Genomic DNA, 136,799 nt, shown 5'->3' with positions numbered 1-136,799 from the left:
ACTTTACGTTCTTATTCATGGCATACAGAACCTTACGCATCCCTGCCTGAAAAAATGGAACATTCCACAATTTATTCCAGGGAAAGACTGACAGTTTTTTGGGTCATGAAGCAGCTGTTCAAGTCAGCGTCTCACCCTCCCTCCGCGGGAATAAGAAATTAGTACATTTGAAATTAGATAACCAAGATTTAAACTTGCGGAGCGCAAGCAAATACAAATTTCGGAATGCAACATACGGATAATAATAGTAATAATAATAATAATAATAATAATAAGGGTGATTTTGCATATGTAAAACAATGTTTATTTATATTTTGTACATTGTCAGTATTTAAAATATATATATTTTTAAACTATTATTAACCTAAATTCACTGTTTGGTCAATATTTGTAAGTTTTAATTAATCCTAAAATATTTTATAAAACCATAATTTGTATTTTCTTTGGAAAAGATAAGTGTTGTTTACATTGCATGGCCAGTTGTTTTGTCATTTATGATACATTGACCATTGCTGAAAGTCTCAACTGAAACGACTATGGGCACATGCCACCTCTTATGCCAATCATTTCTCATCAATTATTCAGATGGGAATGACTTCTGCTTGCAAGATTACAGTTCTTTTGCCTCTGGGACTTGCAGTGAGTACCAGCCACAAGATATGCATATTTCACTCAAGATGATGGCACAATTTTATGCATATTAGCGTATCTGTACAGTTAGTACTTGGCGGTGAGAATTGTAAGGCACTGTTGCATGCTGATACTGTAGAGTTTGGCATGAGAATGAATGAATAGTGCATGAGAACCGAAAAGGATGAGGGATAAAGATGTGAATTAATGTGAGAAGAACTTTATGTATTAATATGAAAATTCAAGGCATTTATTTAATATTAATACAGCGAATATTATGAGTCACAGTGAAACAAATGCTAAATAAATTAGGATTCCTGCCTAATTCTCTCTCTCTCTCTCTCTCTCTCTCTCTTGCTCTCAGTCCCTGCCACTGTCTCTGCATGAGAACAGCTGCAGATGCCCACTCTGCGTAAGTGGATAAAAACTATAATGCAATCCCTAGAGACATGAGGACATTGGTCAATTGGAGTTAGTTTAGATAAAGATTTAACCTGGATAATCGCTGCTGCTGTCACTGTTGACGTCTTCTCTCCTGCACACTTTCTCTTTGCTGTTTACTTGTAATCAAATGAGTTATATCAGAAGAGAGAAAACAGATGTTGTTTTTAAACCAGGTTGTGGTGTGATATCATCTAACATATATGACATGTTTCCAACAAGTAGAAAAACCGCTGAAGATAAAATGTCCTTTTAAAGATCTTTTATTTTATCCTCATCTCCTTTAATCTTTCATTCTTTAAAATTTAAAAGTATAGCAGAGTCCACAACTCAACTATAACAATAATGACACAGAGCAATGTTATTGTTTCCAAAATGATTTTTTTTTTAGCTGATGAAAGATGAAAACAATGACAGCCAATCAGGGTCCAATTAGTGCGCTTATAATAAACATAACGTTATCATGCATTGATGTAGGCCCTAATATATTTATTGTTCAGTTATTGTTCTTGGTGCAAATGGACCTTAATGTTGGGTTCCACTTAACATACTTTGGAAATCGGATGTCGGAGCTGACGTTGAACCCGTGTTGACCATGTTCCAGTGCACAAGTCAGAAAACCAAGATGGACGCATCCGTTGTTAGCAATATCAGTCGATAAAAACACATAAAATACTGCCAAAATAATAATGCTGAAGTATCATCTTCACAGATAGAGGTTGGATACTGTATGCACTGCAGAGTTTATGCTAATAAACAATATATTACTACTTTTTCACTATTATTGATGCACTGAGCTGCCATTTTGGATTCTGAAGTCGGGGTTGTTGTGGGTTTGACTTGAGGTGGCGTTCCAGTTAAAAGCTCCTACTGGGAACTCGGAATACGAATTGAATGCATATGGAACGCTCCACAGAACCCTCTGTAAAACACACTTAATTCTGCAGACGCTGGTCATCAACAATACTGATTGAATTTGACATATAAATCAAAGCACATAAGAAATGACCTTGACTAATTTATACCTACCTTGGTCATTTCCAAGATAGATATGTGTGCGTCTAAACACTGCCACCAAAACGGTACCTGTTAACACTTACATTGCCCTCAGTCTGTGAAAACCTCCTCTGTTAGACAGTGAGGGGCGCGGGGTCCCGCAAGGCCCTAATAGGGATCATATGTGGAGTCAGCATGTAGACAGAATCCAAGACCTCTGGCCGTGCAGAAAAACCCTGTCAGCAGCGGATCCTGGCCAGCTGAACGGCTAAAAGGCTGAGATTTGATTTGATGACTTTGCACCTCTACCTCCTCTTTGCACTTAATCTTTTTTTCTTCTCTGTTGTCTAACCTGTGGTGCCGAGGTGGTCGAAGATGAGCTGTCTGCTGCAGGGTCCTAATCTAATATAATTATGGCTTCTCACCAAATCTTCCCAGTGGAATCATCTGCAGTCTTTGGTTTCTCTTTGTAACGGCCAGTGAGATACAGTAATGGTGAGTGCTCGGACGAGGAGGCTACTAAGAAGAGACAGAATTGGTTTTGAATGTCCACATTAAGTGTCCAAGCTCTTTCCAGTAGAGACAACACACTCAAGGTGCGTGCGACACAAAGTCCAGCCTCAGATATTGTTTTAAACCTGCTTTACTAATTTGATACCTTTCTTGCTTTTCATTGGCTGCTCTTTCTAAAGCATCGTGACAGTATTATGTGATACCTAACAGACATTTTAAAGGCTATTGATGAGATTCATAATACATAAATCAATACATTCAGACATGCTGTGTTCACCAGCAGCTTTGTTGTTGTGTTTTGCTCTGCAAAGCCTGTTTCTCACATATATGCTAAGGGTCTGCTTTGTCTGTGTGGTATAACACTATGAAACATTACGGACTATTAAAAAGTTTTGTATAAAGAAATTTTGATGAAACATTTAAAAATATGCACACTTATCACATGTGATAAACACTAGCCTAAGTAAACACTTAAAAAAAATATTCCATGCTGCAAACTCCTCGCTTTTTTGAGAAACTCGCCGTTTGAATCCAAAATGTCGTTTACGTGATTCAATGAGGCATGGCTGTCCCTCCAAAATATTAAATATTTAGAAAACCTCAGTTGTAAACAGAAGTAGAGTTTAAGTATTTATTGTAAATGTAAGAACTAACATAACGAAAAAACGAAAACTTCCGAACACAGAGGTCAGTGTACCTTGCTGATGTTTTAATACAGCCGTCACTGTATCCACCTTATTTTTCCTGTAAGGGCGTGCTCGGCTATTTGTACATTTTATGTGTCAGGCTTCCGGTGTCGTCCACTTCCAGCTATTTTTAGCTGTACAAAACAGCTCGTTTTGCTGCTTGATATTGCAAACTGGTGTATCTTACCATATTATTTTAATGTATTATCTTAATTATGAACACAGCGGTTTGTAGTGCAAACAGTTTTACCGTTTACTGCACTTTGTTATTCTTCTCGCTATTTCCCTACAGTGGCTAATGAACCGGAAGTCTTGCACATTCACAGAAAAAAGCTTACTTCCACGCTGAAAAATAAGGTGGATATGAACTACAGAACACTCTGAACACAGAACCTGTGCAGGAATTTTAAATGTTGGGAAAATAGTGTTTTAGTCAGTGAATGAAAAACGTATGATCTTGCTTGTTTTCATCATTAAAAAATGTATAACTGAGCTTGTAACGCAATGCAGTATACATACATGCATATATATGTGTGTGTGTGTGTGTGTTTGTTTGCGTGTTTGTGTTTGTGTGTGTGTGTGTGTGTGTGTGTGTGTGTGTGTGTGTGTGTGTGCGCGCGCACATGACACCTCTGACTGAGTACACCTTTAATAAGATCTGTTGTTCATCAAATCTTCTCAAACGGATGCCATTGAGATGATGGGTGTCTCTACCAGGGTAGAACGTTTACAGAAAGGATAAACAGTGGCTGAGGCTATAATCTAGTGTCGAAAGAGTAGGACATGTGTGGATTACTGTCTCTCTATCCCTCTCTGTATCTCTCCGCTGCTCTCTCGGCACCTCATGACATTTCTAATTGAGTTAAATCTCATTATTCACGGCAGGCTTTGGGTCTCACACCACATGCATCCGTATGTCTCAAAACAGATCACCCTTACTTGCCACTGTGGTTAACGCTCTGCCTGTCGGTTGAAAGAAGAGAGGGATTGGTTACTCCGCTGAGAGTGCTTCCTTTACTTTTCCCAGACTTCTCTCCCCTCAGCATTCCATTGAGAATATGTCCTCAAGTGAGTTTTAACCCACACTAGAAACACTCTGAATATGTGAATGTTTTCCAGAGAAATCTGTGAATGAAATGTACCCCAAACACACACAGTGTAAAACGAGAGCCTTTGGGATGCACACATGTTGAATTTGTTTGCATAGTTCTGTGTTAAGTTTTGGCGCTCTGCTAGAGTGGACAAGATCCACAGCTGCAGCACAAAAGAAGTCTCTACAATTACTGCTGTAGTACAGCAGAGGTGCAGAGAGCTTGCAGTCAGCAAGTTGTAAATTCTGCTTGAGAGTTTATGATGATTTTGTTGACCATAATGAAAAAAACAACAAAAAACATTTGCATATTGTTTGGGACTTTTACTACAGAGGCTGCTCTGTAATAGTTCTCTTTTAAATATAATTTTAATGAACCCTTAGAAGAAAAAAAAGACGAGAATGACATTTGGTACAAATATAAATCTATAAAATTATAGTGGATGTTGAACAAATAAATTGAGAGAATCATATTTAAAGAAGTTCATATTTAAATCTGGTACTTTTTGAGTCTTGAATTTACGTCTTGTAATTTTCACGTTTGTGACTTTACGCTCACAATTGCAGATTTATTCCTCATAATTGTAAGCTTATTTTTTTGTAATTCCGACTTTATATCAAATGAACTACTTTTTATCTTACAATTCTGAGAAAAAATGTAAAATGGCGAGATATAAATGCAGACTTTTTTTCTCTGTATTCCGAGTTTACATCTTCTTCTTTTCTTTTTTTGTTTAGAATAAAATTTAAAAAAGGGCAATATTCCAAGTTTACATCTTTTTTTTTTTGTTTAGAATAAAATTTAAAAAAAGGGCAATTGCGATGAAAAAAGACAGAATTGTGAGAAAAAAAGTCAGAATTGTGAGATAAATAAGTGCAATTACATTTTTTATTATAATTTTTTTTAATCCTGTGCTGGAAATGGGCTTCCATAATATCTTGCATTTGCATCTTAAAATCACACAAGTGCAACTTTCTTTTTCGTAATTGCACTCTCACAATGTAACTTCCTCCCAACTGCAACTTCATTTCTCATAACTCCGACTTTGACTTTTTTTCTAATTTAATGTTCATACAAATACTTGCTTTATTATTTACTCTGAGGCTGAAACAGGCTTCCGTAGAGATTTGTTATGCTGAGATATGAGAAGGGAGAGATTTATGCAGTCGTCTCCTTTTAATCTCATTGCTATTTTAGGGAAGCAATTGAGAAATCAAAGAGATCTCATTTGTATTTTTCATTCCTATGAGATTCTTGTCCGTTTAAAAAAAGTCCAGAGTGTTTGTGAGTTTAAACCACTCAGGCAAACAGACACGATTTCTCTCATTAGGGTTACACCGCTGTTTGTTTTAAAATACAGCTTTATGTGTGAACGATGAAGATTCCTGTTTGTGAGGAAAGAGCGTATTGTAGGGTTTTGGTGAAGTGCTGTCAGGAGTACTCCAGTGTTAACGGCTGAAGAGACGAGACCTGGCCCTTTGTACCTCTCACTGTCTGTAGTTTGTACACATGCTGTGTGTGTAAGGGAATGGGGGCGGGGGGACCACGGAGGCCCTGAAAAGGGTGGATAAGAAACTCTACAGCACTGGCTCAGGGCAAGACTGTCAACAATGTGTATTTCACCCCATTGAGACAAAACACACAGGCCTACAGCAGGGAACTTCATTCAAATCACTTCAGAGACATCTGCTTGTAATGTTTGTCAGTGTGTGAACATGTCACACCAAGGACTGGTGGAAAATAGTCTAATGATTCCTTAAGATAGCAGAAAGTTCGTTTGAATGTATTACAATATTTGATGGTAATGTAAAAAGTATTCATAAGTATTTGCTTTGAAATGTAAGTCATCACAATTTCATGCAGGAAAAAAAATAATAATATCACAATATTGTACAGTAAAATATCTTGATTTATTCAACCCAGGGTTGTTATTGTTAACTAAAACTAAAACCATAAAAACTATTTTTATATAATAAACTGTAAAAGCCAAGACAACATTACTCATTATCATTTAGTTTAAGCTAATGTACGAAAATATCTAAAACTGAAATAAAATGAATAAAATCTACATAGACACATAAAAAATAATAGTAATAAAAATGGCAAAAACACACAAAAAATTTAACTACGATTAAAATAAAAAAAATAAAAATAAAACAGAATTGAAAAAATATCTAAATGATACTAAAATAACACTGATCCAACCAAATTAAATAATTAAATGAACAGCTAATCAAATGATATTTGTGCATTTTGCAGAGCTGAAATGTAGGTAAATAAAATGACTATACTGTCATCTCCTTTGAAAAGCAGTGACTCTCTTAAATCTGTCATTTCTAGGTCTGTGTGAGAGAAGGCTGTAGTCAGAAATAGGCCAGGTTAGGTCGGGCTTTGTTTTATAATCTCACACTGACCTCTTTACTCGGTACTCTCTCTCTCTCTCTCTCTCTCAATCTTTCCTTCCAACCCCCAACTCTCTCTTTCCCTCTAATTCTCTTTTTCTCTTCCATCATCTCCCCCTCTCTGTTAACTCCACCGCTTCTAAAGGCTGTTTATTTCAATCATAGTTGAGTTTTTGTGCAAAGATAGTATTTTTTCATACTAAATTCACAAAACCAGGCCTGTTTTTATCTCAGCTGCCCCAAGTCCCTCCACCGACGACTCCTGGTACTGATAACTAAAGATGCAAGGCATTTTCTGGCCAGCTAGTCGCCATACAAATTCACTGATCTCACACAGAGTTGGTATAGTAGATGCATGAAATTGTGAGTTGGATTGTCCATTGATACACAGCCCGTAACCTCTGGAAAAAAAAGAAAAAAAAAAAATTATATTTGCTTTTTTATAGGTCTAGTCCGACAAGAGCCATTTTATTGATGTCAGCATCCAAATTCTGTCTGTTGCAGGCCTACAATTTTTATGAGGTCCTCGGAATTGGCAAGCGTGGAAGTCAAGACGAGCCAACAGGAAAGACCGGCAGTGCAAACATGTTCATGTGGTGTAGAGGAAAGGAGAAAAATATCTGTAAACATGCATACAACACAAGTTTGTTTTTGTATTTTTGTAGGGACTTTCCATTGACTGTTTTATTCTGTTCTTTTTACTCTAGCCAATTACTTTCAGGGTTTTTAAAAAAAAAAAACTTATTTGTAGTACTGTTGTTTTGTTTATATAATTTATATAAATGCAATTTTTTAAAAATATCTATATTATTATATTTAAAGTCATTTTCTTGACTACAAAAAAGATACAATTCATTATGTAAATTCATTATGTAATTTGTGACAGTATGCCAGCTGTGTGCAGATTGTCGTATTATATATATGGGGTGAGCTGAAAGCCATTGAAGCAATGGAAGCCATGATAATTAAATAGCCCTTTTAGTTATTTTAGCTAAGTTTGAGCAGTGAAAATTTTTTTTTTTTTTTTTTTTTTTTAATAAAACTTTGTTTTGAGCAACAAAACTAATTATTAAAGTGTACAAAAAAATACTAAATACATGTTTATGTTAAAAAAATGAAATTTTAGTTTAGAAGGACAGAATTTACAAATACTCTTTCTTTAAAAAAAAAAAAAAATTAGCTGTTTGAAATCAACTACTAGAGGATCAACACATTTAACTGGACTTTTGACTCAAAACTTAAAGACCTTGTGACAATTTCCCCACATGACAACTCCCTAATTTATATTATTTTATCTTTTAAGTAGCTATAATCATAGGAGTGTGATTTATTTTCTTTTTAATATATTTCTTTTATTATAAAGGATTTTGTAAATTCTTTCACTTCCCCTAGAGACAGCCCTGTTCTTCAAACTGCTCTGAAGGTCAGCAGCGATGCTCTGATTCTCTGTGTGACTGTGATTGCATCCTCTGGAAATTCATTAATGCAAATACACAGAACTCACAAATAAGCTGATTGACATGCAAACAAGTCTATTCAATTAGCATGAAATCTGAATAAAAGCACTTTGAAAGTGCAATATTGGGGCTGATGAGAGATGCAGGTCTGTAATTGAGCATGACCTACGAGGAAGTGCTGAAGAGGGTCTTGCCCTAATGCTGCTGGAGGGCTTTTGTTTTAGTTTTTTTCTGCCATCTGGGCAGGAGCAATTACAGCTTTGCCTTTTAAATAAATCAATCTAAAGAGAGCAACAGATCAACCTCCGTTTAATGCCTAATTACTTGGGCCTGTATTCTGGGGGAGGAGCCTCAGTTAACTATGCAAATGAACCGGCTCCTAATGATACTCCCACCTAACACTGAAAAATCTCCACACTGGACAAAAATGGCAACCTAATAATGTTAATATCTAAATTAACTGGTTTTATCCAAGTCAAAAATATAATTTTATAATATATTATTATAAAATATATTATTATATTGTTTAATATATATATATATATATATATATATATATATATATATATATATATATATTATTTTTATTTTTATTTTTTAATATATTTACATCACTGAACTAACTGCATTTAATTATATTAACAAAACAAACTTTTATGAGTTAAATCTGGTAGAAATCGAAATCATTCGGAATTACACAGACCATGCAATTTATTTATTTATTGTTATATTTTTGGAACTCTTGTCTTTTGTTAACACTAGATTCAATGTGTATACTATATTTTGGGGGATTTTTTATATATGTATATTCAGTGTGTATTTTTAGAAATTTGAAAAATGACAATTAAAAATCATATACAATTTAAAAATAATTTTATATAATAGTTTATTTTTTAATTAATTAAAAAGATCTTCTTTTTATACATAAAAATATAATATGTGTTATATATAAAATATATAGCTACATACAAAAACTACATTACAATTATATTTAAATGATATTTTTTCATTATAGTTTCCATTTCTTTACAATGATCATCTGTATTGTATATTCTGATAAAAAGATGACTAACTCAGTCCATCCTCATTACTGTCGCATCTCCTGTCACTTAAGCATTAAAATGTTGCTTTCCTCTTGCTTTTCCTTTTTTCCCCCCATTTTTGAGCATTGATTTCAATATTTCCATGGCTAATGATACATGTCCAATATGATTGTCTGTTTATCTCACAGGCCATACATAGAAACTGCTGGATGTGTAAGGGTCATAAACTCTCCCTGATCTCTGTCATTGCTGCTGTTACACCCAGCCTCTACCAGCCCCCTGCCCCCACCAGTAATTGGATGCAACAGTGCTTTCGCTCGGAAAGGCTGTCATTATTCTATAGGTGCCGGGGACCACATTCAATTAAAATGAACTCGGAGATGGGGGTGATTGTTCAGCCTATAACAGAAGTTTCAGAGTGTTAGTGCACTGGTGATACTGCGTGTGTGTGTGTGTGTGTGTGTGTGTGTGGGGCGTGAGGGTCTGAATATCTGAAGTTAAAAGTTATAGACTCCTTGATGAACAGATGCATCCTTTGAAATGAAAAAAAAAAAAAAATCAAACATAGCTGATTGTGTGTAGCAATCGATTCCATCTAGTTACACATCCTCATAAAGCATCAGCGCGTGTTCGCATGCAATCATGATTGGATGACGTTCTGATTACAGAGCTCTGAATTTCACACATTTTTAGGAATATACTACTGATTTTCAATGGCAATTCACTAGTTGTTTTGTTTGGTGAAAACTGTGGTAAAGTACATAACTTTACCTATAGTTTCTGAGTATACAGCACATTTTGGTCTCATAAAATCCATTAGAATTGGTTTATTGTTTGTTTTACCTTTTTTATTTTCATATTATTTGTTATTCCATTTATTGATTTTTTTCAGTGTTTTTCAGAGTTAATGGATACACAACTTGATCAGTTCTCATATATACAGTTATGCGGATAAATCTACATGAATTTGCAGAATGATTCACTTATAATTTATTTAATGTATGTAAATATGTCAAATTGCTGCATCAGGGCAGTTAAAAATAATAATAATAAATAAAAAAATGCCTTTTTAAAATTAAGCACTGCACTGATGCAGCTATTTGACATATTTACATACATTTTAAACAAATGATTTGTCAATTAATCATTCTTTTCAGTGAACCGGTTGATCAGTTCACAAAACTGGTTTTAATGATTCATTCACAAAATGAACCAATCAATTTCTCAAACTCACTGAGTCAGTGATTCACCCCCCATATTATTTTGTATTGTGGAATATATTTAAATATCTGTTTTGCCAGGGCAGTGCTTTAAAAGACAGACAAACGCGCAATTTTATCTTTTTTTCTTTCTTTTTTTTTCTGGAAGAAAGCTAAATACACTCCGCAAAGGATGGGTTATGAGAATGTGTTGGTTGTTTGTGTGCTTTAGATGTTTTGTGCAAAACAGTGTATTATTGTAGTGTGTATGTGTGTGCACAGAAAAAGCTGGAGAGAGATAAAATGTTTGTGTGTCCTCCTTGAGCCAGCACAGCAGGTTATTTCTGCATGCACGGTGCATCCACTTATTCTATGAAGAACATCTATCATTTTATCCTGTGATTAATGGCTGTCCTGAGCCCGGCTGCTACTAACGCAAATGCACTGAGAGGGAAATGACGGAGAGAAATACCACCAGCTGCATAACACACACACATTCACTCACACCGTTCTCTTTGAAACCACATTCTGGGAACTCACTTTTCTGTAGACTTCGGAACAGTAATAATTCATCCGAACCATGAAATTCTGCATATTTTAATCAGGTTTTCCAGACATCGAAAACTCTGTCATGGAATAAAAAGCAGAGCGATGTAGTTTAGGCATCGTTATATATCCTTAGAGATCCTTAACAATTGGCTTCCGTCACGTTAAGCTAGTTTCTCAGGTTCTGTTACCTGCTCATAGCACCATCAGTTAGAAAAACCACACGAGCGGCCCCGTTGCTCTTGGCCCCTGAGAGCGGCACAAGAGGCCCACCCATCTCAGTTTAATTAAATATTTCCCTCCTGAGTCGGCGAGGTGATGCCGTGAGCATTATAAATCAAGAAAAGGGCATCTGCTGATAGGCAAATGAAAACAGACTCGCTGAATAGGCAGCATGGGATGAGCGCAGCAGATTAAAATAAACAAAGAGGGTGACGTAAATAGCTTTCCATCCTCTCCCCGTCTCAAGTCACTGCCTCTTATTTGTCGTATACACATATGTGAGTTATGTTAATGAGATACTGGGAGTGTGTGTCTGTGTGTTTGCGTAAGGGGTATGTAGGTCACGTTTTCCTGTTATACCCCCCACCTCTCCTCAACCTCAGCTGGGGTTGTTGTGATCTGGATTGCCCTCACCAGACATACACGAACGATACTTATTGAACCGCTAGCACACTCTTTAGAATGCAGAAGTACGTACACATGCAAATAAGCACACATTTGCATGCATACATGCACACACGTAAACTATCTCTGGTGTCATTTATCAAAATCTTTATATAGCACATATATACACACATGCTGCAATATGGTACTCCCAGTTCACAATATGCTAGCGGTCTTGTGTAGCTCACTTCAGGGTTATTATAGTTAAAAAAAAAAAAAAAAATTTATTAAATATATTTATAAAAAATTCAGCTAGCTGCCAAGGCAACATTTCTCTCTTTTTAATGCTGAAAACTAATAAAAACTATATAGGCATATTTAAAAAAAACAAAAAAAACATAAATAAATAAATAAAATGAATAAACGTTTGACTAAAATGAAAATAGAAAATCTAAAAATAATAATTAAAATCTAAAAAATAATAAAATCGCAAGGATATTAAAATATCACTGGCTCACTTAAACTCCTTAAAAGTCATCTTACTGAGGCAGCATTTTAAAGGGATTGTTCAGATAAAAAAAAAAAAAAAAGAGAGAAATTTTGTGATCATTTACCCTCATGTTAGTCTGACTGTCGTTCTTTTGTGAATCACAATAGAGGATATTTTGAAGGGTGTTTGTACAATTTTTGTTCATATAGTGAAAGTCAATGGGCTCCAAAACAACAGTAATATCAGCAAAACTTAGAATCCTAAAAATATTGTTAGTGATCCATAAAATAAATAAATTCATATCTGTTTGGAATGGATTGAACGTGAGTAACTGATACTCAGAGTTTTATTTTTAGTTAAGCAGTGTATTTAATTGTGCTGCTGCCTACCATGATATCTTATTTTGGCCACATGGCATATATCCACATTATGAATTTAGTCCCATAATGCATTGCAATGAGCTTAGTGAAAAAATAAATATAAGATAGTAGATGTCGTGAAATGGATTTTGCAATGCATATGATATACACGTGTTTGGCATGCATATAATATGCCATTTGAGTATCGCGTGCATATGATACTCAATGTGTTGGCGTGCGTTTGATACATAGTTTTGGCGTACATATAATACGCACCTACCCCACACCCCTAATTCATTGCATATCATATGCACGCCAAAGTCAAGTTCTGCATATAAATAGTATGCCAAATAGAAACAGAAACTCGTGGTATACACACTTTCATGATATCAGGTTGGAAATTTTGGCTAAAATCAGAATAACGTAGCCTACTAGCATACTACTCCTTTTAATGTCTTTTTAAAGTTTAAATAGTTCACCCTAAAATGAAAATTCTGTCATTAATTACTCACCCTCATGGCATTCCAAACCCGTAAGACATTCGTTCATCTTCGGAACACAAATTAAGATATTTTTGATAAAATCCAAGGGCTTTCTGACCCTGCATAGAAAGGTAGTAAGGACATCGTTAAAATAGTCCATGTGACATCAGTGGTTCAACTGTAATTTTATGAAGCTACAAGAATATTTTTGTGCGCAAAGAAAACAAAAATAACGACTTTATTCAACAATTTCTTCTCTTCCATGTCAGTCTTCAACGCAAACTATTGACAATGTCCTTACCATTATGGGCCTTGAACGTTGTAGTTGTGTTGCTGTCTATGGAGGGTCATCAAAATATCTTAATTTGTGTTCCAAAGATGAACGTAGGTCTTACTGGTTTGGAACGACATGAAGGTGAGTAATTAATGACAGAATTTGTATGTCAGAAATAGTAAGAGTAATATGCTATTTTAAATTCAGTTCTTGCTTATAAATGTACTTCACTCAGTATTGCAATGTAGTGTTTCAAATACTCTAACAAACAATGGATTACTTATGCTTACTAGTGTATTGCATTGATAATTTGGACTCTACTGTTGTCATCTGAGTCTGGTCTCCCATGTGTTGTTTTGAATTGCATTTTATGTGTAGTGCTCCAAATAATTCACTTATGAGCAGTGTTGGGGAAAGTTACTTTTAAAAGTAATGCATTACAATATTGCGTTGCTCCCTAAGAAACTAACTAATTACGTTACTTGGTTACTTTTTATGGAAAGTAATGCGTTGCGTTTATTGCATTACTTTTTAAATCTGGGAAGGGCTTTGTTGTTTGTTTTGAATATAAAAAACGTAATTTTTAGTAAACATAAGAGCACTTTCACACCAAAAGTTAAATGAATAAGCCTCAGGCTGAAGGGAAAGTAATTTCCCGTCTGTACAGTAGAACGCAAAAGATGAAAGTTCAACACACTTCAGCAATAAAAAAAGAAACAGATGTTTATCTACAATAATTTTTGCTTATTAGTATGGTTGAATTGGATCATCGAAGATCAGCAGCAAAGACATTGATTAATAAAATGAAATTAAATACATAAGGGATATTTGTGTTATTTAACATTTAATTATTGCAAGTTTACGTCATATTCTGAGTTGTATTTCACTGTTTTTTGCGAGTGAGATGAAGTAATGCATGTTCATATTTATTCTAGAACTACAGTAACATCTTACATGGGATTTCTCTCAACACGGGAACAGGAGAGCTGTCAATCAATAAATGGGAAAAAAAAGTAACTGATGTTTACAAAAAAAAGGAACTGACGTTACTTTTTTGAAAAAGTAACTCAGATATTTTCTTGTAAATTAAATAGTAATGCGTTACTTTACTAGTTACTTGAAAAAAGTAATCTGATTACCTAACTCATGTTACTTGTAATGCGTTACCCCCAACACTGCTTATGAGGCTCTAAGATGGTTAGTATGCTGCATTAGAAGCCACCTAGGCAGACGCAGTGAGGCAGCTCAATAGGTTTTGAATCTGATCTACTGTATCATCTATCACAATATGTATACTGTATGCTACAGTACTGCATTCTTGGTTCACAATGTGTTAGCTTTCTTGTCTAGCTCACTTAAACTCTCTTTCTCCCCTTTTCTTTCTCAAGCACACACACACACACACTCACACGCAAACATTCCCCCCTCCCTCCTACTCCTCCAAACACCCACAACACGCAACTGAGAGCAAGGAAGATTTCTCTCTGGCACTAATAATGAGATCCTTTTCTCGAAGGCTACCCCTACCAATCCAATTCAATATGGAAACCACAAACACATTATGCACAACTGTCGTGACGAGAATCTGGCTACAGTGCCCACACTGCGGATGTCAAAAATGAGGCACATTTCACAGAGCACTGAAACCACTTTGTGCAGCTTAGCATTATATCTTCAGGGTACATTTAGTTTGAATTCTTAATTTTCTTCATTACAGTGCTTCCAAGGCAGTGTATTGATAATTCTCAAACTTTCTGGTCGGGGGTTATTCTAAGTCTTTAACCTTAAGTGAACTTACAAGAATACCTCTTTCTGAACTGTGTTAACATTACACACTCATAATTTCAGTGTTAAAGGGATAGTTCATATTCTTTTATGTTCCATAGAAGAAAGAAAGTAATGAAGGTTTGGAAGGTGAGTAAATGATGACAGGATTTTCATTTTTGGGTGAGCTGTCTCTTTAAGTGTATTGTGTACTAAAGTTTGGGGTTTTGGAAACTTTATAATTTTTAAGAAATGTAAAAATTTCTTAAATTACATATTAAAAATTTAATTAACTTAAACTGATAGCATTCTGCGTCAATGATGTCATTGTAATATTTGCACAATTCATCGTGATTTGTCTTCTTTTATTTGTACAGCTTTTTTACAATACACATTTTTTTCAGAACAGCTTTACAAAAAGCATGATGTTAATGTTTATAATATCCTAATAACTTTATGCCTTACACTCTAAAAAAATGATGTTGTAAATAAATCAAATTTTTATGTTTATTTTACACTTTGTAATTGCATGTGAAATTTACTAGCAATTTCAGAGAGAATTTGTTTTTCAGTGTGCACATTTTGCAGATTAGAGCGGCATACTTGTATTTGCTAAAAATAGGGAAAAGAAATACTATGGAAGTCAATGGTGCCCCAGAACTGCTCTGTTTCCCACATTCTTCAGAATAGAACAAAGACATTCATACAGGTTTGGAACTACTTGAGGGTGAGTAAATGATGACACAATTTTCATTTTTGGGTGAACTATCCCTTTAAGTTCCATTCACACCGCCAGTTAGGCTTAGGGATATTATTAATTGTCATACATGCAATTCATTATCTCAGATCATTTTCCACACATATCATTGTCTCTGTACATAGTTTGACATGCTATATCCTTCAAGCCATACCATTCTAGTTTAATCGTTATCATACGTTGTGAATATTTAGGAAGGAATGTTCATAATGATAATTGGAATGGAAACTGTAGCATTTATGTAAGAGTCATCACTTATTTTACACATCAGGAAGACAGTTAGACTGACCAAAATAATATTTACATAAACCACTCTGAGCTCATCCGCATCTCTGGAGTTGTAGCATTTAGCTCAGTGAACACTTCCAGGATTCAGTTGCTGATTACATTGTGAAGTATGTGGCCTGCCCACCTCACTTCCATGTATCTCGTGGCAGGGTTGTTTACATGGGAATGGAAATCATGTTCCTGTTTATTGACTGCAACAGTGCATTACAGCAGACTCATAAGCAAATGACGTATTCCCAAAAATGGTGTTAACATTGATCATTAGATTCCTATTGAGTCATTTTTCACTTTAATGGAGAGACAATATGTCTGTGCTGGAGGGAGAATTGTGTGGCTTGGGTGATGAAACAGAAATCAGGTCTGCGTGTTTGTGTGGTATAATCTTCTTTACTTATGAGTATGAACAAATCCCTATGAAGGCTTATAATAACACCTGTATAAAGCTATCCATTAGCATTCCTATTAATTTCAATGCCAGTTGCTCACTGGTGCATCACAATCTTTGCTGGACATTTAGTTCTGGACTCATTACTAAGCCAGTCATCTGAACCATAAATGCCACGTGACTAATTACTCTGGAGCGTTTGATTGGCGGAAGGTGCCATAAGAATGCACAGTCCCAAGCCTTTCATTTGTAACTATCATGACCTGTGATGACTTGTACAGTATCTTTCAAAAGTGTGGGGTCATTATTTTTTAAATATTTTTTAAGAATTAATACTTTTATACAGCACATAGGCATTAAATTGGTCAAAAGTGACATTCACAATGTTACAAAGATTTCAGTCAAATAAATGCTGTTAAATTAACTTTCTGTTCATTAAAGAACCATGCACCTTTTAAAAATTAATCCACACAACTGTTTTCGACACTGATAATAACTGAAGTTGTTACATGAGCAGCAAATCAGCATATTAGACTGATTTCTGAAGGATCATGTGACACTGAAGACTGGAGTAATGATGCTGAAAATTCAGCTTTGCCATCACAGGAATACAATATATTAAACTAAAACATGGTTATTTTCCATTGTAATAATGTTTCACAATATTCCTGTATGTACTGTGATTTTAATCAAATAAATGCAGCCTTGGTGAGCATATGTGACTTCTTTCAAAAACGTTTTTAGTGTGCTAGTGTGTTCCTTAAATAACATACAAATACATGTATTTGTGATAAACAAAACATTTAGTCAGAACAGGCTTCACGGCTTCTTCTGAAAGGCCATCAATGGATAAAGACACATTTTCCCAATAGAATGGTGTAGTTCCAGCATCTACCAGCAGGGGCTTACCTGCCCAGTGCCCATGCTAACCAGCCAAACACAAACCCCTTGGTACATACATACAAGGAATGCTAGAGAATAAGATAGACTGAGCAACATACTATCAGGCATTTTTAACTCTCATTCCCAATGACTTTGCCACGGTTTAACATACTGAAATACTGAGCTTCTGAGGTTTGGAGTATTGCCATGCAATGATGCCATTCACCACACTTGTTCACAGCGCAGCGTTTTTCCACAGACACTTCTGCACAATCTGCCTTTACTTCCCAGGCAATTCATAAGCAGAGGCACTTTCTCAGTGGTCAACAGTGAATGTTGCGTCAAAAATGCAATTGCACCCCTGATTGCCGTTTAACTGGGTGTGTCTGTTTATACTTCTCATACATTGCATGATACGGAACAGAACTCCTTTTTACATGCTATTTCAGGCTGAAAAACTCATCCTCATCCTCAGATAGCATTTTGCTTGAATTTGGAAATGTTGGATGTTTTGGGGCTGGTTGTTGTGGCAGTGCTGCAGAGGTGGAGAACGCAGGTATTTGCTATTCTCCGAGTGTCTCACCAAGTCGCTCTCTCCATCTTTTACGTTCTCTCTATCTTCACCTTACCCTCCATCTCTCTCTCTTTATATCTTTTCCTTTCTCTTGCTTTCACCCGCCATCTCTCTCCCTTACCCTCTTTCTCTCTCTCGCTCTCTCTCTCTCATCGGGAGACGCCTGTGGAATATAGTCATCAACATGAATTTTTTTTCCGCTCTTTGGAAGAGGCAAACCCTAACAAACATGTAGTCAGCTGTGCAGTGGCTCTGCCTTTCCCACAATAAAAAACAGCATGAAAACATCACCTCGGCTTCGGCATCCCGCTCTTAACTCTTAAAGAGACACTTAACAATCAGTCGCGACTCTACTTATATTCAGTTGAAGCGAGTGACTCATTTGTAACAGGTAAGGTGTACATTATCCAACATGTTGCCTGGCTTGTATTGGTATTTACAAGATGTTGCCGGAGCTATTGCCATAAACATGACTCAGCCATGCCTCATGAACCACAGGAGGAGGCCGGAGAGTGTGGAGGAACATTCTGGGTAAACACCACTTGTGTAATGGAGACGATGTGGTTAGCTGTCCTACACAGGCCTCCACTGGTGTCCTTGTTGACCTAGTATCATAACGCGCCTTATACATCCTGTAAATCAATGCATTTCAAAACAAACATCACTTTTTCAAGACTTCTCTGCTCTGAATAAATGTATAGCACTTGGAATAAATCTATAAATAAAAATAAATGTGTGTGGAGGAGAAAATGGTTGATGTAAATTCATAAAATTTTGCCAGGAAAATAATATGAATATGAAGCCTATGCTTCATTAATTTAAGTAATTGGTTCATAAATTTTTATCCTGACATTGAATCAGCATAATATTTTGACTCATTCTTAAATGGGTAAAATTAGAAAAGGAAAATTGATTACAATTTTAATGAATCAAATGGTGGTGTAAAGCCTGGGAATGAGCTCTGTGTAGTAATGTTTAACAATCTAAACAAAAGTGACCTGTTATTATTACCTGAGTGTTTAAATATCTAGTGCATTTGCTTGACGAGCACATTTTTCTTCCTGTGTTAATGCATTTCCTATTGAAACAGGAAGTTTGGGTGGGACGTATTAAAGTTGCAATGAAACAGAAGTAGCGACAGATCTCTTCTTCCATATTGTGTGACATACATCTGAGTGTAACTGTAGGCTGGGGACTTCAATCCATTGATTGTTGATTGGATTTTGAAATGTAGGCACTGTACTCAAAAATTAATGTGAGATTAGCTGTGTCTCCTTTCAAAAGCTGCACCATCTGAAGGTCACAAGGATTATAAACTATTGTAACGATTACAGAAACACTTTCAAGAAATGATGCAGCCTCAATGACACATGCGGCCGACAAATGTGACCTCCGGAGGGCGCAGCCTTTGAAATGAGACACAGCAGTCGATTGTGAATGTGGGATTCAAGCTAAATGATTGGAGAAGTCTGGCATATGTCACCAGAGAGAAGTGTCGTTTTTAGCAGAAGATCAAGTTATAACATTTTGACAACATGAGGTTAAAAAAACACAGTAAGACCTATAAAATGCATTTACAAACTAGATATTTATTTTATGCAGACTTTAAAGGGCTTGTGTTCCCCTTTTATTTAAAGAGCTGATAGGCTTTAGCTATATGACAGCCAAGAACTATGATTTGCTACTTCAAGACAGCTGCAGAGAGTTTTGGGGTGCTGGAAATTGTAAATTTTAGAAATCATTTGATTAGACATAAATCAGTAGTACAAGAATTAAAAATAAAACTTTAAATGTGTATTTTTGTTTAAAAAATTAAGCTAACAGACAGACTAAAAACTGATATTTTTTGGTCTTTAAAATTGACTTTCAGAGAAACAACAAAAAAGATAAATAAATTTAAAAAAAAATAAAGGAAAAAAATGGTCATAACCTTGCTTCTTCAAACATTACAAATAAATATAATTGAAAAACAAGTCATATGCACATTAGTTTCAAGCCAAGCATGAAGGTACTCTGTAGCCTTGGTCTGACCTCTTCTTTTGATAAACAAATATATTTATTGCTGAAACATTTTTTTGCATTCTACTGAGAATCTAAATATTAATATTCAGTAACAGTAATTTTCAGTTACGTTTGTTACTTGATTTACACAGGTCTAGACAGTACAACAATCCAACGATTAGAGCGTGCCTTCCCCTTTAAGGAGCCCCCCCTTTTCTCCACAGCAGGGGGAGGCTGAACATAATCCTGGAACAGCAATTGAAAAAAAAAAAAAAAAAATCCACCAGTAGACTGTTTCAAGTTCCCCCAACAGAAACTGTGCCTGATTTGTGGCCAATGCTGGAGATGTACGAAAAGGGAGGAAAACACTAAGCGGGTAGCTATGGAGATAGACCGTTTTCCTGGCCGCTTCCTTTGACAGGTGTTGAGTAGGTTAAAAGTCTTCAAACAGAGTCCACCATGTACGCCAAAGGGAAAGGAGCTGTCGTTCCATCCGATAGTCAAGCCAGAGAGAAGTAAGTGAATTTGTGCATTGTCACATATAGAGCAAAAATCTGCACGTTCTCTGATGCCTGCGCTGCATTGCACGAGACGGCTATCGGCGACCCTAACACTTTACTAAGTAGTTTCTTTGCAGATTCTGTGCGGTGTGATTGTGCAGTGTTCATCTAGCTGTGTTGCACAGCTGTTTTGATGTGTTTTTCCTTATGCATACTACTTGTGCTTGCTTTGGAGTAACTTTATCGTGCATTCGTGTAGTAGATGTTACATGAAGGATTGTACCGTGCAGATGCAGATGGAGAGTTTGTGGCAGGCTTGGATCAGTGCATCATGTAGATGCTCAGATGCTTCTTGTGCATGAGACATACAGGAGTCCCGAGATCTCCTCTTTGAATCATGTTAGAGTAGCTGTACAAACTAATATAATGAAATAGTTTGATTTGATGAGTGAGTTTGTGACAGTAGAATATTATACTTGGTTGAAACCCCCAGACTTGCTCATTACTGTTGTTATAAATTCTTACCTTTTGTGTTTGTGATGTTTTAGGTTTGTTGATATGAATACATAATTTTATATTTTGTGCAAAAACAGGAGGAGTTGCAAGACATGCAAGTTATGATATAGTATGTAGGCAGTGTAGTTTAAACAAGCTTCCCATAAGCGCTGAAAACCTGGAAATATCAGGTTTAAAAGTATGATTTCCACACGAAGCCATAGAGTTTTCAATAGGAATGTTTAAGCTCTGCCATGTTTAAGCAACCAGATATTGGTCTTTGAGGAGTAAAAAAAAGTTTAATATGTTTAATTGTTTACATTAGTCATTCTAAAGCTTATTACCTGTAAATGGAATTTTATTACTGAAATATCTATGATATATATTTTTTTAAAAGCCTTATGTGGTGATTATGAATAACTGGAAAGGTCATGGAAAAGTCATGAGTCAAAAAATTTAATAAAAAAAATGCAGAAACCCTTTAAATGAAATGTATATCTATTCCCAAATTACAGCATATCCTCGTGACAGTAAAACTTTTAGTGGTTTGTAAGGTTGTCTAAAATTTTCTTATTCAGTAATGGCTGATAAGTGTCCATACGGCTAGTTTAAGGCAGTTGTTCTCATAATCTGTATACTTTTTTTAATAGTTGCTTGGGTTTGATAGACTGCACTGCACCTGTGATCAGCTTCAGTCGTTCTGCTGAAACATCTGAATTCAGGTTGTGCTGATAGTGACCACTCAAAATGATGAGGATCAGAGTTAGACGACACATTTTAAGGAGCTTAAATGGACAGTACGAGATGCTTAGTTTAACATAATGAACTGAAATCTCATCCACAGTTTTATACTGGTCATTCATATTTGTATTAAACTGAATGTTCAAGGCCTTTTGCATGTCCAGAAATGGCTTGAATGAATGATGCACCTTCGCAAACGTAATTCTAGCTGAGCTCACATTTATGTTCAGTTTGTATTCTCAGTAGTGAGGAGTTTCTACACCTGGTATAAACTTTAAATTACAACTTGTGGCAGAGCATTAAAGCACTTTAAAATCCAATTTATGAAAAACGGATCCATTGGAAGCACACCGTCTCTAGCCAAAGGAGCAGATGGATTCTCAGTTTGGCAGCGTTGATGCGAGGATGCGGCGCTTTGGTTTTTGTCAGAGAACTTTTTAGGAACTTGTCATTTTCACCCTTTTCCCTTGTCTCGTGCGTCTGTGCTGAGTGAATAATTGATAGGAGAGTTGAAAACATGATTTCCTAACGGTGCCTTTGTAGGATGGGTATGTGTGATTCATTCATGTTTAAAGATGGTTTTATCAGAGAGCCTCGGGCGAGATGTCAGGTGTGCTCAAGGCATACATTTGGCAGATTTCTTTGATGTGAGGACTCCGTGTGGGCTCTGTTGTGATGAGAGCGGAACAGGGGGACCCGTTTATCTTTGGTGATACATTTTAGAGATTTTCCTTTGGAGCTGTCATACACTGTCATCTGATTTGTCCTCACCTTGGTTCATGTGTAATGAAAAATGTCACATCCCTGAGTGAACTCTTCTAAAGGGAGGATTCATCCAAAGCGTACTTATTTACCCTCATGTCATTTTAAACCGTTATGCTGTTAATATTTACGTGGAACACACAGTGGGACATTTGGAATAATTTCCAATTCCTGTTTTCCATATAGTCAGCTGCATAGTGACTAGTCTGTCAAGCTTAATAAAGGTTGTAAATGCACCATAAAATTAGTTCATATGTCTAGTCCAGGATTATTATAATTTTTTTTTTATACTAAATTTTTTCTTTTTTTTTTTCAAAACATGTAAAAGTTTGTGGTTGGTAAGATTGTTTTAATGTTTTTGAAAAAAGTCTTCAAGATCAACATATGGTTGATCAGTAAAAATAGTAATATTGTGAAATGTTATTGCAATTTATAATAACTTTACTATTTTAACATATTTTAAAATGTAATTTATCTTTCCGATAGATTATTATCAATGTTATCAAGTTGTGCTACTTAATATTTTTGTGGAAACCATGATACTTTTTTTTTGGAAAAAGAATGTTTTTTTTGTAATAGAAATCTTTTACATCTTTTATTTAACATTTATAAAAGTCTTTACTGTCACTGATTGATATTTGATCAATTTAATGTGTCTTTGGACTCCTTGCTGAATAAAAAAAATCATCTCAGTAAGATTTATGTTTGAAAGCTAATAAACAATTTATCAAAAACTAAAAAATTCTTTTATTTTTATTTTTAGTTAATGGAAAAGTTTTCATTTAGTTCACTTAGTTTCATTTAGTTTAATCCTTTTATAGGAAAGATTATTGAAAAGGTAGTTTTTAATCAGCTGAACAACTACTTAAACTCAAATGGATACCTGGACAATTTTCATTCTGGTTTCCGACCACATCATAGCACAGAGACAGCGCTCTTAAAGATAATAAATGATATTCGTTTTAATTCTGATTCAGGCAAAATATCAGTGCTGGTACTACTAGATCTCAGTGCTGCGTTTGACACTGTCGATCATAACATACTTCTAGAGAGACTGGAAAACTGGGTTGGGCTTTCTGGGATGGTACTCAAATGGTTCAGGTCATACTTAGAAGGGAGATGTTATTATGTGAGTATAGGAGAGCATAAGTCTAAGTGGAAGTCTAAGTCATGCGGAGTCCCATGTCAATTATTGCACCGCTCTTGTTTAGACTGTATATGCTCCCACTTATGGCTCGTTTCCACTGAGCGGTACGGTTCGGTACAGTACGGTACGGTATGCAATTATTTCCATTTCCACTGTCAGAAGTTGGGAATGGTACCAAAATAGCGAACCGTACCATACCACTTTTTTGGTACCCTTCCGTTGGGGTACCTAGCACAGCAAAGGGTACCAAAAGGGTGGAGCTAAACTCACTGCAGAACGTTGATTGGTTGACTAGAATCGTCACTTGTGCGGATAAAGCTTCTCCTTCACTCGTTCCGCTCTGCTGTCCGTGAGTGTTGGGCTTATTTACATCAGAGTGCGCAAACACAAAAAAATCTAACAGTGTATTTTATAATTTTATATTTTCACACGGACAATAGCCGTTTGTCAATAATACGTTATTGCTCAAAAACCCGCGTATTTTTTCTAAATATACTGTTATTATGTCATGAAATGTAGTTGTAGGAGTTTTTCAGGCGAGAATGTAATTGTTTAAAACTCAGATCTGCAGTTTATTTATAAAGATAGTGCCTATTTGAAAATTTGCTATGCCGATTTCGGAGCTCCATGCAATCACCGGGCGCTCAGTGCTTATGTATCCGCATAGAGCAGCCTTAGCTCGGCTAGTCCTTCCGACATATCATCGATACAGCAACGCGATGACGTATTTACTAGGGATGCGCCGATTGTTCGGCAGCTGAAATTATTTGGCCGAAAATAAACAAAAAGACCTAATAAATTGTACCGAACAATGACGTGACACGATCAAATAGAGGCGCACACTAATGCAGAAAACATGACGGCAGTGTCGAAGCATTTAGAACTGTCCGAGAAAGATGCAAAAATCATTACAAGCACCGACAGCGAGAGACTGTTTAGTAGCTACTGCATCGCATGTCCTCCGATGTTCCCTGGTAATTGGTTACTTTTATTATGATGTAACTCCGTTACTAACTCAGTTACTACTTGTGAGAAGTAACTAGTAACTATAACTAATTACTTTTTTTAAAGTAACTTGCCCAACACTGGTCACTACTATTGCACTATAATGCTGCTTCTGCCACCTTATGACAATAAATTTACACTTCGAATTAGGTAGTCTGTCATCAATGACAGTAGCTCATTGGAAAAGGATGGAAATGCCCTTCATTGTGTTTGCAGTAATAAATGCTGCTGCCTGCCAGCTGCAATCACCAATAAAACGTTGTTCCATATTTTTTTGTATATCGTCATAAATATTGTTATCGCAAATATTCTAGAAATATCATGATATAATTTTGAGGCTATATCGCCCACCCCTACCGCTCAGTGGAAACGAGCCATTAGTCAAATAATGAGAGAGAACCAAATTGCCTATCACAGCTATGCAGGTGACACCCAGATTTACCAAGCCTTATCTCCAAATGACTACAGCCCCATTGACTCCCTCTGCCAATGCATTGATGAATTTAACCGTTGGATGTGTCAGAACTTTCTTCAGTTAAACAAGGAGAAAACTGAAGTCATTGCATTTGGAAACAGAGATGAAGTTCTCAAGGTGAATGCATACCTTGACTCTAGGGGTCAAACAACTAAAAATCAAGTCAAGAATCTTGGTGTGATTCTGGAGACAGACCTTAGTTCCAGTAGTCATGTCAAAGCAGTAACTAAATCAGCATACTATCATCTCAAAAACATTGCAAGAATTAGGTGTTTTGTTACTTGGAGAAACTTGTTCATGCCTTTATCAAAAGCAGGGTGGACTATTGTAATGGTCTCCTCACCAGCCTTCCCAAGAAGACCATTAGACAGCTGCAGCTCATCCAGAACGCTGCTGCCAGGATTCTGACTAGAACCAGAAAATCTGAGCATATCACACCAGTTATATTTAGGACTGATCTTAAAGTACTTTTACTCGTTTATAAATCTCTCAATGGCCTAGGACCTAAATACATTGCAGATATGCTCACTGAATATAAACCTAACAGACCACTCGGATCATTAGGTTCGAGTCGGTTAGAAATACCAAAGGTTCACACAAAACAAGGAGAGTCCGCTTTTAGCTATTATGCCGCCCGCAGTTGGAATCAGCTTCCAGAAGAGATCAGATGTGTTAAAACATTAGCCACATTTAAATCCAGACTCAAAACTGATCTGTTTAGCTGTGCATTTATTGAATGAGCACTGTGCTACGTCCGAACTGATTGCAGTGCATTTTATGTATAATCATTTTCTATTTTTAACTGTTTTAAATTCATTTTAAATCAATTTTAAATCATTTTAAAAGTAAACAACTTTTCCTTAACAATTCCTTGTTTTATTGTCGTGATTATTTTTTATGATTATTTTACTTCCTTTTATGTAAAGCACTTTGAATTACCATTGTGTGTGAAATGTGCTATATAAATAAACTTGCCTTGCCTTGCCTAGTTTTTATTTGCAATTGTAACGGAGTGTTTCTGAAGCCATATGATAACGTTTTGTGAGTAATTTTTCAATTCAAATAATTCATGAAATTATGCATCTCATATATGCCACAGTTCTCACATCATGATGTCAGATGACAAGACATGAAACCACTGCCACTTGTTGTTTTTGACATCCAGCCTGTGGCGTATTTTATTTGAGATAAACTTTACATTTTTGTGTGAACTATTCTTTTAATGGCCCTTTTCCTTCTCTGAGAGCAAGGGGAAAAATAGCTATGACAGTAGTGTTTCGCACCTGGCATTATATTGTAGGCCAAGCAATCTGACCTGTGTTTAATGTTCCCTGTGCGCATGAGACTCCCCACAGTGCTACAAGGAGTCATGGTGAGGCTATTTTGCAGTAAGACCTTCCAGCAGTACCGTAACATCAGCTCTTTTTACCTCACTCACCTCAAAACAAACCACTATGCTGAACTACTCCAACATCACTGGACTTAACTCTTATGAATGCCTCCGATTGGCAGGGCTTTCTCCCACAGGGACACTGTAGATCTGGAAAAAACTGAGGGGGAAGGGGCTGAGAGACTTGTGGGTCGTCCCCCTGGGCATTCCCTCCAGCAGACCTCTTTTCGGGGCTTTTGAACAGGGAGGCTGAGCTTTAAGACGGCATGCCGCAGGCTCCTGAGGCCCCAGCCAGTGACACAGTCTCCACCATCCCCTCCCCGTCTCCATAATATGGCTCTTTATATGTCCTGTTCTCCTCTGGAGAGAGAGCACACCATTTAGATTTTGCTGATCAGGTTTGTATACATTAACACCTGCTCTCAGTCATTTGAATATGAGAGAGCCTGGCATATAAAGACAGATGGATTTGAATGGTGTGTTTAAAAATAAATCAGAATGTAGCCTATAGCTTTTCTTAGCAGTACCTGATAGGGCAAGTATTACTATTACTATTACTTGTACGTTTTCCATTTAGCATGTAGCCTAATTTCACACACTGTTTAATGTTTATAATTAATATTTTCACCTGGTTGATCATGTGACGTAACGGCAACAGTGAAACTTCTGTCATCATTTATTCATGCCTAAACCAAGATATTCTTCCCTGGAACCAAAAGAAGATATTTAAAAAGTTTTTTTTTTAGGGTCTATTAAAGGGATAGTTCAACTAAAAATGAAAATTCTATCTTTAATTACTCACCCTCGAGTCGTTCCAAACCCGTAAGATCTTTGTTTATTTTCGGAACACAAATTAAGATATTTTTGATGAAATCCAGGAGCTTTCAGACCCTGCACAGAAAGCAACGCAACTACCACGTGCAAGGCCCTGAAAGGTAAGGACATCTTTAAAATAGTCAATGTGACATTAGCAGTTCAACCTTAATTTTATAAAACTATGAGAATATATTTTGTGCAAAGAAAACAAAAATAACGACTTTATTCAACAATTTTTTTCTCTTCCGTGTCAGTGTTCAGTGCGTGTTCTAAAGAGTACTACGCTTTTCTTCTGTCTGCTTTCTTGCACTTTAACATGGTAGTTGCATTGCAGTCTATGCAGGGCCAGAGGGCTTTTGGATTTCTTCAAAAATATCTCAATTTGTGTTCTGAAGACAAACAAAGGTGAGGTGAGAGGGTGAGTAATTAACGACAGAATTTTCTTTTTTAGGTGAATTATCCCTTTAAGGGTCTATTAAAATTCTATTATAATGTTCAAATATTACTTTGGTCTCAGTTATTCCAATATTTACATGCTTATGTGTTGAGGTTGTTGTTAGTTCTGTACTTGTTGTTATCCAGCTGAAATTGCTGTGATTAACTTGTCTAATGAACTTGATCTAATTTATTTTGGCCATATCCCAGCATTGCTTGTAGTGTCTGCTCTAGCAGCCAGGCCAGACGCTTCTTCTTGCCCGCACCTCAGGGTCTCGTCCCATCGGCTGTAGTTCCCTGTTCCCATCCCTCTGTGATGTCTTTAAGTGTTTGGGCTTCCAAACGGGACCTTCAGAATCCAGAGGTGCTGTTCTTGGCTCTTGCACTCAATGTTCCTGACAACTCTACACAAGGTGCTCCTTGAAGGCGCAATTGAATGAACAGTGTTCAATAATGCATCAGGGCCAGGTGCTGGTACCCTGTACCAAAGCGCACAGTACCCCCCTCCACCCAGATCACATGGGCCTCCCTGCCATGAAATTTTTATCAGCCCACTCCTGGGAATCCACAGTTTGAACCAGATCGTCTCGCGCTTCCCTCATATTTAAGCAGATGGCAGCTGCTAGATGTTTTCTTCAAGCCCAGAGGTCAAACTCCATTGGCGTTCCTAAACCCTTGTTTATGGTGAGACAGGTAGTGACTAGCAAGTGACTAGCAAAAAGTGGAACAGTTGTCTTGACTAAATTGGTCATGAGTAAGTCAGTCAGAGACATGAAACTGTGGTATTTACTTCTTTGGAACACAAAATAATTTCAGTGTTTTGCCCCAAATGACAAGTCTCTTGCAGTTTATTATGTGCGCTTCTACAGACAAAATGCCATGGTAGAATGTATGCGAGATGTTTTTGTTTATTGTTACAGAGGGTATAGGAGCTATGAACTTTAGAGTTTGTTAATATGAATTAATGTGTTGATATAAAAATGGCTGTGAGGGACAGATGTACCGTATGTTCAATTACTCATGCTGTTGTGTACTTTGTTTATATTGCAAATACCTTTTTCAGAAAATTTCTAGGGGAAAAAAGATGTGACTATTGAACATTGTACATCTGAATGGACTATGTCCTAACAGCCTCGTTTTCATTCATGTAAAATTAAATATGGCATTTTTCCTGACTAAGCTCTTTAACAGAGTTTGAATGAGTGTCATGGGTGCTGTTCAAACGCAAGGCTTTGAAATGTATAGTTATATTCACTGAAATGGCTTTTGCTAAATAAATAATTATGCCACAATTCCGAAAACTAACAAATTAGGGCCAGTTTCTTCTTTGAAGCAGTTTAATACTTTCTTCCTCTAGTTTCTGTTGCAAAACCTAGACTTTCTGACCTGTTATTCTGTATTTACATGTTCTGTCATTCTTTTGTTACTTTGTAGGGCTATATATTTTTTAAGGGAATTTAGTTCGACTCGGTCTTAAAGGGATAGTTCACCCAAAAATGAAAATTCTGTCATTGTTTACTCACGATCATGTCGTTGCAAAACCATTAATCCTCAAGACACAAATTGAGATCGTTTTAATGAAACCTGCAAGGTTTCTGGCCCTCCATTGAAAGTTCAGGTAACCAAAACATGGCGGAGCCAAAAAGGTTATAAAGGTGTCATAAAGTGAATCCATATGAATCGATCAGTTTAATGTAAGTCTGGTGAAGAGATGTGGTAGCTTGATGGTTATTTACATCTAAACATTGAAAGGTTGACAGGAGGGTGAGTAAACAATGAGAGAATTTTCATTTTTGGGTGAACTATCCCTTTAAAAACCAGAATAAAAAAAGAATTGTGATAAGATCACGATTCTGCCTTTTTTGCCATATCACCCAGTTCTGCTTCTGTTTGTCATGGCTAACAGGTAAACCTAAATGCAGCTTAAGTTTAAAACCTTACAAGTAGCTACAGTGGGGGAAAAAAATTATTTGATGCCCTGCTGATTTTGTATGTTTGCCCACTGACAAAGAAATTATCAGTCTATAATTTTAATGCTAGGTTTATTTGAACAGTGAGAGACATAATAACAATAAAAAAATCCAGAAAAATTCAAAAAAGTTATAAATTGATTCGCATTTTAATGAGGTATTTGATCCCCTATCAATCAGCAAGATTTCTGGCTCGCAAGCAATCAATCAATCAGGTTCCAAACTCTCCACCATGGCCAAGACCAAATTGCTGTCCAAGGATGTCAGGGACAAGATTGTAGACCTACACAAGGCTGGAATGGGCTACAAGACCATCGCCAAGCAGCTTGGTTAGAAGGTGACAACAATTGGTGTGATTATTCGCAAATGGAAGAAACACAAAATAACTGTCAGTCTCCCTCGGTCTGGGGCTCCATGCAAGATCTCAGAAACGGTGAGGAATCATCCCAGAACTACACGGGAGGATCTTGTCAATGATCTCAAGGCAGATGGTACCATAGTCACCAAGAAAACAATTGGTAACACACTACGCCGTGAAGGACTGAAATCCTGCAGCGCCCGCATGGTCCCCCTGCTCAAGAAAGCACATGTACAGCCCGTCTGAAGTTTGCCAATGATTCAGAGAAGAACTGGGTGAAAGTGTTGTGGTCAGATGAGACCAAAATCAAGCTCTTTGCCATCAACTCAACTCGCCTTGTTTGGAGGAGGAGGAATGCTTCCTATGACCTCAAGAACACCATCCCCACCGTCAAACATGGAGGTGGAAACATTATGCTTTGGGGGTGTTTTTCTGCTAAGGGGACAGGACAACTGCACCGCATCAAAGGGACGATGGACGGGGCCATGTACCGTCAGGGCCAGGGCATTGAAAATGGGTCGTGGATGGGTATTCCAGCACGACAATGACCTAAAACACACGGCCAAGGCAACAAAGGAGTGGCTCAAGAAGAAGCACATTAAGGTCCTGGAGTGGCCTAGCCAGTCTCCAGACCTTAATCCCATAGAAAATCTGTGGAGGGAGCTGAAGGTTTGAGTTGCCAAACATTAGCCTCGAAACCTTAATGACTTGGAGAGGATCTGCAAAGAGGAGTGGGACAAAATCCCTCCTGAGATGTGTGCAAACCTGGTGGCCAACTACAAGAATCGTCTGACCTCTGTGATTGCCAACAAGGGTTTTGCCACCAAGTACTAAGTCATGTTTTGCGAAGGGGTCAAATACTTATTTCTCTCATTAAAATGCAAATCAATTTATAACTTTTTTTAAATGTTTTTTCTGGATTTTTTTGTTGTTATTCTGTCTCTTACTGTCCAAATAAACATACCATTAAAATAATAGACTGATCATTTCTTTGTCAGTGGGCAAACGTACAAAATCAGCAGGGGATAAAATAAATTTTTTCCCCACTGATATTGCTGACTTACTTATTCCGTAGGTCCTTTGTGGTAATACTACCTTTAGATGGACTTTGTTTGAACCTCTCATCCACAGTTTTATGGTCGTCGTTGACTCCCCCTCCACCACTGTCTCTCGGTGGGAGGCATTGTCATTCTGGTCACTCTCCCGCGCCAGCGCGTCAGTGTTTGTGCAGTGATGGAGCACTGGATCTCCTCCCTGTCTTTCATATCCAACTTTATCACAGTCATTGACTGGCTGATCAGAGGGAGCTCTCCTCTGCTATTTATGAGCCTGCCACCCTGGGCGCCTCCTTCCACTGACTCATTCACCTCCTCGCTGATGCCTGGGAAAGCTTCCTGCTCCCACACAAATACACGCTTCTGCCCACTGTATGTGCGTTGGAGAGAAGGTTCCATCAGAACAGTGTTATCTTAGTTTTATTTATATACTGTTATAGTTTAGTTTTTATTAATATTTAGAATTTGCTTTTTTTTTTTTTTGTACTTTTTCAGTTTTCATTTTTAGTTATTTTATTATGTGCTTTTGTCCTTTTTTTTTTATTATTATTTCTTAGGTTAATTTTTTTTCAGTTTTAAATTAGTTTTAATTTTTAATAGTTTCCAGTTAGTAATTATAGTGCTACAAACTTTTTTTCACAATTTTTATTTCATTTAAGTTTTCCATCTAATATTTCCATCTACTATTTATTTTTTTTCTTTTATTTCAGTTCAAATGTTTTTAATAGTTGTAGTTAACGGTAATAACCCTGCATCATACAGATTTCAAGATTGTCAATGGTTTTTATATGGTATTTAAATGGTGGTTATTGGTTAGCACATGATTATGCTCCAGAACATTGAGTTAGTGCTCATGTGTGTAACACTAGTTCGAATCTGGCTCACAACATTTTCTGTTTCTCATTTTCTGTTCTCCGTTTTAGTGTATCTATTCTTAAAAGTGGAAAAGGTCGAAAAACTTGTCATCATGTTACTCGTCATCAAATCTGTAATAGGGTTTGACCGATATGTAATTTTCAGGGCTGATGCTGATACCGATTACCATTACAGATCAAGTAGACCGATAACCAATATTTTGAACCGATATGTCTTGTGTAAAAATTAAAATTGATGTCAAAATTAAGAATTACAAGGGCTCTGACAAAAACGTTCCTTAAATGCTTATCAATTATTTTATTGGCAAATCGGTTTTGAAAATGACCAATACGATAACCATAAAAATGCATTAGCCTGTATCAGCACCAATAATTGCCCAGGCCGATAATCTGTCAACCTCTAATCTGTAAGACTTTTTTTCTTCTGTGGAATGTAAAAGAAGATATTTTGAAGGATGTTTCAGCTGTTTTTATTCGTACACTGAAAGTCACTGAGGTCCAAAACAACACTGGAGCATATTGACTTTCATTGTATTAACAAAAAGCACCATTCCAACCAAATTTTCTAAAATATCATTGGAACATGAGGATGAGTAAATGGGTTAGGAACTATCACTTTAAGTCATCTTTCTTGTGTAATCGGTGTTTAATTTTACATAAAATGACCAAACTAGCCTATCTCTTTGTTGAGACATCAGTTTTGGATGTCAACACACGTTGTCATGTAAGAGCCACTCTTGTGTATGCCATTATTGCCTTACCCATGGTGGAAATAAATGTTCTTGCCCCAAATACACTGCAGCCAGACAAAAACCATGTTTCTACCAAATTGTGCCTGTCTCTGAATGTAATTTTGCCAGGAGAGCTTTGCAGGGCTATTTTCTCTCATGGCTGATGGAAGAGTAAAGGAAAGGATAGGAGCAGAGGAATGGTACAGTTTCAGCCCCGCGGTACACTGGGAGCTGGGTAATTGCTAGCCCAAGCGGCTAAACAACAGACATAATGGATACAGAAAATGACAAAAACACAAGAACCTCAATGGTGCCGTCAGATTGCCGTAACAACTCCAGCTATGCATGCTTTGGCTGATCTTTCCGTTCTTTTCACGGAGCAAACGGGCTGTGGAGATCGGACATGTTGTCACTGCCATTGATGGGCGTTTTGTGTGTTCATGTGTACTTGTGTAATCAACAATCTCTAGTGAGTTGTCTGTAGCCACTGATTTTCTTTCTGAAACTTTTGAACAACATCCAAACTAGAGTGACGGCACCACAACTGGGAATGAAAGTCTATCTCTGTTCTAAAACCTCGCTAGCTGTCTACATAAGCAGCTACCTCCTAAGGGAGCATTTTAGTCTTATAAGTGACTGATTTTGACACTCTACATTGGCAGCAACATAAATAGCGATCTGCAGAAGGAGTTTGACTTGCAGTTTATTTTCATGAAGTTTGATGTTGGTGTGTATAATGATAAGGATAATGATGCAATATTCAAATAAACAAAAAGACAGCACACAGTATAAACTAGTGATTTTTTTTTTTTTTTTACTGTTTTATGTTAAGTTTTTATTATTGAATGAAAATGTTTGTTTATATTAAAATTTCTTCTTATCATCTTGGAGTTATTATTTTTGCTTGCAGAGGAATCTGGGATTTCCTTCTCATGCCCTGAATATAATGCCTGTTCCTCTCTTGTTCTCTTCTAGATTAGCTTTATACGTGTACGAATACTTGTTGCATGTTGGGGCCCAGAAATCAGCACAGACCTTCCTTTCCGAGGTAAGATCCTGCTTACACACACTCACACACACACACACACACACACACTAGTCTCTTTAGTATGATTTTAGTACATATTTTTGTTAGAAAACACACATAAATCATCCTCCACCAAGTTGCTATTTTTATAAACAAGCAATATAAATATTAATTATAAATATGTATATGTATGTGTGTGTGTGTGTGTGTGTGTGTGTGTGTGTGTGTGTGTGTATATGTGTGTGTATGTATATATATATATATATTTATTTATTTTATATATACACATATGTACATAATACTGTATGTATTGAACATTTTACATAATATACTCTATAATACACAATATATATTTTGTACAGTGTCATGCATTGCAATACACAATTTTTTTCTAATGTGGCGATATGGCATCACTTACAAAAGCATGTTTCCTATCAAGCTTGTTCTTTTCTGCAGTGCAATAAAATCTAAATTAAATCCACTTGTTTCATTTGAATGGGTCAGGATGTTGTGAGTCTGCGCTGTACTGCCACAGTAACATTGTTCTCAATTTTTCTTGTTCCACATTTAAATGAGACCCTTATAATCCATTTAATTTCGATGTTTGTGTCAGGAAATATTTCAATACACACCAAATATTCACTTTAATAAGAACATTGACACTTCTGCATTAGTGTAGTGATGCATAGTTGATTTGAACTATACTGAATTGTTTGTTTTTCCCCATATTTATACAGTCTCAGAATCTGTGGGCCAGTATGTGTGCACCAACCATGTGCAAAAATATTAATTACCCATCATTAATTTCAGTTAATAGCTGTTTATGATACACTGACCGGCAGGATTTTTTTTTTTGCTGTTTGTTTGTGGAGCAGTCATTTCCGTCCATTGCTCAGTTACCCCAGGGTGTTTTTCCTCCCTGTTGGCTTGGCGGCATCTCTGCTGCGTTGCGGCATTGTTTCCCTGACTTTCTGCAGCACTTCTCAAAAGCACCGCAAGTTGGTCAGATGTTTATCGTGCCGTTTGGCAGGCCGACGAGGTGAAATTGACTGATAATGTGTTCTTAACCTTCAGACCTGCTTCGGTAATCCACTTTCAGCTGCAGTGAACAAACCTATCCTCTCTATCCTCTTAGATTTTCTTTTTTTCTCACTACATTTTCCTGTGTAATCATCCATATATAATTGTTATAATAGGCTAATTCTTTCCTCGCACTTTCCATGGTCAGTTCAGGTCCTTCTACTCACCTATTACAAAGGAGAACGTTTCTTAAATACACTAAGATTATGGCCTTAATGAGAGTCGCCCTGGTCATTTCCACACAAGCAGAAGGGATGGAGGGTGAAAGTGAGCCCCAAGGCCTGAATGAAGTGTAGGAAAAACAGAAGCCATGATTAATTTTGAGGGTCATGGCTCTGGATCGCTAAAGCCTGCTGTAGGTCTCCACACTGGTGGATTGACCAGGAGGAAGCTGAGTAATGACTGCCAAGATTATGCGCTACCTTCAAGCCATGTTGCAGTAGTCCTATTCACCAACATTGTAACTAACAGTTGCATTGTGTATGTTGACTTCTGCAGAACACAAAAAAGATCATTTCAACTGTTTTTGTCCATATAATGTAAGTCAGTGGGGCCCAAAACAACGCTGGATCCCATTAACTTTCACTATATGGACAAAAAAATAAAAATAAATTTCTACAGAAGAAAGTAGGGCCCTATGATTTCCGCAATGCAGAAAACGCAGATGCAATCCAGTAAAAAAAAAAAAAACGTATATATACTGTATAATGTGGACTGTCACGGAATTTGCCAAATTTTAGACGGAGACATCAAAAGTAGGTCAGTACACTTAAATCAAAATGCGATATGTCTGTGAATACTGTCTGTGACTACTGTCTGTGAATATTAAGCCAAAAATACTATTTACTAATACTATTTAAATATAAATCCTGCCTGTTCTGCATGTCTCTGTGTGAATGAATGGGACAGACGCGCAGTTTCATTAACTACACACATACTGAAGCGCGTGTGATGCCCGCAGTGTTTTCAGTCTGTGCCGCCTCAATATACGAGTACATGAACACATGACCATAATCTCTAGAACTGCGCTGAGAATCACTTCATGAGCATTTTACCATTTCTTTTGAGTAAAACTATCATCACTGCAAGGTCTTCACTGCAACGTGTCAAAATAAAAGGTCAGTTTAACTTGAAGAAATGATGACAGAAATATGTCTAAATGTAATGATAGTATTACTGCTACTAGCAAAATTATTATTAAAACATTATTTTTAAAGGAAAATTAAAATGGAAAAAAATGGAATCCAGAAAAATTCAAACGGAAAAAAATAAAATGGATTTCATAGGGCCCTAAGAAAGTCATGGTTTGATAAGACAAACGCATGGCAACTACATTGATCATGTCACTACATTGATTTTCTGTTGTATTAGTCCAAAAAATATGAAATTTCCCACAGTGATTTTTATCTGTTTATTTATTTTGATTTTATACCAAAATCACTTTAATGCACTTCACATCTGAATTATGACTTCTGAACTCATACGTAGGGGCTTCCCAGAAGGACTTTCTCGTCTCTGCCTATGACATTTTAAGCTCCAGTGTCATAGAAGGATATGAGGAAAACAAGTCTGTTGTTGTGGTGGAGAAAGCAGGATGATATATGGGATCTGGATTAGGTCAGAGAGCAGACTGCGCAACGTCTGACAGGAGAACGTTACATTATCTACAATCTCACAACCCCTTTTTTTTTTTCTCGTTTCTTCCTGCTCACTGCCTGTTATAGATCCGATGGGAGAAGAACATTACGCTAGGAGAGCCTCCTGGATTCCTCCATTCATGGTGGTGGTAGGTCTTATGTGTTTTCTTTATATTTTACACATGCTGTCTATCTGTCTCTGTGTAAGCTAGTGCTAATAAGTGTGTATTTCAAAATGGACAAATAATTTAGTTTTATTATTGATGCTCTGACATCTTGTACATTGCAAGTTATTTCTCAGTTCAAATGTTGCGTGAAGTTACAGAATTTACAGCTCATCTGCACATACTTAATAGTGCTTACTAGGGCAAGAATCACTATTACTGTTATCCAGAGTTAGTTTGAGCAAACCTCAAATGTCTCATCATGCAGCGCTCGTTATGGCTGGTTTAAGCAAAAACTCAGAGTTAGGATTTATTGCTTGTCACTGTATCGCATTGCACCTGCAGGGCTCAACAATAAGAATGGAGGATTCTGCCTGTCAACTTTTTTAGCTTGTCAGCTAGGTACAGTTATCTAGCTGGTTGTCAGATGAGATTTTGTCGAATCCACAAAAATGACTCGTGATAATCTTAGTAGTATCATTTAGAGTGTGTTGAAAAATGCAAATCAGACAGTAATGTTAATGTCCAGAAAAAATGTTTTTGAACTAATTGCTGTCTTGGAGATTCCTGTCTAATTATAAGAACTGTATTTAAAAAAAAAATAATTGATGTGAGGAAAAAAATTGCTTTTATATGCATAAAAAGTAATTCTAATAATACATTCTAGTTTTAAAAATAAATATTTAAAAATTATTATTAATGTAAGTTAATTGAAATTTTAAATGCGTTTTTTTTTTTTTTTTTTTGGAGTTGTGGACAACAAAAATGTGGACAAGGCAAGTTAAAATCTGAACTATGTCCCAACTGAGCAAGCAGAAAAAAAAATGGTGTTGAACCCTGGTTAACCAACAGTGTGAATCATACAGTTAAACTGAAAATGTCCTCACTGTTAACTCAAAAGTGACTCCACCATAAACGGAGAGTATATCTATTACAGACTACAAGATTGTTTGTATTCACTTTCACTCTATTGATTTATACTAATCCAGACTTAAGTTTGGCTGTGACACCAGCAGTCAAACTGTATGTTTAACCTGATGCGGTTTGACCCGTGGCAGTGGGTGTATTATTGGGTCAGGCAGCCTTTACGGAGGGCACGTCTGCCCAGGCCTGGCTCTCCCACCCCACTCCTTCAGACAAAAGGCCCAGATGGTGGGGCAAAGACATGGCCCATCCCTTTTCTAAACCCCTTCCATCAACCTTTGTCTCTGCTGCTGTCCTTTGTTCCTGTTAAAGACCCCAAACACAGATTAACTCTTTGCATACCGTTCCCCCTTTGTGGCAAGTGTCCGAATCCCCCTCTGGCCCAATTCGGTTATATTCTTCTCCATTGGGGGTGGCCCAATGACAAACTGAGGGCCAGCGGGAGGCCAGGGGGTCAAGACAGCTCACCATTCGGTAGTAGTCATATAGGATAAAGGGGGATGAGTGCAGACTTGAGGAAAGAACTTGAGTCGTTAAACCTCACCTCTTGTGTGTTAGCGCCTTGTAACACTTTGTGGCGGCATGGATCTTCACAAATGCATCGGTTCTGACTCCCCAGTAATTGCTTCTCTCATATTGCTCATATTCATTCGGTAGGGATTTTCTATTTGTCATGATTCCGTTATTAGCCGTAAACCGTGCGGATATTCTAGTACCTGAGTTCAGCGGCTGCCCGAGGGTCAGGAATCAGGATTATCTCGTTTCTCAAATGCAAATGACACACCACTGTACTCCTAATAATACACATGTGAAAGAGCTCCTCACTGTAAAGTCCATATACGTATGGATGTGGCTGTATTACCCCTGCTTTTGTCTCGTATTGTCTTCACCATTAGGATTTACTTAATTACCCCCAGAGAAGAGCTTGGTGTTTAAGAGAATCTATTAACATGAGAATGTAGTTCCCTCCAATTAGCATCAGAGGCACGCGTAAAACCCGACTCATTGTAATTGCATTGTTTTGTTCGCAAGGAAGTGCAGTGACGTAATACGGGCAAATCTGCAGGTGGTGTTTTGAGGTTAGACCATGTGTACGAGTCAACCCGTAAATCTTTGCTACACAGTTTATTTGGTTTTAGAAGGGCCCACCCTTTTCCCTTTAGAAAATGACAGTACAGTTCAAACGTTTGGGGTCAATAAAACCAGCATGAAATTGATCAAAAGTGATAGTAAAGACATTAATAATGGTAGAAAAGATTATTTTCTATTCATTAAAGAATTTCACAGGGTTTTCACAGAATTATTAGGCAGTAAAATTGTTTCAAATATTGATAATGATAAGAAATGTTTCTTGAGCACCAAATCAGCATATTAGAATAATTTGCGGCATTGAAGACTGGAGAAATGGCTGCTGAAAATTCAGCTTTGTCATCAAAGGAATAGATAATTTTTTCAAATATAGAAAAAAGTGCACCACCCAAGTTGTCCAAAGCATGGGCGCATTTTATAAGAAATACTTCAAAGACGATCATAAGCATATCGTTTCATGTGGCCAGGTTGCTGTGTAAAATGTACAGAATGCTTTAGCTGTTAAAAGCAGTAAGGAGATGAATGTTTCCCAAATGAATGCTAAAACAATTTTATAAATGTTATAAATACAGAGTTGAATAAACATTTACATGTTGCAGAACTCTCTTTTAACAGCAAGTGAGCCACCCTCAAATATTTCAAAAAGCGAACGTGCACATATGCATGTTTAATAATTCAGTTTTTTAGAAACTTTTTAAACTGTTTATAGCTTTAGCATAATATATAGCATACATTAACATTAATTTGTGCAGTTATTCTTACTGCTGAAAAATCACAATAAATTACTTTAGAATCTCCTGTAGACAGTATAAAAGGCATTCAAATATTTTTGATATTTTAGTTGGTTTCGTTTTTAATTAAATTTTTGATATAAACTGTGGCTAAACCATGGTAATATGCAATTATCCTGTTAAATAATTACAATAACTATGGTATTTTGGTGGAATTTTTGTAAGGGTTATTTAGTGTGTGTATAGTTTAACATTTAAGCATCCGTGCATTTAGAAGTTTGCCATTTTTATAATGTAAAATTACATTAAATTGTGTAAGTCTGTGGTTACATTTTATCTCGCCATTTTATCATTACATTTTATCTGGAGTTTCAGTTTTTTCCCCCACTGTTTCTCCCTCACTTCCTATCCCTGTGTTTCTCTCCCTCCATTTTCCCCCTCTCTCTTTCCATGTCTGTTTCTAGTTTCCTCTTCCCATTAATGTTCCCTTCCCCCACATACAAAGGGTCTCTCATTTTTATCCTCTCTTTCTCTCCTTTTCCTGTGTAACTCTTTCACTTTCTGTACAAGTGTTCAGGAATGTTCTTTATCCTGGTAAATATTTGCAGGAGAAAAAAAAAAGATAGTTTCCCTTGCATTGGCACAAAAGCAGTCTTATCAACAGGTTTCCCAATTCAGGTCTATAACATCACCAAATAGTTTTGTCTGATATAAATATATCCTTGATAAACAATGTTTATTTTCCATTTCTTGGTGAGAGCAACAGTAGGCGCGTGTCGTGTGTCGGTGGTTAGTCTGTAGCCTTCCCGCCGCCGGCCTTTTTTTTTTTTCCAGGAGATTTTATAGGTTATCCATTAAATCGATATCTGAAGACCTGGAGCGATCTAATTTGGGCCATTTAAACAGGTACTTAGTTTCAGTGCAGTAATTAAAATACCATTTGGACACAAACCTTGTTCCCCCTCCAAACAGCCCTGCAGGACCCAAAGACTCTTAATTGAGGAAATCCCTGGCTTAATTGATCTGTAACCTGCTGTTTGTGCCAAGCGGGTGGAAGCGAAAGAGTCTGTGCGAGTCTCAAGTTTGACTGGACTTCATTTTTACCATGCTGGCTTTGCTTGATGTAACTTTTCTGAAGATTAATCAAGCTCAGATGAAGTCAAAGCATTATTGACTGCTTTTTTGTGATAGGATACTTATAGTATGTGTATTTCAAAAGGTTTGACTTTATATATGTTGTATTTAATGGTAACATTCTCTCCTGTTTCCTGTTGCAGTGTATTCTGGGATTTGTACTGTGCCGCTCCAGACCGCCGGGAGACCTGCGAGCACTCCAGCGAGGCCAAGGCCTTCCACGACTATGTGAGTGACATACAGACCTGACCTAGAGTCTTTTAGCTGAGCTTCAACTTCTTGTCCAATGACAATGTGTGTTGTGGGCGGGGCTTACCTTCTATCTGTTGTCCGAATTTATTGATGTGAGTGTTTAGTGAACGACACGAGGCAGATTTGCTTACCAAAGTGTCACAGGATACGTTAAGTGAGCTGAATAGAGCTTTTTCGCGTGAATTAGTGTGTGTTAGATGCGTTATGTGTGTACATGAGTGTTTTGTTCCAGATCATGTTTCTTCCTGGTTGTCCTTTTTAAAAATGCTCACGGTATGTAATTGTGTGTGCATTAGAAAGACAAGTATGGGATGTTTATTTCCGTTTATTTTTCCGGCGGTGGCTTTCATAAAGCAGCTGCGCGGCGTCTTGTGAACACAGATTTGTGCGGATTCTTTAATTTGCACAGACAGACATGTAATCTGATTAACATACTGAATGCAGTGCATTCACAGATGTAATATTTCAGTAACAGTGAAAGGCATAATGAAATGTCAGTTGTTGTTGCCGGGATGGCCGTGGGCTTGAGTCAGAGTGGGAAGGATAGACGGATGGCTCAAAACAGGTTGAGAGTAAACGTCTGGTTATGCATATGTTTGTTAAAATGAAGGTTATATATAAGAGTTGTTGACTTTGTGTTGCAGTGCGATTTTTAATTCAAGTTACGGTTGTCTTAGTCTTAACAAAATGACATACTAATTTATCAGGTTAAAATGCGAATTATAGCCTAGATAATATGGATAGTACACATGAATACAATTTAATGATGCAAATTAACACTTATTTTTCACAGTATATGCTCAAAATGCATGCAAAATGTTTTTATTTATTTAAATTGTATATTAGCCATTGAGAAAGCTGTTGGTTTCGAACAGTTCAACCAAAAATGAAAATTTGCTGAAAATTTACTCACCCTCAAGCCATACAAGATGTGGATGAGTTTGCTTCTTCAGCGGAACAGATTTGTAGAATTACAGCATTGCATCACTTGCTCTCCAATGGATCCTCTGCAGTGAATGAGAGACCAAACAGATGATAAAAACTTCATAATAATCCACAAGTAATCCATATGACTCCATTTCATCTATTAACGATTTGTGAATCAAACAGCTGCATGTTTGTAACAAACCTAATTCATTAAGATGTTTTTAACTTTAAACTGTTGTTTCCGGTTTATTGTATTTATTGGCTAAAGCGGTTAGGATTATTAAACTGCCAATCACTTGAATGATAAAATTACCTGTAAATAACCTGTGATTATTCCTTTAATTTGTTGTGTGTGTGTTTATAGAGGTTTGTTCTATAAACTATTTTCTAACATCTGATGAATAAATCTCATGAGTACAAGCTAAGACTTGTACGAGAACGATAAAAAGACGATGTGATTTAGTGGATAATGGGATCAGGGTTAGTTCAGAGGGCCCGACCTGTAGTCTGTCTGCTGAACTTGACTTGGCGTTTATGGAGACGACAGCCCAGAATGGGCCTGCTCAGTGTCAGGAGTTAAGTCAACATCTGGAAGGAAACAGAACCACTTTCATTCCACTGACCAACATTTCACTGACAAACCAATATTTGACTAAAATATTTCCAGAGGAAATGCATCCCCCCCTCTGGGATGTGATTTGCAGTATTTTACTAATAGCTAATCGCGTACGCCTCATGCATGTCGGCACTCATTGATCTTAAATGTATTACTTGTTTAAATGACTTTGTTAAACATGATTAAATATGCACAGCCTGTTCATTAGAAGTGCAAATATTCCATTTTCCCAAACCGCCAGAAAATGTTCTGATCAGAATCAATATGGGGAGGGGGGATTTTTTTCATTCTGCATTTCCAAACTTTCCCTTAATCTGCTTAAAATAGCAGTTCACCCAAAAATTTTAATCCTTATATCGTTCCATCCCTGTATGCTGTTGTTTTCAGTGGAACAGTGTTATATATATATATATATATATATATATATATATATATATATATATATATATATATATATATATATATATATATTTACATTATATATAATATATTATTTATTAACATTTTGATAGTAGCTTTTATTTTTAAATTCTCAATTAGAAAAAAATTTCAGTTGTATTTTTATTTTTAAGTTCAATTAATGAAAATGTAATAGCTTTGTTTTAGTTAACGACAAAACTGCTGTACAACAACAACAAAAACTTTTCTTATGTCTTTTTACTATAACAACAGTTCTTAAGTGACTATGGGCTGTCAAAAAGCAACAACAATAAAATAAAAACAACATAATGGTTATCTATCTGTCTATATATATATATATATATATATATATATATATATATATATATATATATATTGTATAATGTAGTGTATTTGTAACATTTATTCACAGATAGCTAAACATTATGACTAAAATAAATATCTAAAAATGATTACATCAGACCTGCTCCATAGGCTTCATATTCATTCTGAGAGCTTTAGGTACAAGTTATTGATTTCAGAAAACTTGGAATATAGCGTACGAGTCAACTACTATTTTTGGAGTTTGATGTTGCTATAAACTATAGGATTTCAAGTATTCCACTGAAAAAGTATTTTGTTGGCGTGTGTGTGTGTGTGTGTTTGTGAATGTGCTCATGTGTGTTGTGGAGCTGCAGTATCATGTGTGCCGGTCTTGGCAAGGTCTTTGCTCCTACTAGGGTGTCCTTGAGTTCAGTGATTTATCATGTTCTTATTCTGATCCCTTTGCTCCCTTGTTGGGTCACAGCTCTGTAGAGGCCTGTGCTGTTTGTGTGTGTGTTTGTGTGTGTGTGTGTGTGTGTGTGTGTGTGTGTGTGTGTGTGTTTGTCTTCAGGCCTGCATTGCCCACACCTTTCTGGCTGCTTCTGTGCTGAAATCAAGACAGTCAGGAATCCTCTCGGTGTAAGATAATGGAATATAACGGTCTAATCCTCTAATCCCAGGAATGGTTGAGGGCTAATCCAGGGATTTTGTGGGATTGGTGTCTTGGCAATAGGGATGGAATTTTGGGACGCAACACCTCTAAATGCCAGAGTCGTCTGTGTGCTCTTCACTTTCTGCCGGGCTTGATTCGTAAAGCTTCGTAATGAGCATTGATTAAAAACACAGCAGACAACTCACAACAAGCTTACACCTCATGCACATCGCATGCTAGTCCTGCTTGTTAAATCAGGATTCAAAAATGTTATTTTACGTAATATTAATGTAGTATTATTATTAAATATAATAAAAGTTATTATTTTTTAAAGGGACTAGAATAAAATAGTAAAAATAATAAAAAATATTTAAATACATTTTTGATTTATTTGATTTTAAGACAAAATGTTTAAAATCATGTAAGATTAAGACTCTTGTTAATTATTTTAGAAAGAGACTTAGAAAGTGAATGCCATATGAAATCACATGACCATTTGTGTTTTGAAATTCAGTTGCGTCATTAAACTTCAGACAAATGCGATAACGAAGACTTGGCAAAACAAGTTCACCTTCACTTGGTCCCCATTGACTTGCATAGTGTTTTTTCCCCCCATACTATGGAAATCTGTGGGGACCAGCAACTGAAGGTGAACTATCCCTGTAACGTTTTAACAGACGTTGCTTCATACACATTGAAGTTCGAGTCCTGCTTGCAACATATCCCGATCACAATCTCCCCAGTGCAGATATTTCTGTAAGTGTCGTAGTGGTAGAGTATTAGGATTCCAATGAATCATTCTGATGGTTGGCGGCTGGTATGATTTCATCAGGAAGATTACTGTAGTAAGATATGGAAATTGCGTACTATATGTAGATATTGTGTATGTGCGTCTGCCTTTCTCCTTCCCCTCCCCCTCATTCCCTCTCGTTCTCTCTGGGGAAGATTGATTGGGTAATCTTGCTGTTTCCCCCATGATGCCGTTCGCTTGCTAGCTTGGGGGAAGGAGAGGCAGTGCGGGCAGTATGACGACACACAGGAATAATGATAATGAAGGAACGCGCACACACATGCACGGTTACACCGGAGGAGAAGCGAGGCTATTTGTTAAGAGAAACCCTAGTTAAAGAGAAGAACATACACACGTCCTCTAAATTATTTTCTCTCACATATACTATTTTATCATTATATAGATATTGTAGGCAAAACAGAAGAGAGCTTTCTTCATTATAGGAGAATTTTGTTAGCAAACATGAAACACAAACACAGTTTTTCTTATTGTTTGCTTGAACATGGAGCGCTGCCACGAGTAAAAAGTTAAAGCCACTGGCTGTTTATGATTGCTATCCAGTGAGGCGCACAGGGCTGCTCTGAGCATGCTCAGTAGTTAATATTTGATCCAGACTCACTGGAGGAGGACTGGAGTGGAGAATCAAGAAGGTAACAAAGGGTAACAAGGAGTATTTGGAAGGGTACGTATTCTTATAAGTGAAGAGATTTTTCTTGTTCATAATCCATGTCCTAACTATTCACAATCCAAAATATGTTCACCCCTTCAGTTTTTCTAAATCAGAACATGTTTGATGTTTATTATAGAGCTTTAAGGAGCTGGATGTTGGTCCAATCAGCATTGACTGTGGGCGGAGCTAGGTGGTTTAAATGACCTTTTGTTTTTTTTGCCACAGTTGCAGCAGGGACAAAACCACAAATTAACATGGAAGAGATGTTACGCTTGATGCTTCGTGTCAGGAATCTCTGATTCCTTTTGCATATGGTATACAGGCCCTACAGGTCAGCATTTATTGGACGAGACGGCACATCCGCAGATTTCTTCACCGCACACACTTATGACCAGCGCTGCGTCAGCTTATTACTGCTGTGTGTGTCATGTCCAAACAATGACGAGAATGACCCTCACACAGTTTACAAGTTCTGCCTCACTGTGTTGATCGCATCCTGATGGTTGAGCCTTAAAGGTGAACTGTCTAATTTTTCGATGGTGAAATACATTTACATTTAGTCATTTAGCAGACGCTTTTATCCAGTGCGACTTACAAATGTGGGCAACAGAAGCAATCAAACCAACATTAGAGTAAAAATATGTAAGTGCTGTGACAAGTCCTGATTAGCCTAAGGCAGTAAACGTAGCAAATATTTTTTTTTAAATATAATAAATAAAAATAAAAAAGTATGTAGAATAGACAAAGAATAGAGAATGCTAGTGTTAGAGTGTCAATTTTTGTTTTTTAATAAATAAAAAGAAAACAAGTAGATAGAATAGAAAAAAATAGAGAACACTAGTGTTAGAGGGTATATTTTTTTTGTTTTTATTTTTTTAATAAAGAAAACAAATAGATAGAAAAGAAATAGAATACAGAATGCAAGTGTTAGAGGATCAAGGTTTATACATCCTTATCTCAGCTTTTTCTTTTCTTTTTTTTTTATTGTAGACAACTTGGATGATTTGGTTCAGGGTGAATGTAAGTTTTAGCTTTTATTTATTTCATTCTATTTTATTTATTTATATTTATTACAGTTTCACTCTGATAGTTTTACTTAGGGGGTTTTTAGTTTTAGTTTTTTTTTTAAACAAATTAACTACATTACATTTTCCCAGTGCAGTCTGGTGTTTTTGCATTTTATTTTATTTTACTTTTTTGTAATTAAAATTTAGTTTAGTTTAGTTTTTAGTTTTTTTCTTAGTTATGTTATTTTAGATTTTAAAATTTTTCTTAATTTTTAATTAATAATAATAATACTGAGCTGGTTGCAGATGGTATTTGGGGTGGGACATTCTCATTCTATAAGGCATTTGATTTGACAAAAATCAGTGCAGTGCACCCACTAATCAACATTTTTGCTCCGTTTTCATGGAATAAATGTGTAAAGACATAAAATTTGTATATCTGCTTTACTTTGGTCAACTTTTCGTAGTACATGGGATGGAGCTATGGAGCAAAATTGTCACAGCTGACAAAAGATCAAACAGACAAACTTTCATTTACCATCCCAGATCTGCCACGCCAGACTTCTTTTTCCGGTCTCTTTCTCCTGGTCTTCCTCAATCACTCTGAACCCCACTGCTCCTCTACGCTCCTTCCCGTTAGCCTCTCTCGTTCTTCACACAAATGTTCTCTCTCTCTCCGGTAGGGTTGGCAGGCAGTGCTGGCAGGACACTCTTGGCGTGGCGTGCGTCTGGTGCTGTTGTAGCGCGTTGGCTGGTAGCAGCTTGTGTGGGGTGGCGCCAGTACACCAGACTCAAGTACCAGCTGGGCATCCAAACCCATCCCTGAACCAAAAGAGGCTTCCTTGGATTGCTTTTCTTTTCTTTGTGTGTTTGTGTTGGTACGAGTGCCTGTACATGTACACACTCAGACATGTTTGCATATGCTGCGTGTTTATGTGTGTTTGGACACACGGCCTACGGCAGGCTGTTTTCTCAAGAGGGGCGCAATACTCTACATCTGTGTACAACGCAATCTATGCTTATTCAGACGGCACACGCATGTTTTACGTACCTCCTTTCATCTGAGAACCGCTGCTCCGCCTCGACTAATGGCAACAAACGAGAGTATCAACACAACAGATTACTCGCTTTCCAGTTACGCTGTTACATTATAGCTGTTGACACAAGTTGTGTTCGTTAGCTCTCAACGAGGCACTAATTAATGGGACACACAGTGAGAGGAAATGTTCATGATTGAGAGTGAGAAGCTCAGCTGGCATGGCTGTTGTTTCTGTTTTTTCTTTAATCCAGCCACATGATTGCAATCAAACCACCAGGGTTCAAATTAATGGTCACCCGATATGTGTCAATTGCTAATGATGTTCGCAGAATGACCAGTGGGCAGTACAATGCTGATATTGTAATAATTACATTTTTGGTGACAACAAAGATATTCATATTCATATTGCTTTAATAAAATAATAATAATAATATTTTTAAGTAAGTGCTTATTTAATTTAAGTAATTTAGGTATTTCTATAATAATAATAAAAATTTGATGTCCTTATTTCATTTAAGCAATGTTGATATTTAATAATAATAATAATAATATTTAAAAAGTGCTTATTTAATTTAAGCAATGTGGATATTTATATAATAATAATAGTCATTTTAAATAGTAAAATGTACTGTTCTTATTTAATTTAAGCAATTTTGTTAAGCACTTTTTATTATTTTATATTGTTAGAATAATAATAATAATAATAATAATACAAAATAATAATATTTAAAAAATAAGTGCTTATTTAATTTAAGCAATGTTGGTATTTAAATAATAATAATAATAATTATTATTATTATTATATTTATAATATATAATATATAATATATATTATATAATCATATTATTATAATAATTATTATTATTTATAAATAGTAAAATGTAATGTTATTTAATTTAAGCAGTTTTTGGTATATATCATTATTATTATATAAATATCCTAGTTTTTATATTTATTTTTATATATTTCCTATTTTATATTATTATTGTAATAGTAATTATATAATTATAGTAATTAATAATTATATAATTATAGTAGCTATATTATTAATAATAGTAATAATATATTGTTTCTACAAATAGTAAAAATAAATTCTAAATTAATTTAAGCAATTTTTTTAAAATCCAAGAATTTTCGACTAAAGCGCGAATAGGGTCCAAATATCTTTCCTTCTTTTCAGTGAGGTCTGGATGCTGAAATCTTGTACATTGTAAAATGTGGCAGTTTTGCTGCAAAATGATGATGATGATCCATAGAGATCGGATGTAGAAAGCAGATTTTTTTTCTAGCTGGATTTGTATAGGGTCTCATATATTATCATCATATATCATATATGGAGTCTTGCAAATATTGCAGCCAGTGACGGTAATACTGTCAGATTACCGTTGTCATTCCAGCAGCATCTCATGGCTCCCTGATGATTACACCTGCACCTTTACGTGTGTGTGTGTGTGTGTGTGTGTGTGTGTGTGTGTGTGAAACGGAGCAAGAGTACATGGTCCCTTCGGTCTCGCTCTGAACCAACATTTGAACTTTTCCATGTTGACTTTTGTTGAAAGAGAACTTCAGAAAAATAGAGCTTTATCAGTACTTGCCCAGACCAATTTAGCAGGCAGACAATGATTTAACATTTTTTAATAAGCCTGCAGAGCTGCCTCCGCTCTTCGTGACTTAAATTTCTCGTTTATCAATAAAAAAATCCAGACTCTAAAGGCACCATTACACCTTAAAATATTTCAAAACACTACAAGCTCAATTTGCAATAATACTCTCGCGCCGCTTGTCGATATAGGGTTGTAATAGGGCTGAAGTGTGGCGGTGGTTTGTCACAGCTGTGGTACGGTTAGACCTCAGGCGGAGACCCGCAGTAAGTCTCGCTACACACCTCATTTACATTCTATACCACACTGAAACCCCAGCACACCGCTCGCTCTTTCCTTGACCTGCTGTCCTTCTTGCAGTGTGAGAAAAGCGAAGAGAGTGAGAGAAATGGAAAAAGAAAAAAAGGAGAAAGGGAAGGAAAGAAATGAAGGAAAAACAAAGATCTCAGATTTTTTTTCTTGCTGCAAAAGCACCACTGTTTGCATAGAGTATAACCAGGAACAACACGATTGAAATCTCTTCCGCTTTTTTTTTTTTTGGACATTTTGCCAATCACCTGGTTTCTATTTCGGTAGTTGTGCTAGGTAGTCCTGGACCATGTGCAATCTTATTGGTCCAAAATCCCACCCAATATAACAGATTTTCCTTTTTTTTTTTTTTTTAAGAGAAGTTTCTTTTCCTCACAAAGGCTGCATTTGTTTGATTGAAAATGCAATAAAAACAGTAAAATTGTGAAATATTATTAAAATTTAAAATAACTGATTTCCATTCGAATATATTTTAAGATGTAATTTATTTCTGTGATGCAAAGCTGAGTTTTCAGCATCATTACTCCAGTCTTCAGTGTCACATGATCCTTCAGAAATCATTCTAATATGCGGATTTGGTGCTCAAGAAACATTTCTCATTATTTTTATTTAATTTGAATTTTATTTTTGAGTTTTTTTTTTTATCCTAGAATAATATTCGCTTATATTTTACTAACTTTTTTTTTTTAGCATAATTGTAAATATTTACACAGCTTGGTTTATCACATGGCCAATCTGCTTACACTTTTATGCAGATTGTGCTTCCTTTGAGTCCAGTCCATTGGAGCTCTCTGCCAATTTTAAATCGATAAAGTGAATCCGCTGTAATGTAGAGCAGTATGCCGCGGACAATTAGATGCATGTGATGCTGCGAGCTGCTCTGCTTCCGCACGCTCCAGGAGGCTCAGTTGTTTGACAGTTGCACACACACTCACGCCGTTGACCCACTAATTAGTTAAATCACATGTCTAAATTCTTATGGATTTTGCATTAGCCCAATGAAGTGTTTGACTGTAATTTCATTGGTTTAGTTGTGTTAATAAAGGCGCTGGAAAGTTCCAGTGATCAGATGAGTGACCTGACAGGATCCGTCAGGAATCGCTCAGTCACTGCCTGTTTGTGAGTCAATCAGTGGTGCGTTAATGATTTGGATATTTACAGAGTTGAGTTGAACCAGATTTTTTTATTCTTCAGTTTTCCTTCTTTTTTCTTTTCTTGCTTTTATCATTGTCTTTTTTACTTGTTCTCCCTTTTTATTTCAAGTTGCGATGTGACACTCGTGTTTCTTTTCATTTTTCTTTTCCTTTACTCTTTTTCTTTTAATTTTAATTTTAAATTTCTTTTTCTTTCTTTCTTTCTTTCTTTCTCTTTCTTTCTGTCTGTCTTTTTAAAATTTTATCCTTTATTCATTTCAATTTCATGTCACTCATGTGTTTCCTTTAATTTTTCTTTCATTTGTGTTTTCTTTTCTTCTTTTCTCGTGTTCCTTTACTTTGTTTAATTCTCATTTAATTCTTTCTTTCTTTCTTTTCTTTTTTCATTTTTCTCCTTTATTCATTTCAGCTTGATGTGTGATGCTCATGTGTTTCTTTTCATTTTTCTTTTTCATTTGTTTTTCATTCTCTTGTGTTTTCCTTTTACTCTTTTTTTTTTTTTTTTTCTTCCATTTTTCCTACTCTTTTTTTTTTCTGTCCTTTCTTTCTTTCAGTCAGGTTAAGGTGTGGTGGTCAAGTCTTTCTTTCCTTCTTTACTTTCTTTTTTCCGTTATCTTTTCTTTTCATTTTTTCCATTTCCTTCTTCTTTATATCCCTCCTCCCCTTTTCCCATATATTTTCTTTCTTTTAAATTGTTTTTTTTTTTTTTTTACATTTCCTCCTTTTTTCCACTTTAGATTGAGCTATGATGCTCATGTGGTTGTTACAGGTTCAAGTGCAGCTTGCAACATTTCCAGATTCTCGTTTTCCCTCTCCTTCACTGTTTGTGAATCTGTTTAAATTCACACACAAAAAAAACAACAACATAAAAATCTGTTCAGGATCTAGTTCCTCATGACTTCATCAGCACTGAGACTTAGCTGGGAATAAGGCAGTAATGACTAGAGGCTTTTAATGTTTGTAAAAGCTGCAAGATTTACATTTTATTCAGCAAATAGATTTATTTCCTTTTTTTCTTCTATTTTTTTTATCCAAGTCATTACCGTTACGGAGGAATGCATTTCTGCTTTGCTCACTGATGTCTGGGAGCTTCTCCCCCATGAATTAATGAGGGTCTTCTTCATGGAGACGGAGAGGAAGGAATCTGCTCTTTTAGATGCATTCTCAGCCATTCTTCAACCTCTGGAGTTGTTTTTAATGTGGCCTTTTCTTGTGTTGGTATAAACAGATCTAGCGTACACAGACAGACTCAAATTGGCCGTGTCCGCATGTACAGCATGCACATGTTTGGCATGGTGTCCATGGTAACGTTAATGTGCAAAATACTGCTGTTCTTCGTGCTCTAGACCGTCCTTGGCTCTGCGCCGTCCTCTGTCGTCCAAGGACATTGTCGTCTGGAGTCTTTTTCTCACACACAGGTCACATAACACGGTTATAGTGGTAATATTTTTATTCCATTTTCTGTATTTGTCACCATTGTAATTCAAGGGATGGTCATGATGGTCAACTAACTGACTAATAAAAAAAAACACTAATTGAAGTCCGGATCAACCTCTGGTTTACTATAAGAATCCCTTTTTGCACGACTGCTGGGATAGTAATGCTGATCAGTGGATTTAAAAAGTGACTTAAAGAGGGCTGAGTTGACTGGCCAATCTAACCATTTGTCTTCATTATATCGTTAATTACTCAAGGTTGCAGGTGTGTGTCAGAGAGGTCATGACTAACATGATGAACAGGCACTTAACCTGACACAAACATGCTTAAACACTGCTCTCAGTCAAAGCTTCATTCATAAAGTTACAAATTGGCCTCCTGAACTTCAAACCGAAGAAGTTTCCAATAATATTTAAATATTTTGAGGTCTCAGTTTCAGTGTGTTTTGGTAAGCTAGGGTATTAAAAGCATTTGTCATATTACCGTAATTATATGCTATACTTGTTGAACTGTTTGCAAACAGTAATTATTTAACAATGTTACTGTTGTAGTTTATTAAATCTAAAGTGTTCTCAGACACTTTATTTCTTTTTCTTTCTTTCTTTCTTTCTTTCTTAACTTTTCCTGATTTTCCCCCCATTTCTTCCTGGATATATATATATATATATATATATATATACTTTTCTTTCTGAATGCCTTCCTCTGTTTGTTAATTTCTTAATTTTTTCCCCTTTCTTACTAAATTTAATTGAGAATTTTTTTCTTTCCTTCCGAAGTTCTAAAAAATTCAATTAATCAGTTTTCATGCACTAAACAGCCATACACATGCAGACAGATGTCTTCGGGAATTGCGTTGTAATTTGCAAGTCTAGTTTAAAATAGACCACAAATGTTTCTCAAGAACTCTGTGTTCTCTCAATTTGACAAACTTTAACTAACTCTAATAGTTGTTTGGACAGTAGAAAGGAGATCCACGTGAAATACAGGCACGCTGGCAGTCGTTCCAAATTGTTGACGGCTGACGCTTCATTCTTGTCCACTCTAAATCAGAGAGTGCAGATTAATACAAATCCATCAGTGACCAGTCGTGACCACACGTGTTACAGTCGTATGTTTGCATGTTTGGTCTTCCCCACCAGTGAGTGTTATTTAGTGAGGGCTGATCGTACACACACGCACACACACTCTTCCACCCACTGGCTGTGTGATGTGACGTGTTCTTCTCTCTTTATCTGGCAGCAACGTGAAGCAGTCACCTCCTGGCATCTTCCGTTCGGTCCTGCTGTCATCAACACCATCAGACTGACAGCGAGAGAGCGTGTGTGCAAACAGCGTTATCCCGCCTCGTTCCTGTTACGATAGGAGCCCACACACTCGCACTGTTTTTTTCACTGCTTCCCGTGCTCCCTATCCAGCTTTTTCTCTTATACACACACACACACACACACAATATCTTGCGCCTCCTTTTTTATCTTTTCCTCATTTATATTTATGTTGGAGTGTCTGGAACACGTGCGGTTTGTTTATAACGGAAATCTCACTCCCCCTTTCCCCCATCGACTTATGCTGTGTGTTTTTTCCCTATCTTTTCCATGCGCACACACACACACACACACACACGGATCTGAGGACGAGGGGGTGAAAACCAAGCGGATTACAAAGCCAGTTTAATCTGGCTAAGGCACAGAGGGAATTTTCTCTCCCTTTTGCTGTCCCCCCTCCATCGCTCTCTCCCTCTTTCTCCTCTGATGGTGACAGAGAAGGTGACTGAGGAGCAGAGGCTCTGATTGGTTCAATTACGGCACAGATGAGCCGGCCAGACGCAGGCAAAAGTCATCCGTTATCTCGCACAAGACCTCCCAGCCCCTGCATTATCAGCCGTTAATGCGCTCACTTCATATTCACGTAGGAGTTATTGCTTCGAACTCACGGGAGGGAAACGGAGTGACTTCGCCGAGCTGCTGTACCTCAGCACTGAACACCTGAGGGGCGCAAATGACTGTTTGAGGCATCACGGTTTATGTAATGGAAGTCTAAATGATAGTCTGAAGTCAGCGGACAAAGACATCTGTTATTTTTCCTCAGGCCAGACCGCCTCCTCCTCCTCCTCCTCCTCCTCCTCCTGTGTTCTCGTTTCGTGTGTTTCAGAGTTTAAAGTGACATCTCTCATGTCCTGTTATGACATATCGCCCCCTTAAGCCAGAGCAGGAAACCCCCTTTTGTTCTCGCAACTGACTTCTGTTAGCTACTGGAAACAGTCGCATTGAACTTCTGGAGCGAGAGCGCACAAGTTTACAGGGTGCAAGCCAGTCAAGCTATGCCGTTTTTGACAGCATGACAGCGTTTGATATGTGATCTGGCTGGATTGGAGCACTAATGATACTTTACGATGACATTCTTCCGTCACAAGCGTGTTTTGCTGTCTCATTTCCTATCCGTCATTTGTGGCAAAGTTGGATTTTCTCACTAACGGTCGATGCTAATTGACCAGCCGATTGACTAAATAGCTGTGCTAGTCTGTTGTATCACTCTACAGTCTTTTTATTCCTGCATAATAAAAGCTCAAAATTAATATTTAATTTTTAGGATAATGTTCAGTCAGTAGATCATTATCTTAAAATAAACCACGTAATGGTAATAATGATCCTCCTGTTGAGTCCTGTTGAGCTTATTGCATTTAGAAATTTATCAAAGCAAACTCTCTCTCTCTCTCTATATATATATATATATAATAAATATATAATCACATTATTAACATTTATTTTACTCCGTATTTACTCTAGTTTAGCAGAAAATGTGCATTATGCATTGACAAAGTCAGGAATAACACTTGTCTTTATTAAGCCCAAATTAGCCAAATATTGGCCATACCTATATAATTCTTTTCCAACTGAGTTCTCTCTCTTGCACTGTTTCTTCTTTCCTTCTTACTTTCTGTTTCTGTCACACACTCTTTCTTTCTTTTCTCACTCTTTTATCCCTCTCTTTCCCCCCTCTGCCTTCTTGATCTGGGATGCCTGGGGGACCGAGTGCAGACAGGACCCATCTCCATGGCAACAGCTTCGGCAAGCTGCTGACACCCATCCCCTATTGGTAAAGGGTGGTGGTGGTGTGTGTGGGGGGGGGGTGTTCGATAGGGGGGAGGGAGGAAGAGAGGGAAGGGTAGAGGCAAGCGACACTATTCCTTCTCTTGGGACTCAGCGGCCTGTGCGTTCACTCACAGAATTATCATAGAGCAGGAAGGGGGAGGGAGAGCTTGGAATTTTCTTAGGGGGGTGTGTGTGTGTGTGTGTGTGTGTGTGTGTAAGAGAGTGTGTTGGGGGCATGACTCTCCCCGGGGTCTTAAAGTCTCTGGTTCTAGGTCATTCTGTTCCCTGGAGGTTTGCACTGTCATTGTTTGTTTTATATTGTGTTGTATTATTTTTAAGTCGTCATGACCTTTTTAAAAATATAACATGGTAACCATTGTTTCTGACAGATGTTATTGTTAGAGTTATTATAACAAAAATTTGGGAGAGATAGACTGTTATTATTTCTTAGCAACAAATATATGACACTGTTCAAAAGTTTGGGGATGGTAAGATTTTTTTGAAGGAAATCTGTTATGGTCACCAGTGATGCCTTTATTTGATCAAAAAACAGTAAAACAGTAATTTAGTGAAATATTATTACAATTTAAATGCAATCCTTCTGAAATCATTCGAAAGTCATTGAAAACATTTTTTGTGAATTTTGTGGAAATTCTGTGTGATTTTGTTTCATGAATCTTTGATAAATACAAAGAACAACATATATTTGAAACAGATTTTCTAACTATGTAAAAGTATGTATCAGTTTAAAAAATGAAATCGTACATACCTCAAACTTTTGAATGAATATAATATAATATAATTTATTGCATTAACACTTTTCTACTTTATTGGTTTTGTTTTGTTGCTGTTTTTATTTTTATTATGTAAAATATTTATAACGCATGTGTGTCAAAAAGTAGAAAACAACTTTTTTGATCAGATCTTAAAATCTTAAATGTAAAAATATTAAGCCGTCAAGAAACAATTTGGGTGAGTCGCTATTAGTCACCACTGAAATTTAAAATAATTAATAAAATCTCCACAAAGTTTCTTGCACTGAGGTTCCATTCAAATGTATTATGGTTTGTGGCAGTAACCATGTTTATTATGGTAACATTTCGTAAAGGCAAAGTTTCCTGGTGTACTTTGAGGCTTACTGGTTTTCCATGATGATTCTTAAGAACATGCTTTTATAATGACATGAGATGTTTCACATAATGGGAAAATGTTTTTGTATGTTGTATTGAAAATACGCTGCTAAAGGATTTGTAGCTTTGTGCATCTAGCAACCGTACCCTGTAATGGCAGTATGTCAGCGCAGACATGATTACAAATGACATGGAAGTTCCTTTAAACATTCACAGTGTGCGTGCATGAGCTATACCTCAAATCAGATCCAGAAGTTGGATGGAAAAGGAGCGTTGACGGTAAGGGAGGGGTTAAACATCTAAAGGAAAACAGAGATCACTCTAAATGTATAGTTAATGCCTAACACACCCTACAACACACTCAAACACACACACATTTGCCTCTTGTTGCGTAACGCTGTCTCACACGCACTAGCACAGCGGAGGAGAGCGAGAGAGAGAGAGAGGATGAAATTCCATGACATTGAGGGAGTGATAAAGCTGTATGTGCTGTGGTGTGTGGCATGGCCTGCAGGGATATTTTGAGGTGTGTTGTTATTTATTCATGGAGACGCTGGTGCAGGTTGCCCCAATGACATGCAAGTGCCTGTTCGCAAGCTGCCAGCTGCCGAGAGGAAGCCCTGACAACTTTATTCGACTCCACGCTCTTTATCTGCAGCATCTGATCAGGGCCAAAGCAGATTTAAACACCACACGGTTAAGTATTTTTTGTGAAGAAATTATGGTACTGCTCACCCAACAATGAAAGTTCTGTCTTCATTTACTCACCCTCATTTCATTCTCACTGACTTTCTTCTATAGAACACAAAAGAATATATATATTTTTTTGTCCGTACAGTGAAAGTCAGTGGTGTTAAAAAAAAATAAAATAAAAAATGCATATGTGACCCTGGACCACAAAATCAGTCTTAGCACAAAGTTACTTTTAGCATAGCTTACTACAGAAGAGTCAAGTTTTAAATAGGACAAATATCGAAACTCTTTGGTCATTTTTGAATGCGATGCTAGTGGTCTAATCGGATTCAATGATCTATGCTAAGCTATGCTAAAAGTGCTATCGCCAGATCCAGAGATCAGCTGAATGGATTCAAAAACGGTAAAACTCAATTTATTAACTCTGGGGGAGTCGCTGGGGTATATTTGTAGCAATAGCCAAAAATAAATTGTATGGGTCAAAATTATCATTAGCATATTAAGTAAAGATCATGTTCCATGAAGATATTTGGTAAATTTCTTACCGTAAATATATCAAAACTTCATTTTTGATTAGTCATATGCATTGCTAAGAATTCATTTGGACAACTTTAAAGGCGATTTTCTTTAGTATTTATATTTTTTTTGCACCCTCAGATTCCATATTTTCAAATAGTTGTATCTCAGCCAAATATGGTCTGATTCTAACAAACCCATACATCAATGGAAAGCTTATTTATTAAGGTGATGTATAAATCTCAATTTCGAAAAATTTATACTTAAGACTGGTTTTGTGGTCCAGGGTCACATATGTATGTATGCATGTATGTATACATATTTTATTTAATTTTTTTATATTTGTATTTTTTTTGTATATATGTGTATGTATGTATGTGTGTGTGTGTGTGTGTATGTATATTATGGGTGTATATGTATACATACATACATACATACATATACAGTGTTTCACAAAAAAAAAAAATAACATGAAGGTGAGTAAATGATGACAGAAGTTAGATTTTTGGATGAACTGTCTCTTTAAATAAATCTTGTTGATTTTATTCTTTTATTTAGCAATATAATTCCATTATGTCAAGTAATGAGGTAATTTAATTTACTCAGGCAGGTCATACTACATGAAATTAAAAGGCAGGGAAGTGTATTTGCTGCAGAGCGCCCCCTGTTGCTTTTAGCGCTATATTACAAGCAGCAGTTTCATAGACCACCAGTAGCTTCTGTAAAGCTTGAGATGTTTGTGTCTGCTGTCCTGTCAGCCCATCCTCTGAGCTCTTGCACTCTTTACGGGTTGAGATCCGGCTTTACACTGAATTAAGAGATGTTGTGGCCGGTTGTTTATCTGACCTGTGTGCTTACACCCTGCTGTGGACATTAGTGGAAAGCTTGCTCGGAGCACGCAGGAGGTCCTGCACCAAAACCGGTGTAGGAAACATGTGCCTGTCCAAATGATTTTGGTCATAGGGAGGTCATCGAAGTTCAAGCAAGGCTGAAGTGAGCAAGTGTAGAGAAAATCTCTGCCTGTTGACCCCCTGTATCAGCCAACTGTGCCAGTGGTGAGTGAATGTGTGAAGAATATCTCATCACCAAAAAAGTGATTTATTTATTTTGTTTATTGTCTTTGCGGGATCGTGAACCTAATGAGTAAGTCTTCCTCTCATACAACTTGTTTTGCCTGCCTGCTTAGTTTAGAGGTTTCTTGAAATGCCATACTGTCTTGTATAATTGTAGTTCATTTTGTTTATATGGTATTGGTCATAACTTTGCCACAACCAAAATCCTTTTATTAAGAAGCAAAGTTGTGAGAAGACAGAATTTTAAATCTGCTTCCGTGTAATCTCATATCCCAAAGGCCCACAGTGTTCACCCATATTTATTTACAGTAGTGGCTCTTTGTGTCACTTCAAAAGTGTGAGGAGGATTTGTTGCACGTTTGGGACCAGGTCAGTGTGTAAGGAGGAGTGTGCCTGCCAAAGGCTTCTGGGTGACAAAAATGGGTTAAGTTGGCTCTTCCTAACACCTTTCAGTTTTATGAGCTTCACATTTTTTTCTTCCATTTCTCTACCTCTCACATTGACACAGTCATACCTTGGTTCAGTATGGCATAGGGTATCACTTAGGTATCATTTAGTAGTCAATTTTAATACTATTGAAATGAAATAATACTGTGATTTAATGATGTAGTTGTTGAACATGCTCATTTATTTCATTATGAAAGTTAAATGTTGATATAAATATAAAAAAAATGTAATCACAACAGTGCCATGTAGCCTTCTCAGTTAATTAGATATTTTTTCACATTTTCAGTTAGTTAGTAAAAAGATATTGAGAGCAGTTGAGTAGGTTTTTGGCACTGTTGTTTGATTTAATATTATCTACATAAATTGCATGAGTGGATCTATTAAGTATATTTACACAGAAAAGTGCACAAATCCAATATTTTAACTTTTTATCAGATATTTATCAGTTTTTGAAGCTTGGGTTTGATTTTAAAGAAATTAAAACTTTTATTCTTGTATGAAATTGATTGTCAAAATGTTCCACAAAAGTGTTAAGCAACACAACTCTTTTTAATATTGATAATGATAAAAAAAAATTTTGGTCTTCATTTACTCACCCTCACGCCATTCTGTCTGACTCTCTTCTGTAGAACACAAAAGAAGATATGTATTTTTGTCCATACAGTGAAAGTCAATGGGGTCAAAAAAAAAAAGTCATGTGCTATCATGGTAATCAATTGCATTTTAAGATATATTTATATTTTAAATTAAAAACAGTTATTTTTAATCATAGAAATATTTAACAGTATTATTGTTTTTACTGTATTTTTGATTAAAAATGCATCCTTGGTGTGCAAAAAAATAAATAAAAAAATTAAATTAAATTAACCTGTCACGTTTATGGTCTGTGTTGGTTTTGTTTTACCCCTGTCTTAGTTCCTGTTTCCTTATTTGGTCATTTTCCTGTCCTTGTTTAGTTTGATTATGATTCCGTTCAGCTGTGTGCGATTATTTATCCCTTGTATTTAAGTTCCTGTCTGTTCAGTTAGTTGTCATCTGGTCTACTCGTCATGTTCCTTGTGTTCCTGTGTGTCTCTGCGTGTCTCTGCCCTGCCTTGTCTTGCCCTGTGGGATTTGATTCAAGACTGTTTATTTGAGTTTATCCTCGTCTCCGTGGTCCTCGTTCCTCCCCGCTGTGTGCACCGTGACAAAACCTTTGACGTGTGTATTTATTATTAAATTATTTCAAAAAATTATTACAATTATTAAGAAATGTGAAACTATATTTCATTTGAGTCTCAACCCCATTCATATCTGTGTCAGTTGGTGGAGTTCACATTACATCCACAGTAGATGTTGTGTTGTGTTGTGTATGTGTTGCCTGTGGATTAAGGGAGCAAGTTCCAGTGTTACTGTACATAATATGCTTTCTTTCAGTCCTGCCTTGTATCTTTTAGCTGGGGCATTGCCTGTAACTCTCCCCGAAGTTACGAGTTTAAAAGTGCACTGCCTCATTTTGCATTGCGGATTTTCCGTGGGCCAAAAGGTGCGCTCCAAGGTGTCGTCGACCCCCTCTTACCCGGGTCACAGAGGAATCGGACACTGTGAGCGCACACCAGAAACTCCTCGGTGCTCTCCCTGAACTGTTCTCCGTCCCTCTCCTGTTTCGCTTCTGCATAACTGCTTCTCTGCCCACCCCTCCCTCCCTCTCAGTGCCTAATTAATGGCATTAATTATCTCCAATTAGCAGTGTGGTCTTGGCAGCCGTTTCTGTCCCCTCATTTCTTTTGTTTCACAGAGGTCTGTGACACAGTATTCTCCCTGTGGGGCTGTCACCGGCCTAATGAAAGGCTACAAGGCCTGGCTTTCACCTCTCTCTCTCTCTCTCTCGTTCTGTTAGAGTACTTCAGCACGTTAGCCTCATTAGCAGTAGTTCACAGCGCCGGAGTTAAGTTTGCTGAGACGGATCTGCTGTGTGTTTTCCCACACAGGTGTTTATCTCCATGTCTTATCTGTGGAGTGGGTCAGCGCTCACCAGCATGTGCGGCTCATATGAACGGACACACTCGGGGGTATCGGTGTGTCTGCGTTAAAACAGTTTCCAGGCCGCAGGTCTGAGCTGAACGTAATGACCCGATGAACGTGCTTTGGCTCTGAAAGACAGCTTTGGTTAACCTGCTGTCACTAGTCCAATTATCACATAATAAAGTAATATGTCAGCGACCGTTTTGTAGAAGATTGTTAGTATGGGATGCATGTGCTTCCATTTGACAAAGCTGGCGAGGATTGTATTTGTGCTGATGAACATGAAAGCAGTGAAGAAGATAATGGTGTCTCTCTTAGCCTTTAAAATATTTCAAAGGACATCCACAAGCTATAGGAATTTGGTCACTAGTTGTTGGGTGTTAATGCTACTCTTTCCCTTTTCTTTCTTTTTTTCCCCCTGGGTTTTACCGTAGTGCAGCAACAACACAAACTCATACAAAATATGAGCTTGAAAAGCATTGTATGTAATTACTGTGTGTATATGTTCATTTATATATTTTTATAAATAAATAATAAATATTTATTTAATATATGTTATTAAATGTAATTAAATGAGTTAACATGAATTAACCGTGAAATATACTTTACTCATCTTAGTTAATAGTTACATTAAACATAAAGTCAGAAGTTGCATTTGTAAATATGATTTTAAATTTAAAATCAGAAAATAAATAATAAATACTGTAACACATGTATTACTTATTGTTATTTAATGTTAGTTTAGTGCAGCACTTTTCAAAGTCCGGACTATGGTCTGGATATGGACCCGGAGGGAATTCAATCTGGACCCGCCTCCATTTCGTATTTCAAGAGCACTAATTATATTTCCTACTTTGATAAATGCACGTTAAACTTGTAAATCATTTTAGTTTTTTTATGTCTTTTTGGAGGTGGTCCATAATGAAAGGCAAGATATTAAAATTTTTCTCATGACATCCAGTGAGCGTATGATGTTTGATGTAATCGGGCGACGCTTCACTTAGGGCGAATTCCAAACGGAAGTGAGCATTGTTATTAGTGTATTTTGAATGCAAAAGGCCCTTTTTTATTCAAAAACTTAATGTTGATTTGTTATGCATGTTTATTAAAAACAAGTTTTGTAATAACCAGTTGTAGTCATCATTCTGGACCTTTGACATTTGATGAAAATGTAGATTTGGACCTTTGAATGTAGACTTTGAGAAGCCCTGGTTTAGTGCCCCAGTGTTGCCAAGTCTACGGTTTTCCCACAGAATTGGGCTGCTTTTATACTGTTAAATGATTTTGGTGCGATTTTGATAGCCATTTTCCCCATGATTGCAATTGGGGGTGGTATTGTTATGCAGACCTGGCAACCCTGATTACCCCCCTCCTCATTAAATTCTACTACAAATTTGTCTTTATTGCACTAATTTTCTTATTGCCATTGTGCTACAAGACAAGTATGGCTTCTATCCACAAACAAACATTTTAAACAGACTAAAGAAGAAACATTACATGTACAATATACATTTTTAGCACAGACGACCTGTAGAAACTGATTTTAGGCCCACATAGTTCACATACATAGGAAGGATTTAAGGTTCTGGTTGCTCTGTGCTTGGATAAGCTTTAGTTAGTGGACTATCCTCACCTCACGACCGACTTTCACTTCACTTTCCTTCACACCTTCTTACACACGCACATCTCCCATTCAGTTAACGACACATCTGTCTGCAGCTTGATTATGCATGCAGGTCTCTCCAGCTAATCTTTATAGACTCAACTACAGCTACACAGGAGAGTACGAGAGAGATGGGAACAGAGCGAAAGGGAAGAGAGACGCACGGGACTGAGAGAAAAGCAGGGATATGGAGGCCACCGGAGAGAATGCCATCAGTAGTGATTTGGAGAGGAGGAGATGTGGAAAGGTTAAGGATGCTGGACCGAGCTGAAGGGTCCGATCCTCGCCTCCCGCTTTGCACTCTGCCCGCTGAATCATTTTTAATAACCTACACAGCCGCTCAGAGGTCCATCCTCAAAGAAGAGTGTATTTACAGGAGCAAGTCATTCAGGGATGCCACAGGTCCCGCTACTCGGCCCGATAGCATTTAGATATGTGAAGTTTTAATTGACTGAACTTCAGCTTGAAATGTAAATGAATGAGAGAAGCAGCCTTGGTGGTGTTTTTAGCAAGCTTAGTTTCTTAAGAGCTGGTTGTTTGTGAGTGGGAGTGTGGTGTGTAGGAACTGGTTTGCAAAGAAACCTGAGGACACAAACAATTTATAAATAAACCATAATATGTCATGGTATTAAAAAAAACAGGTATTACCGTTCTTTGATGTTTTGGACATGATGCCATAGCAACACCATCATTTTTGGACACTACTGTGATGGTAGCACCATGATATTCTTTGAAATTAAGATTTAAAAAAATTTTTTATGCAGTTTTCCCCCCTTTTAACTCAAGTATTTACATGCAACTTCAAAATATTGCAGTATTTTACCTAAAAAAAAAAACTGGATTGAATTTCTTAAGTCAAAAATTTATGTTTTAAATTCTCACATGAACAAGTTTGGTCTCCAATCACCAATCAGTATGTGAGAACGAAAACTGTTATTTTTAAATTAGGGTTGAGTAGAATAAATAGATCTTAACAATGTATGTATGATAGGGTTGTGCCGATAGACAATTGTATCATGTATCGGCGATAGTCAGAGATATTGCCTGTGGATGATGCCTTTGACGATAGCAAGACGATTATTATTATTATTATTATTATTATCAGGCTAGTAATACTATCTAATTAATATTAGGGCTTATTTGTTGCATTATATTTCTTTTTCCGCGTTTTTACAGTGTTGCGCATTATTATAACCAATCACACGATTATGCTGAGTTTATGAATGCAATGGCCAATCAGAGTCAATTCTGACTCGCGAGTTCTCTCATCATAAACAACAAATTGCAGTTGTATGTGCGATGTAAGTATAAGAGATTTATTCATCATACAGTGTAGATTCACTGATTATAACGGGAGTGTTTTTAAAGTGCATAAACTAGGCCGAGCTTGTGATGATGTTCTTGGGTAATGTAATGTAATGTTCTTTGCTTGTTTTCTGTAGCTGCTTTTGAATAACTGAGGAAATGTAAGCATTATAATTAGTAACTTACGATGTTTCTATTAATTTGTCATCATGTTAAATACAAATTCAGTCATATTAGAAACATTAGGCTGCTTTTAGCCTTACGCTGGAGTTGGTTCAATTTCCGGCAATGAATCTAAGTAAATAAATAATTAAATAAATTAGCACGATAATATCGTGTATCGCGATCTCACAGGCTGACGATAGGACGATATGAAAATTGTATATATATATATATATTAGTGCTGTCAAATGATTAATGATGTATATTTATTATGTATATATAAATACACAGAGGCATGTATGTATATATTTCAGAATATGTATATGTATATGTATATATATATATATATATATATAAATGCTGAGGTATGTGAATATGGTTGCCCCCCCACTTTTTTAATTTTTTTTAATCAGAGGCACGTGTCTATTTTGTCAAGCACTGGTTGTCGAATATTAGTTTTGCAACTGGTGTTGAGATGTAAACCCCAAGTGTTTATGCGAACATGCTGGAGTGTTTGTTTACTTGTGCAGCGGGTATTGAGTACCGTGCCGAAGCGTAATACCCGAGAGAGCGTGTTGTGTGTGTATGTTTATGTTTACATGAGTACTGTTATTTAGTGGCTGGTGTAGAGGTGTGTATACCGAAATGAGCTGCTGTTTAATGGCTTGATGAGATGATGGCAGTAATCAGTGAGAAACGAGACGAGCGCTGAAAAGCTTGGTCCCTCCCTTCTCACATGCATGCACACACACACACACACACACACACACACATACACATGCACACGCTCTCCCTACTGGCAGATGATTGACGGCCTGAGGGTTTTAATGGCACTGTAGAGGGAGAGCTGAGGTCGGAGTTGTCATGGCAACAAGGCGAAGGAGGCCTCTTTCTCCCCCTCTTCTTCACTCTCTCTTTATGCACCTGAACAGAGCCGCATCTTACTTGCAGGACTGGGTTTACTCACACACACACACACACACACACACACACACACACTGCAGTTCTGGTGTCCCTCCCCTCTGTCCGCAGTATGCACAGCTCTTTGTGTGTTTAAGCGTGTGTGTATGAAGCCATATCTAGCCACCGCAGTCTCTCTCTCTCCTCGTAAAAGAGCTGGAGCCCGAGCGCTAATACTCTCTGGTCGCCCCGGGTTACGGTTCACCACACGCCCCCTGTACTGCTGTGTTAGCTGGGATTGGTTGGGTTGGCGAGGGGGGACCGAGCGTGTGTGTGTGTGTGTGTGTGTGTGGCATAGGGGGTGATGCTGTATAACAGCTCTATAAGATCCGCAGATCTCAGGGTGGAACAGGGAACCAGACCCTGTTCACAGACACTCACCTCCCCTGAGTATTGGATCAGTACCAGCCGCCAGTATCACAGTGTGTGTTTAAGAGCAAACTCTACCTCAGTCTTCCTTCTTGCCTGCCTCATGAGTGTGTTTGTGTGTATTATGGCTAGACAATATAAGCTGAGAAGATTATATCTTGATGTTTTTCAACCTTTTGTCAAAGTTTTTTTCTTCAGATGTTTTTGAGTTCTTTATTATTGCCATGTGTTTTCAAAAATGTGTATTTTATAGGTAGAATACAGCTAAAAAAGATCAACATTTATATAATCATAAATATATATAATTGTTTTTTAGTATTTCTTTTTTTTAATAACATTTTATTATATGGAAAGCGTGACACTTTTCTGCTGACTGTGGACTTCTGTTGACATTTTTGAGCGACGATGCAAACAAATCATAGTTTTGAATTAAAAAGAAGAGTTTGAACAAATTTACAGATATAAATCGAACTTGTCAAATCTAATTGTGCTTTTTGCAATTGAATTTAAAAGTCGCAATTTAACGGAAACTGATTTTTTTATTCTGTATATTTTTTGTGATGTACATCATGCTAGAGTTATTAGTGGGACTTGGTTTAGTTCATTGGCTATTTTTGGATGGAGGCAGATCTGAATGTGAGCTTGTAGTTGTTTGTAAGAAAGGGGTGGAGTTTAAGTAGGGTGACCATACGGGCCATTTTTACGGGACGCACCCTTGCCAGGATTTCTATATTGCCTAAAACATCCAGATTTTGGCTGAAAAATTATTTCACAAGAGCTATAGAGAGCAGAGCAGACGGCTCCTTATGCTTTCAAATCACTCTTGCGGTACTTTGGTGTCATACAATGATCAGTGCGCAGCTTCAAGTCGAACGAACGAACAAACACGTGCGTGTATTTGCATCGCTTTAATTGTTTTCACCTTCTCACATCCCACAATTGGTCGATTACATACAATACCTGCATGTTATTGGTCAAACTACTTTGGATGTTTTAGGCAATATAAAAATCCTGGCCAGGACGTGTCCCGTATAAATGGCACATATGGTCACCCTTAGTTTAAGTGAACTAAATAAATAGATGTCTGACATAATTTACCATTGAGAAGTCTGTCGTTTCACCAGAAGTTAGAGTGAATTTTCATTTCATCCGACTTTAACATTATTGAAAGATGCAAACAAATCAGTGAATCATAGTGTTTAATTAATTAATTGAAAATGGCAGGTTGAACTAATGCACAGAAATGAATTGATCTTGCCAAATCTAATAGCATTTTTTCTACTGAAGTTTGAATTACCGTCTTAGCGCTATTATGCTTTTCAGAAACGAGACAAGAAGGAATTGTGAAACTAGTCTAATGACACGGTATTTAAAAAACTTAATGGCCTAATAAAAAGTACATTAAAATCATCACAATGTTGCTTAACTTTATATTGCCAGCAAAATCATTTTCAATATTTAATATATTGCATGGACTTCTGTTAACATCTGAATGATGGTGCAATTGAATCACTGAATCATAGTTTTGAATTGATTCAGTTTATTTGATTCATTGAAATGGCCAGTTTAATTAGAATTATTTGAACTGCTTCATAGAAATGAATCAAACTCAGCAACTTTCGAAGCCGTTTTACTACTTGAAGTTTAGTCATTATATGACAACATCATATTTGCGCGATGCACAACAAATGAGGGATTGTAAAAGTAGTCCTAATTGGTAAATAAAAAGAGCATTATAATGTTGCTTAATTTTGTATCAGCAGCAAAATCTTTGAGGATTCCATTTATCAGCCTTCCCCAGTGTTTGTGTTTCAGGAGTAAATGGGAGGAGTCATTTTCAATAAGCTCCGCCCACTGACCCCAAGGGTCATGCATGTGTGAGAGAGAGACTGTGTGAGTTTGTGTATGTGTGTGTTTGAGGTCAGAGGTGGCGTAGCTGTTTGTAGGGCGGCTGTAGAGAGGTTTGAGTTACAGCAGGGGGAGGGAGTGTGTGAGCCGACTGCCAGCTCTTGCTCTTTAATCCACCCTCTCTTTCTCTTTTTCTTGCTTTCTCCTTTATCTTCCCCCCTTTCCCTCCTTGTTTAGTCTCTTTTCCTCTCGTTTTCACTCACACATACACAGACTCCCACAATGCGCCTCGTCTCCTTCCATCTTCTCTCTCTCCGGTAGAACAGGGCAGACTGGCAAGCACACAAGCCCCCAGCAGCAGCAGACTGTTAAAGAGGTTTGAAAGAGGGAACGGGGCCAACGGAGGAAAGGGGCCCCAGTCTCTAAGTGTTCCACTAGCTCAGGAGATTCCACTTGAGGCTCCTCTCGCTCTGTTTGCTTGTTTTATGCCCCTTTTACGAGGGAAAGTATGTACACAGATACACAAGAGCCGAGCTGTAGTGCAGGCGTTTTTCTGATGCAAATAAACGTCTCGTGTTAACACTCTCTGAGCTGAATGTGCGGGTTTACCGAGAGTGATCTTGCTTGTGTAAATGCACACTGATACTTAGCATTCTGCTCTGTTTTAGAGCCGTGTAACGAAGTTGTACAGCTAAAAGCTTTGTTTGCTGTAATTACACAAACTGCAATGTAACAAATTCTGCCTGTTTTGTTTCTTTATTGTCCGAGTTGTTTTGTGTCTGCTCAACTGTTGTTAAAGCATTTGTCTTGTAAGACAGTTGTTGATCGTTGGAGGCTAAAAAAATTTTTTTTTTCTTCTCCTGCCATATTTGGTTGTTTTATTAGTGTCATGGGTAAATAACATCGTCCTAAAAGCATTTACTTGATTGACAAATGCAATAAATATTATTACAATTTAAAATAACGTTTCTGTTTTCTGTTCCGTAAGCATTTAATAAATATATTTTAAATTGGGCTGTATTGCTATGATGGCAAAGCTGAATTTTTACTTTTTTCCCCCTTTTTTTTCAGGATTTTTGATTAATTGAAAATTAAAAAGAGCAGAATATATTTGAAATAGAACTTTTTTATATTCCATGAAACATGAATATATTCCATATAAAATAATCTATATATTAGTGCTGTCAAATGATTAATCGCGATTAATTGCATCCAAAATAAAAGTTTTTGTTTACATAATATATACTGTGTATATTTATTATGTATATATAAATACACACACATGCATGTATATATTTTGAAAATTTGCATGTATTTACATGCATATACAGTATGTATATTCATATAATTTGTATTATTTATAAATATATTTAATACATATATTTTGTAAACAAACTTGTATTTTTAATGTGATTAATCGCGATTAATCGCTTGACAGTACTAATTTATATATTTTATATTCTTATATTTTATATTATATATAAATATTGAATATATAAACATAACATATTTTTCTTAAATATATACATGCATGTGTTTGTATTTAAATATATATAATACATATACACAGTAAACACACATTATGTAAACAAAAACCTTTATTTTTGATGCGATTTAATCACGATTAATCGTTTGACAGCACTACGATATATTAGTATTGAGAATAAGTAATGTCAATGATTTTTATTTTATTTTTGTAAATATTATTTAAACTAAATGTATTATTTGATCAAAATTATAAGTTATAAAAATAAATGAATCGCTCTAATTTATTTACAAATTAAAACAATATTCTCTTTCGAGATTTTATTTAAAACATTTGTAACAGAAAATGAAAAAGAAATTTAATATAGGCTAAATACTAGTTTTTAATGTTAGACATTTCAAAAAATGATTTTCATCTTTGCAAATTCTGCATTTAAGATTTTTCAACAATATATGAGGACATACTGGAGACATATAAATGTACTGCATAACACTCATAACTAGAGGTCGACCGATTCATCGGTTTTGCTGATTAATCGGCACCGAAAGTTGATTGCCACAACTATCGGTTATCGGCAAAAATCCATGCCGATAGTTTTCCGGTTTGCAACCGTTGCCGGAATGGCTGAGAAGGGTCCGCTGGCATTATACAGTACGAGAGCGGCCTCTAGAGGCGGAAATCACTGACAGCACGTGTTGTTTATTTTGACACGTGACACTGCGCGCTGCACAGAGCGGGAAACTCCAGACGCGCATTTAAATACAGCCGACAGAAAAGCCTGACGCGGAACAGAGCGCCATTCACATATTTTTCTATTAAATTACATTATATTTGTCCCAAATCGTTGTGAATGTACATAATCACTTCACCCTAGGCTGTAAATTATGTATTGTGCATTTTTCAGCAAAACGTTTGTCTTTCTGTGGCTCTAATAAAGTCGGTATGCTTCATGTAGAGAGCTGTAATAGATCGCGCTCTCTCTTTCCACTTGCTCTGTTTTTTTAAACACCGAACTTCAAACTAATTTATGCCATATCGTTCATTCTTGAAGCAAACTTATGTCCGTTTGGTGATTTAAATAAATTGTATTAGACCTATTTGTACTTGATTTGAACGCAAAGCGTCTGGTGTGTGTGATACCTCTGAGTTCTCCTAGACGCAGCGCTGCGCGACTAACTTTTTTTTTTTTTGATTAAATAATTATCAAGTGTTAAAAAATAGAAGCAAATAAAGTGTGTGAGTACACATACAATATCCATATGTATGTAATTTTAATGCTATGGCCTTGTGTAGATATTTAAAGATGGCCATCTTTAAGCATGACTGTTGAAATTAAATGGTAACATTTAACAATAAAAGTCCATTCGTAGCATTAATGAAAACTGTAGAAGTATTGTTCCTTGTTAGTGTTTTCATTTCAACATTCACTATTAGCTACTAATAGGCTATATTTTTACATTTTAAAGTTTCTTCTTTTAACATTAGCAAATTATGAAATAACTTTAATGACCAATATAGTAAATAATATTAATATTTTTATTCATTTACAAAGTATGGTTCAGTACTGTTGCTGCTTTTTTTTTTTTTTTTTAAATAGTAAAGCACTAGCTTTCTTTCAGTATCCATTTTGAAAACTATCGGTTGATTAATCGGTATCGGCCAGTGTGGTCCAACCTAGCTATCGGTATCGGTAAAATCCACTATCGGTCGACCTCTACTCATAACCCAAATATCAGCATCAGGTTTTGTTTTTTTAATGCCATATTGTTATTGATGAACCAAACAATGCACTATAAATCATGTCATGTCAAAATCAAAGTAGCATTGGTGTAATATTAGTATTGTATCAGGGTTATTTAATATCTGTACTAACTTGTTCTCTCTGTCTGTTTCCCAGAGTGCAGCAGCAGCCCCCAGCCCCGTAATGGGCAACATGCCCCCCAACGACGGCATGCCAGGCGGACCCATGCCCCCTGGTTTCTTTCAGGTAAGCACAGCTGGTTTCATTCTCTTCCTTGCCTTCTTTTCCACTCATCACGCTGTCACACCTGCGCTCCGTTCGTTCGTTCGTTCATTCATCCATTTATTCACTCTCTCTCGTTCTGTGTGCGCGTGGGCTGCTGGTGGGTCTGTCTGTGGCTGTGGGCGGCTTGACAGCAGCCTGGAGCTCTGCTGTCTGTGTGAGATCATTCTGAACTTCTGTTTTTTTTCCACTCAGTATTATTCCTCACCGGTAAGATGGAGGCTCAGAGCGTTAAGTGTTAGTGGAAAGTAGCTGTAGTTTCATTTCTGGAGCTGTATTACACTTCCTATCTCATGTTATTGAGACCCCAATAGTTACTTAAACAGCTAATATATGGAGTTTGGATGTTAATACGGCTCCCATAACGAACCAGTGGAAACAATTGCTGCTGATTGTGAATTAGCTGTGTTACAAAACATTTAACTGTGACTCTGAGAGAGAGAAAATGAATGAATGGGATTTTGACTCTTCATGTGCTTCTGAATGATTTTGTACTTCTTTAAAATATTTTGTTGTATTTCTTTCTTTCTTGTTAAGCTTTCTCCTCTTTCTTTATCGTACCTCTATCCATCTGCTTGCAGCTTTATTCTTTCCATACTGCAGGCTGTGTTGTGTTCATGAAGGTGTTGTACTTGTTAAATGCGATGTGGACATTTACAGTTTTCTTTCTCTGATCAGTTTCTTAAGTCATTTTAAGTGGATGGCCTGTGGAAACAGATCAGTCTTCTTTATCAGTAATGTCTATACAGAAACATTGAAGTTAAACTAGATTTGATTTGTTCTGAAGAAAATGCGAGTGGTGCTCTCCTGTGGAAATATTGCTGCCGTTACGCTATGGCGTTGCTTTGCAGTTGCTAAGGAGTTCTGAGTGTTTTTAATGGTTGCTAGGTGGTTACTTGTTGGCACAAGTCAAAATAAGCCAAGTCTTTATGATGTTCTGTTCCCTAGATATGGTCCCTCCCTTCATTCTCATTTATTCGCCCGTTTTATCGTCCGCCAGATTAAAAGTTTTTCTCAATCCACTCGATTTGAGTTGCCATACATGTCTTTAGTACAAACAGTGCAGAAAGTTTACATTTTTAGTAGTGACGCATGATATATTGGTACGGTTTTTATTTATTTTTATATTTATTATTATTTAGCGGGATTTGCTGATATTGTATTATTAATGATGTATGGTGATTTCTCTTATTTTTATGTTTAGATTCCCTTTGCTGTCATCATCTAACCTACAGTTTATCTTTAAAAAGACTAATAATAATCTTTAGCAAATCTCAAAATGAATTTTCACACTGTACATTATAATGTTGTGATGCTTAAAAAAACAAAACTGGAGCATTTATGCTTTTAGTAACACGTTTTTATTTGTAGCTTATTTGACAAAATATTTGTTATATTTTTGTAGAATTTTAATATTGGCCATTTATATGCCATCAGTCATAAGATGAAAATAATTAACGACTTATTGGTGACAGCCAGTATTGGTGCATCGCTAATTATTAGTGGCTTCTTCATATCTCTAATCTTCAGTATGAGCACTAGTAATGGTGCTATTAATTATTAAGTGCTCAGACATCAGTTTTTCATCAGAATTTCCTCTACTTGTCATGAGGTGGAGATTTAGATTATTTATTGTGTTTAAGAGCTTTTTTTATTTCCATTTCTGTGTGTTTACCTGAAACATCACAACCACTTGCAATACAAGCACGGACACACGTAGCCTCATAATCAAACATGCTTGTACACATCCACAGCCCTTCCCATGATGCAGTGGGGATGGTGGAGTGTTTGCTCAGTGATGGACAGGCCTGGCATTTGGCAGTGTTAGTGATAAGGCAGAGCTGAGGGAGGAGATGCTTTCGACCGCTGTCTGGAATCTCCGCTGTATGGGGAAGGAAGGGTTAGGAGAGCAATATAGGGGAAAGGTTTGAGAAAAAGGAGGGAGACGTGCGGAGGAGATTTTTTTGAGAAGCAGAGGAGTGCTATTTATATCAGCTCAGCGCTGAGGGAGGGAGAGAGAGAAGAGGTGTGAGGTGTTGTGGCGCGTTTGTGTGTGTGTGTGTGTGAGTGATTGCTGCTCCTGAGATTAGTTTCTACCACATCATTGAGAGACCAGGACTGTGTGGGTTTGGGTTCATTCATCTGTTTAGGAGAGATGCACAATGTAGAAATTTTAACTCATGCTGTTGATAATTTTTTTTGTTATAACATATATAATAGCCGTGATTATGATCTGTACGATGGTGTCTGTTGATTAAATAACAGTACTTTTATTCGAGGATTTTATATGATTCTTGTAAAATTAGGAATGAAAACAATTTAATATTAGAAATCATTTTACCAAAAAATACTATGATACTACTGTTTTTTTTTTTTTTTTTGGACTTTACCATAGTAAGACCATATATTTGTTAGATATGTACCATTTTTAAAGTATGTTGGTGTACAATGTAAATTTAAATCTAAAAGTGTGTATATATATATATATATATACACACACAGGGCTTGACGCTAAGTTGAAATATTTAGGAGCGCATTCAAAAAATGTAGGGGCGCAATGCAAATTTTTACAATTGTGTGTTTTTAGCTTAATAAGGGGATATAAAGAGACATTTACAAGCACAATTATTTAATTTATCAGAATACAGAAAGTACACATAATTTTGGTTCAGACTCTATATTTAATAGGCTAATTATGTAATTATTTATAGTCCTATTAAACTGTGTTTACATTAGGTATGTGACGGAATCAAATTTTCACAATAGTCTTTTGTTACAGTAGGCTATATGTTTTTTTATTGTTGTTGTTTTTTTATCACAATATATAATTTCTAAGTGAAAAAATGTTGTCCTCCTAACTGGTTAAGTAATGCCTGGCTCACACTACAGGATTTTTTGCCCGATTTAGCCCCGATTTCCCCCTCCTGAGAATCAGGAGGAAAATCTTGTCGAGCAACTCGATCGGTCCCGATGTTCGGCGCAGATCTGGTAATGTGAGGTGTTCACCGATAGAACTTTGCACCTCCCGATCCTCTAGCACACAAATCGGGGCCGCCCCGATCATATCAAACATGTTTGATATTTAGGATTTAAATCGGGATGATGACGGCTATATGATTACGTCAGCACTTATATCAGCCAATGCGCGACCGCAAAACAGCTGCTGTACGGCTTCGTTGAATAGTGGAGACGGAGGAACCTGCTTCTTCATGTTTTGTAGTAACAGGATTGTCTGTATAATATGTCAAACACGTATCACAACCGAAAAGGAGAAAGAGAAGTGCTGGGGTGAAATCGCCTCAGTTTTGAACATACCGGGTGAGTGAAAGCTGCTAGTATGCTAGCTATTATGTAAACATTGCTGACGAGCTGCTGCGTGAGATCACGTGAGGCGCTCCCTCTGGCATGATAATCTTAATAATATCTTGTAGTGTGTGATGCGCCACGAATTGCAAATTTTGTAGTGTGTACATGTTTAAGATTTGATGGAAGATAATCTGCAAAGATTCTCTTTATGTGTCTGCTGCAACCAGATTTCATAATCGGTTAGGATTTTAAAAATCCTGTAGTGTGAGCCAGGCATAACTTAATTAAAGATATTTTACTAAAGAAAGACTTTAGTTTAAAAAATACACAAAAATATAAAGTAAACAAGTGATTCAAGATTAGAGTGCAACAGATTAAGTTCAAATGAATGAAAGAACAGTAGGTAACACTTTACCTATTTTAAGGTCCCATTAGTTAACATTAGTTAAACATTAACATTAGTTAAAGCAGGTCAACTATAACTAACAATGTGCAATAGCTAATTGTTGCAGTAGTTAATATTCTTTGTTAATGTTGATTAATAAAAATACAACTATTTATTCTTAAAGTTAACTCCATTGAAAAATATTAGCAGACACAACTTTTGATTTTATAATGTATTATTAAAAGTTGAAATTAACATGAACTAAGATGAATAAATGCACTGTTATTTCATGTTAACTAATGTAGTTAACTAATGTTAATTGAGCCTGTTAAGTGTTACTGAGCAATTATACCGAATTAATCAATATATAGCCATGTTTTAGGTTAGATTAAAATAAATAAATAGCTTGAGTCTTTAAGTATTAATTATTTGGTGCTATGGTGAAGACTCAAGTGAATATAAACATTTATTTACAGTTAGGAAAGTAGCGCAGCTGTTTTGTTTACAGGGTTACCGGGGTAACGGCTGCGTTTCTGCCTCAGTCACCGCCTCTGTGATCATTTAAATTAAATCGTTGCCTTTTAAAAGTTCAATATTTATATGAGGCTGTATCGCCATTTTTCAATAAAGAAATTAACACATTTGTTATAGGCTACTGTGTAAGTTAGACTGTTTTGTATTTTGTGATTGTATTCGCACTCATGCTCCTAAATACATTTTCCGGTTCGCTCATATATATTTTAGCATAGACTGTAAAAAAAGATGGACGACGCGTCTCCGCTTCCAAAAGTGAAGCCAAAGGATCTCAATGTGGCCGCTGCCATCTTGAGAAAATGACGTCATTTGGAGCCCGAGTCTGCGCAGTAGAGTCGTGAGGTGGAGCCGTGGAATCAAACTCCCGCCCAAACTCCCGCAGACCCAATCAACCATAACGACACGCTCTGTTTTTATAGCATCAAATTACTAGCTAAAATTAAACTTATCACAAAAATGAACAATTGAACATATATCAGCGTGTTAACAACTACCTTAAATGACCAAAACCATATTTCGGAAAATTGTATTGGAAGTGTAATTTATTTTTTTATTTTGACTCAAGTCCCATTTGTTTACATGGAGAGGGCGGGATTTATGACCTGTACTACAGCCAGCCACCGGGGCGATCAAAGAGCCCGCAGCTTCACTTTTCAGGACATGTGAGCCACACCCGATTTTTAGTCGAGCCCTGAAGAATACATTACATTTTACAATATAATTAGAATAGAAAATTTATTTTAATATGAAGATATTACTGTTTTACTGAGAATGAGACTTTTTTCAAAATCAAACTCTTTCTTCTTTTTATTAGCATCTTTAAATTTGATTTAGAACTCCAGATTTTCATATGGAATATGTAAAAATGTATGTAAAGAGCAAGTTGTGGTACCATCTGCTTCCAATATCTTTCAAATCACACCAATAAGGAAAATAGAAAAAATGCAGATATTTGCCAATATGGTCACCAGTACCCCTGCTTTTATTGAGTAGGAAGTCAGGTGGAGTGGAAGTGAACGGGTGTTACTGAAGGACCAAGATTGTTTAGCAGAGAAAGGCAGACAGTGAGCAGCAGCTACCACTGCTGTGTGTGATGAGGTGTAATGAACAGTCATGACCTCAGTGCTACTGTGAGTTAAAGAGGCCTTGAGCATCCCTAGACCCCTCTAATCCTTCCCTCAGACCCACTCTGAAAAAGGCAGGCAGCCAGGGAAAACACACACACACGCACACACACAATGGTCATGTATTCCTGTTGTATTGGTGCATGGTTTCTGGGACAGTCAGTGGAGCAGCTCTCATGCCAGACCCCGCAGCGATCCTCTCTCACAGGGAGGTCAGAGACGGGTCATGGCTAAATCGGAAACAAAAATCTCCCAAAAACCAGCTCAAAAAGTCCTTACCTAAGTCGTAAGAGTTTATCAGTCCACATAATTCATGCATGTGTTTATAAACAGGCTGCTTGTATCACTAAATGAATGTTGCCCCATGCAATTAAATCAACTATTTCACTATTTACTCACTTCATGGCGTTATAAACCTGTATGACTTGTTTTCTTCTGCAGAACATAAAATATGTCATTTCCATTGACTTCCATAAAAACATATTTTAAGAATGCTGGTAACCAAACAGTTTCAATTCCCTTTGACATCTATAAGAAGATATTTTGAAGAATGTTGGTAACCAAACAATTTTGGCTCCTGTTGACATTAAGAAGATATTTTGAAGAACATTGGTAACCAAAATGTTTTGGTTCCCATTGACTTTGTTGAGACGATATTTAGAAGAATGTTGGTAACCAAACAGTTTTGTTTCCCATTGACTTCTATAAGTAGATATTTTGAAGAATGTTGGTAATCAAATAATTGTGGGTTCCCACTGACTTCCATTGTATAAACAAAAATTACAAAGGAAGTCAATGGGACCCGAAGAAGTTTAGTTACCAACATTCCTCAAAATATCTTCTTTTGTATTCTGCAGAAGAAAGTAAGACATACAGATTTGTATCGACATGAAGATAAGTAAATTTTTGGATGGATCATTCCTTTTAATTTTCTAGTATATTTTGTGCCTTTTGGCCATTTTTATTCATACAGACAGTAGAGAAATAACAAAACTGTACTGAAAAAAGTGGCCAGCTGCATTTTGTGTATCAGAGCATCTTTGCTAACTGCCATAGGCCACTTGACAGACTCTGACTGTGCTGTATCTCTTTCAGTTGTGTTATTTTTGTTGCCGTGGGTGGGTCAGTGTTGCACCCTGGGCAGATGTGTTGTTCTGCAGCTGCGGTCTGTGTGGCAGTTCTGGTCATCAGCGAGGAGATTTCCGGTCGTGTTGGATGGATGGTTTCCTCAGCCGCTCTGAAACCAGCGGGAGGGCTTGTCTGAGGTCTGAGCACTGGCCAAAGGTCAAGAGGCAGTAATAAGTGCGGGTCACAACCACATACACAGACTCGACAGGGCGGTGAAAAAAAACTACTGAAACAGCCTCTTCTGCCGCCTCCCTCAGGAGATTTTCTTTCTTCTTTTGTTTAGTCACTGAACTTCAAAGACGATCCATGTACATCAATATGTTTAGCATTGAAATGTATGCATCTGTTTACTGTATAGTCAAATAGTGAAGACGTTCACGAACAAATATTGTTGCGCTTCTGTGAGATACATGAATGCATCTATTTGTGAGAGCTTTGCTTTGTTAACACTGCCTCCGAGTGGTTGAGAAGAGCTATTGCAGTTGTCCTGCGGGCCGTCATTCAGAGTGTATGAATACTGTCAAACTAACTGCCCCTTTAGGGCCCGAGAATGGAGATTGAAGGGCTCTCTGTTGATAGCCATGCCAGTAAGTGGCAGGTTATTATCTTCTCAAAGGTGTTGGAAGTGATTCTTATATATCGCTGTTTTGAGATCCTTCCCCAGTGAGGCAGGACTGCAGTGTGACCATGATTGGATGAACACTTCTGTAGGGACACTAATATAGATGCTTCCATATGTTTCGCATTCAGGCTTGATGTTCAGGGAGGGAGAGGAAAAGAAGCAAAGCTCCTTTGTTGTTTGTTGTCGTATAGTCTCATGTTCCTTACAGAACCATTTTGGACTCGAGCTCAATGGCCTGTTGATCATTAATGAACACTAATGGAAGCTCTGTGCAGTAGTTATATGGAGTAAAGGGTTTAATGGGTTTAATGTGACACATTACATGGAAATATTTCTGCAGCACGTACTGTACACAAACAGCGATTCTTTCTAAACCAATTTGACTTGTTTTGAAGAAAATGTGTGGCGTTTGCTCATGCAGAACTTGTCATCATAGTACAAGGGCCTTCCTATGCGTTTGCGAAAATGATCTGAGTGGGTGCATCTTTTTTGTTTTTCTTTATTAAAACTTGTGTACATTATTTTTTAAACCTAGTGCTAGTGGTATTGGTTCAATATTGAATTGTGCATTCTCATTCTCCTTAATTTTATATTTTTACACATTTTAACTAACTTAAATGTAACCTCTAGCAAGTCTCAGAATGAATATTCATTCTTCATACTTGCATTATAATGTTGTGATTCTTAAATCACATTAATCCTTTTTTTGCATTTCATATTTTTAGTGAATTTATTTTTTAATAAAATGTTTGTTGTTATATTTTACTTTATGCTTTACAAATGAACACAATTTTAGAATCTATATTAAAACATTTTGAATATAAAATATTTAGAGTAAAATATATCAGTTATATGAAAATAATTATCTAGTTATCAATGTTTAGATGTTAGTACATCCATATTTGTAGTGATTAGGATTTTCTGTTATGATTGTTCAGTGTCCTTCGGTGCTGTTGAGCTTGTATGGTTGGTGTTATAACTTTTTTAGCCTAAAATATGAATTTGCAGACTCCCTTATTAGTCTCAAACACATTTTTCTTCAAAATGATGAAGTTAATCTGTCGAATTTTGCCTTATTTTGTTGAGAACTTTCTGCTTGCAGTAAGGGTTGTTTGATTCTCATAAAACTATTCCATTTTTCATAAACTCCTCACACTAGCTTTGGATTTCCTCACCAGTATTTAGTACCTAGTGAGTGAGTTTGTGTCTTGAGTGTTAGTCGTGTGTGTTTGTGCAAGGGCTTCGGCAGCAGCAGGCCTCACTGGAAGGCCGTCTGTGCATCTCTCATCTCCCTCTTCTCTCTTAAAGGGGCCTCCCGGCTCGCAGCCGTCACCACACGCACAGCCTCCCCCACACAATACCAGCAACCCCATGATGGGACCACACGGCCAGGTAAGACACACAGCAACCCTCACACACACATACACACCGTGTCCTTGCTCGCACACTCGGTATACACACGGTCACACTTGCACACATGAGCACTGTTGGTGACGCTGGCAGCAACTCACTTGGGCAAGATGAACGGTGTAAATTACATGCTTATTTATAATTTTCTGCGTTTTTTAAGTCCTCTTCCTTTACACACACATTCCTAGAATAAGTTGCATTGTTTTATTTGTTTTATTTGACAGTCCTGTGTATGGACTTTAGTCAGGGTTGATGTCATATTTAAAGGGATAGTTCAGTCAAAAATGAAAGTTAATTTCAGTTTCATGTTGTTCTAAATCAGTGTGACTTTCTATCTGTCTATCGCAAAAGTAGAAATTTTGAAGAATGTGCTGGCTAATATTTCCATGGAATTGAAATGAAAGTGGACTGGAGTTTCAAAAAGAACAAACAAGCAACATAGAATTATGACAAAAGTGAGCCATTTGACTCTTGTGCTATATTTGAAGTCTTCTGACTTTAGATTTGATTAAGAAAGCATGCAGCAGTTAAGTCGTTATTGACTGAACATCTTAATATCTGCCCTAGTGTTCATAAAAGAAATACCAATATCTGATTCATGAATAAATCCTTTTGAATCTGACACTATTGTCTTGCAGCAGCTGCTTTATAGCAGAATTTGGATTTGCCTCAGTTTTTGAAGTTTGCATCATTGATTCTGTTACTTTCCTTTTTTAATACTGTGAAGATGTATAAAGTGCTTTAAAATCAAAGGTGACTTGACTTAAATCTGATCTTTTCAAAGAATCAATTGATCTAGTTCATAAAACTGTACTGAATGATTCGTTCATGAATTGGGCTGGTCTGATTCTGGAGACTTTTCAGGATTTTTTGTTGAATAGAAAATTCAAAAGACCAGCATTTATTTGAAAGCTTTTGAATTTTTATTTTTGTAACATTATTGTCTTTACTGATATTATTAATTATTAATACATTATTCTTGTCTTTACTATCACCTTTTTGGTGCTTGAAAGCTTCATTCCCCATTCATTAAAATTGTATGGAAAGGAGCAGCCAGCACAGTATTCAGAATATCTACTTTTGTGATGCACAGAAAAAGAAAGTCATAGAGGTTTGTAATGGCATGAGAGTGAAATGATGATTTAATATTTGTATTTTTTACAAGGCTGTGAGGAATAAAAGTACAATTCATTAGGTTGTACTCTAGCCAACAAAAGTGGACAAAAAAAATCTGGAAAACGTATGGTTGTGAAAATGACATTAGGACTGTAAATCCATCCCTCACAGCCTCGTTTTCTTTGGGTGTACACTCTAAGGTCCATTCCTCCTTTGTCTTCTCTTTCTTTTTTCTTTCTTCCTCCCTCTGTTTCTCTATCCTGGGAGTGTGAAGTATCCTGTATACCCCCCACCCCCTCCATCTAAAGTCGACTCCCTGCGAACAGGATAAATAATTCAGTCTCCTCCTTGTTCTTGGAGATGGGCCTCCACTCCTGGCCCTCTCCCCACCCCCCATCAATAGCACATTAATATTGTAGAGCCTCCCGCCACACAGCACCCTCACAAACACATACAAACGCACACTGACTGTGCAGAAACCAAAACGATGTGCGCTCACATGCACATACCCACAAAACACAGCGAAACCTACACATATCAACTCTCAAAGACACTTCCGCTTCCCTTCTCCAGGAAAAAAACACACACACGTTGCATATTGGAGCGCTATGGTTGTACAACATCTTCCTATAATGGTGAAAACACTCCAATTAGCTGTAAAAGCACATGCACACACACACCCATACGGCCTATCCCTCATCCGTTCAGTGCAGACATGTTGCAACAGAGCCCTAAAAGTTGGCGAGAGTCTCTCGGGGAGCTTCCCTTAGGCCTTGACCACAGAAGTGGCATCGGGTTTCGTCTCTAGACGCACAGCCACACGGCTCTAATGGTTTGTATGTCAGGACGCAGGCACGATACTGCCCTCGTTTGGGTTGTTGTGGTCACTTTCCTTCCTGACCAGACTTTCACTTGAGAAGCGTCTAATTGCAGCCGCTCGAGGTCTGACTTTCCTGATGCTCTCCTGTGTGTTCGTCGAAACACCACAAGAGTGTATGTGTGTGCACGTTTATAAGGCGGAACGGGAGCAGTCTGTGTTGACGGACAGAAGGAGAGATGTCAAATGCACATATTTGATGTCGTCTTGCGTTGGCTTCTGCTCTCCGTGCATCTGTCTGTCCATTCCATCTGCTATAGCCTGGCCTGCTGCACTCATTCATTCTGGTCTTTACAATGCTCTCGCTTTCTTCTTAAATAGGGCAACATGTTGCTAATCAAGTCTTTTTTCTCTTCTTCTTCTTCTTTTAGCCTTTTATGTCTCCACGGTACCCTGGTGGACCTCGGCCGTCTCTTCGCATGCCAAATCAGGTAGAGGGAACATCATCACCCTGTCATGTTGAAATTGCATACAAATAGTTCTTCCATTTTTACACACTCTTAAAGTGATAGTACACACAAAAATGGAAATGTTGTCATCATTTACTCACCCTCATGTTGTTCCAAACCCTGTATGAGTTTCTTTCTTATGTTGAACGTAAAAGAAGATATTGCTGGTAATCAAACAGTTAATGGTCCCCATTGACTTCTATAGTATTTCTTTCCCTACTATGGATTTCAATGGGGATCGACGACAGTTTGGTTCTTCAAAATATCTTCTTTTGTTTTCTACATAAGAAAGAAACTTACACAGGTTTGGAATGACACGAGGGTGAGTAAATGTTGACAAAATTTTCTTTTTTTAGGTGAACTATTTCTTTAAGGGTCACGTTGTTGTTGTTGTTGTTATGCATAGCTCTAAAATATTTTATTTGCTAGAAATTGAAATTTGTTAAAACGAAAAACGAAAAGAATTATTTATTTATTTTTTGTTAATTGAAAATAACACTGAAATGTATATAAAATATAAATAGATGAAAAGCTTAATTAAAAATGAGAAATGGTGGCAAATAATATGGCAACTAACTGAAATTTAAAAGTTGAATTACTAAAATAGAAATAATAAAGCTAAATAGAAATAATAAAGCTGCATACATAGGGATGTGACTGACGTTCATACATGCCTATAATGCCCCAAAATGCTAATCTAAAATTATTTTATTTGCAAATCACGTGTTGTATGTGTGTAAATAGATTATTTTTTGTTGTTGCATTTTTGCATTCTATTTACATTAATTTTATTCATTATAAATTTAAATGACTTCTGACTGTTACATCAAAGCCAGCGTGTGATATTTCTGGTCTCTGGTGTTGATATTACGTGTAAAGATTTTCAAGGCATGTTATGGAAGGTTAAAGGTTATGGAACTTCCACTGAAAATAAAGGACAAAATAAATTTGTTTCCATTTGTTCCTCACCTACATTAGATGTGTTTTATAGAAAACATACATCATGTTTACAATGTATTTCGCTGACCTTCCTTCATTTATGCTCTCCTCAGCCTCCTGTAGGAGTTCCAGGATCACAACCACTCCTGCCAAACAGTTTGGACCCAACCAGACCACAAGGTAGCATCTTGGCCCAACACTTCATAACTGCAGAGCCATTTACTTACTGACTGATGAATAATGGAATATCGCCTGTGTAATAACTCTGTCTCGTGTTTTTACAGGACATCCTAACATGGGCGGTCCGATGAGAATGAATCCTCCCAGGGTGATGGGTGGCATGGGCCCTCAGGTAGACACATATTCTTGCCCATTTTCTACTCGTTTATCCTCTGGTAGTTGCCCCAAGTCAAACGCCACAGGACTGAAACCCTGTTACTTCTCTTTAGTCACCTGTGCTGAAAGCAGAGTTCTCCCCGCTTCCCTATCTCCCTCTCTGTCCTTCTCGTTCTTGGCAAGCGAGGTACTGCACAAATCGGCAGCTGGTGCAGCATCTGTTCGACAAATTGGGTAGAGCGCAGAACAAAAGCTCGGGTTAGAAAGAAGCAGCCTCAGGCCTGAAAGCCTCTGTCACACTTTGCCCTCCACCCACGGGCAGCCAGACAGGTGGGCCGCCGTCTGCCTGAGCAGAACTTCGTTAGCATAGTGTCAATCGCATCCCAACCTGTTTGGTTGGCTCCCCACCGCTGCGGACAACAGTGGATGAAGGGCAGGGATTACTGCAGCGTGTAGTTGCTGCATTTTCAGCCCCACGGCAGAAGAAAAAAATCTTTTTTTTTTTTTTCAAATTGTGAATAGTTCACCCAAAAATGAAAATTTTGTCATCATTTACTCATCCTCATGTCGTTCCAAACCTGTATGAGTTGCTTTCTTATGTTGAACACAAAAGAAGATATTTTGAAGAATCAAACAGTTGTTGGTCCCCATTGACTTCCATAGTAGGAAAATAAATACTATGGAAGTCAATAGGAACCACCAACTGTTTGATTACCAGCATTCTTCAAAATATCTTCTTTTATGTTCAACATAAGAAAGCAACTCATACAGGTTTGGAATGACATGAGGATGAGTAAATGATGACAGAATTTTCATTTTTGGGTGAACTATCCTTTAATAGCACAAAATAATGCCAAGACGACACATCTTTTCAATTCAATGTCCAATTATTTATAGGTTTATTTTAATACATTTATTATTATTATTATACATTTTTTAAAATATTTATATATTTAATACTTATTTATATAATGTTAAATATGTATGCATATAATAGTTTATATATATATATATATATATATATATATATATATATATATGCATACACACACACATGCGCATATATATATATATATATATATATATATATATATACTTCGTTTTAATAAATATATTTGTATATAATTATTACATATTATACCATTATAATTGTTTGAAAATGTTTAGTTCTTTTTAATTTTATAAAGAACAAAACTTATATATGGGTAGTTGACAAATCGGCAGTAAAAAATGTATTTTACATATATTTATGTAGTGTGAAGTCTGATCTTTGAGAAAATATAAAGGGTCACTAACTTCGCTTTTTAATGAACTGAACCATAAATTTGTCCTATGGTGTGACAGCAAAAATTAAGAAAAAACCTGTTAATAATACATAAATAGCTTGAGAGAGATTTATCTGCATTGTTAGACACTTATTTCACTTATTTTATTAATATGAAATTATATATTATATATTATATTATATTATATTGTTGGACAATTTCAAGACAAACTTTGACAACAAGACAAACTTTGCTGTCATTCGTTCAAAACTGCTGAATATTATACCATTTTAAGTTGAGTGATATTTGTATCTCCTCTATTGCAATACTTAACTGTTTTTTTTAAGATATTTTGAGATAAAAACAAATATGTGGTTCTTTTATGTGTGTCACACCATAGGACATTATGTCACACTAAAGGACAAAAATGGTAGTTATTAAATTATTTCTATTTAATTTTGAACATGTCAAAGGAGAAAGAAAGTTTAATTTTGATACAAACAATATCAACATGTTTTTTTTAAACAAAACAAAAAATAATTTTCATCAACACAATTCAGCCTCTTAGTCAATCAGCATGTTACTGAAACTCTTCTAGCCCCCCGCTGCATGTGTGGCACAGCTAAATATGATTGATATTCAAACTATATTCATTAAGATGTGAATGATTTTTTTTTTTTTTACTATATGGCTACTCTTTTTAAGGCATCATTTTGATTCTATTTACTTTCTACATTGTTCTCTTAGGATCTCCTCCCTTCTGGTGGATCCCTGTTAATTTTCTGTCTATATTTCCGTGTCCTCTTTATTCCGCTAATTTCTCTCCCTCAATTATTTCTGTCTCAAAAACAAAGTATTATATTTTAAACTTATTTTCATGACACTTTATAACAGTACAAGTTTTCTGTAAAAACATCAGAAAATAGTTTAATTAATGTAATTATTTCATTTAAGAACACTGAAAATGATCAAAAAAGAATAAAAAGGAGTTAAACAAATCTTACTTAATTATTTAAAATGCTTCTTAAAGAGACCTTGTCCTCTGGTGTGATGTTTGTCCTGTGGTGTAACAGTACAGGCGTCACACCGTTGGACATTTTCTGTCACACCATAGGACGTTTTGCCTTTTTCTGTCAATTAATGACCTTGTTATTCCAAGTTAACCTGTCATTAGTGGTTTGCGAGACACATTTGCATAATTTTCCATGATTATGTAGTTTAACGGGCAGTTTTGAATTAAAAAAATATATAATTTAGGGGTGTCAGACCAAAGGACAACAAAACGTAACACTTTTGAAGTGGTTCCAAAAAAGTTAAATATTTGAACAATTCTGATAGAAAAATTGACCATGTGCTCATGTCATGGCCTTCAGTAACACGATCATGACCTTCAACTAATTAAGTTTTCTCTGGAATTGGCCGATTTAAAATCAGGATATGGTGTCACACCAGAGGACATGGTTTTCAGAGACCAGATGTATCAAGTTCCTACATTTTCAGAAATGTATGGATGAAAAAAAATTATAGCCATTTACTGAAATAGACACTTGTACAATTATTCCGGAGGTATTTATTAACATTTTTATGCTTTTTTTTCATTTATAAAAGTTTATAAAAAGTTAACCATGCTTTAGACAGTCACACCATAGGACAATTTTGAGATTTGGCTCAAAATTTTAAAAAAAATCTGATAACACTGCAGCTTTTATAACAAAAGAAATGTTTAACCATTTGCTGCATTTTAAATAACGACAATATTAATTATATTCATTTTTATCTTGTGGGACAGTGAAAATGCCGTGTCACGTCAACAACCCATATGCAATTATAATTTTATCTAATTAAGTAATTTATTTATTTATTTATAAACGCAGTGATAAAGGTTAATACTGGATTCCAGATTTTAATGGTTCCATTAAAAACGATTGTTGAAATGTTTGTGTTTTTGTTTTCTTTGTCCATTGTAGAACTATGGTGGTATGAGGCCTCCTCCCAACTCTCTAGGTGGTCCAGGCATGCCCGGAATGAACATGTGAGTCCTTCAACATGAAAACACTCCCTTTCCCCATTTATTTAATCCTGTTAAATCATGTTTGTTAACTTCCTTCTGTCTCTTTTCTATTTTTCTATCCTTTCTGGCTCTCCCTTCACCTTACAGGGGTCCTGGAGGACGTGGCCCATGGCCAAACCCGAATGCTAACTCGGTACGTTCATACATACGCTGTTGTCTGCATGCAGCTTTGTGGCTGCAGACAAAAACGTGACATGCATCAATGCTAAACTTACCTTAAAAACTTACTGTGGTTGCACCATGATACAGCAATGGTTTCAGATACCATGGTACTTTATTATATATGAAATTAATTCATTTATCATATTATTAGTATTATTAGTATTAGTATTAGTATTAAGTGGTATAGTTTAATTGTCATCCAAGTAAATGTATTCATATTCTTTTGTTTGGGTTGACAGATAGCATACTCCTCCTCGTCTCCAGGCAACTACGTGGTGAGTATCAAACTTTAGTATATTTTTGTAGTATATAGTAATTGTTTTAATGCATGAAAAACAGAAACCATATGCAAGCTATCTTCATAATATTTCATCAACTTGCCCTGAAACTACTTTAATTTTTGGATGATTATTTTAGCATTATTGTAGGCTACTCTTATAGGAAATGAGGCCTTTCCAAAATATTGGCAGTAGTTTAACACAGTAATGTAGTTTTGTTAATGGATCAGAGGTTACGGTAATATGTCAAGATGTTCTTGAGGGTGATCTTGACTTTCAATACCAATGTTCCAATCAAAAACCTCCTCAAAAGTGTGTGCCAGGCATGTTTTAGGAGAAAAACAGTCTTCTTAAAATAAAATTGTTTACGAATGCACTTTCAAATTGACCGCTGCAGAGATTTTCAGCTTTTTGCCCGTCTTTAGCTCAAAGGAAAACTGCAAAATTTAGTCTTTCCTTTTAGAAACTAAAAGCATAACTAAGCAGATATTAAAGTTTCTAAATGTATTGATTTTACTTGAGCAATTACTATCGTGCTTAGTTTTGCCGCCAGCATTGCCTCTCTTAAAAGTAAAATATCTGCACATTAGTCAAAGCAGCTTAATGGCTCCCCTGTGCCTAGTGTGTCTTTGTTTAAAAACTGCTCCTCTGGTAGTTCTCTTATAGTACGGCAGGTACTATTACACACTGAGAAGCTAAGCACGGGTTTGTGTGTGTGTTTCCTCCCTCAGGGTCCTCCAGGAGGAGGTGGTCCACCAGGAACTCCCATAATGCCAAGCCCAGGAGGTACAGTAGATCTGTTCTGTCACTCTCCCTTTTGCATATCATTCACACACTCGCTCTCACCTCGCCTCTATAATCGGCACAGCCGGAAACAGTTCGTGTCTCTCCAGGAAAGAAAGATGCTCAGCACTTCACAAACACCCTATTTAACACCCTCCTCCCTCCTTCCCTACCCAGCAGCCAATATCACTGCAAGGTTACCTGCATTTCCTCTGGCAGGAAAACAAAACATGTGATCAGCACCACCCCTCCCGCTTTGTTAATGTAATTCCAGTCGGCATGCTTGTGTTTGTGATGTTGAAGCAGAGATTATAGGTGTGAGTGGTGTCTCCCTCTCTCTTGCTCTCACGCTCTTAAGTCGCACACAAGCCATAAATCATTATAGAAACACATTTATTATGGTGATTAATCTCATCCAGCCATGTTCTGTATTGATCTAGTGTGCTGCTAAAGCATTGGTCATCCATATATGTTTGGAAGCGATTCTGGTCTCTGGTGAAGTTTGGTGAAGTTGTGCTGGTCTCTTCTCTTCTAGACTCCACAAACTCCAGTGAAAATATCTACACGATGATGAACCCTATTGGACCAGGAGGAAACAGACCCAATGTATGTATTACCCCCATCTGCATTTACTAGAGTAGTTATATTACCTACCGTTCAAAAGTTTGGAGTTGGTAAGATTTTTTTTTCACGTTTTTAAAACATTTGCTGATTTGGTGCTCAAGAAATATTTTTATTATTGTCAATGGTTGGTTGACAGTTGTGGTGGGTAATGTATTTCTGTGGAAACCGCAATACTTTTTTTGTTAGGATTCTTTGATTTAATACAAAATAACAGCATATTATTTAAAATGTAAACCTTTTGTAACATTACATTTGCCTTTACCTTCAATTTAATGCATCTCTTTCAAAAAATAAATATTGCTGTCCCCAAACATTTGAACACTAGTGTAAATATTTCTCCACTTAATGATTTTTTTGATATTTGTGATTCCCAAACAATACTACATTTGATTATTTTACAGCTCTTTGGAATACTTGATTCTTATTGGTCAGTTGTGGCATTTAGCAGCCAAATATTTGTGTATCATGATTGCTAAACTATAGAATTGATTGTTGTTTGATTGCCTTCATACTGTAGCTGTGCTAGTTTCTTGTGTGCTTGTGCTCATATCACTCCATGGTCTCTTTCTTCTTACATAATACTACAATTTGAACTCAAATCAATATTTAATGCCCAATTATTTATTTATTTGCTTAAGTAGTCGTGTAATAAGCTTGATAATGTACAGTCATTCAGTCATTATTGCAAAATAAACCCCTTCAGTATGATTTAAGACTCGTCTAGATTTATTTGTAATAATAAGCGCCTGACTGTACATTACACTTTATTTATATTAATCCTAAATGTCACATTATCATCATTGTTTTCATAAAAACGCAGACATGCTTTTAGTGAAATCAAAGGGGACATGCTCATGCTTTTCAAATGAATGTTTACGTCTCAGAAGAAGTCTTATGTTACTCAGGGCACTGGATGTGGGATGGTTGATTGAACGTGATTGTTTCTCTGTGTTTCTCAGTTCCCCATGGGTCCCGGTCCAGATGGCCCAATGGGCGGCATGGGTGGCATGGAACCCCATCATATGAACGGATCGTTAGGTAAGCTTTAAGACTGCACCGTTATTCAAAATAATATCTATATCCTACCTTAAAAAATCTCAAAAGGTGTTTATTAATAATATTAATATATGCTGTATTTATTTATTTCAGGCTCTGGTGACATGGATGGGTTGCCAAAGGTAAAGAAAGTTTTTTAGATTGCGAATATGTTTTTTTCTTTCCTGTTTTCACATCTCAACCTGAACTGTTTTTGTCAAATGTCTCTTTCGCTTCAGAACTCCCCCAACAACATGGCAGGGATGAACAACCCACCGGGCACACCGCGGGATGATGGAGAAATGGGAGGAAACTTCCTCAACCCATTCCAAAGTGAAAGTGTGAGTAGATTCTGACCCAAACCCAGAGACCTGCCACTTCCCTCACCTGCCAATCATGTACACTGCAGTCCAAAAGTTTGGAGTCAGTCAAGGTTGAAAACCCCGTTAAATTAGTACTTTTATTCAGCAAATATATTTATCAAAATGACAATAAAAACAGTTACAAAAATGTTTCCACAAAAATATTAAGCATCACAACAGTTTTTAACATTTATAATTAGGGATGTCAATTTTTGATCATTTCCATGATCGATCATCGTTAAAATTAACGATCACTTAATCGATTAATTGTTAACCTTAATACTGCAAAATGCGTCTATTGCAGTGGCATGCAGTCACCGACATGACAGGATGTGCCACTCAAAACGCCAGCTTTCTCACTCGAATTAAAGTTTTTTTGTAGTTTAAATAAAAGCATAGAAATATATATTAAATATTATATAAATATAATATATATTATATTTAATATAATATATACCAAGGGTACCAACAATTTCCCCACATTTTAAATTCTTGTTCTCCAATTAGATTTTTAGATTGGTTAGATTTTTGTGAATTTTTTAAATAACAGGATTAACAATGCAGATTAATTTTCACAGCCGCCTTTGATCATATTTACCAAGGGTACCAACAATTCTGACCGTGTGTGTGTGTATATATATATATATATATATATATATATATATATATATATATATATATATATATATATATATATGTATATGTGTATATATGTTTAAATAAAAGTTTAAATATAGCAGGATTGTAAAATGAATAGATATGATTACGATCGTTTGATAAAATGAAGAGAGCGCACCATATTACATTTGGGATCATTTTACTTTGGCTGTTTCATATCCTGTCATGGAGACTGCTCAATGCACCTTTTTAAAATGGTTTCATGGTTCTCGTTGTTTGCAATTTATATAATCGGTATTCAAAATAAATAATTGGTTAGCAGGGAAATTTTACATCACGACCATGCTTTTGGGTTCATGCCGTTCATTCTGTACATTTAAAGCCATACTCTGTGCTGTTTTGCCATTTGACGAATTTTATAGATCGTCGATTAATCGTTGACATCCCTATTTATAATAAGAAATGTTTTTTGTCCACCAAATCAGCATATTAGAATGATTTCTGATTAAAAAAAAAAAAAAGTAGAACAGTTACAATTGTTACAGTATTTCAAAATATTAAGATTTGTATTGTTTTTATGATCAAATAAACACAGCATTGTTGAGCACAAGAAACAGCTTTCAAATACATTTTAAAATCTTACTGACCCCAAACGTTTGAGCAGTAGTGTAGCTTTGCCCAGCAGGCACTCAGAAGGCCACACCCACTGACCATCTTACTTACAGACCAGAATATCAAATCAGTTAAAAAAAAAAAAAAAAAAATGATTTGATTTGTAAGTGTTATTGATTCAGTCCAAGAGTGAGTGCTGGAAATGGCTTTTGTTATAAAAGACCAGCAGTTTCCTGGACAGACACTTTCCAAGTTATTTGTCCCTCGGTTACTGCTTTGTCGACAAAATCATGCATTTTCTTGCTGTATTTTGGGACGGTGATGACACAACCATCTTGTATTTGCTCTGTGTAGAGTTCTCATGATCTCACCTCCGCTATATATCCCCCCCCTCCCCTTTGTCTCTTTCCAGTATTCACCCAACATGACGATGAGTGTGTGATTTCTTCTTGTTTTGTTTTATTTGGGGTTTTCTTTTTCGTTTCGTTTTCAAACCCCCTCCGACCGCCCCCGTTCCTTTTTTAACCCCGTCCCCCCTTCACGTCGATCAATCCCCGGCACCCTCTGCCCACGGAACTCTGGCTTTTTCTGCACAGCCTTCTGGGATGCCCCACGAGCAGAGGACTCACATGAAAGTGGCCCATCCCAGCTTGTGCAAAATGGCCACCGGCAACAGGAAACAGTCCCAGAGCCACAGGAAGAGCTTGTTGACTGAATCTCCCTGCCTCCCGGACTTCCTCTCTGGTTCAGGACACTAACAGGGCTGAACACACAGGAAGGCAGGTGTGTGTTTGAGCAGACACACGCTTCACCGGGCTGCTCACTTTATGATCTTTATGAACTCACTCCACTTTTTTGATTCGTTTTTTTAATCTTGAATGGATGCAGTCGTTTTTACAGTGGAAATTATCTGCACCTTTTTCCTCCATTTTATTGTGTAAATGCAAGAGGAAACTCGTTACGATGGGTTCGGCAATGAACGTTTTCATTATTCTGTGTATGTATTGTATTATTATCAATTGTTGATTTTATTTTTATTAATATTGTAATGATGGTTACTGATTAGGTTTCGATCTTTTTTTGAAAGGGGCACATTGTATGTAAACCACAAATTCGACAGAAAAAAAGCACACATCCATAATGCACAATAACAGTGTCATGACTTTTGCAGGAAGTCTACACTACGTTTTGTGTTTGCTGTGAAATCTTACCTCCCGCAGATTAAAAAGGTAGCCGTACCTTTTCTTCTACGTCTCTAGTATACATCTATATACAGGAAATGTAGTTTCATTGTCCCTGTTGAGTGAACGTCTGAGACCATGAGGCGCGAGGCCCAAACCAGCAGCGACTGTAACCTCCTCAGACCAGCCTGTGCATCCAACAACACGTTTTGGAGTCTCAATCTATCTGTAGAGAGGAAGTGATGTCATACCAGAGCCGGAAACATGCGGTTATACAACTAACTAGTGCTAAACTTGACAGATGTCTGCTCACCGTGATTCACAACTTATTTATTTGTTGTTTTTGTTCATGAATTGATTTATCGTGCACACGTCTCGCATGCGACCCGTCAGGACATATTGTACACATGTAAATATGCCAGTCTAAGATACCTCTTGAAGATTTGTATCATTCTGTCCCTCCCCAGAGGCCCACATGCTTTCCTTCTGCATGAATCTGAACAGGGTGTCTCTAGTCACACGACATTACAAACGAGGATCCTGTTGGCTCGGTGCTCATCATACTGGAGATTTTTTCGGGTGTGCTAATAGAGCCCTCCTCCTCAAACACATTTTGTTAAGTATGTGTTCTGTGTTACGTCTAATCAACTTCAAAAACGTGAGATGTCAGCCACATCCAGGGCTTATTTTTCTGAGCTTATTAGATAAGGGGATAGTAATAGGATGTCCAGGGACTACTGAATGAGGGATACATGGACTAAATGTGCTCACAGCCTGTGTGTTTCATAATATTAACATGCATTTTTTTTCATTTGTCTTTTGCGTTTGGTTTTTTAAAGGGATAGTCCATCCAAAAATGAAAATGCTGTCATTTACTTGCGTCGTTCCAAAACTGTGACTTTCTAACTAAAGAGTTTTGATTGCCATTGACTTACATTGTAATTTTTGTCTATACAATGAAAGCCAATGGGAACTTTTTGGTTACCAACCTTCTTCAAAATATTCTTAAAGAAGGTCTTCAGTCTTATTTTGTTAAAGAAGATATTTTGAAGAACATTGGTAACCAAACATATTTTAGATATTTTATGGAAGTCAGTGGGAACCAAAACTGTTTGGTTACCAACATTCTTCAAAATATATATGTAGAATAATTTTATATATATATAAAATGTTTTAATCTATCTTGTTAAAGAAGAATTTTGAAGAATGTTAGTAAATAAACCATTTTGGTTCCCATTGACTTCAATTGTAATTTTTGGCCATACAGTGTAACTCAATGGGAATGGAAACTGTTTGGATACCAATTCTTCAAAATATTCCTAAAGAAGTTGTTTTAATCTATCTTGTTACAGAAGAATTTTAAAGAACGTTAGTAAATAAACCATTTTGGTTCCCATTGACTTCAATTGTAATTTTTGGCCATATAGTGTAAGTCAATGGGAACAGAAACTGTTTGGTTACCAATTCTTCAAAATATTCTTAAAGAAGATGTTTTAATCTGTCTTGTTACAGAAGATATTTTTGAAGAACGTTACTAACTAAGAATGTAACTAAACTGTTTCGGTCCCTATAATTTTTGTCCATGAAGTCGATGGGAAGTGAAACTTTTTTTTATTTTTTTATTTTATTTTTTTTTCGTTTTGGAAGAACAATGTTAATAACTAAACTGTTTCAGTCTCCAATGACTTCAGTTTATTTTATTTTTTTCATACAATGGAAGTGAATAGGAACTGAAATTGGTTGGTTAATAACATTTTTCAAAACATCTTTTTGAAGTTAATTTCAATCTGTCTTTTCAATCTATTCTTTTGAAGAATGTCGATAACTAAAAAGTTCGGTCTGTATTGACCATGAAATGGAAGTCAATGGGAACCAAAACTATTTGGTTACCAACATTCTTCTAAGTATCTTCTTCTGTTTTCTGCTGAAAGTCACACAGGTTTGGAATGACGTGAGGGCGAGTGGTTTTTGGGTGGTCTTATCTCTTGAAACAAAATGTGTTTTTGGAAGTATAGGGCTCTCAGTGAAATGGTTATTAGGGATCAGAAGGAACCGGTAAATATCAGAGCTAAATGCTAAAATCCTCCTGCTGATTACATACACACACATTAATCACACAGCACCTGTTTTTAAGTTCTCCACAGCTTGATGACACGATGTACACAGAGAAACACACATTTATACAGCGTCTATCTTATTTTATTACTTTGTTTGTTTGTAAATACTGTAAAATGCATTTTGATATCATTGACATGTTTTGATATTTCAGTCACTACCAATGAATACAATGAGATCTTGGGGGTAAAAAAAAAAAAATAATGTAAAGGAAGAACCCATGTTTGTAGTTAAAGAGTCACCATTCTCTGTCTTTGACTCTGTACAGATGTACTAAATCATGCAAATGTAAAGTTTTGTCAGCCTCTACTTAGTAAACGACGTCTGAGCGCTCATGTTTTAGGAGAACAGGAAAGTAAGGGGTGTTTGAAGCGGTACCGTTCGCTCCTTGTAGACTAGACACTCACAGGAGGGACGTATGTGGAGGGCGAAAGCCTCACGATGCATCCGTTCTCTCTCGGACGTGTCCTCACTTTGCACTTTCCAGACAGCAGCCCACCTTTTAACACATTGCCTATGTGGACATACATGAACACAGGACTTGTCTCTTTATGTGCAAAAGGGACCACACATTGCAAACTTTACTATGAAGGATTTTTATCTATTTAAATGAAAAAAATGCAAACAAAAAAAGGTTTAAAAACTTGTTCGGAGTAGGGATTTTAAAAAAAGGTAATAAAATGAAAATGTTCTCTTGAGATAGTGTTTTATAGGTTGCGGTTTCTTCTCCTCAGCCAGTCCTCCGTATGTAAACCGCTCACGTCGTTGGCCATCTCTGTAATTCTGTTGTGACGCTGTACGATACTGTAACATTAGCAAGGAGACGACGTGCGGAGGGGCTTCAGATGTGGGAAAGAAAAAAAAATCCTCCTTCACTGTTGTTCTTTCTGACAAATGAAAAGCAGTATTGAGTATAAAGCAGTCTGTCTCCTGGGTTTGCTTTGTATTTCATGTTTAGGGTAGTTCGGATCCTTGTCTTAGGGACTCTTTCTGTCTTGTGTAGTAAATTAAGATGTTCTTTGTATGTTTCTTTATATTGTAAAGTTTCTTTTAGATTTAAAAGTTGCTTATTAAAAAAGGATGGAAAAAGTGCTTCAATAATGTATTTCTTTTCGCTCTTTGGTTTCTTTTTTCATGGAGTTGTTGCTTATTTTTTGCTTGTCCCTTCGTTGTAGATACAAATTTAAGACTAATAAAATAACATAACCCCTTTTACCAAGACTTTCTGCTCTCCCAGCTCTTAATTTATTATTAAAACAATTTATTTTGAAATGTGTGTGTTCCTTTTATGCGTCCTGTTCACTTCACCTGCTTTTGTAAACTACCGTTTTTAAGATTTTTAATTTTATTAAAGTCTCTTATGCTGACATTTCACTGCTTTTCATTAAATTCATTAAAACATTTATATTGTGAAGTATTATTAAAATAACTAATAGCTATATAATCTAATGTATTTCTAAAAAGTCATTTATTCCTATGATGGCAAAGTTTTCAGCATCATTACTGCAGTATTCAGTGTCACATGATCCTTCAGAAATTATTTTAATATGCTGATTGATTGATTTATTGCTCAAGAAATATTTAATATTGTTATCAATGTTGAAAACAGTTGTTCTGCTTAATATTTTAGTGGAAATATAGATTTTTGTCATGATCATTTGATGAATAGTAAGTTCAAAAGAACATTTGTTTGATAAAGAAATACTATAAATGTATTTGCTGTCAGTTTTGATCAATTTAATGCATCCTTGCTGAATTAAAGTATTAATGTATTTAAAAACAATTAAAAACAAACAAATAAATAAAAATACCCCAAACTTTTGAACAGTTCTGTACATCTGCAGTTAATGGGACACTTTTTTTTAAAGCATTTTACTGTACATGCTCATCTCACACTGATTATATAACTATTTTTAAACTATATGTTTTTTTTTCTTCTTCAGATTCCAATTTTATAGCATTTTATTATTGAAAAGATCAGTAAATTAATTCATTCAGACGTTAACATTGTTACAAATGTAAACATTGTTAAAAATAAACGCTCTTTTGGTCCTATTCATGGTTTCTACAAAAATGTTATACAGCAAAGCCACTTTCAACATAATAAAAATAAATGTTTCTTGAGCAGCAAATCAGCTTTGCATCACATGAATACATTTTCAAATAAATAAAAGTTGTTTTAAATTATAAACACATTTTTCAATATTACATTTTGATCAAATAAATGCAGTAAAGGAGTAAAATAAACTTGTTTTTAAAAACAGTTTTAGAAATCATAATTATGTTATATTTCTGATTCTTTGCCTGTTCGTGGCTAACATTGTGATGGTGTGCAATGCATGTTCTGTGGATATTTAACCGGCTGTGCTGTTGAGGTCTCCTCTGTCAGAGGTTTCTAGTTTCATCCTCTCTCTTGTCCCCTGAGAACTCAGTGTATGGCACCAACATCAATCTCTCTGGCAGGAAGTGCCCCTCTCGTGTGGCTGGAGAGGAGGGTACGGCCGTTATAAATCGCCACTGCTTTTCTCCTAGGGAAGAGTGTGAATATTAATTAATGTGGTGAAACAGTGACCCTTGGGCTGCAATTAATTTCAATTGAGGGGTGCCAGCAAGAACTCATGCAAACCGCATTAATGCTATTAAGTCTCCAAGGTTGTGATGTCCCTGAGGTATAGAAATATTCCAACTGCCAGATTATACATGACTCTCGTGATGAAAAAGAAAGTGCTGATTGAAATGTCCCCTTCATACAGAGATTTACCAGTGTCAGGCGTATACTGTGAAACACACTGCAATAACTCACAATGAATTATTAAAAAGCGCTTTGAATTCATTCCTTAGATGTCTATGAGCTCTGAATCATGTTTAAAGTGGACTACACAAGGGCACAATATTTGTTCACAACAATTTTACAGGAATGTTCATTATCTCCTAATAACCTTTTGTAATGTAGGGGAGAATAAAAGTTTTAGCCTTCAGGAAGCAGACATGCAGTTTGAAAGAGGCTGTGATACTTTACACTGTTAACTAAAACAAACATTATTTCAAACGGTATAGAGTATTACAGTTTGTTTTATTTTTATTTAATTATTTTTTTCATAAGGCTCACCCACATTAATTAAATACATGCATTGATATTATGGACCATGTCTTTCATCTTTTTATTGCATATCTTTGGTGGCATTGGCTCATTCACACGAAATGGTGCCATTAGTGACTGAAGATTTTTATTTATTTATTTATTTTCCAAATTTAATTATATCTGGTTAAAACTGAAGTTTAATTTATTACCAGGCGGGGGTTTACCAATTCACCAAGGACCACAAAAACGGAATATTCCCTCTGATATTCAGAATAGTGGTCAACAAATACGGGGTTTTCATTTGGTCAATATTAAATTACTACATCCAGTCTTAAACCTGCACTACAGTGTTTCACTGTCACAGAAGATTATAATTTTGTATATTTCTACTGTAGCCTACACTAATTGGTAAGTGAGTACGTTAGATTTGAGAAGCATCTCTCCGAGTTGCAGAGTAACGCACACATTATAATTTAGATAGATAGATAGATTTTTACCGAAACAGAAAACCATGTAATGTCTAATAAAAGAGTTTTGACATTTACACGAAAGATGTGGTTTATCCTCCACAACGCAGGGCGGCGCAGTGTCCGCGAGCGCACTTGTGTTCGGGGTCAAAGGTTATTTCACCATCCTCGTGTTGTCAGTGCTGTGAGGCAGTAAACTTCTAATAGGAAGGATCAAATAAACCAAGTAAGATCACACTTTCTCATATATGAAAATGAAATATATTGAAGTAATTCTATAGAGATTTACCACATATTATTCTTGTTATGGTATACGCAAATATTACATTATTTAACGGTTTGGCAACATTGTTATGTTGCTAAAAAGTAACGTTACATATGGCTTCACGTCAGTTGTTTAAAACATCATACTTTTATCTCTCATACGAGTGTGCGGTGTCCGATGTTTATTTAGATAAGTCTATCTCATTTAATGTAGAAGACACCGGAGATGTCGTGCTGGTAACACGCATCAGTATAACATAATATAACACCCAGTAAATACAGATTTTGAGTAAAAAATACAAGTGTTCAAATGTTTATTTTCTTTATAAGAGGTTTGGTGTAGTTGTGACAAACACCTAGTTCAATACTGTGTTGAATTACAATAATTGTGTAAAATATTATGCATTTTATCTTGCATTTTTGCTGTAGAGGTTAGTTGAACAACTACATAAATAAAGGTTTTCTGTGCTGTTATTTCACTGTTTATTGATTACATAATTTTGGACAAACAATATTTCGATATATTTTTTGACGTTTCCATGTACTAAATAACTTTTCATCAGAGTTCATTATAGACACTCCCACTCAAACACATACAATAATGCAGACAAACCTATAAACTGGTGTGAATGTAACAGAGCAACATTTTTGCAAATTAGTACAAAAGTGCACAAACAAACCCTAAACTTTCACAACCGTAGCCTTGATGTCTAAACCTATATTTATATAAAATATGTTTATTTGTATAGCGCTTTTCACAATACAAATTGTTGCAAAGCAGCTTTACAGGAAATTAAGTTTCTACAATATATTTATATATTGTAGAAACTTAATATATTTAACTTATGGCAAAATTTGGTAATTCTGTTTGTTGTCTGAGGGTTGGCATCCTCTGAGGTCCTCTGAGGGGTTGGCATCATCTCTTCTTAGGTGTTTGATCATCTCAGATCTTTTAAGGGTTGGATCCAGACTGAAGCTTGTGTAATTCCTAGTTACCCCGTGGCAGAAACAGAGAAACAAATAGAGACATAATTTGCGTAGCTGCTGTTCCATCCAAGCAAAAATGATATGTTCAACCCAAGCTAAAGAATAATAATGTGCGTTTGATCAGATATAACTGCAGTACAAGGTTATGAGATGCATTATATGAATGCTTGGCTAAATGTGTTTTTAATCTAGATTTAAACAGAGAGAGTGTGTCTGAACCTCGAACGTTATCAGGAAGGCTATTTAAGAGTTTGCGAGCCAAATGTGAAAAAGCTCTTCCTCCTTTAGTGGACTTTGCTATCCTAGGTACTACCAAAAGTCCAGAGTTTTGCGACCTTAGGGAGCGTGAAGGATTGTAGCGAGATAGAAGATTAGTTAGGTAGCTAAACCATTAAGGGCCTTATAGGCAAGTAATACTATTTTGTAACTGATATGGAACTTAATAGGTAGCCAGTGCAGAGACTGTAAAATTGGGGTAATATGATCATATTTTCTTGACCTGGTAAGGACTCTAGCTGTTGCATTTTGGACTACCTGTAGCTTGTTTATTGAAGATGCAGGACAACCAGCTAGCAGTGCATTACTATAGTCCAGCCTAGAGGTCATGAATGCATGAATTAGCTTTTCTGCATCGGAAACGGGTAACATGTTTCGTAGCTTTCTAAGATGGAAGAATGCTGTTTTTGTAACATAGGAAATATGATTTTCAGTTGCTGTCTTAATATAACACCCAGATTTTTGACTGTAGAGGAAGTAATAGTACATCCGTCTAGTTGCAAATTGTAATTCAATAGATTCTGTGTACTGTTTTTTGGTCCAATAAGTAATATCTCTGTCTTTTCTGAATTTAATAGGAGAAAATTATTGGTCATCCAATCTTTTACATTTTTAACACACTCTGTTAGCTTAGATAGTTCAGAAGTTTCATCTGGTCTTGTTGAGATATATAGTTGAGTATCATCAGCATAACAATGGAAACTAATCCAGTATTTTCTAATAATATTAATAAGGGAAAACATGTATATTGAAAATAGCAGAGAACCTAGGACAGATCCTTGTGGTACTCCATACTTTACTGGTGATAATTGAGATGACTCCCTGATAATTACGAAAAGCATTTTCTGTTCAATCTTGTAGGCCTATATATGTTTATACAGGCATTATTGTCTCTACAGCATAGTACATATGTGACCCTGGACCACAAAACCAGTCATAAGGGTCAAATATTTTTTTTAATTGAAAGATTTATTAAATCTGAATAAATAAATTTTCCATTGATGTATGGTTTGTTAGGATCGGACAATATTTGGCCGAGATACAACTAATTGAAAATCTGGAATCTGAGGGTGCAAAAAAATCTAAATATTGAGAAAATATTATCGCCTTTAAATTGTCGAAATGAAGTAGGGCTGCAACTAACGATTATTTTAATAATCGATTAATCTGTCGATTATTTTTTCGATTAATCGATGAATCGGATTTAAAAAAAAAAAAGCATTCATTTCCAACCCTTTATTCAAAAACAGAACTAAAATCTTTAGAAAGTGCACAAACATGTTGCTCCTTGAACATCCCTGAGCTGTTATAATAATAATAAAATAAAATAAAATGGACTAACACAAAAACATACACATGTATGCTTTACATCTGCCAAATATATAGACTTTTGGGAGTGCAAAAATTAAATAATTTAACAACACTGCGTCGTTAGCGTTGGTATTGTATCAGACACCTGCACTTAACATTATATGAAAATCAAGCTCAAATGGAGTTAATAATGTTTTGACCAGAGAATGACGGAGATGGAGTGTTTTGTCTGTCATTAGAACGGCTGTAACTGTTATCTGAAGCAGCAAGTGCATTATGCTTTCATCAACTTTTACAGGTTATATAACTTTGATTGTAGCTATATGGGCGCTTAGTTTTTCTTGTTGTTTAATACACTTGGCCAAAATCTCAAATTAAGCGCTTATGCACATAATGCACAGGATATTTAAAACGTATATAGACAGCAAATAACTAATTCTTCTCCACTCTTCAAACACACAAAAACATTATCCTTTACTGACATAGTGTTTGAGTAAAGAAAACGCTGTACTATTCAAACACCAATTATTTATTCACCCTTGCATTGCGAAAAAGCAGAGATCTCATCTTCTCCAGGCTGTGCGCGCGTCAATCTGAACGGAGGCGGGGTGAAGTTACGAGGTCTCGCTGAGAGCTCGATGATCCAATGGCGTTCAGTTTTACTGACAAGTTATTTTAATGCTTATCATTGGTTTACTATTTTTAAAACTCTCTGATTTAAAATAATAAAACGAATTATAAGCGACTCAAGTTTGGATAATTTTTCACAGCACCTGACTGGGCTAGGGTATGGCAACTGCCATACTCTGCCATACGCAAACACCGCCCCTGCTCCCACACCTTGGATGACTTGGGTCGCACGGATTTCTCTGCCTCCGCCATGTATCTTTCCTCTACCTCCGCTCGTTTTTTTTGTTTTTTTTACTTTTGTTTTTTATTTATGAGGCGCCAAACTCTGCTAGCATCCGTGCCGAGAGAGACCGAGTGTGTTCACTCCGCTCCGCTCAACTAAAGTTTTTTTTTTTTTTTAATAATCAAACGTCTCGCGTCGCGCGACACAACGAATCGATTATGAAATTCGTTGCCAACGCTTTTAGTAATCGATTTTTATCGATTTAATCGATTCGTTGTTGCAGCCCTAAAATGAAGTTCTTAGCAATGTATATTACTAATCGAAAATTAAGTTTTGATATATTTATGGTAGAAAATTTACAAAATATCTTCAAGGAACATGATCTTTACTTAATATACTAATGATTTTTAGCATAAAAGAAAAATCTATAATTTTGACCCATACAATGTATTGTTGGCTATTGCTATAAATATACCCGTGCTACTTATGACTGGTTTTGTGGTCCAGGGTCACATATGATTTTTATTACTAATCTGTCCCCAATCATTAGATTTTAAATGAATTTGCTCCATTTTAACTTAAATATTGCATTAATTGAAAAATACTATAAAATTAGTTTTCTCTAATATTTTTCTCTTTTTTTTAATATATAGAAATGAACAGTGCTTAATTTAGAGGATCATGAAATAAACAAATAGAAAATAAATATAATTAAACTAACATGTAATGCATTAAATTCACTCAAATTTGGTCTTTGGGCAGTTTAGACTGTCAGAATCACAAATGTGACCCAAATTTAAAAATATCATGAAAGAATTTGATTCATAATCGCTGTATATTTTTCTGCAGTCATGTCGTACACGTGCATCAGCTGCCGTGTGCAGTTCTCTGATGGGGAGGTCCAGCGGGCACATTATAAAACAGACTGGCACCGCTACAATCTGAAGAGAAAGGTTGCAGACATGCCTCCGGTCACCGCAGAAAACTTCCAGGAGCGAGTGCTGGCACAGCGGGCAGCGGCTGAGCAGCAGAGTCAGAGCGGCGGCACCTACTGCGCCACCTGCAACAAAAAATTCTCCACTGACAATGCTTACGGCAATCACATCCAATCCAATAAGCACCAGCAGGCTGAGAGGAAAGCCTTGGCTGCCGCCCAGGAGACTGTCCAGCGAATGAATGAGAAGAATCTAGAGAAAGGGGCGGAGCTAGATAAAGACGCACAGAATGAAGCGCTTCAGAAAGCACTCAGGGAGCAGCAGAGACACACTCCCTCTAAAGCCACACCCACAGAGAAACGGGTCAGAACACGGCCGGACAAACCGCCTCGGCTGCAGTGGTTCGAGCAGCAGGCCAAGAAGATCGCAGGGGAGGAGGGTGAAGAAGAGGAGGAGGAGGAGGGTAAGAATGGTTTACAATAAAATGCAATTTTAATTTCAGTTTTTGAATTTAAAATTACTGTTTTAGCATGATTGTTTACATTGAATATTGCCAAAGCATTATGACAGGAAAAGGAAAATATACAGTAAAAGTAACAAATAACAGTAAAAAAATTATTAAAGTAAGGTGCTAGGTAATTAATAAATTTAAGATTAAAAAATAATTAAAAGTACAATATAAATCATAACAAAACATCTTTCTGACGATAAATACAACGAAATACACACAATAAAATCACTGTTGCCTTGCAGCTGTCACTTTTGGCTTGCTCAGTTTAAAAGACAGTTAATATTTAGTGATATTATTGATTTAAATGTGCTGACACTTTTAAATGAGAACAAAATTTGAACTGAATTGAGCTGGATAATGGCACTATTGTCTTTTGTAGTGTTATATGAACTTACCAACATTGACAGTTATTGAACTGAATTGAATCAACATTGAACTGAATTGAACTATCATCTGTTGAGCTGCTTTAGAGTTGAAAGTCAATTAGTTTCATAATTGATGAATTTTACATGCACACTGCAATTGTCATGTTTAATAATATGAAGATGCTTTAAAACAGTCTGTGTTGTAGAAAGTTACATATAAATAATTCTGACTTGACTGATTTGCTAATTAAGAATCTCGGTTTTTCTTTGAAGAATGGGAGGATGTTGATGAGGATATGGATGGTGATGATGATGATGATGATGATGAAGAAGAGGAGGAGGAAGAGATGGAGGAGGACTCCACATCTGGGGCAGCTCCGGCTCCTGGGGTCATCCCAGTGACAGACTGTCTGTTCTGCGGACATCATTCACACTCACTCGCCCGAAACATGACGCACATGACCAAAACACACAGCTTCTTCCTCCCTGATATTGAGTATCTGGTGGACCTGAGAGGATTTATTTTATACCTGGGTAAGCCAGAGAAAGAACTGAAGTTGTCTTTCAAAATATTAATTATGAATTTGCGTTAATCTGTGTGTTTCTCTGTAGGAGAGAAGGTTGGTGTTGGTAAGGTGTGCTTATGGTGTAACGAAAAAGGGAAGTCGTTCTACACTACAGAAGCAGTTCAGGCACACATGACCGACAAGAGTCACTGCAAACTATTCACAGACGGAGACGCCGCACTTGAGTTCGCAGACTTCTATGACTTCAGGTACACATTTGTTAAAATGTTTTGTTATAAGGTGTTTTGTTGGATTGTCATTTTATATCACATGATTTGTAAGTAAATAAAAAATGACTGAAAGTGAAGTGACATGTGGCCAAGTATGGTTACCCATACTCAAAATTTGTGCTCTGCATTTAACCCATCCAAAGTGCACACACACAGCAGTGAACACACACACACAGTGAACACACACCCGGAGCAGTGGGCAGCCATTTATGCTGGGGGTTCAGTGCCTGTCTTAAGGGCACCTCAGTCGTGGTATTGAGCGCTGTACATTCACTCCCCCACCTACAATTCCTGACGGACCTGAGACTCAAACTCACAACCTTTAGGTTACGAGTCCGACTCTAACCATTAGGCCACGACTTCCCCACAAACTGTGAGCAATGCTTGTGCATCTTGCTTAATATTAATTAAGTTGTATTAACCCTAGGTACTAATTTGAACAAACTTCTATGACTTGAAGTACTAAGAAATTAACATTAGCCTACATTATTAAATTAATCAGTAATGCAACACATTCATTTTTTTTTTTTTTTTTTTTTGCTTTCTGATTTAAAATAGATTTCTTGGGTGACATTTTTAGTTGTAACGTCTAGATAGAAAAGGTAAACACCATCAGCAGTAATATTTAAAATAAAATGTATTTTAAATGTGAGCAATAATCATTGTCCCTCTAAACATACAGGAGCAGTTATCCTGATGCTAAAGATGGAGATGATGTGGAGATGAAGGATGGTGAACTGCCTGATGAAAAGACTGTAGCATTTGATGATGAGACTCTGGAGCTCACTTTGCCCTCAGGTACTGATGAACAGCTGTATTTACAACACGTTTCTGTTTAACCGTTATGTTGACATTTAATTATGACATTGGCTTGATATTTAGATGAAATATTTAGCATGCCAGGAAATATTTCCTTTTGAAGAATAATTATACCTAACTGATTCCATCAGGCTTTTACTCTTGAAAGTAATTTTCTCCTGATATGAGCATGTAATTCAAAATTAAAATGCATATAAAAACAAACTTTGTTGTTGCTGTTTGTTACAGGTGCAAAGATTGGCCATCGCTCCCTAATGAGGTACTATAAGCAGAGGTTTGGTGTTCAGAGGGCATTGGTTCCAGCTCATAACCAGAAGGCTGTTGGTCGAGTCCTTAAACAGTACAAAGCACTTGGATGGGCAGGAGACTTTGGTAAGTTAGGTTTGCAAAGTCAGGACTGTCAAAGAGGGGCCCAGTAAATATTTTATTGATGGTCCAGGCAAGGATTTATCCAGCATTTGGTTTTGTTGATATGGAAGATCGTGTGGCTCTTCCTTTCCTTTCCTTATCTTTGTCTGGTGGTAGTTAACTTTATTTCTGCACCATTGATTGTTTAAACCGTGTCTTCTCTTGCAGGTAAAGGCTTTGTGAGCCAGCAGCAGAAGGACATGCAGTACGTGCGGAGGATGAAGTCCAAGTGGATGCTGAAGATGGGCATGAGCAATAACACCACCAAACAGACCCATTTCAGAGCACAAGTCATGTTCTAAACTAATTAGTAGCATCAGCATCAGTAGATATTCAACTTTTCAGAGTTATTAACAGTAGTCTGAAATGATAGCCTGTGTGTTGATTCAGCTGACATGTGAAGTGCTGTTAATGTGATTAATAAAGTTGGAACTTCATGCATGAATGTATATAAGGCAAAATTGTGCTTAGATATCCAAATTATGTGCTTTTCCAGCATCAACATGAGATTGCTACATTAGGGTTTGAAAATTGTTCATAATGATTAGCATTTACAATTGTAATACTCCTTGTAAAAAACAAAACATATTATAATAACCTACTTCAGATTTATAATACTGTATAAATTATCAATAAAATAAGCAATGCCTGACTCCATGTTTGGTGTTTTTTTTTTTTTTTTTTCCCAGAAAATAAAGATTAAAATATGTGACCCTCTCTGTGAAATCCAGGCTAAAGTCTCAAAATCTGAGATAAGCATCAAAGTTTGATTTCAACCATTAATTTCACTATGATTTCAACCTTTGACATGGTCTAAGTCAGTAATAAATATATCAGTTTCATTTTCACAGAATGTTCTTTACCATATGAAGGATGATTGAATATAGAAACCAGTAAATCACCAAAAAATGACTTTAGCTGGGTTTTCACAGCCGGGGTCACATATTATCAGTTAAACGTACACGATGCCATTGTCTTATAATATGTGTGGTATAAAAATATATATATACACATACAATTATAATAAAGGAACCACACGCTTTCCCTCTGGATAAATGAGCGCCATTTTACTCCTCGCCAATAGACCGCGCTGTTTCACTTTGTAACCCTATTGCAAAAACCCAAAGGTCACGAGGAAGTTAATCATAACATTTGAGCAGAACTGTGTTGTAGGAAAAGTGTTGGAAGATTAATTGCCTTTGTGATATAATGTGAAACCAGCAGAAACTCCCTACACCTCTGATACAGTAGGTATCCTACCTGATATGTTTTGTAGCAAGATTTAGAATAAATTTAACGAATGTTAATGAACTAAGGGTCAAAGCACCAACAAGTCAGGTGTATTAAAGCTGTTAAATTAACCCTTTAATGTAACAAATGCAGACAGAAACCATGGGAAATGTATTTCATTTGCATTTTCTAGCTACTTGGGTCAGTAGTATTTGTCGTTATGAGCCTTTACCAAACTGTTCACTGACCATCTATGTTATTATAATTATGCAGTGACGTAAAATAAATATAACCCTCTATATTATAAAGTAATAATATATCACAGTGTAATATATAATATGTTTATATTCTGGTATAACATACATTAAATGTATTAGGTTTATATTCTGATACACCATTATTATTACTATTATGGAACATGTAAACGGATTGCCACATTACCATATTCAAGATAAGATAATATATTGTGTTCTAGAAATATGATTACTGTGTATTGTGATCACTGTAATGGATTTGCTAGCTCACTGTATCAACCATTTACTCCTATGTGATAAGACTGAAGTTAATGTGCATCTAATTGTGTTATCTGCTCATTGGATGAGTGGTAGAATAAACTTAAGTACAATTTTGCAGTTAGAAATGTAAATAATCTGTGTCATGTTCTTTCCACTATAGATATGGGGATGTTTCAGAGGTTTGCAAGACTTCCTCTGAAGTCCACATATATTTGGTCTCTGTGCCCACAGTACAGCACTGGTCTCACTGCAGCAGGCAGAGCTCTGATAGTGCGCTCCAGCCAGCAGATTCAGCATCGCTGTGTGCACAGCAGAGGGTTGGGAGCCAGTCCAGGCAACCCGGGTGCTGCCCCACCACGCTTACCCTTCTCCAGGGTCACACAGGAAGACCTTGCCTTCTTTAGAACACTGCTGCCTGGAAGAACCATCACTGATCCAGACCTGCTAAAGTCCAACAATGTAGACTGGCTTAAGACAGTGGAAGGTGAACTCAATTTGTATTTCCTAAAGAATAGTTTTCAAGTTTTATGTATGGTTTATCTATAAGTAAGTGAGCGTTTGTCACATTTTAGTTTAAAGGTTTGGGGTCAGGAATATTTTAAAACAGTAAGTTCATTAAATATTATTACAATTTAAAACAACTTTTTTATTTTAAGTTTATTTACATTTATATATATATATATATATATATATATATATATATATATATATATATATATATACAGTAGTGGTCAGAATTATTGGCACCTTTGTAAAAATGTAAAATATGACCAAAGAAGGCCGTGAAAATTAATCTGCATTGTTAATCCTTTTGATATTTTATTTTAAAAATTCACAAAAATCTAACCTTTCATTGGATAATAAGAAATTAAAATGGGGGGAAATATCATTATGAAATAAATGTTTTTCTCAAATACACATTGGACACAATTATTGGTACCCCTAGAAATTCTTATGAGTAAAATATCTCTGAAGTATATTCCCATTCATATTCACAATTTTGAGCACTCCAGGGTGATTATGAACATAAAATTATCCAGCCATGGCTTCCTGTTTCACAGAAATATAAATAGAAGGGAAAACAAAACAAAGGCCAAATTCCCTTAATCATCCATCACAATGAGAAAAACCAAAGAATATATTTCTGATGTGCAGCAAAAGATAATTGAGCTTCACAAATTAGTGAAGTGGCTTTAAGAAAAGAGCTAGAGCAGTGAAAATTCCCATTTCCACCATCAGGGAAATAATTAAGAATTTCCAATCAACATAACGTGTTACGAAACTGTCTGGAAGAGGACGTGTGTCTACATCGTCCTAATGCACGGTGAGAAGGAGAGTTTGAGTGGCTAAAGACTCTCCGAGGACCACAGCTGGAGAATTGCAGAAAATAGTTGAGTCTCGGGGTCAGAAAACCTTAAATAAAATTTGTCAAACAGCACCTACATCACCACATGTTGTTTGGGAGGGTTTCAAGAAAAATTCTCCTCGCTCATCCAAAAACAAACTCCAGCATATTCAGTTATCAGACACGACTGGAACTTCAAATGGGACTGGCTTCTATGATCAGATGAAACTAAAAAAATGAGCTTTTTAGCAGCAAACAGTCAAGATAGGTTTGGTGAACACAGGGATATTTCTGCTGGAGGTCCTGGACATCTAGTTTAGACACATGGCATCATGGATTCTATCAAGTACCAACAGATGAAAAAATCTATAAGTGACTGACTCTGTTAGAAATCGTATTATGGGCCATGTTTGGATCTTCCAACCTTACAATAATCCAAACACAAACCTCAAAAATGGGTCACTGAGCACAAAACCAAGCTTCTGCTATGGCCATTCCAGTCCTCTGATCTGAACCCTGTAGAAAATGAGTGGTGAACTGAAGAGAAGAAGCTCTAACATGGAGCTGGGAATCTAAAGGGTCTGGAGTGATTCTGGATGAAGGAATGGTCTCTGATCTCTTGTCAGGTGTTCTCTAACCTCATCAGGCATTATAGGAGAATATTTTGAGCTGTTAAACTGGCAAATGGAGGTTTCAAAAAGTATTGAATAAAAGGTTCTCAAGAAAGAAACCCTTATTATTATCAATATTGAAAACAGTTGTGCTGCTGCTGCTTCATATTTTTGTGGAAAACATTTTTTTCAGGATTCTTTGATGAATAGAAGTTCAAAAGAACAATATTTGTTTAAATTCAAAATGTCTTTACTGTCACTTGATCAATTTAATCTGTCTTGCTGAATAAAATAATTATTTCTTTCAAACAACAATAAAACAATCTAAAGATTCCGAAGATTCTAAATACAATCTAAAGATAGTGTTTAGACACACTAAGTGTAGTGTTATATATTTAAATTAATGGGTGTGTTTTTCTTGAAGGTAATAGTGAAGTACTCCTGAGACCCAAAACAACAGAAGAGGTGTCTCAGATTCTTAGGTCAGTTTTCCATGATCATATTGACTTTTACAGCTGGTTACAAAAATTGTACTATTAAATTATCCATGTTTTTCACAGGTACTGTAATGAGCGGAATCTGGCAGTGTGTCCGCAGGGAGGAAACACAGGTCTGGTGGGAGGAAGTGTCCCTGTTTTTGATGAGATCATCCTTTCCACTGCTTTAATGAACCAAGTCATCTCATTCAACAACATCTCAGGTGTGTTTGCTAAATCACCTCGTTATCTATTGTAACTTTTCATGAAGCATCTGTCATCAGTGACAAATTTAAATATAAAACAAGTCAAAATCATACCTTAATACATTTCTTGAGAGGATATTTGTTTGGCTTCCAGGTATCCTCACTTGTCAGGCAGGCTGTGTGTTGGAGAACCTGTCTAACTATCTAGAGGAAAGAGACTTCATCATGCCGCTGGATCTAGGGGCGAAGGGAAGCTGCCATATCGGAGGGAATGTGTCCACTAATGCAGGTGGTCTCAGACTTTTGCGCTACGGGTCGCTTCGAGGAACAGTTCTGGGCCTGGAAGTGGTGAGGAGGACCTCCACTTTAACAGAAATAAACCCCCTAGACATTCTGATGGATGATGTTCCATTAAAAAAACACATAGAACTGACTCAACATAGACAATGAAGGTGTCAAATTAGTATATATTTCTTGCTCATATATGATTATTCCAGATACATTTTAATAATAATACATTCATGCTTTTGTGAAATCAGCCTCTTTTTGTATGATGAAAAGGATCTAAATGGCTTTAAGTTGTATTCTTGTATGTCTCACATGTGTAGGTTTTGGCAGATGGGCGGGCTTTGAACTGCCTGGCCACACTTCGCAAGGACAACACTGGTTATGACCTCAAGCAGCTTTTCATTGGCTCAGAAGGGACATTAGGAGTCGTTACTGCAGTTTCCATCCTGTGCCCCCGCAAGCCTAAAGCTGTCAATGTAGCTTTTTTAGGTAAAATGACACATCAAATGTAAAGCACATTTTAAACTTGTTAATGTGTTAAGGGCCGTTCACATCAAATTGATAAATATAACTATAAAGTTTTAATAATCATTCTAATTCTATGACAGAATGCTTGAGAAGAGCTTCCTATGAGAAGAGCTTGAGCATTAAAGCAGCAGATTACATAACTGCAGTGCGTACTTATAATAAACAGAAGGTTATTATCTTTTGGTGTGGATGCTAATATAGTTATCGTTTCAGTTAATGCTCAGTTCTCCTTTTCATGCAAATAGTGTGGCTAAAAAACTTATTGCAGCTCCTCATGTATCCTGCAGGGTGCTCCAGCTTCCAGCAACTGCTGGAAACATTTCAGTGTTGTAGAGGGATGCTGGGAGAGATCCTGTCTGCTTTTGAGTTTTTAGATGCCTCCTGTATGAGCCTTCTGGAGAAGCATCTGAAACTCACCAATCCCATCACAGGTAAACACTAGTGTCTTTACTATTTCAAAGACAACTCCGTTATCTGTGTTCTTAACTTTGAGATATAATGGAAGTAGTGACATATTTTCTTTTGTGACATGCATCCAAGTGAGGTGGACTATCGGAAAATACATAGAATTGGGGACTTGGTTCTGTTCAGTAGTTATTCATTAGATTTCATTCATTAGCAGATTTTAATGTGAGCTTAAAGGTCAATTGTAAGAAAGGGACAGGGTTAAAGCAGACTGTATGATTGGAGAAGTCCAGAATATATCATCAGAGAGAAGTTTATTAATTGACCAGAAGACTAAAGTAAAAAAATACTCCGCATGGCTGAATCATTCACAATAAGATCAATAAAATGCATTTAGAAAATCCATACGGTGTGAATTTTCAATTCATGCCAACTTTTGGTAGGTAGATGTTTTAAAAATGTTGGATAACCGTCATTTCTGTTTTTTATTGGACTTATTGGAATGATATGTGTTGCAGAAAGTCCCTTTTACATTGTCATTGAGACTGCTGGATCCAACGCAACACATGATGAAGAAAAACTACACAAATTCCTTGAGGAGGTCATGACATCATCTCTAGTAAATGATGGGACAGTTGCAACAGAGGCGACAAAAATCAAGGCACTCCGCTCACTTGTTGATTAGCAGAATTCAACGTGATTTTGAATTTGACGTTTGTTCTGTCTAGTGCTGAAGATCTTGTGTCATTCACAGGCATTGTGGTCTTTGAGGGAGAGAGTCACAGAAGCTCTGACACATGATGGCTACACCTATAAATATGACATTTCCCTCCCAGTGGAAAAGATCTACGATTTAGTCCAAGACATGAGGGGGCACCTTGGAGACATGGCCAAGAATGTTGTGGGCTATGGACATGTTGGTATGGCTACCTTTTTGTCTTACAATAATTGCTGGACTGTTTTGAGTCAGAAGCTGGAATACACCACACAACTTTTGCCTAGTTTTTTGCCCCGATTTGCAGTCTGGAGAAGTTGAGGTTAGTTACTGAAAGTTATAGCTAGTCTGCAGATTTTGGGCAGTCAGAGTTGACAGATGTCTTAGAAAATCATGTAATGAATGAAATTGTGCGCAGTCACTATTTACAGAGTGTGTGATGTCTAGTGTTTTAAAAGACAACTTTCAAAATCATTCAAAAATCTTACCAACACTAAACTTTTGAACAGCAGTATACGTATGTGCACAAACCCTCAAACCTTGCCCATAATGCTCTCGGTTTTTAAGTATTTTTTTATATTTCAGGTGATGGAAATCTTCATCTGAACATCACTTCCCCTTCTAAAGACCCCACTCTACTGGCTGCCATTGAGCCGTATGTGTACAATTGGACATCCGAATGGAAAGGCAGCATCAGCGCAGAGCATGGGCTCGGTCTGAAGAAGAGAAACTACATTTACTACAGTAAACCCTCAGAGGCTGTCGCCCTCATGGGCAGCATTAAAGCCATGCTGGATCCTAAGGGCATTCTCAACCCTTACAAAACACTGCCAGACAATATACACGAGTAGTTTAATGGTGTTCATGATTTATATGAAAAATAAGGCTGTTTTTATTTTGCCACGTTGTTATTGTAATAATATTGAATGGACTAATAGATCAAACTCTTAAGTATTTCATTTGTTCAGTCTTATGTTTTAGAAGTCATGCTTTAAAGCTATACTATGTGTCTTTTTGCACTCTAGTGGTTGAAGAATGAACTTCAAGTAATTTGTGGAGGAATACTGTTTTGGTTAGGCTCCGCTACTCTGCTCGGGTTAATCTGATAGCCCGTGGTAACAGATAATCAGTGCAAATGTCGCTAACAATATGCATATCTTATATGTAATCTTATTTACATCCTATGCATATATATAGCTAACAACATCAAACTCTCCCAGTACTGAAATTCAGGAAATATGCGAAATAAGGAGTTATGTAATTTATATACCGTTGTTGTTTTGACATGGGAAAATCAGTCGTTTTAAAAGAATGTTACAAAAGTTAGGCAAGGCTGACATTAGCCATAACTATGTCTATTCATAAGATAAGGTGTAACGATGGAAACTATTACTTGGAAAGGCTATTTATAGGCAAATAGACCAAAGTATTATCTGATTTAGAGGTTGGTGTTGTTACCAACATAAACCGTTTAGTGAGCCTAGTCAGTGCACAGCTAATGGACTGCGATGCTGTGCAAACTATGTTGATTCGTGTTTTATTGCTGGTAATAACACTTTCCCTTTCCTTGCTAACTCTTTTCTCTTCGAGGTTACAAGCTACCTACAGTATAATGATGGGTGCTTTCGAAACACTGCTTTGTGAAGCTTCGAAACCTTTGTAAATCATTTGTTTTGAACCAGTGATTCCGAGCTTGTATCAAACTGCCAAAGTCATGTGATTTTCAGTAAAGGACACTTCTTTATGTCATGACAGTTTCAAAACGTGGATCTCTGAACCCATGAACCAGTGTCTGTATGATTTTTACCTGATCTTGGATCAGTTTTACAAATTTGTAGACATTGTGAGTGACACAATATAATATAAAGGATGGAGTTAACAGTCTCTTTAACCAAGGTCTCCTTAAAAACAAACAGAACAAGCCCTACAACTAAATATAATTACCCACATTATACAGAAACTTAATATATAATGGAATTCCTTTATTTATGGTTATGACAAACACACATGGACAAATGATGAAAATATACATAATTATAGGCTTACCATAGTGATTTAGGTTAAGGCAAATGTTTTATGTATTCACTCACTAAGTAAAATTTGTGAATTCTGAATAAAACCACACAATATTGCAGCCTCTTTGAGCACTCAAATGAACCAATGTTGTTTGGGAAAAAACTACCTGTTGAAAGGGAAACAGTAAGGAATTATGTTTGCAATTTTGTTTGCTGGTGTATTGAAGCTATTGAGCCACATCAAATGACACCATCTAAAAAAGTAGCTTGTGACAAGAATGAAATCAGCACTGAATTCTTCAAATAAAAAGCCCAGCATGATATTTTATTTTATTTTTCAGCATTTAAATACACCAGATTTTGTCTAATGTTCCTCACAAGAAGTTGTTCAATCCATTGAGACAATAAAATAATATTTTGGTTAACAATGGCTGAAGCCTTTTTAATGGCATAAAAACTGACCCCACCCCTCACATACAAATTAATTCATAAAGGATCTGTCCATCATGCTAAATGGAAAACAAATGTTGTTCCTTTCTATAGGAACACTACATCTGGAAGAAAGCAGTGGAACTACATATAAGCTTATTTCAGAACCAGTTTTTAAAAGACAGTTACTAAAGCAGTCTACAACTGATCTTGCGTCTGCAAATCGGTTGGCATTTACGTTCTCGTTAGCTTCAGCCAGTGTACTACCAGTTATAAAAGCACTGGTTATCAGAGAGAGGCTGCAGACCTCCTGTAAACATCACCACAGATAAGAAGGTCATTTCCCAGCAGACTCAGACAATGGGGAATCTTTTCCTAAGGCTTCATTTAGCTCATCTCCCTATACAGGAAAACGCAAGACAGATGCATGATAATCTGCAACACAATTCTTGAAATTTACGGCTAAAAAGAAAGCATTATCACAGCATGGGCAACCTTTTGTTAAGCACAAGGACGTGACAGAAAAACCATTCCACTGTTGTAACGAATGAAAAGAGCTTTTTTTTTTTTTTTTAATTCGTAACTGTGTCTTGCATTTATATTCCAGTAACATCATACATATGGTTTCTTCATTATAACATATTCACAGTTCATAATGCAACAATTCCTGTAATCTATTTCCTAACATCGTTCCCCTGTAGAACACAAATATGTAAACGTTCGTCCGTTTTTGGGGGAGCAAAAGTGACCGGTGATGAGCGGTACGCATCCGCCTCATGTAGTGTGTCATGAAACCATCAACAAATTCTTAATAAATGCCACACAACTCAACCCAAACCAAAAGCAACGTACACAAACCATTTCGACTTGGGACATAACGATAGTGTTTTCCTTTGTAAACCTCATAAACTCTATATTAGAGTGACACCACACTTTTAAATAATCAAAAACGTTTCGAATTTAAAAATCATCAGCATTCTCTCGGTTTATGGCGTACGTGATACAAAAGTGTCAAAAAGCGTAAGGGTAAACAAATATGCAAATTCACAAAACCAGAGTCTGTTTATGACTATGACTAGCTCTGTTAGTGTGTTGACGCGTCACCTTGAACACTCATAAGTAGGGTTTTGTACATAACATTAGCAAATAATTCAGGCCCTACTGAACAGCGGCTGATTGTCAGTGAAGAAGCATCAAGTACGCATGCCGGTGAGGGCAAAGAGAAAGACAAACAGCTACAAAAAAGCACTACGATGTGCTACAATGGCTTTTGTCAGGCAGGCATAGAGGCAACAGGTCAGAAAGGCCTTGTGTCAAAGGAAGCCCTCATGGGGTGCTATGAGCATGACCAGACTGGGATAAAGAGATAAAGTTCACACGCAAAAAATGAATTCTGTCATCATTTATTCACCCTCATGTCATTCCATAACCCATTTGACCATGTTTCCTATTTTTCTTTCACTTTCAGGGAGATTGACAATCCTTGCTCACTATATGCACTCAATGTATGGAAAAAGAGCAGCGTGAACATTCTTTAAAATGTCTTTTTTTATGTTCCACAGTTATTAAGGTTTGGAATGACATGACTGATGACAGATTTTTCATTTTTGGGTGAACTACCTTTTTAACCACTCTATTCTGATCACTAAACAAGCCTAATTAAAGACAACTACTCTGTAGTTCTCTACTGTACATAGTGGCATTTTTTAACCAAAGAGCTTTATAACAGGTCCACTATAGCAAATTTAGAAACGGTGACTTACTTTTTGCCTATTTATCTACAAGAATCTTTGAAAAGCTCAAAAACATCTGATTTCTAAAAGCAAGTGACATTACAGCTATAAGGTTCTTCTGGTTGTATTAAGAATCATGCGCACACACACACACACACACTATGGGTACTGATTGCATTTCGGTGTGTGTATCTGTCCTCTTCATTTTTCTGAAAAGTACAAATCTTAAAAGTTCGCCAATGGTTAAATAGACAATGCGATGGCGCTAAAAAAAATTCCACGATGGAGGGTTCAATTCAAGGCCTGTCAGACCGTGTCCGTATTTTTTTCCTTTACGCTGTTTCTGGAGGGGAAATGGGAGTCCCACCGGGTTCAGCAGGAAAAATGATCCATAAAAGAAAGCATAATTCTCTATAAAAAGTTTTTAGGCCAATGGACAGGAAGAACAAAGCGAATAAACAGCATGTTAGAGTTGGGACAGATGCCAGCGCTCGAATCCAATGGTCTGGTTACACAGTGTCTGTATAATGAGCGGTCAGTAGTTCTGCGGCTCTCTCTCCTCAGCAGTCGGTTTTGCCCTTCTCCAGTGAGCTGTGGATTTTATCCAGAGTCTTTTTGATGCGCAGGGCAGTGAGTCGAGCCGAGGGGTTCTGGTACCAGCACTCTTTCATCAGCTTCACTAGAGCAGACAGGGTCTGTGACCACACAAAAACACACAGATGTTTGTTTTCAGATCATGCTGAGGATCTGTCAACTACAATTGGTAACATTTATATATGGAAAATAAGAGATTTGGTTCCTTTTTTTAGCCTAAAGTCTGCAGGGATAATGCATTTTTATAGGCCAATCTGGAAATCTGCATCACCCTGGTTCCCTCAACAAAAACCCAGTTGGATTTTTCCATTGGCTTTAGTATCAGAAAATAAACTCTGTGACCAACAAAAGTGTATTGTTTGGACATGTTTTGTTCACAAATGGATTTTGAAGCTTATATACAAATCGCCCGAAGTAAAAAGCTAAAGTTAGGCTATAAACAAACTACATACTCCTCACATTACTTCAACATCACCACCAGCCCTCGACAACTCTTTTATAGTATTTACTTAAATTCTAAGTTAGCATGGTTTACACGATTGCGATTATAAACACAATGAGGCTGTGAAAGCTGACTAGTTAGTAGACAAATGTTTTTTTTATTTGGTTTGGTGACGTTTAATGTCCCCGATGACCTCTGTAGTTTAGCCACTTATTATTAGCAACTTTTTCAAGATTGTGTAAAAGCTTAGCAAATTGGGTGGGGTAATACTGATGTACTTTATGTTGTAAGAATAAAACATGAAAATATCTTGAGCTTGTGTTCATCATAAAACCTCATTTCAGGCATTTAACCAAAAACCCATTCATTTTGGGACAACAGAATTGGAATTGCAAAAATGCAAACTCGTTTCTGGGTTTTTTTGAACTCATTCATACAGCACTCTATATGAGGGGACTATTAACTTATCCACTCCAAGGTAAACATGTTTATAGGGATACAGAGAGTGTCTCCTCAGTACTTACAGGATCTGAAAACCAGCGGTTGGGAATGAACGGCCTTTGTTGCTCCACACAAACCACTTTCCTCATGTCGTCAAAGCTGGGGTCATTAGGCACCAGGTCGTAGAAAGGCGGCTTGTATTCTTCTACAATTCCTATAGGATCACAGTGGATGAAAACAATGAGTCACTGAATATTCATTTGGAGAACAGTCTGATCTATATTGTCCTTAAATGCAGCAAACAATTAAATATTTCTGAATAGAGTTCAGTGAGCTGACCGTTACTGATGGTTCTGCGAGCGATCTCCCACAGCACCAGCCCAAAGGCCCAGATGTCCACCCTCTTATAGGCATCAAAACAGTCTGTCTGAATGGTCTCATCTAGAACCTCTGGTGCCATGTAGCGCTTAGTTCCCACTTTAGGATTATTTCCCACATCCAGCTGATTGTCAGACTGCGTGTGTGTTACTGCCAGACCTACAAAGAGATACAAACAGATGAAGAGTAGAAGTGTAAAATCACCAGACTGTCTTTTTTAAAAATGAATGTGTTTATTCAATATTTATTACGTGCACAGGTATGGAAGCCTGTTTCCACCACTGAATAAAAAATAAAAAAGGTAATTGCAACTTTTTCTTCTCACAATTCTGTCTTTTTTCTCGCAATTTTGCAATTCCGACTTTGCAATTCAGAATTGCATGATATTATAAGATATTTATAAGTTATATAAAGTCAGAATTGCGGGATATAAACGAACAATTCCGACTTTTTTTCTCAAAATTGCTGTTTGTATCTTAGAGTTCTGATTTTGTCCTTGCAATTGCGAGATTATATCTCACAATTCTGACTTAACTCGTAATTGCATGGTAAAAGTCAAAATTGCGAGATATAAACTCACAATTCTTTATTTCACAGAATTGCGACTATTTCGCAATTGCAAGAAAAAATTTTGCAATTTAAATACGCAATTACAAGTTTTTTTTCAATTGTGACTTTATATCACGCAATTCTGAAAAAAAAGTCCGAATTGTGAGATGTAACCCTGAAATCACACGAAAAACAGTCAGAATTGTGCGAAAGTTGCAATTTTTTAAGTTATTTTTTATGGGCATTTTATGCCTTTTTATTCATATAGGACAGTGGAGAGATGACAGGAAATTACTGGGAGGAGAGAGGGGAGCAGAACTGGCAAGAGACCTTCGAGACGGGAATCGAACTCGGATCGCCGTGAGCACAGTTGTGCTATATGTCGACGCACTAACCACGAGGCTATTGGTGCCGATGCAATTACCTTTTTTTATTAACATTTTTATTCTGGGGTAGAAACGGGCTTCCATACAAAGGGTCACTTATGATTTTAAAAAAAGAGCATGTCAGAAATTACCCAGGTCAGCGATGCAGCACTGCAGATCTTTCTTCACAAGGATGTTCTTGCTCTTCAGGTCTCTGTGAGCGATGGCCGGTTTGCCCTCAGTGCCAAAGATCTCCGTGTGCAGGTGCACCAGCCCGCTGGCTACTGACGCCGCCATGTGCAGTCCATCTGCCATCTCCACAGCAACACGCTGCAGGTAGTCGTAGAGTGAGCCGTTCTCATGGTAGTGTGTGATGAGCCAAAGCTGAGTGCTAGAGTTTCGAGAGGTCATATCAGAAGCCATGAATCCTGCAAAGAAAAGAGTTTAAAATAACATTACACAACACCCCAAGCTAGTTTTTTGTTCCAGCATGTATTTTATTTAAAGAAAAAAATGCTATTTTTAGAGATAACAGATGACCGACTCACCTAATATATTTTCATGTCGTAGTAGAACAGTGTTGTATATTTCTGTCTCTCTAAACCATGACTTCTCATCTCTGGAAGAGAAGATCTTCACGGCTACATTCTCTCCTTGCCACTGACCTCTCCAGACTTCCCCATACCGTCCCTTACCTGAGAACACAGAACACATAAAAATCTTATCACATACATCATTAGCCGCACTAGACAGAGATTACATAATTGTGTAATATGTTGTGAAGCCACAAAATATATAGTAGCGTCACGGATTTAGTAGTCTGTTACGATGTGACTTACCGACACACTCTACCAGGCTGATCTGCCGTGCAACCGTTCTCTGCACCAGGAAGGGCAGTCCTGAACCACTTCCTGATGTGCAGGAGTGATCCATCAGATCCTAGAAAACATCACCAGACTGATGAGTCCTTATCTAACTGTTAAAAACTGAATATAGAATAACTTCAGCTAAATCACTGCAATAAACACCACTGTTAAAAAGGCTGAGTAAGATTTTTTGTTTTTTGAGAGAAATTAATACTTTTATTCAGCAATGCTTCAAATTGAGCAAAAGTGAAGACTTTTACACTCTTACAAAAAAAATTATATTTCCGTATCATGGTTTTCATGAAAATATTAAGCAGTACAATTGTTTTCAACATTGATAATAATTTAAAAAAAAGTTTCTTGAGCACCAAATAAGCATATTAGAATGATTTGTAAAGGATCATGTGACACCGAAGACCGGAGTAATGGCTGTTGAAAATCAAGTTTTGCGATCAAAGGAATAAATTACATTTTAAAATGTAAAGAAAATTGTTCTTGTAATTGTAATAATATTTCACAATATTACTGTTTTAAAGGAGCAGCCCTGATGAGCATAAGAGACATTTCAAAAACATAAGAATTATTTTTTAATCAACACCAAACTTTTTAATGGTAGTGAAAGTTTATGAATCAGTGAACTTTCCCATTACAATTATTCACTTTGCCCAAATAAAGAGCTGTAACATTTTCTATACAAGATCTGATATTTGCTAAATATTAACAGTTTTTGTAAACTATAGAAATGAAATACCGCAAGTGTGCTGTCTCCGACATTAGATGCAATGAGTCCGTCAATGGCCCCCTGCTCAGTGTCAAACTCGTGCAGTCTTTCCAGACGCCCGTGATGTAGTCTACGGCACACCAGCAAAGCCAGCACAGACAGCAAACCCAGAACCACAAACGGCCCCAACACAAAGAGAACCAGCATCTCCACACGATAATGCACAGTCGCCTCTCCTTCTGGACCTTTTCAGAGACACAAACACAGTGAAATATATTCACCAGGGCTCAAAGTTGGCCCAATGACATAATACAATGAAATTAAAAAAAAAAAAAATTATATATATATATATATATATATATTTATTTAATTGTTTTTGTATGTATTAAATTATAAAATAATAAATGAATAATTAAATTATAGAATACAATAACTGGGCTCAAAGATTGCCCAATGACTTTAGGATGTAAATTTTTCGAATAAAAAAGCGTTTTAATTTATATATATATATATATATATATATATATATATATATATATATAAAAATTAAGAACAATTAAAAATGTTGCTGAAATGTATTTAATTGTTTAACATCTTGAATTTATAAAGAATTAATTGACTTACTTGTCAGCAGTCGAAGAAGGGTCTCTTTGGAGACATTGGCGTTGCACATATGTTGAGAGCAGCATTCTACGACATGACTAGCCGAGGGTGTTGCAGAGCAGGTCATGCGCTTGCTCTCTGACCCGATAAGGCAGCCACGTTTGAATGTTGTCACATCGTTGCTAATGATAACGGAGGTGTAACACTGGTCTCCCGTACACAGCTGCTCATTACAGTCACTGCCGACACACATGCAGTCAATGGAGACATCTGTAGAGAGACAGAAAACAGAAAGTCAGGGAGTTAAATCATAAATGAAGGAAAAAGGGACCCAGTCTGTAGCCATTTGTCAGTTGTCACCAGCTGCAAAAACTCGGGGAACAATGAAATTAATTAAGGAAGAGCAGCATGACGCCAGACCTCACAGACGAGACTCTCTCCGCCTGATAACTGAGACTGTTTTCTTCCCTTCTCCCTGCCTTCATTTCCTGTGACACTGAACTCTGTCGACTTTACAAATTGACTACACAGAATAAAGGCCAGAGAGCATCAGTGACACAGATCAATTAACCCAGCATTCATGTTTTATGCCCTCCGTGAGACACGCTAACAGAGCCTGAGGAGAGAGGACACTGACACCTAATGAAAGTACAACTACGACTAGGTACACCAAACCTACTGCGTTATGGCTGGACGTTTTGACTGTGACAGACCATTCACTGCACATTTGTGCACATAAATGGCAAAAACTGGTTGACATTGGCAGCTCCATTCTCATTGGCTGACTTCTATGCTATTTCCAGATGTCAAAGTGAAACATATTTACTTAGTTCAACCTTAAAGGGACAGTACATCCAAAAATGTGTCTCTCTTGCTCATCAAGGCTGCATTTATTTGATCAAATATACAGGGGGAAAAAAGTATAATTTGAAATATTACAATTTAGTAATTTTTTAGAAGTATTTATTTCTGTGAATGCAAAGCTGAATGTTCAGTAGTCATTACTCCAGTTTTCATTGTCACATGATCCTTCAGAAATCATTCTAATATGCTGATTTGATGCTCAAGAAACATTTTATATTACAACAATTGAAAAAAGGGATTGAAAAGGACTCTGATTAATGTAAAGTTCAAAAGATTGTTAACTATTATTTGTGAATGTAATTAACCCTTTCTGAAGTATTAATTTCTTTACAAATAAATTATCCCTTAAGAATTACCCAGATCACATATAAAATAAATTAATAAAATAATTACAATAATTCATGATAATGATAATAAAATTAACCAACAATAAGATAAGAAAAAAAATCTGAAAAAAAGATTTGTGTTTGCCAGCTCTTTACCTTTAGCGGATGTCCGTAAGAATTGAAGCAGGAATAGGATGATGATTTGAGTACTGCAATGCCCCATTTGGTTCACTGCACTGAAAGGAAAGGTGCGAGGTGTTACAAATGCACATTTAAAGCAAGAAACAACACAAATCACCTGCCTAGTTTAAAAGTTGTACAGAACAGTGGGCCAGAATCAATTACCAATAAGAGAACAGAACCGCAAAGATGACGACTTAATTACATTTTTTGAGAGTGCAGCTGTGCTCTGCCTCTCTCTCTCCTGCCACAAATATTTCCGCACACACACTGTGTATGTGTGTGTGTGTGTGTGTGTCAGACAGGGGGCCGTCTCCATGGCAACCGAGGAGAGAGAGATGCCCATTATGGAGCGACATCAAAGACAGTGGAGGAGCACTTTAGGAGAGGCAGAAAGGAACAAGCATTTTGGGGGTGTAGGACTCACCATTACGGTGTAATATTCAAGGGCACTATTCACAAGGACATCATGACTAATTATAGACTACGAGTCCTTGAAAAAGGACTTTTAAATGGTGTAGCATCATTTTATTCAATGCCTCTTTAATCCTGACAACTAAAAAAAAAATAAAAATCTCCAAGACAAGGAGAGTCTTACTTGTACAACTCCTCAGGTGACTCTCAGCACTGCCTTTCAGTATGCGCACAGCCAGACTGTCTTCCCATTGGATCCTAAAAAAGAAGATTGAAACCAAAGCAGCATGTTAAACGTTTTCCACAGCAGTGCCTTTCTCATGGTCATTTCTTCAGGAAGGATTGAGCAACAGGATAAGAGGGGTGCCTGGAAGTCTCTGCACACTGATAGGCAGAGAGCTGGAACTGACTTTCGGCTTGATTCCCTTTTGCTGCTCCCCATATTAACAGTTTTTTCGATATGCAAAGGATCCCAAAAATACTCCTATTTTGCATTTTTCTGAATAAGTGGAGTTTTTTTTTTCCAACTCGAAATATCATTAGCATTTCAATTTGAGTGAATATTCATACAAATTAAATTTAATTAAAATAATTAAATTACAAATAATTATGAATTATTTTCATAATTTTCTTCTTTTGTGCTAAATCCAAACTGATTGCACTGCATTTTATGAATAATCTTTTTTTTCTTAACTGTCTTAATTCATTTTAAAATTATTTTTTAATTAAATTCCTTTTTATTGTGGTGTTATTTTTTTTAATGATTATTTTAATTCCTTTCATGTAAAGCACTTTGAATTACCATTGTGTATAAAATGTGCCATATAAATAAACTTGCCTTGCGCTTTATAAACAGTAGCAAATTGTGCTCCAATGGATATGAAAGAACTTTAAATAGAGATGATTCTGAAATGTCCACATTAAACAGTAACATTTCTACTTTTTTCAAAAGCTTTCCCATTGACTCAACTGGATTCTCAGGTTTTGCAATCTGTATTCTATTACATATAGTGTTTACATACATTGATAAACACAAGTTACAATTTTCTAGCCAGCACAATAGTCTAGAATAGCAAAAAATTATGATTTTTTTTCTTTCCAGAACTGGAAATCACAGTTTTAACACTGACTGATATTTCTAAGTTTTTAGTGACCATGTGAACCTTTTCAGGAAATATCAGAGAGAGCCTTTATTGAGAGCCTGAAGAGTCTTACAGGCAATAAAACAATCAAATGACTGACATGCAATGAATTACACACAGAGCTTTTAATAGAACCGTTTTTAACCAGCAGATTATTTACACAAGGCTCTTGTTCTCAAGAAGGTGGGTGACAATAACACTACAGATGATCTGCTTTAACGGATACAAGTCCCTACAATACAATTAGACCCCCTACAGCAACCATCCAAGCACAGGCAACACAAAACAACAACACACACATAAATTAACATGCAAAAACTGAAGCTGTCGACACATCATAATAAAGCCTGCTTCATAATTGTATCTAATAATCGGCCTGTTTGCAGCAGCTGTGCTAACTGTGCTAACAACGACCATTATTTACTCGCCGCATTTATTTCCAACAAATCAAAGTGACATTAAAGATCGCTTTTACCTTTAGCTGCGATGTAGACTCATGTTTGTGTTAATGTTCCGTGTTTTTACTGTTTTATTCGAAGTCGTGTTTTAGGCGCAGACAGACTGTCTGCCGCCACCCAGAGAGACTGAATAGACTGCGCCGTGACGTCACCATAAACAAGTGACGCGCGAGAGCATTGTGGGATATCGCAGTCCGCCCAATGTGAGCGCATGAACACATCAAATAACTTTACTTTGTAATGACACTTTTCTGTCTTAGACAGCGTTTGAGAAGAACTTTTTTCGCTCAACCTCATGGTTCAAGGAAGTTTGTTTGTCTACAAATAACTGTACAAGTTTAGTAGTCTTATCACTGATAGAGTGCTTTTAAATTTTCTTGTTAATAAATAAGAAAGATCATTTTTATTTAAAATAATTTTGTCGAATTTACTGTGAGCTATAGTGGTGAATGCAATCTATCATATTAAAACATTAAGCAATGAATATTAGCAATTTTTTTTTTTTTAAAGTGATACAAACATGAAATGGTATTAAAGGAATTTACCCAAAAATGAAAATTGGCTAAAACTTTACCAGCCCACAGGATTTCAAGAGGTATGTGAATTCGTTTCTTAACCGGAACGGCGTTATTACCTATTATGGACTTTATTTTGTCTTGAAGCAATGGTTTAAAGTTAAAACCCTTAATGATGGATTTGTCTATTACAAACAGCTTTTACATGACGAGGTTAAACGATGGACTGGAAATTTGTGAATTACTTGTGGATTATCGTGATGTTTTTATCAGCTGTTTGGGCTCTCATTCTGACGGCACCCATTCACTGCAGATGATCCATTGGTGAGCAAATGATGTGATACTAAATTTCTCCAAATCTGTTCCAATGAGGAAACAAACACATTTACATCTTGGATGGCCTGAGGGTGGATAAAATAAAAAAAGCAAATTTTCATTTTCTGGTGAACTGTTCCTTTAAGGCAGATCTCAAAGATCAAATAAAGATGCTGATTGATACAAATCTGCTACCCCCAACCCTAAAACACACCCAACCGCATCAAATTTTAGAAAACTTATATAAAACCTGGTCTTACAACACCTCCAAATTTACAATTGTAAGTTATGCTCATCAGTTCCATACTGTATCAGTTTACCTGAAAGTGTATGATCATTTTTATTACTCTTTACAAACTATTAGAGAGACACACACATAGCTGCTTAAAGAAAGCAAAATGTCCTTGCATGATAGGAGTCAAGGAGCCAGTGGCCTGACAGTTTTTTGTTCTAAAATAGCTTGTTGATTAATGGCCATGCCATTTTCTATATGGGGAAAAAAGGATAGTGAGTCAGGGGCACCGAAGGGCAGGGAGATAAGGCGTCTTGATGGCCCTCAAGTGACTAGCCACAATTCCGTTCCACTCAATATCATAGATTTTTCATGTATAATCAATGCAGTGTAATTTTTGGGGGCATTTATGGCACTGAGGTCAATGTTGTGTGGAACACAATTGCACCTCTGGGAGAAATGTACTCTTGCTTTTTTCCTTTGCTTGCAACAACATAAAAAACAGAGGAATATATTTGTTTATTGCATGTAGCATTCTGACCAAGCAGAGTCAGATTTACTGATAAAATATTGAACCAGTTGCCATTTTTAAGCCATTGACATCAATCTTTTTACCGCTTTGAAAAAAGAACATTGTGTCTAAGAATTTGCATTTGATTTTTTTAAGTAAATTTAGTTTTTTGCATTTATTAACAAGGATTTTGTATTGTTTCGGCCAAATGTATACGTCAATGTATGTGTACATTTATAGGTTTGTTTTTGGCTCTGAAATGCTGTCTCCTATCTCATAGTAGACTCGCGTCTCCTTTAATAAAGCATTGATTATGGGGAAGGTGACATGAGAATTAGGATGCAGAGTAGGTATCAAGTGACCTATATGCTTCCTCAATTGCATAGTGGCACAAAAGAATCTCCTGTTGCCCCTTCATCCATATCTCCAATCAAACTTGGCTTGTTTCGGACCTTTGGTTTAATCTTGAGGGGCTTTAGTAGCTGTCCACAAAAAGCTATTGTATCTTACTTAATTATAACCTCAGAAATGATCTGACCTGTCCGGTGCCAGGTGCAGTGAAGTGTGCAAAAGCTTGCATGCCATGAGGTCCCATTGGATAAGGAAAAGAAACACTAGATGACCATCGTGATCGGATAAGTGGAAATAACCTAACAATGTTAGATCTGAAAAAAGGCAGAGAAACTTCAGTAAAGACTTAATGGAAAGTTTTTCCCTCCCCTCTTGGTTTCTGAGACTTCTGGGTACCCTAAAAAGGGAGCAATATGAGCCCCAAGCCTATTTTTTTTTCTGTCTTTTCACTTTTTCTTTTTTAACTTTACTTCCCACACCACCCCTGTGAGTCTGAGCCCATTCGGAAGGTTACTGTTCAAAGTCAGCATGGATCATCCAGGAGGACACCTTGCTGTGGTTCTGCTCGTACTTGTTCTGGTTTCTATGTCCACCGAAAACAACATTAGTAAGTACTATATTTATATGTTTATAAAATGAAATGTTCTTTTTTGGATTCGCTTTTTACACTTGATTCATTCAAATTTATGTTTCTCATATTTTAATCTAAAAGTTTATGCTTAAATGCTTGACAATATTTTTGTAGGCAAATATAAATGGTGCTTACCTATTGGCTTTTCATTCATTATTATTTTATTATTTTATTATTATTATTATTTTCATGTGTTACTTTAACTGTTATTTTAATCAGTTTATTTTGTTTTATTTAGAGATTATTTATTTTATTTTATTTATTTTTTTAATGGAAAAGAAGATCCAGCATACATTCAACTCATTCAATACTGTTTGCATTCCAGTCGGCTCATTAAGTTGCTTAGAAGTGACTTCTATGAAGAATCTGAAATATAAAATATGTTTTGATTTGTATCCAAATTTTTTGTATTCAAAATGATCTCTTGTGGGTTTACTTTACTATTATTCTAAAATGTGTACAAAAAAAATAATAATAAAAAAAATAGATATCAATGAAATGAGAGTAGACTTTTTGAATGGTATCCTGGTGCAGTTAAGAATTATCCTGAAATGTATTAGATGATTGTCAAAGTATACATTTTGAATCAAAATCAAATTTTCTTTGCAGTCAGGTGGTGCACAGTATCTGATGCCGAAGAGCAAAAGTGTTTGGATCTAGCTGGGAATGCCACAGCCAGGAACATCCGCGGACAACTCCTGTGCGTGAGGGGCCAAAGTCCCACTGACTGCATGAAGCAAATAAAGGTGGTAGAAAATTGCTTCCCAAGATGCAAATAAAATCAGATATGGTGCATAAAAATTACAGTAATATTACAAGGCTCATAGATTTTAGTTTGAGCCGTACAATTGTCCTATTTTTTGCTCCTCCTTTGCTTTTCTTGCACTCACTCAACTTCTCAACTGATTATTCAATCTTACAAAATGCTTGATATGTTTTGCTTTTCCATTACATCAAAAATGATGAAAATTTCCCAGTATATGGTTTAGTATAATTTGTCTGTGATGTAAACAGAATGGCACTGCAGATGCCTCTACTATGTATGCTGATGAGATCTACACAGCTGGGTTTTGCTATGGCTTAGATGTGGCTGTGGGAGAGTCTTATAACGGTGTGGGTGAGTATGCTTAAACTATTAAAATCATTAAAACACCACTCTGATAATCTGACGTCAATGTGTGCTCACGTGTCTTTACCGATGTTTTGTGTCTGACACAGATGGCATTAATTATTACGTGGTTGCACTGGCACGGACATCATCCAGCGATCTGTCAATGCTGGAGATGCACGAACGCAGTTCTTGTCACCCAGGGATGCGGACTACAGTGGGCTGGACCGTCCCCATTGGCTTCTTGGTCAACACATCGCAGATCAGCGTGGATGAGCAGTGCAACTTTCCCCATGGTGAGATCACTGCATTATATGGCTCATGTCTAATAGTTATTGACATAATTTGATAGATTACAAAGCCTTTGAGACCTGGTTTAACTAAGTAATGCTTTCATTTTTTTTTTAATGTTAGTGGTTAAAAATGGTTCAGATGCAAATTGAGAATGTAATTGCATCTTTTGGCAGCAATTTAAAAAGCTATATCCCTCTCCCTATGGTTTCCAGCGGTAGGAGATTTCTTTGGCTACAGCTGTGTCCCAGGAGTGAAGGACCCAGAACATGATCCCAAAGGAAACAACCCAAGGAACCTGTGTGAGGCCTGCATTGGGGATGAGAATGACCGCCACATCTGCGCCAACAACCCTCGGGAACGGCATTTCGGGGAGGCTGGAGCTCTTAGGTGCTGTATGATCAGAGATGTGAGAGAATGCATATGTTTTAGTGGAATCATTTTTCAAAATATGAATGTGCTTTGTGTAGCGAGAATATTGGATTGCTTAATGGGTTTGGGACAAAAAAAATCTACGTATATATGTACAATAATACATTACCATTTAAAAGTTTGGGGTGAGTATGATTTATTGAAAAGTTTTTGAAAGAACATTTACCAAGGCTCCATTAATTTAATCAAAAACAGAAGTATTGTGAAATATTATTACAGTTTAAAATAACTGTTTTCTGTTTCAATATATTTTACATTTTCCTTTTTTTTTTTTTCCTGTAATGGCAAAGCTCCTTTTTCAGCAGCCATTACCCCAGTCTTCTGTGTTACAAGATCCTTCAGAAATCATCCTAATATGCTGATTTAGGGTTTAAAACTTATTATTATTAGTTAAAAATGTCTGGGCTGCATAATTAAGAGCGGAAAGTGTAGAATTTGTGTTTTTCTGTATTTTTTATGAACAGAAAGTTTGAAAAGGAAATCTTTTGTAACATTATAAATGTCTTTACTTTCACTTTTGATTCATTTAATGCGTCCTTATGCAATAAAAGTGTACATTTATGTAAAAATACTAGTGCTGTCAAACGATTAATCGCGATTAACCGCATCCAAAATAAACATTTGTGTTTACATAATATATGTGTGTATTGTGTATATTTATTATGTATATATAAATACACATACATGCATGTATATATTTAAGAAAAATATGTTATGTTTATATATTAAATATATTTATATATAATATAAATTATATGAATATAAATATATACATGTAAATATTTTCAAAATATATATTGTATGTGTGTGTATTTGTATATACATAATAAATATACATAGCACACACAAATATATTATGTAAACAAAAACTTTTATTTTGGATGCGGTTAATCACGATTAATCGTTTGACAGCACTAAAAAAAACCTATTAATCCCAAACTTTTCAATGGCAGTGTATATATTTTATGTGTATTATTATTATATATTATTATTTAAATCATACAGGTGTGTGGCAGAGAATCTCGGAGATGTTGCTTTTGTTAAGCACACTACAGTCTTCGACAACATGGAGGGTAAGTAGTAAGTATAAAATGTCAAGATGCAGTAAGAATTTCAAGTTGGTTTCTTATGAAATTGAATTTTTTAAGGGACTGAAGGAAGACAATTGTAGCCTTCACTTCATGATCTGTATCATGTTTCACTGGCTGACTGACACAGGGGGGCAGCATTTCACAACAATGCATCTCTTTGTGTGCCTGCTGGGATCTGTGAAACCCTTGTTTAGTTTCAGTACACCCTGTTAGCCAAGTTCAGGGATTACAGATGCTAGTTTCATAGAGAGATTTTTGTTTTATAAAAGCCTGCATGACTTGCAAGCTTTAATTTTGATATTTAAAAGTTTCATCAGACAAATGTTGCATCATGCCTTCTGTTTTAGAAGTTGTCGCTGTCTGTAAAAAACCTTTTTGTCTGGCTTATTATTCATGTAAGGCAAGAACCAGGAGTCCTGGGCGCTGGACCTGGAGCTGGAAGACTTGAAGCTCTTGTGTCCTGACGGGAGAGAAGCTAACCTGTTCCAACATGAGAGCTGCCACCTGGCTGTCGTGCCAACCAATGCTGTGGTAGTGCGTTTGGAGGACAAATGCCGCGTTTACAAGTTCTTGGAACGTGTGCAGGTCAGGAGAAACAGCCACACAGTCACACATCGGAGCCCAAAATCTGAGAACAGTTAGAAAATCCAGGATTCTTTGCACTTAAACCTAGGGGAAAAAGTAAATGAAAGGTATTATGTGAAATAGGGGTGTGACAATACATTGTGTCACAATATATCATGATACAATGATGCAACAATATGTATTGTGGATAGTGATAATATGTATTGTGTATAGTTCACTCAAAACGAAAGTTTAGATATAATTTAGGCTTTTATTTAAAAAAACTAAACAAAAACCCAATGGTAAATGCACATACAAAGAACACAAATAAGATAAACCAGAAAGCTCACAAATTTGAGCTTTCACGTTTATTAATTATCATTCATAAATTAACATTATTTAATTAAATACAATATTTAAAACCTTTAAAATATATGGTCAGGAACAGAGTGCAAACATAACAATTCTGTATTTTCAGCTAAGCAGAATTATAATTATTTATATTCTGGTTAATGAACAGTGCTTTTTGCTAACTCTTTATTACTCTCAAAAGTAATAATAAAAAAACACTACCATTCTGGCTCTGTGAGATCGTGAGAGCACTGTATGATAATATTTTATCGTGAGATTGGTATTGTGTATCAAACCGAGTCGTGACACGAGTGTATTGTATGTATGTATAAATCTGCATTATTTTTAGACACAATTATTTATTTTTTTAAATAAAACATTTCACTCAAATTTAATGCTTATAATTTTAATGAAGAACATTTTTTATTAAATTAAAAATGTCAGATAGAAACATTATAACTAGTATTCTCAGACTTTTGGACCACATTGTACAGCACACACACACACACACACAAATGCCACAGATTATATATACAGATTATATATACTGTCTGTGAATGTCAGGTTTGATTCACATTTTTATTACATTATATATGAAATAATATAAAAACAGTAAAAAGAAAAAATCTGAAATCCCTTTTGTTCAATACAGAGCATGAAATTCTCATTGGAAGTGTTGTTCCAGCACATTAGCGGTCAACGGTATGATTAAACGAACCCTGCCAAAACCTATATTAACAGAGGTATCTCTGAATGTCTCGAGTATTACACAGATTACATCAGGCTGACTTATGTGTTCAATACATCTAGCCTGAGCCCTGTGGTGATCATTGATTTCCACAAGACACCGTCTCACATTACAGTGTGTCATTAGGGGAGAATGACACTACAGTGAGCTCTGTTATGAAAGCAAGACTAGCGCACACACACATCCTGAGCAAAGCACGGTGCAAGATATGAGCAAAGATTGTCGAGAAGATCCAATATTTGCAAATGAAACAAAATATGCATATACATATTTCAAACTAACACCCACCCTCAGCCCTTTCCCTTGAGTATTCCAGAAATTCAGTTTGATTGCATTTTCTCTTTTTCTGATTTTGTTTTACTCGTTTCTGCCTTCTAGAATGCATTTGCTAATGCCACTGAAGGATTCTCTCTGTTCAGCTCGGTGAATTATGGGCAGCCTGATGTGCTGTTCAGCGATTCCACCAAAAAGCTGCTGCGTGTTATGGGGACCTACACTTCCTGGTTGGGGCCCAGTTACACCACCATACTGAAGGCTTTTGAGTGTGAAGGTACAGTGGAGCATAGCTGTTATGCAGTTATTGTATTATGCAAATATCAATATTGTAAATGATTGTTTAGGGGCTTATATTGTTCAAATCAGAATTTTTATAATAATTTTTTTCATTAAGGGACTTCTTATAACATTAGTGAATGTGCATCAAAAAAACTGTCATAATTTACTTGACCATTAAGGGCACAGTACCAAATAATGTATAATAACCATTTTGTTTTGTTACTTCACCTAAGACTAATGTAAATGTCTTCCAAAGGTATAAATGATCTTTTTCAGACTGAGGTTTTGAGTTTTGAAAGCATATTTACAAGGCATGTTATGCACCAGTGCACCATGATTTTTTTTCTTATATTATTTTGTATGGATTTATACAAATTAATAGCTAAAACTTTAAATTATTCTGCCTGTTTTAAATGATTTTCTTTATTGAAAACAGTATACAAGGAAAGGAACATTACAGATACAGAAACACTACCACTCAGATTCATTTATTTTTGAAAGAAACAAGTACTTTTATTCAGAAAGGATGTAGTAAATTGATTGAAAGTGAGAGTAAAAACTTTTGCATTTTTACAAAACATTTCTAAATTAAATATATGCTGTTTTTTGAGCTTTCTATTCATAAAGGAATCCTGGAAAATGTATCTCGGTTTTAACAAAAAAATATTAAGCTGCACAACTGTTTTAAACATTAGAATTGCTGAAATCAACATTGAGTTCCAAATCAGCATATTAGAATAATTTCTAAAGGATCATGTGACACTGAAGACTGGAGTAATGACTTCTGAAAATTCAGCTTTGCATCACAGGAATAAATTACATTATAAAATATATTAAATTGGAAAATAGTTACTTTAAATTGTAATAATATTTCACAATATTACTGTTTTTACTGTATTTTTTGATCAAATAAATGTAGTCTTGATGAGCATAAGAGACTTCTTTTGAAAAAAATCCTACCGACCCCAAACTTTTGAACAGTAGTGTGTCATGCGATGTGCAGTTCTTCAAAATGTTGAACAAAGACACAGTGTTTGCATATTACTTTAGTTTATTCTTTTAAAATGTTTTTATGTGATGAAGTTGTCCATATTGCAGATAATGTGATAAAACCCTTTGCATTACATGCATGAATTAACTTCTTTCCTCTCTCTTTTACACTGCAGGTTTGTGTTGATCTGATGAGGATAGAGGAAACTATAGATCTCCCCTCCATCCTTCTCACACTAACCCTAAAGCACTCTGTGTAAAGTGTGTTGTTCTTGTATGTGGGCTGAACGCCAGCTCTCACCTGTGCTTTGTAGTACTGCTATTACTGTTCTGTTCTCACAGTGTTTGTATGGCTTCATATATCACATTTACTTGATATTACACCTCTTTGAGTCTTTGCCAAGTTCCTGCCATGTGAAAAATACAAAAATAAACACGAAAAGATTTAAACTTCTATGCAAAAAAGGACTGCAGGGGAACACACCACAAATCATGAAGGAATTCTGCCTTAGTAAATCCAAGTAAATTCATGACAAACCAACCGAGGGATGCAAAGGTTCCTGAGTACAAAATACACACTCTGCATTCAGAGCCAAAGCATACTTTATGCAAGTACATGAACGCAAATGCTTTTAGTTTTGTGCTTTTTTTTCTCTCAGATCAACTAATGTTACATACCTGAATAATATTACATCTGTTTTAATGGCACAGACATTGAAATTTAACAGTCGTCCCTTTGGATACTGGGAATTATTATTACCACAAAAATAAATTTCTTAGTATTTTTTTCCTTTTTCCATAACAAAAATATCTAACAACTCCCAAAACAAATTGCAAATCACCTGAAAAGGAAAATTACTTAAGATATTCAGTCTTGTTTTCTGGAACAATTATCAAAATTAAGTGTGTTTAATCTTAAAACAAGGAAAATATCTGTCAGCAGGATAAGAAAAATAAAGTTAATTCAAAGAGAAGACAAGTTTATTTTTCTTAAACAATTGGCAGATATTAATTCTTGTTTTAAGCATAAACTCACTTCATTTTTTTTTTTCTTTTTTCAGAAACAGAATCTCAAGTTATTTATTGTATCTTGATTTTGGAAAGTTTAGATTTGTACTGGAAAACAAGACAAAAATAATAAGTAAGAAAATCTTTTTTTTTTTGCAGTGTACGCATTCATTCGCATCTGAGTTTGCGTACTTGCACATAGTATGTTTCTGACTTTAGCTTGATCAAAGATTTTAACTTGAAAATCTCATAACTAGAGGTGTGTAGATATCAAGGAATTAAAAATGAGAAGATACAAATAAATTAAAAATATATAACGATAAACAAAGCAACACACAATACGACATAAAACGTTTAAAGGCGGACAGACTTATGGTTGGTTGTTTCATAACAGGTGCTTTAAAGGTGCTGTTTCCTGACCCTTCAGGATAACAAATTACCAACTTGAACTTCAGTGTAAATAGTCTTGTCACTCTTAGATTTACAGAACCTTCTCTTATTAATAAAAATCTATGTTGACAAACATTTGCAATCCTCATTTTTACATTTAAGCCAACATCAATACCAATGACTCAAATGAATGTATTCAATAGTCTACATAAATGCTGAGGCGTATACACTGGTGTGTGAATGCTAATGTCTCGCATGAATTCATAATGAGCTGTCTATGACATTGCTAATGAACATTAGTAATTGAGATTGCAGGTTAATTGAGTATTTTGTGCCAATGTCCTTGAAAATATTTGTCAGAATTTTGTACGCTCACATATCTAATTATTGACTATCTCTGAGTTTTCAGTGAATGTCTCATAATTTATTTATCTTGCATACAAGTTTAATTATCTTGGCTCTCTCAGGCTCTGTGGCAGTACATTCTGCTGCTCAAGAAGCCTCCGATTAAGCCATCAGTACATCAGTAAAAATGTCCAGGTGGACATTTTCAGTGAACTGTTTGAATTGCCACACTGCGTGTCAAACAAAGAAAAACATTTATCGGCCACTGAAACTGTAGAGACAGGAAAAGTATTTTTATGTTTCAAGAAGAAAGTTTTAATGGTACCAGATGGTGCTACAGCTCGCACATTGAGTGTGTCTGTTTATGAACACAGGCTTCATTAATCTGAGATGTAGACGACACTCACCAGCAGCAGTGCAAGATGAGCCAGCCATCACCACTGCTGTGACTGCAGCGTATGTCATTAACACAGACACAAGTTAATGAAGTCTGAAGCCTTTTAATCCATTTGTATGCGGCTTTCTGCGAGTATACATCCCCTATAAATCACTGCAGACATTTAATACTTGTGTCAAAACTTGCATTGCTTATTGTCAAGGACGCAGGGAAGCCTAAAGGGGCGTTTACATGGACAACGATTCTTTTGCAGTTGTGAAGTCTTTTGTACGCGAAGAAAGTTGCTGTAGATTTTGCATTTATGCATTTAGCAGATACTTTTATCCAAAGCGACTTACAATAGAATAGCATTAGCAATACATCACAGAGCCAATATTCACAGTATACAATTCCACATTTATTATAATGTTAGAAAACAAGCTAGAACAGAGGAGAAATGCAATTTATTTATTTATTTATTATTATTATTTTTTTTGGCAAGTGCATTGGGATGTGCAGTGGTTCTGGCAGAAAAGTTGTCTTCAGCTGCTAGTTTCAGCAGTTTGGGAAGAGGTTGGCAGCTCATTCCAACAGAGAAGGTAAAGGTTTTGGAAAGCAACTTCATGCCTTGTTGTGAAGGAAGAACAAGGGACATATTGTTTAGTGACTATATCTGGCAGAATTGAGCATGCTTTACTTTATGCAATGAGCAGCGATGTAACATGCCAACTACCAATGGGAGCGCAGACAGCAATCCGCTCCCTGATACAGTCAAGTAATGTCTACAGCCAACAGTAGTTATATTTAATCAATTTAATTGCTGACAGTGTGAAAAGGGCTTAAACTGCCAGAGCAAAGGTATAACTATGATGATTAAATAGGATTATATGAATGCATATGCATATATAGCTGGATTTTCCTTGCTCTTTTATAATAAAAGAGTACTTTTATGTACTTTAGTGTATTATATTCATAGAAAGTGCATCATATTTACATCAGAACTATCAGAGCATGTGAACATTTGAATGTCAAATTTTTCATGAATTTGGCAGAAGCTTTGTTACTCATTTTACATGCAGAAATGTTAGCCAATCATAATGAAGATCATTTACAAGCAGGGATTAGACTATATCTTTGTTCATAATTTTGTTCATCTCTAATACATAAACACAGTATACATCCAGACTACATTAATTCTCTAGTCTATTGCACAGCAGACTTGGTCTAAAGAATAATCTGCCACCTGCTCAGGTAAAGGATTTGGATGTGGGCAGCTTCACTCATTCCTTCAGGATAATCTTTCCCTGCATGAGCAAGGCGGGTCTTGGGTACACCTCACATCTCTGCTCCTCACAATCCCTTCGATCACGTTTCATAGGCTTATCCCGGTAGGTGGGGGCAGTCCTGAGAGAGAGGGGGTCTGACGGGGTCAAATGGACACAATATGGATACAGAGAGTGGTTGTGATCAGTCAGGCACGGACACGCTCAATGGCAGCGTTCACTCTCACACTCAAACTGAGAGGCCATGGGCCAGAACTAAAATAGCTAAACCTCTAGAGAGACTTTCAATGTTTGATTCATTTCTTTTGTCAAATGTTCCTACACTGCAAAACAGGAAGATGAATGTGTCCCAAGAGCTCGGAAGCATTTTGTGCCTTTCAATGGCACATACTCATATTAGAAGAATTTTTATTATTTTAATCATGTAGATTTTCAGTAACATATCTATTTTAGTTTAAATATAGTGTTAGAAACAAAGACATGTTTACTGTACACTGTAAAAAACCAGCAGCTGTGGTTGCTGGAATTCTACCGTAAAAAATACGGAAACAACATTTTAAGTTTGATGGTTTTAACTTAAATTTACAGTTAAATACCGTAATTTCATTAACTGATATAATGTTAATATACCAACCTATTAAAGTACTGAAATCTGTTTTGTACCTTTGAAATACACTGATAACCACCAAATGCAGGTGGTGATGAACCAAAGCCTATCACAAGCAGCTTTTAAATAATAACATATATAGAAGGTGCACAGTGTCATTCACACAAGCACTAAACAACATAATGGTGAGACTCATTAAACTGAAATTGCAATAAACATTAATTTAACAACATCAGATGTAACATAAAACCCTAATAAACATAACTGATAAGAAAAAACATCAAATTCAAACAAAATTTGAAATGCAATGCCGGGAATTCTGGGAACGTCAGTTTATGGTTTTTCCCTGTAAATTTTACAGGAACTTACCGCTAACCATTTAACAGGTTTTTACTGTAGCATTTTCACAGTTTTTTACCATTAAAATCACAGTCATTTTTTACAGTGTACGGTTGGTCGTCTGTTTACAATCAGAACAAGTCCGATTCGGAAAAATGACTCTTTTGA

General features: G+C 36.4%; 5 protein-coding genes and 1 long non-coding RNA gene across 9 annotated transcripts; 5 read left to right on the top strand and 1 right to left on the bottom strand.

The window, feature by feature from the left end:
• Positions 1-1,060: 1,060 nt before the first annotated feature.
• Positions 1,061-8,631, top strand: LOC131527508 (uncharacterized). The gene is made up of 3 exons (XR_009267665.1): positions 1,061-2,562; positions 4,195-4,334; positions 7,264-8,631. It is a non-coding gene; the product is annotated as an uncharacterized LOC131527508 (long non-coding RNA).
• Positions 8,632-20,147: 11,516 nt separating this feature from the next.
• On the top strand, positions 20,148-95,188 carry zgc:110158 (uncharacterized protein LOC553590 homolog). 3 transcript variants are annotated; one of them, XM_058748553.1, is made up of 18 exons: positions 20,148-20,381; positions 33,597-33,669; positions 36,453-36,514; positions 40,551-40,635; positions 70,228-70,317; positions 78,761-78,844; positions 81,227-81,286; positions 82,357-82,423; positions 82,528-82,595; positions 85,812-85,876; positions 86,003-86,048; positions 86,317-86,352; positions 87,087-87,141; positions 87,674-87,744; positions 88,722-88,800; positions 88,912-88,940; positions 89,037-89,138; positions 90,802-95,187. In XM_058748553.1, exons 1-18 carry the CDS (start codon positions 20,326-20,328, stop codon positions 90,829-90,831), a joined length of 1,158 nt encoding a protein of 385 aa, XP_058604536.1. In that variant the 5' UTR covers positions 20,148-20,325; the 3' UTR covers positions 90,832-95,187. The 3 variants fall into 3 exon arrangements, with proteins under 3 accessions (XP_058604536.1, XP_058604545.1, XP_058604553.1); XM_058748562.1 differs by lacking the exon at positions 78,761-78,844 and having other exon boundaries at positions 90,802-95,188; XM_058748570.1 differs by lacking the exons at positions 33,597-33,669; positions 36,453-36,514; positions 40,551-40,635 and having other exon boundaries at positions 90,802-95,188.
• A 2,156-nt stretch (positions 95,189-97,344) lies between these two features.
• On the top strand, positions 97,345-105,411 carry znf622 (zinc finger protein 622). The gene is made up of 7 exons (XM_058765695.1): positions 97,345-97,460; positions 101,775-102,323; positions 103,010-103,270; positions 103,349-103,511; positions 104,215-104,330; positions 104,580-104,723; positions 104,928-105,411. The coding sequence occupies exons 2-7, from the start codon at positions 101,777-101,779 to the stop codon at positions 105,059-105,061; spliced, it is 1,365 nt and encodes a 454-aa protein (XP_058621678.1). The 5' UTR covers positions 97,345-97,460; positions 101,775-101,776; the 3' UTR covers positions 105,062-105,411.
• A 456-nt stretch (positions 105,412-105,867) lies between these two features.
• d2hgdh (D-2-hydroxyglutarate dehydrogenase) lies at positions 105,868-112,827 on the top strand. Its single transcript, XM_058747732.1, has 10 exons — positions 105,868-106,006; positions 106,665-106,988; positions 108,885-108,942; positions 109,021-109,160; positions 109,297-109,490; positions 109,751-109,919; positions 110,246-110,389; positions 110,882-111,024; positions 111,118-111,283; positions 111,664-112,827. The coding sequence occupies exons 2-10, from the start codon at positions 106,667-106,669 to the stop codon at positions 111,927-111,929; spliced, it is 1,602 nt and encodes a 533-aa protein (XP_058603715.1). The 5' UTR covers positions 105,868-106,006; positions 106,665-106,666; the 3' UTR covers positions 111,930-112,827.
• A 561-nt stretch (positions 112,828-113,388) lies between these two features.
• Positions 113,389-123,770, bottom strand: acvr1l (activin A receptor, type 1 like). Its single transcript, XM_058747744.1, has 11 exons — positions 123,616-123,770; positions 122,183-122,256; positions 121,561-121,640; positions 120,236-120,484; positions 119,642-119,856; positions 118,864-118,963; positions 118,573-118,719; positions 118,177-118,452; positions 117,072-117,269; positions 116,816-116,946; positions 113,389-115,950 (listed from the first exon to the last, which is right to left on the bottom strand). The coding sequence occupies exons 3-11, from the start codon at positions 121,625-121,627 to the stop codon at positions 115,816-115,818; spliced, it is 1,518 nt and encodes a 505-aa protein (XP_058603727.1). The 5' UTR covers positions 121,628-121,640; positions 122,183-122,256; positions 123,616-123,770; the 3' UTR covers positions 113,389-115,815.
• Positions 123,771-123,815: 45 nt separating this feature from the next.
• On the top strand, positions 123,816-133,706 carry otomp (otolith matrix protein). 2 transcript variants are annotated; one of them, XM_058747721.1, is made up of 11 exons: positions 123,816-124,193; positions 124,312-124,437; positions 126,014-126,129; positions 126,763-126,899; positions 127,168-127,270; positions 127,372-127,557; positions 127,768-127,942; positions 128,990-129,057; positions 129,476-129,660; positions 131,117-131,288; positions 132,460-133,706. In XM_058747721.1, exons 2-11 carry the CDS (start codon positions 124,319-124,321, stop codon positions 132,468-132,470), a joined length of 1,272 nt encoding a protein of 423 aa, XP_058603704.1. In that variant the 5' UTR covers positions 123,816-124,193; positions 124,312-124,318; the 3' UTR covers positions 132,471-133,706. The 2 variants fall into 2 exon arrangements, with proteins under 2 accessions (XP_058603704.1, XP_058603699.1); XM_058747716.1 differs by having other exon boundaries at positions 123,816-124,437.
• Positions 133,707-136,799: the final 3,093 nt, after the last annotated feature.

The sequence above is a fragment of the Onychostoma macrolepis genome, chromosome 02 (genome assembly GCF_012432095.1).
Source record: "Onychostoma macrolepis isolate SWU-2019 chromosome 02, ASM1243209v1, whole genome shotgun sequence".
Classification (NCBI taxonomy): Eukaryota; Metazoa; Chordata; class Actinopteri; order Cypriniformes; family Cyprinidae; genus Onychostoma; species Onychostoma macrolepis.
Note: the sequence above shows the minus strand (reverse complement) of the source record. Positions and strands in the feature narration are given on the sequence as shown.

Bases quoted from the DNA above. Each gene is read 5' to 3' on its own strand.
- zgc:110158 (XM_058748553.1), top strand. From the start codon at position 20,326: ATGTACGCCAAAGGGAAAGGAGCTGTCGTTCCATCCGATAGTCAAGCC. The intron at 78,845-81,226 runs GTAAGACACACA...TTCTTCTTTTAG, and splicing joins TGATGGGACCACACGGCCAG to CCTTTTATGTCTCCACGGTA. The intron at 85,877-86,002 runs GTGAGTCCTTCA...TTCACCTTACAG, and splicing joins GGCATGCCCGGAATGAACAT to GGGTCCTGGAGGACGTGGCC.
- acvr1l (XM_058747744.1), bottom strand. From the start codon at position 121,627: ATGGGGCATTGCAGTACTCAAATCATCATCCTATTCCTGCTTCAATTC. The intron at 118,720-118,863 runs GTAAGTCACATC...CTGTGTTCTCAG, and splicing joins CAGCCTGGTAGAGTGTGTCG to GTAAGGGACGGTATGGGGAA. The intron at 115,951-116,815 runs GTAAGTACTGAG...GTGTGGTCACAG, and splicing joins ACCGCTGGTTTTCAGATCCT to ACCCTGTCTGCTCTAGTGAA.
- znf622 (XM_058765695.1), top strand. From the start codon at position 101,777: ATGTCGTACACGTGCATCAGCTGCCGTGTGCAGTTCTCTGATGGGGAG. The intron at 104,331-104,579 runs GTACTGATGAAC...TGTTTGTTACAG, and splicing joins GGAGCTCACTTTGCCCTCAG to GTGCAAAGATTGGCCATCGC. The intron at 104,724-104,927 runs GTAAGTTAGGTT...CTTCTCTTGCAG, and splicing joins TGGATGGGCAGGAGACTTTG to GTAAAGGCTTTGTGAGCCAG.
- otomp (XM_058747716.1), top strand. From the start codon at position 124,286: ATGATGGATTTGTCTATTACAAACAGCTTTTACATGACGAGGTTAAAC. The intron at 127,943-128,989 runs GTGCTGTATGAT...TAAATCATACAG, and splicing joins GGGGAGGCTGGAGCTCTTAG to GTGTGTGGCAGAGAATCTCG. The intron at 129,058-129,475 runs GTAAGTAGTAAG...TATTCATGTAAG, and splicing joins AGTCTTCGACAACATGGAGG to GCAAGAACCAGGAGTCCTGG.
- d2hgdh (XM_058747732.1), top strand. From the start codon at position 106,667: ATGGGGATGTTTCAGAGGTTTGCAAGACTTCCTCTGAAGTCCACATAT. The intron at 109,161-109,296 runs GTGTGTTTGCTA...TTTGGCTTCCAG, and splicing joins CTCATTCAACAACATCTCAG to GTATCCTCACTTGTCAGGCA. The intron at 109,491-109,750 runs GTGAGGAGGACC...TCACATGTGTAG, and splicing joins CAGTTCTGGGCCTGGAAGTG to GTTTTGGCAGATGGGCGGGC.